The sequence below is a fragment of the Mixophyes fleayi genome, chromosome 4 (genome assembly GCF_038048845.1).
Source record: "Mixophyes fleayi isolate aMixFle1 chromosome 4, aMixFle1.hap1, whole genome shotgun sequence".
Classification (NCBI taxonomy): Eukaryota; Metazoa; Chordata; class Amphibia; order Anura; family Limnodynastidae; genus Mixophyes; species Mixophyes fleayi.
The window spans coordinates 235,744,241-235,888,419 of NC_134405.1; the positions used below are offsets into that span (position 1 = coordinate 235,744,241).

Genomic DNA, 144,179 nt, shown 5'->3' on the forward strand with positions numbered 1-144,179 from the left:
GGTTGGACCCGGACACTCCCTTGCGGTCGAATACTGTTTTCAAAGAGCTGCTGGGGCTGGAGGGTTCACTGCTGTGGAAAAGGGCCAGAGTTTGAATAATTGGTTTTATATATATATATATATATATATATATATATATATAATTAATTTTTATTTATAGGGCGCCACTAGGTGTCCGTAGCGCCATACAGGGACAAACAAGATTACAATACGAGGTGAGACAGCACAGTACAGTAAATAATAAGCACAGTAACTCAGTGAGCTCAAAGCACAGCTAGAGGGGCGGAGGAGGGGAGAGGGGAAGGTCCGCCAACAACGGAGTCCAAGAGGGAAGGCACGGATGACAGGGAGACCCCCAAGGGGAGAGGAGGGAGTGAGAGGGGATGGGGGGGGGGAAGAGGGTCCTCAAGAAGGAGGGCTAAGTAGCTGGAGAGCAGAGTTAACAGTGGTGAAGACAGGAGGAGAGAATACCCTGCTCAAAGGAGCGTACAATCTAAGGGGTGGGGTAGACAGACAGAGAGGCACAGGGGAGAGATGGAGGAACGGAGGATAAGGGAATGGGAAAGAGGGGAAGAGGCAGAAGAAAGGGTAGGAAATTAAATGGGAGACTGGAAGGCTTTAAGAAAAAGGTGGGTTTTTAAAGCCTGTTTGAAACTGGACAGATTAGGGGAAGTTCTGATGGAGGGAGCTTGTTCCAGTGGAGGGGGACAGCGCGGGCGAAGTCTTGGATACGCGCGTGGGAGGAGGTGATCAGGGGGGAAGAGAGGCGACGGTCATTGGCAGAACGGAGAGGGCGGGATGGAGCATGAATAGAGAGGAGGGTGGAGATGTAGGGTGCAGTGGAGTTGGCGACGGCCTTGTATGTAAGATGTCTTATGGAAGATGTCTCTGAGGAGCTTGAGCAGGATTCTGTAGGGGAAGGGGAGCCAGTGAAGGGATTGGTAGAGGGGGAGACAGAAGAGGAGCGGCGAGAAAGGAAGATGAGCCTAGCGGCTGCGTTAAGTACAGATCGAAGGGGAGTGAGATGAGAGTGGGGGAGGCCAGTAAGGAGGAGGTTGCAGTAGTCCAAGCGGGAGATGATCAGAGAGTAAATAAGACATTTGGTGGCATCTTGGGAGAGGAAGGGCCGGATGCGAGCGATGTTACGCAGCTGGAAGCGGCAGGATTTAGCAACAGAGAGAATGTGGGGGCCAAAGGAGAGAGAGGAGTCGAGGATGACACTGAGGCAGCGAAGTTGGGGGACAGGGGAGATAGAGGTGTTTTCGACAGTGATAGAGAGGTCAGAAGGGGGTGAGATGTGAGAGGGAGGAAAGACTATGAGTTCAGTTTTGGCGAGGTTAAGTTTGAGGAATCGAGAGGACATCCAGGAGCAGATGGCACTATATATGTATATATATATATATATGTATATATATATATATATATATATATATATATATATATATATATATATATATATATATATATATATATATATATATATTCGTGTCAATTACGAACATATGAACAATTGAGAGTTGCCGTCCCGTTACCCAACAACCAGTTCTTCCAATATTTGCAGCTGAAACATGCTCTGAATGCCCAGTTTCGTAGGGGTTTGCCTCAGATATTGGATTCTCCAGTTAAAAATGTACTACAATCTGTGGTGTCTAGTAAGACTATATCTGTGCTTTATGCCTTATTGTTGCCTCAGGTTTCTCCTGGTGGACTGGGTTCGCTCAGAACACAATGGGAGATTTAGGTGTTCTTACCGAGGAGTGGAGTATGGTGGGAGGTACTAGATATGCCACCTCTTGGCTAAGGTTCCAGCAGGTCCAATTTTACATACTACACAGAGTATATTTTACCCCGGCCAGGTTGCATAGAATGGGTCGAGTCGCCTCCTCGGAATGCCCCAAGTGCGAAGACCCAGAGGGCACTTTTTGGCACCTACTATGGTCATGTCCAGTCCTTTTTTGCGGAATATGGGACCGAATCTCCTCCACTCTACCTCTGCCCCTCCCCCTGCTCTGCTCCAAAATCTGTCCATTTGGCACAACCCTGGAAGAGAGTCTGGGTAGCCCACTCTTAAAATATATATTTACCCTGGCCTCCCTGGCTAAGGTTGTTGTTGCTAGGGGGTGGATGGCGGGTGAGCTTCTTCCTAGTTTGCCTCAGTGGATCAACTAAGTTGCTGAAGTCTGGAGACATGGGCGATTCATGAAGTAAAGTAGGATGGCCATACATAAATACCATAAGGTATGGCATCACTGGTATGAGTCAGGATTCGTTGCCCACCCTCATCAGGATGATATGGTGGGTTTGGGGACTTATCGGGTGGAAAGTTATCTCTCAGCCCTGCGCAGCTTCACTAGGTTTGATCTGGAGAATGATCTATCTTATCATATATGGTATGAGATGACTCGTTCGAGTAATGTTACCCAACCTGTGAATGTATCATTAAATAAAAGTGTTGTTGTGAGTCCTTAAATACAAGGAAATCATAAGTTGTCTCTGTATAATGTGCTTACTACATAGTTAGGGAAAGGGGTTGGGTAAATAGGATGTTTACTATGTTATGTGTATGTTGTAACCATAAATTTCAATAAAAGTACTTTTATTTTATTTTACAAAAAAAAGATCAATAGGTGTAAAAAAACATATTTTTACTTATACTAAGGGGGGTATTCAATTGTTAGCGAGTTCGCTAAATACTCGCGCTCAAAAAATATTACCGTTAATACGGTAATCTGCACGTAAATACCGTTAATACGGTAATTTACTCGCTGAAATCCAGCGAGTAATTATTAAATTAACAGTAATATTTTTTGAGCGGGAGTATTTTAGCGAACTCGCTAACAATTGAATACCCCCCTTAGTACAAGTAAAAATATGATTTTTTTTTTATTACCGTTAATACGGTAATCTGCGCTTAAATGCCGTAAATACGGAGCTGCGAGATGAAATCCAGCGAGTAATTACTGTATTAACGGTAATATTTTTCGAGCGCGAGTATTTTAGCGAACTCGCTAACAATTGAATACCCCCCTAATAGTCACGAAAACCAGGAGAGATAATATTTATTAAAATAACAATGTGTAAAATATGCCGTCAACAGGAGGCAGAGGAGAAAGCTCAAGAGCCGCCCAGGAAGCTGGAGGGCCTAGATGAGTCGGGGAGCCCAAGCCAGGCCCCTGCAGATGAATGTAGTATCTTGATTTAATAATAAAGTAGTATATTTTAGTGTGTTATTTTAATAGAAAAGTATAGACCACACAAACCATTCCATATTTGCCTTGGTAAATGCTGCTATTATGGGCCTAATAACGGTTTGCCCTGAAGTAAAAAAAAATAAAAAAAAAATCCACCACAATTCATATGCATGTATCTAAAAAATGCAGTCCTCTGGTTAATACTATGTTAAACAATAAGATGAATCTTTAGGATAATGTATAGTAATGTAACACTTCTCAACTCTGTAGAGAGAGTAAATGTGGTACAAAACTACATTGAGAGAACAAAGAAATGTTTATAACATTGTCATGAACATTGAGAACTTAGTTATTTATAAGGGATAAATCATAACTGCAGTGTAAATATGTTATATCAAATAAATCCATTGATAGGTTTAGCTACTAAAGTGTAAAATGTGAGGACAGAAAGTCTGATGTAAATGTATTGGATGGCTTTGCACATTCCAGTGTGAGAAGATAGGAGTGTCACCTATGGCAGCTTCAAAGGGCTCCTGCTGTGAGATATATCCTGACACAAATTAGTTTTTGGACTCCTGAATAGACTTTGTGGGGCCGGTCAAAGCTGGACATCCTTGCAGCCCAAGGCAGCATTTTGAATGCCTATACAGGTATATATATATGAGCTTCAAAGGAAAATGTCTTCATAGTTCATATTTTGGGAAATCCGGGTGGCACTCCATACTGAGAAGCAGATATCACACCAGAGTTGTGTATGTTTGTTTTATTTTTGAAAAGCAAATGTGAGATATATTTGATACTAAAGGATACCATAAAGGGGTAATTGTTAACAATAGTGCAGGTTGATGAGGTATTGTAGTGAAAAGGATAATATTTTTTGTCTGGAAATATCAGTGTTTTAGGACTAATAAGGCAATTAAGGAAATGCACATATAAGGGAAAAAAAGTGCTATTGCTCCAAACACAATACCAAATCCCCCCAAAAATTAATTATGCTTACATCCGGTTTACATCTCAAAAGTGATTTACTACTGTATTCACATCATAACGTATTCCTCAGGTATGTATGAATTTAAATATGGACGTACTTTAAACAGAAAGATTGCTACTGGGTGACTTACATTCCTAAAAGTTTGCATAACTGGAAGACCTTTTAAAGTCTTTTTCTGTCATTGCTTTTGCTGCACTGACATATTTGCTTACATAACCACAATGGGCTGATTCATCAAGGCATGTATAGACCGTTTTTGAGCGTATCGTACACAAAAACCACTGTGTGCATGACCAAAAATGGAACTTACGTCTGTGAACGCAGCCCTGTCTCCCGGCATCTTTGTATGCAAAGGACACATGTTACTGCCTACGAGTTTGAGGAGTAAATTTTGCCTTAGCTGCTGTACAGTGTGCCAAACTCAAGCACACACAGCCATGTCTGATTCAAGCCCTATGCTCCTCAAAGTTAAGTCTCTTTCAAGGAGCTTCTATGTAAGTAGAAATGCGTAGGCAGAAAGAATTTAAAGTGTGAAGGACTCAGGGATTTCTCCTCCCATAAGTTTTCAGTATTGGAAATATTGTCCACTTGACGCTGAACCAGCAGGACTCCCGGGATACCAACATAAAGTAAACTGTTCAATGCTCATTTGTCTTTCCATCTGGTAGGAGTACCCTTATACACCTTCATATGAGTATCAAGATAAAGAAGTCTCTGGAAGCCTTACTTTCTAGATCTTTCCGGTATGGATCTAATCTGAAGGGGGCACTTGTGTGAACACAATAAATTAATTTTATCTACATTCTGAGGTGATTTCTGAGAAGAGAGCTTCTTGAAGGACCACTATAAAGAAATATATTTGAATACTCCATTCAAGAATCTCTCTGGTAGGAGTATAATCACAAGGGATCATACACATGAAGAAACTGTTTCATCACATCTTATAATAAATTATCATAATGGTGGAAAAGTCAGAATTTATTAAACTCGCTTTAGGATGACATTTCATTTGATAATAATGTTTTAAAGTGGATTACACTATGTATGTTTTATGTTTGTATTTTTTATATGACAGAGATGAATAATATGGAGCTATGAAATCTAGCTCATCTATTTGAAATCTACGGGACCAATAGAAGTATTATCCTTTTTACATTCTTGTTCTTAATATATCTGGGTTACACAAGTGTGCTGTAGATCTATTACACATTTAAATCTGCCTATACACTAATAGAGGAATGTGCACTCTATAATTTTATATTTCTGGCTGCTTTTGGTTTGTGGAGTGCCGATAGTGTATACTGTTTCTGTTTTTGCAAATTTTGAAATTTTGCATAAATTTAAAGTTTTAAGTAAATGAACATAAACAGCAAAGACTTGAGCTTTGAATTTCGGAAAAAAAAAGTCTATTAAGAAATCCACACAAATCACACATAATTCAAACTCAACATAACATATTAATGCATTTTTTTCACATGGGGTTACATTGTTACACGTGATGTGGTAGAAGAAGCAATAATTATTGGGGGAGCAGAGAGTGACATTGTGACAGACAAAGTAGAGGCAGAAGTGGCTGAAGGGTGTGCATAGGTTGCTTGGGGGTGACTGGAGGGGGCTTGGAATAAAGAAGTGGCTGTGAGGTAGGTAGATGTGGTTTGCAAATAAGAGGCTGGTAGTGATAAATTATTTTGTTGCAAAAATGGGTTTGGACCAAAAGAATGCATTTGTGCTGGAGATGGTATTGGAGCAATATTGCAAAAGTGGGGATTATAACCATGCAAAAATGGTGCTTGATGATGTGGCAGAGGGTCTTGTGTGGGTAAGTTGGAATGATGGACAGGAGTGAGGTATCGTGCTAGTGGGTAAGGATCCACTACATTGACCTACGTTATGTCATCCCGAGCACAATATCTCGCTGGGGCGGAGAGCTGCCAGGTGGAAGCCTCTCCACCACCAGCTGGAACAATACCTCCATCTCCTGTGATGTAAAATTGGGCAGCCTTCGCTTTGACGCCGAAGCAATGGAGCCTGAAGCCTGACCTTAGTAACAGCACTTGAATGCCCTATAAAGTGTCTCATATAGGGTATGCTACTCAACAAAAGAATAGAATGGAGGCCAGACTGTAGACCAGGCCTGTCCAACCTGCGGACCTCCAGGTGTTGTGAAACTACAAGCCCCAGTATGCTTTGCTGGTAGACAACCAGTTGATAGCTGGAAGGGCATGCTGGGACTTGTAGTTTCACAACCCCTGGAGGGCCGCAGGTTGGTCAGGCCTGCTATAGACCAAGGTAAGTTTTAAAAAACCTTCAAAGATATAACAGTACTGTAGAAGCTCTGAACTCAGCTGAGCTGCTAAATAATTGTCTCTCCAGCTGTTAAGGGCATGCAGGTGTGTTGTCCTGCAATTGTTTGTGTATGATTGGCTGGGCATTGTCGCTCCCCTAATTGCCTGGATATGGTTGATGACTGAGAATAATTGACAGGTGAGTCAGACAGCTTGGATATGGTAATGAAAGGATTCGCGGGTGATGTGCCTACGTCCATACATGCACTGAGAACCAATCTGTGCGCAGCATGTTAAAAAGTTTTTCACTTACAAAAATGAGGGCTGCGACATTTGGCCGTGCTGATCTGCAGGTACTAACCGATGGAATGTACAATTTTCAGTGGTTAGTACCCCCCTCCCCCCCTTCACACACCAAATGCCCACATCCCAGACCCTCACACACTTGACTTTTGTAAAAGAAAAAAAAAAAAAAAAGGTGAGCCTTACCTCCTCCGACAGTCCAGACAGATGCAGTGAAGTTTGATGCAGAACGCTGTTCAGACTCCACTGCTGCCCAGGGACAAACAGGATTTCTAGAGGGGAGGTAGCCAGTAGTTAAAACATAATTTTGAATTCCATAAATACACATTTACACACCCACTGACCATGTTTGTTGGTCACCTACATGAGTCGTTTCATCTGTAATACATTGCAGGATTTAATTAAACCCGAAACCCTGGAAGATGATGCAAAATCAGCTCCTAGGAGCTCCACTACAAACAATCAATGGACCTACTTCTAGCAAGCAGGTAATAAAAATGTCTAGCGTACTCAATGTACGTGTGCCCGTGTAGTTTGATAGACTTTCACAGTCAAATGCAGTGGTACGCCAGCTTCTACATTTTACTACCAAATTCATCTAGAAACGTAGCTTGAGATTCATGGCTTGATGAATTTGGCCGTTCGCAAAGCCAAAATACGTGCGTATAATACTGAACTTGGGTTGCATGCTTTGATGAATCAGGCCCAATGTGTCTAAAATAGTATCTACTGCAGGCCAATTATTAACAAATATGTTTTTATTTTAAAGACAAAACTGTTGTAAATTAAATTAAACTCTACTTTTTAGTGGCATATTTGGCCCCATACATACAACATACCAGGGGCATTATTCTCCCATAAGATATAGGTCTACAGTCACAAGAAGAAAGACAATGATCAATAGGATAAAGCACTGCAGCGCTTAGAATGATAAATAATGATTCCCTCGTTGAAATCTAGGCCATCAGTTATTGTGGCCTGCTTTAGGATTGTCCCCTGCGCTATGAGCTTAGTCATCAGCTTGATGTATTGCTTGGGATTTGACTTGCTTGCAGCTAAAACTATAATGGAACAAATTCACATATTCCTCTTGAAGTACTTATTCCATTTTTCTTCATCTAATACCATTTACTGGTGTTTATTTACCAACTTTGTTGAGTAATGATAGATTAAGTTTTACATAATGGATTGTTGTACTAAACATAGTACTGAGTATGTATGTCATCACTAAAGCTTTCATAAATAGCAAGTGTGATATAACCCATTACAAAGCAGATACTAACTGTAAACAATAATACAAGTTACAATAATTAAATAAATGCACCGCTTTATTAAGTAAGAAAAGTACATTTATGGTGGGCTCCTCTTGATTGAAAAACAATCAGAAATGTTTTTGTGCACTTAAACCAAAATGTGAAAGAACTTGGCTCACATAATATATCCCTAGGAATCAGTCCTTTCCAAGCTGTCTGAAGCCATTTTCGTCAAATTCTTTTAGGATAGTTCAATTGTTATTATGTAATTAAAAATTAATAGAATTTGATAAACCTTTATGTTCTCAAATAACTGCATTTGGCAATGGTTGCCATTCATACTCACAATCGGTACAAGAGAAACATGTTTACATATTACAGTAATATACTGACATGTTTTAATCACCTTTTATGTGGCAAGCAAATCATACACACAGTCTTATCCAATTCCAGATTGACATCATTGGAGCATGTAGATACACAACCTTTGCCCCTCAAAGTCCCATCTATACTTTAGCTACACCTCTTCTATATAGAACATTCCATTGTCTTGCTATTTCTGCTGAGCGAAAAATATTTATATTCTAATATATTGTAATGTTTTAACTTAAATATATAACTTGAATATAAAAAAACATAATAAAAACATGCCTGCCAACAGGCTTCCAAGACTCACAGCAGTGCATGCAGGTGGAAGTAGAGGGAGGGCTTCAGCACAATTTATTCATGAAGACATCATGATCACCTAACCTGACATGGTCAATCAGAGTGGGGAGGGACACAAAAATGAACCACGAGATTATGTACACTTCTGCAGTAGTCATGTCACTCTATCTTTATTGCAGACTAAAAGAAAAAAGAAAATAACACACACAAGCTAGTTTTATTAGTTTTTATGTATACTATTCTATATGTACCCAAGCATTGTAACTACATATTTTGATAGGACATTTTACCAAGAATTTTGAGTTTTTGACCAGGAATTTAAACTTGAAATCCAGAAATTAAAAGTAGAAACACTAGTTACAAAGCGTGATGTACTCACTCTACCCTGCATCATCCACCTCCTCTAACAACATTCATTAGGTGAACCTCCACCACCCAGCTAACGTAGCATTTCCCCATTTCAGTAAAATCCATTATTTTCCTCAATCCATATTATATTATATTATTAACATAATCTTTTATTTATCAAGCTCTAAATGTGCCATGTACAGAGAGCATACAGTTAATCAGTACATAGGCATAACTGGGCAAAACAAACTCAGCAAAGCAGTATACTACCATATAGGCAGAATAATAACTAGCACTGAGGAGTTAGGCTGGGGATAGCCTCTCACTAAAACATGAGTCATCACATTTATTTATATAGCGCCAGCAAACTCCATAGCACTTTACAATTGGGAACAAACACAGTAATAAAACGCTACTGGGTAATCATCATCATCATCAGCTATTTATATAGTGCCACTAATTCCGCAGCGCTGTACAGAGAACTCATTCACATCAGTAATGCAGACAAACAGACAAAAGGGCCTGCTCAGAAAGCTTACAATCTATGGGACAATGGGTGAATGATACATGAGGTTAGGTGCTGCATATTGCATATTAGTCTAACCAGCTTGCAAAGGTAAAATGTGCTTAGTGTGCTATATGATCCAGTCACACAGCAATGTTGGTCAAAGGGTTGTTGTCTGGTGTTAAATGTGTAAAGGGTGGTAATAGGGTATTCTAGGTAGGTTAAAATGGTAGTTGATACATCTTTATAAGCTTTCCTGAAGAGGTAGGTTTTTAGAGAGCAATTGAAGGTTAGAAGAGTAGAGGAAAGTCTTATTGTGTGAGGGAGGGAATTCCACAAAGTGAGTGCAGCTCCCAAAAAGTCCTGTAACCCGGAATGGGAGCAGGTAATGAGTGCAGATGAGAGACACAGATCTTGTGCAGAACTGACATATCGAGTTGTGAGATATTTTGTGACAAGTGAGGAGATGTATGTTGGTGCAGTTTTGATGATGGTCTTGAATGTTAGTAGAAGTATTTTATATAGAAATAGCTACAGTACCCAGCCTTGCCCGTGTTAAATCTTCTTGTTATTAAATTATCAATGAGTTAGATGAAACAGTCAACCTTTAAAAAATAATTAGCAATTTAGTAGCTCTTCCAATACACCCATGAGGTGGCTGCCCAGTGTTGTTTTTATATTAAATGTCATTCAAATCCATCCAGTGGAAGGCCCAGAACAGGCTCCCCAGGTTAAATTTCTGCCCAGCGTACAACAGGAGGTCTAACTGGGGCCTCAACCCCTTAGTATCTCTTCTGGGATCCAGCGTTACCAGTCTATGAAGTTTTTGTCCATATCCATCCAGTGAAAGGCTCAGAACAGTCTCCCTGGGTTAAAGTTCTACCCAGTGTACATCAAAGAAAGGTCCAACCAGGACCCTAATCCCCCTAAAACCTGTCCAGGATCCAACTGGACCACCTTGTGTTAATTTTATCCTAATCAGTGCAGAGGTGTCCGAATCTATTACATGACACACAAGCAAAGAGACCAATGTATTTTATATATAAGATTAGCTAAAAAAAACAGACAACCAATGTATAGACAGACAGAGTGGATCAGTAGAGGAAGAACGATTTTCAAAGGAAAATCAATCTAGCTGATGTGTGCAATATCAATTGTAGAAATGAGAGTCTGATTTGGGGAAGAACAGTAAGGAGGTAATTGCGATAGTAAATGATTGCATGTATTATTGTTTTTTGCAGTGTCTTGTGTGAGATATCTGCATGTTCTGGAAATCTTTTTTTAGATACGCATAACATGATTTAGATGTAGAGTCAATGTGGGGAACAAAGGATAGTTCTGAGTTAAGGATAACACCTAAGCAGCAAACTTGTGGGGTGGGATTTACTGTCATGCTGTCTACAGAAATAGATATGTCAGGTAGGTAACTTCTGTTTATGGATGAGAATATTATTAACTCTAAATTTGAAAGATTGCGTTTATGTTGGCGACAGGACATTGAAGATGAAATGGTAGAAAGACTGTCCGTAATATGGGCTAACACAGATTGTGAGAGATCAGGAGAAGATAGATAAATTTGGGTACAATCCACATAGAAATGACATTAAAAGCCAAAGGAGCTTACTACTTATCCAAGAGAGGTATAGATAGAGAAGAAAAGAGGACCAAGGACTAAGCCTTGTGGTACTCCAACTGTTAAAGGAAGCTGGGTGGAGGTGTATCCAGAGAAAGAGCAATTAGATGGTTAGGATGAGAACCAGGATAGGACAGTGTCTTGAAGACTTAGGGATTGCAGCACTTGTATGAGAAGAAACTGGTCAACAGTATCAAATGCAGCAGAGAGATCCAGGAGAATTAGAAGTGAATAATGGCCTTTAGATTTAGCAGAGATCAAATTATTGACAATCTTAGTCAACACAGTCTCTGTGGGGTGTTGAGAGCAAACCAAAGTCTGACTGAAGAGAATCCAGTAGGTTGTGTGAGGTGAGTGTAGGCAATTCTCTTGAGAAGCTTGGAGGTGCTTTGGAGCTGACGTATGGGATGGTAACTTGAGCATTTAGGTCAGAATTTAATTTTTTCAGAATAGGAGTAATCACTCCATGCATGAATAATGATGGAAAGATACCAGTAGAGAGATAGAGATTACAGATTTAAGGGGTGGATTAAGCACAGGAAACGGGGTTTTACTAATTTATGAGGGTATAGGCTCAAGAGCACAAGTGGTAGAGTAGGATGATATGGGAACAAAATAAAGAGAGGGTGTTAGAGGGTACTGGGAAGAAATGTAGCTTGCTGTTCATCGAGGAAAAAAAGGCATTTGGAGTGGAGGACAGAAAAGGCAATAAATCTGCACAAGTTGAAAAGAAAGCTTAACATCAACATTAAACAGAGGAATTTTGTCCTCCGTCCTGACACCCTTAATCTCACAGGCCATTTGTGTCCTTTGCTAAACCTGGTGCAGGTTCTATTCTCATTTTACCCCCTCACATAAATCCTCAAGCTGGTTTGCCATCTATATCATAATAAGTACCAGATTTTGCAGCATAAATCCTGCACTGGTCACAATTTTTTTTTGGTCTTCTACCTATCTACAGCAATATAAATTATATTTAATAACCACTCTGTATCCCTGTTGCACAAGCTACCAGTGTAAATGAGAAAAGACAAACAGCTGTCACGGCACACACAAATTAAAAATTACAAACATGTTTATTAATTTTCAGTGTGTGATAGACAAGAAGAGTCACAGAAAATAAAATCACTTATCAAGGTACAAATGGAGATTTTCGTTCCTATGTCTACATTTTCATATAGTCATATTAAGGAGAAATTCAAGTCCCAAGCCATAGATTTCTAGAGGAGACTCATACAAATTGAATATGACCAAGTCTAAATGAGACGGCATATTCACAAATGGCAGCTAAAGATCATGGAGAACTTTTACAGAGTAAAGGTAGTTACATAGTTAAGAGAACGAAAGAGTTCAGATTCACCCTTGAATACTCAATAGCTAACCCCTTCAATGGTGATTATTATAATTAAAATAGTTGTAATTCTTATTGTTTTTTCCCAACTTGGCCTTTCCACACTCCATCCCCCATTGAGAACCCCTCTCCACAGCAATTCTCTCCAAAACATGCTACCCTCCTCCCCTGCAGTAGTTTACTGACTGTAGGATTCCTCTCAGGTTCTCTAATCTTCTCGTGTGGCTTCTCTCCACTGACAGCATTGCATTGTCGTTACGTCATATCTGCTATGCTTAAGGGAGTCAGGCGTAGTAACATACAGGAACCGGTGCTGCCAGGGCTGAAGTCTATGGCTCCTGTGGCACCCAATGTATACCTGGGAGCTGGAGGAAATAGTGGCTGTGCCCCCTTGGCTTTGAACCCTGGGCAGAGGCTCAGGTTGTACGCCCTCACTACAGACCTGGTTATAGCATGCAGAAATCATTTAACCCGCAGGGTTTTAACTTATGTAGCTATTTTAACTTATGTGGCTAGCTCAATACTAAAAAAAAATAGTATTTTCTATTCATCATAACATACAACAAACTCTTTCATATGATTACACATGAGGAAGGTCTAGGCCTCAGGCTACAGCCCCAAATGTCTTTATAATTTGTTACTGCATAGTTAAATTTTTGATATGAAAGCCTAAAAATAAACAAAATGTCTCCTGTAGTACTTGTGATATCAAGTAAACTGTGCTGACAGCTTGGTAACCACAGGACTTCACTGATACACAGCTGGCAATGTTCTTCCTCCATACTGTGTTCTGCATTGGGGGACCATTTAAGCACCTGTGATGTCTGATGAACTGAATATGTTAGGTACTGCTAACCAACAGTCTACAGATATAAACAAAACAAAATAAAACACACCAATTGCAGAACAATATTTTTAAAGTACCTATGGTCTAAAAAGTAAACTAAATTACTGTTTTATTTCAAAAATATTTGTAACTCCCTGTCACTGTGTGTATTGTGGGCTGCAAAGGGTACACAGTGCACCTCCTTCTCAAACCCTGGCTAGCTGATGGGCATGGGTGTAGATGATCAGGGGGTCCCTGCACATGCAGGTGTTTCTCTGTAGTTATTGGGACACAGGTAATGTCACTTTGTGATGCAGTGTAATAAAATTCGCAATCATTTGGGCACCAGACCATCTCTATGATAAACTGAACTCTTTATTTACACTCCTCTTCCTCCAGCACGATAATCATAATGGTTGCAGCAATAGAGAAAAATATATACAGCTCCTCACTCTCTCCAGCACAGTTCTTAATGTTATCCAGATGTTAAATAACATAATTTACATGTCTCTTGCAGTCCATACTCACTGCAGATCACCCTCCTCTGCAAGGGCACTCACATGGATGCTAATAGGCAGGCAGCTTCTCCTCCATGCAGCTCTGACACACTCTGTGTACCTCTCAACTGCAGCTTATCCCTCCTCTGCGGGGAGGATGTCTCCTGTGCTCTGACACGTCACTCTGTGTACTCTCAGCCTCAGGATCTGACACTACAGCTACCTTGCCTCTTGTAGCAGCCCTCACTCCAGGGCCTCTTCCATGCGAAGTGTCCCCCTCTCTCTTGGGTTATCTATAGTGGCATGGAGTTCTCCCCCTCATCCAGGGCACACATTCCTTGCCCTGGCTCAGTCACCACACTCAGACAGCCAGGCAATGCTGGTGGAGCCTGGGAGCTTCCACCCCAGGTCCCCAGCTACATCTCTCCTCTCCTCTGTCTCTTCCAGTTTCTGTCTCTCTCCCTCTCTATTCCTATCCCCCCTTCATCACAGCCCCTCCATCCTCTCACTCAGTCTCATAGGCTGGGCTGGGTTATCACCATGGTAACCAGTTTATGTAACTTTTTATAAACTTCTAGCTTACCCTCTAGGTGACCCCTCCTGTATTCACTGAAGTGCAGGGTTTTACTAGAACACCGCTAGGGGGGTGTTACATATTATTGTGTGTTTATTTTAATCTGTTACATATTATCTTGTACCAGTTTATTACATCCAAACGAAAATTAGAAATTCAGGCCTCAGTTGGCGTTAGCTACACACAAGCTCAGCTCTATGTCTTATCTTCCACATATTCTCACTAATATAAAGCATTGAATATTTATGGATACTGTTGAGAAATGACGCAGTAGTGCTTAAAATTGACATCACATCTAAAACAAGACTGCATTAGGATCTACTGAACTGCCATCTCTATTCATCAACTGGACCCACTGAGCGCAACAGTTGATGCTGTTGCCATCTCTGTTTGGCTGCTGGAGCCCAACTGTCAGCATCCTGGACCACATTTCAAAGCTGCAAATACTGCCTACTCTGTTAGCCCCAGTCACTGAGCAGTAAAGTAGCCTCCACCCCATCCATTGTACTATACAACTTGGATCAATTGTCCCTCTCCACTAACCTACCCTAGCTAGTCCTTATTCATCCACATCTCTCAGTTAACATCCTCATGCACCTACTCAGTGTACCTTGGCTTTCAATTACTCACTTTCACCATACTCCTCTCCAAAATCCTCTTCTCTCTCCAGCATCCTATTTCTCCCTACACAATTATTGTTTCCCCCTCACTACTTCCATCCTTATATGGCTGCACTCATGGACTGTTTAGTTTTCTGAACCCTCGCCACTCACCAGTCTACATAAGCAGAAACAAACGTCCCACCCACATATGATTCTCACATGTCCTCTTTCTCACCCTGCTCATTCCTGTGGCTGCTGGTGACATCTCAGCCAACACAGGGCCCATGCACGCCCCACTATCTGCTCATGTTCCTTCTTCCACTCCAAAACTTAATTATCCACATATTTCCACTACTTTCCCATCCCTTTTCCTGTGCACTTTGGAATGTAGATCTGTTTGCAATAAGTTTGCATCTATCCATGATGTTTTTATTTCAAAATCACTCAACCTTCTTGTCATTACAGAAACCTGGCTCACCTCCTCTGACGCTAACATCCCCTGCAGCTCTCTCCATCTGCTGACACTCCCTCAGCCATACTCCAAGACCCAGAAGTGGACAAAGTGGTGGAGGGCATTCTACTTTATTCAAATTGCAACTTCCAAGTCATACCCCCAGAACACTTCCTCTCTTTCTTTATGCTTTGAAGTCCACACTATCCATCTATCTGACCTCTCCACCTCCGTGTAGCTGTCATTTATCGCCTTCCAAGTTTAGTTTCCTAATTTCTTGACATCTTTTCTGCCTGGTTTACTTATTTCCTATCCTTTGTCCTGCCTACTCTCATACTAGGTGATTTCAACATTCCCATTGACAACCCCTATGTCTCTACTGCCATGAAACTTCTTTCATTACTTAGTCCTTTGGTCTCTCCAAATGGACGTCATCTCCCACCCACTCCAATTTCTCCCACTCTCTTCTCTTCTGCTTATGCGCCACATCTAGTTTCTTCAACTTGGCCTTCCCACTCTCCAAACACGACCTTCTTTCCTTTAGCTTCACTTTACCTCATGTCCCACAATCTGCACCCAAATCCATACGCATACAGTGATACTGAAATAATCTCAACCCAATCCACTTCTCAGTTTCACAAAAATAACAACTGCCTCCTATGACTACCCTGCCCTAAGCAGGCAGCCTTTTTTGACAACAAAACTTTAAACATTCTCTTAAACACTATGTCTTTATTAGAACTTATCCTGCTCCCACGTATAATACCCACACTAAAGCATTCTCACAAGTGTCCCAATCTACACTCTGAGCCTCACTTGTTCCTCTTATTTCAGATGTACTCTCTTCCAAGTAAGCACTCGTGAGCAGGATACTTCCTACCCTTTGTATTCATGTCTGCTTTTATTTTGACTACCTTATTGACCTATATTGACCTTGACAATGTTTGGAGCATAGTTACCATGCTTGTCAACCATCGGTAAACCTACTCATGTGACGGTCAGTAAAAAATAAGTAAAATTTTTCGCTGTGAGTAAGATAAAAAAAGAGATTGATAAAAAAAAACAGTAGTAAGTGTCATGTAGCATTCTCCTAATTTTGAATATGATTATGAGTCTATATTTTTAGTCCCTGGGCCCAATTTTTCCCCTAAATTTTACAACTTTCAGCATTTTTTTATATACATTTTTAGAGTTGGATAAATAAATTATCTGCAAAATGTTGTCTTGTAGATTTTTTTTTCTTTATAAAATGGTCAATAAAGACCTGTTGCTGGCCAATCTACTTGTTTCAAAATGTTGCATGTTCAAATTGTGTATTTACCCTAAAATAATCGGAGCAATTTGAAACTGATATTTCTCAGTCGTGCTGGTCGTTTTTGGGCCAAAACGATAGTGATATTTCACCCAATTTATCACCGACTGTATGGCCAGCATCAGAGCCGGATTAACCTAATGGTCTTTGTGGGCTATAGCCCAGGGGCCTCGAGCAGCTGGGGGGCCCTAACAAATATTTTTATGTAATACTGCCGACGATCAGGTCTGGGGCGGCCTCCCATTGATTCTAGGCAGGCGCAGCCCACAGCAAACCTGATGCTGTTGGCTTCCCTGCTGTCAGTGCGGCCGCGGTGCACATCGCGCTGCTACAGAGAAGGTCTTGTGGGACTATGACTCATAGTCACGTGAGATCTTCTCACTAAGCAGCGTGCTGCGCATAGCGGCCGCACGGGCAGCAGGACATGAAGAAAGAAGAGGAGCCTGCAGGCTGCAGCGACAGAAGAGGGCCAGGTAAGTGCTGTATATATATCGGGGTATGCCTATAAACTAAAATTCTTATTACTGATATAATTATAAGTGGTCATTATGGTTAAAAGTCAATGGTCAAAGCCAATGCAACATGATCGATTCTATAATTTCTAATTGCATGCATTTTTTCCTTTTACAATTTATCTAAACCTTATTATATTTATAATAATAAATAGCCGGGTGGATTTTTGCTGCATAATTGTGCAAAAGATCAAGCAACTAAAGTGTGTGGATATTTTCACATACAGTTCAGGCTCTTTGTTAAACTCTGTAACCACAATAAAACACTAGTAGCAGTATTGTGTCCAAATGTTCTAAAACCTTGGAACAGTTGGGCCTTGTTCACATCTCTGCTTTTTGGGTGTTTTTCACAAGTTAATAACGGCATGAAAAGCTCATAAAATAAATGGGTGAAATAGGAGTCCATGGTGCCGTTCTCACCATTATGTTTTTAAATTTGAACACCACATTCAAGTCCGGATGGAATCCTGGGAAGAATAACTGTGGCAATGTAATCGGCAATACGATAAGTGGTAAAACAACCTCAAGGCAACACTATGGTCTAGCAATGTTTATATCGTGCAGTACAATAATAGTAGGGTTAAGAGTGAAAGTAAGGCAGGGAAATAATAGAAAACAAATATATAATTACCAAGTAATAATGTCCAGGACAGTGAAATAATATTCGGAGTGGGAGGTTGTTCCCTGTTTGTTCAACTGTGTAGTTTAACTGTGCATTTCCTTATACTTTGTGCAATAAACCACTTAGTGTAGCAAACCCCGTCCACACCCCAATACGTCTCCCCTTAGAATGATTTGATGATAATCTGCTTGTAATTTGCAATTATTTGTACAATGTATCAAGTTTGCTTTTACTTGCTCCTATTGGAATAAATGATACTCTCAGAGGCTTTCTTGCATTGTTAGTTTGGAGGAGCTATATTAGTAACAAAACAGATCAAGTTATTCACTAAACGCTAAGAACACAATAAAGCACTGTTAACATCATTGAGCCCAACCGCTCGGACGGTTCGGGCTTGGTCACATCTTTGCTATTTTGGTACTTTTAATAAATGCATGAAAAATGAATAAAGAAATAGGTAAAAGAAGAGTCAATGATGTCTTTCCCACCAATGCATTTTAAAGTGTTAATGTTGCTTTAAAAATGCACAATGTAAAACGTAGGACACGGACAAAAACTGTTTATACATGCTTTCTGAAACAATAGGAAAATGCTTTAAAATTCATGGCTAAACGACATCTAAAAGGTGCAGGTTTTTATCCATTTCCCCAGTGTGTATGTGTGAACAAGCTCTTAAAGTGAATGAAAGTCATGGGTTAAGTGTGGAACGGTCTAATGACAGCACCAGCTACTCATGGCAAAAAGACCAAAAAAAAAAGTAGCCAGTTCAGAAAAGGGATGTATATGACGTTGCTACATTTAGATAATTTTTTGGTGCCACACATGTTTCACCAACAATGCAAGAATTGTATGAAATCTGTTTTCTTTATATGTGTAATTCAGGCGAAAACCAGTCTCTTGCCTAGATGATATAATAGCAAGGGTGAAATAGTTGAGGTCACAAGAAACAAGATATATTTTCTGAAAACAAAAATTAAAACTGCTGTATCTGTACCATTAAACTGAAAGCAGTGTTGTGGCTGGATCACTTATAAATAACTTATTTTTATAAATATATTTAAATTATTAGCGTAGTGTGCCAATTATATCATTGCAAATGTACAAATTTTTGATAATGTGTATTGGAAATGTACTGATTTCTGAGGTATTGATTTCTGAGACAGTATGTCATGTTTGGGTTTTGTTAACTTTTCTATAGGAAATCCCAAGCAAGCATATGTGTGGAGGGTATGTGTTTTGCAACTGTCTGGAGACTAGATATGCTCGGGCTTGGTTTTCCGAAAACCGAGCTCACCCGAACATTGGAGATCAGTACTTTCGCACACACTCGAAATTGAAAACGAGGCAAAAAGTCATTGTTGTGTCATTGGATCTCGCGAGTTTTGGATGCTATAAGTACCGCCCTCCAAGATGAGTCAGTGCCATTTCAGAGAGAGACACAGAAGGGGTAGCAGGGTTCTTGGCAGCCTACAGTGCAGTTGGGCAGCATCATTAAATAAAGAGAAAGATCTCATTACATGTGAGGATAAACTCAATGCTCTCCAACAGGATATCTCTTAAAGATTAAAGGCACAGAGTAATTCCCTTTATCCAGAAAATATTTAACAGATCTAAGACCATCATTGTGTGTTATGCAGGTATAGAGAGACTTGACGTCCGCGGTTACAAGAAAAAAAGGATCCTCCCATTCAATGTTCTTGAGTTTATTCAGGACATCTCTAGTGTCCTTAACATAAGATTTATTTTTTTTATTTATTTTGGACAACTAGTGGCTGGAGATGACAATCAATTAATTCTGGAGGTAAGTGTTTAGTACCTGCTATTATAGGATATCCAGGGCAGTGTTCCCTCTAAACTGAGCAATCTGGAAAGGAAAGAGTTAAAAGGTCACTCTAATGAGGGCTCCACCCAAAAGCTTTGCATTCACAATCTGCAGGATGTTTCCTAGTAAGATACAGGTTTAAACTGTATCATTTCCAGATTGCTCAGCTTAGAGGGAACACTGATCCAGGGCGGTTGCTAATGTCCTTGTGGACTTTCGGGAGAATATACATTACAGGTGTAGTCAGATACTGAAACATAATGAACTCCATTCCTTCCTTGGTTAAAGCTGCACCTTTAACATGTTTCTCTATCAAAGAAGAAGAAATTTAATTTTATTGGTAGGGTCTCGGATTATATGGATATATGTATTCCCATCCTCCAATTGCCTATTAATCTCTTTAATATAGAAGTCCCTATCCATGAGAAACCCCCCCCCCCCTTATCAGCTGGCTTAATTACCAGCATATGGTCCTCTTGTAAGGATTTTAGGGTCCTCCTTTTGTCCTTCTTAAGATTATATAGTCTGATATTCCTGTCTGATATTCCTGTATCAATGTATCAAAACTTTCAATAAAACATCCCCTATTATACCTCCAAATTTTCTTTTACAGACGTAAAGATATTAGAATTGTCTATTTTCTCCATTTTTTTTTTATCTTTATCATGTTTTTTCAGACAGAGCTTCCGTATAAATTTTTGTAGGTCAACAAAATTCTCAAATGGGTTGATTTTACTTATATTTTCACATATCCCTTGTTGGGCCTGTTGTCACATATCCCCTTCTGTCACATATCCCCTGTTGTATCATATCCTCTGTTGGGCCTGTTGTCACATATCCCCTTCTGTCACATATCCTCTGTTGGGCCTGTTGTCACATATTACAGAGAAAAAGGATGAAATCTGCACTTCCTGTAATAATATGGGTAGGCTGCCTATAGGATGTGTGGAAAGGAGGGGTGGGCTTCATCCCTCCATGTTAGAATATTACAATGAGTGAGAAGGACCTTCTGACTATCGGAGTTCCCCACCGTCAAGTGCGCATGCGCAAGGAAGGTGACACTTTTCAGAGTTACTCAGCCAGCGGGGTATGCGGGAACCCACTGAGGATCGGAAACCTGGAGAAGATTCCACAATATGGTAAGCGATCCATCTGGTCTCCGTCACTAGTCGGTGCTGTGTTCCGCATATCTTTTGCCTTGATATTTGATTGAAGACTCTCATTATTGGAGAATAGTCCCGCACTCATATGCAGAGAAACTATTAAATCAGAGCTCATTTACTAGACAACACCAGCCAAAGGCGGTATTGTTATTCATTTGGATTCAATCCTTCCTCACTGGCATTGATTGTTATCGCTTGTGGAATATAACTACACACTTTTTATATTGGACTTTATTAGCAATTAATATACTCTACTACGGACTTTACGAGAAGGTGTTTGCAATACATTCATATTTATCCACAGTCTGTCCTTCTAGGACTTGATACATGGATTTAACCTTGATCCAATGACTTGTATTGTTATCAGTGCACTGATTTTATATACCACATTTAAAATTATTTGGTGTCTGTATATTGATTGCCACTCTTGGCGCCTTTGGAATTTTTCATTGTACTGTTGTCACACATCCCCTGTTGGGCCTGTTGTCACATATCCCGTTAAAAATAAATTGTTCCTACCTGTTGTGTTGAATGCTGCTGACCTCTGTCTGGGACTAGGTGGAAGTTGGTACAGCACGAGTCACACATAGCCTCTGTAGACGCAACCCCCACCCCACTCAGCAACAGGCAACCTCGCAATTGCCTGCCTGTTGCTTTCCAATGACAGGACTGCCCCCTAGACACCAGGGAAGCCTTACCACCCTCCCCACGCTATGTGCCCTCACATAAAAAAATGTAAAAAAATTTTTTTTTACTCTCGGCTAGCCTGGGCCCCTAGTCCTGGGGCTGGGGCCCCATCAGGCCCATTGATTATCTGGCCCTGCCAGTGTGATAGGCTGGGGGGAACCTTCCACAGCAACCTTGATCTGATGGAAAGAGGTCAGGGGTACCATCATCATCATCACCATTTATTTATATAGTACCACTAATTCCGCAGCGCTGTACAGAGAACTCACTCACATCAGTCCCTGCCCCATTGGGGCTTACAGTCTAAATTCCCTAACATATGCACACACACACAGGCGGGCAGACACAGACAGACAAACAGACTAGGATCAATTTGTTAGCAGCCAATTAATCTACCAGTATGTTTTTGGAGTGTGGGAGGAAACCGGAGCACCCGGAGAAAACCCACGCTAACACGGGGAGAACATACAAACTCCTCACAGATAAGGCCATGGTCGGGAATTGAACTCATGACCCCAGTGCTGTAAGGCAGAAGTGCTAACCACTACGCCACTGTGCTGCCCTGCAAGGGGGTATTGCTAGCAGCAAGCATTACCCAGAAGGAAGCAGTCCTAGGTGCCTGTGAAGGAGCCTTGTGGTGGTAGCAGGCCAATTTGGGATAAAGAAAGGGACAGTGGCAAGGCAAGCCCAGCCTGGTCCCCAGCAACAATGGACAGGTGTTGCATAGGATGTCTATCCTGCCACAATTGGCGATATCCGATTTGTTGCTATTGGTTACAGGAGCTTTTTATGTGCACCATTTTTCATCACGAGGAATAGATTACAGGGAGGTATTGTGTCCAGGATGTGCTATTTTATGCCGAAACCACATCTGCTTGTCTCAGCTGGCACTCTTACACTCTGTGGTCTATTTATACTCTATGGGGAATACCCATGACAGCGTGCGAAATCCCCATAGAGTATAAATAGACATCGTGGCTGTATTCTACTCATTAGCGTCGGTTTGTTTGTACAGTGTACAAGTAGAAGTTGTATCGTTTGTAAATTGGGTTTATTTTTTTATTCAATCATGTTCCGGATTTGGATTTACAATTATGAGGGCCCTTGTGGCCTGAAGATAAGAAGACTGCAAGCAACTAGGGGGTAATAATGTCCAGAAGAACAGAAGATATTTTCAAGCATGGACGTTTGGATGTACAAATCTTTGGGATATTTTCAAGTATTACATATGGATTAAAAGTTGCTGACAAAAGATGAAATCATATTCTTGAGTATTTTGGGTTTTATTATTGTTATTAAATTTATGTGGTAAAAAAGAGGTTGTGTTATGTTTTTATTGTTTTTTAAAACAATTATTAAAATTGTGTGGTTTCAATGAGGGTGTGTTTTTTTTTTTTACTTTTTTTATGGAACTACAAGTCTCAGCCAGCCATGGGTGTCAGACCATGTTGGCACTTGTGGTTCTCCAAGTGCCAGCATGACTTGGCTGCTGGTGCTTGTAGTTATACAAACATCAGCATATCCAGACTGTTTATGGCACCCTGGCATGGCTTGGACTTGTAGTTTCACAAACAAAATGATGTCCGTTTGTTTTTTTTAACTTTATAATTGCCGATATTACCCTACACCCACCGCCCAGGTGTGTAGGAAGAGCCCTAGTGCTTTCAGCACTGGGTTGGTTATTCCTAGAGGGGGGGGCCGCACATTTTTTGCAGACCCCACTCCCTAGGGAATCCAGCCCAGTGCTGAACAGCCTGGGGTTGGTCTGTCATTATGGCAGGGGGACCTCTGCCATGTGTCCCCCTGCTATAGTGCCAACCACCCCGCCTGGTTTCCCTAGTGCTGGTTGCTTGAAAATCGGGGGGCAAAGGCAAGTTTTTTTCCAATGTTCACACAACCAGCAGTAGGCTGGTAGCGCTAGGATTAATAATGCTCGGACGGGGGCATCCCACGGTTTTTTTTTTTTTTTTACAACATTTATCTATTTTTTAACTTTTGACAGCCACAGGAACCTGCAGCTCTATAGACAGTGCAGTGTAACAGTTACGTGTTTACTAATCTTGCAGTTAGGATGCAGCGTGCATTTTTAACCTAAGCACGGGAGAGTTAGCTAAACACGGTCTTTGAAATCTCTGGCAAATTGCAAGAGATGACCAGCAATTTTGAAGATCACAGTAAAAATCGCAGCTTAATACATGTGGCGACTTGGCGACTAAAATCGAGGACTATCACCCGCGATTTGCCGCGATTTTAAATCAATGAAAAAATCGGAGCTTGATACATTTACCTCCAGATGTTTCTGTGGTGTAGTTAAGTTTATGTTATTCTAAAATATAGCACAGTTCCTCTCTGGATACAATTATAAACAGTGCCAAGTGCCTCTGCCAGGTGATACAAATACATGGCTTAAAAGCACAGATGGAAGCTTGAAAAGAAAAAACTATTTAGTAAAAGAAAGTACCTGACAGGGAAGTGAATGGTGATTGAGTCACTCACAGACTAATCGCTGCCTGCTCCCTTTTGTCTTTGTTGGGTGACCATGAGTGATGGTGAATATCTGCAGAAGAACATATTATAGAGGGTGGCATAGAGAGCTGCAGTATTGTCTCCCCCTGCCTTCCTATACTTCTTATCGCCTATTGCAGAAGGAAATGTACCTGGCAAAAAATGTAAAATATTCCAAGGTGGAAAACCCATTTTACCTTCACCCTGCTCATCTTCTGAAACACATCTTAGTTCCCTTCTTTGGCCGAAACCTATCCCCATGTCACTTACTATGTCACAGACATGTCCTGTATCCATTCACAATCAAAAATCATTTACTACCACAGATTGACCAGAAACACCTCCTAGTATCACTACATGACTCTTACCAAAACACTCATTAGGCTTTCTTGTCCCACAATCTGCCACTTACACCTTTTCATACTCAACTCATTCTTCTATCTAATCCTAAATCTTCGGATTACCAGTGTCTTTACATCCAGTTCTGAAAGGATTTTGGCTTTTTCTCTACAATCTCCTGCCTTCTTTAAACTTGTTATGGCACCTTTTTACAATATTTGTAAAGACTTAAATTTGCATTACCATCTACTATATACATTTTACTAACCTTCCTCTAATCGGAGCCTCTGGGGTTGCTTCATGCAGCTGTTTGTCCTGGGTCTCCCCCAGTACTTCTCCAAGCCCTGGCTGTAATTCTGGAGACCCAGTCACAAAACATAATCAAGAGATTGAGGCTTGTGATTGGTCCTCCTTCTCACTTAAAAAATGTATAACCATTTTATTGGACGTGATTTGCCAGCTCTCTATTACAAATTCGGAGAAGACCTGGGAAAAACAGCTTTATGGAGCAGCCTCAAGGGCTCTGGCTAAGGAATAAGAGCAAAAAGTAGGTTAGTGAATTTTTTTGAGTGGATAGTAGTTTTAAGTCTTCACAAATATTTAAAAAGGTACTGTATAAATAAGCATTATACAGGCAATTTGCTATTTTCATTACCACACTGTCAATCATTGTTATCTGAATATAATACAAATGTGGTTTGAGTTTTGGAATTTTTGGTCAGGTAGACAAAGCACTAGCAAAATGAAACACTAAGTTTTCTCTTGTGTATTTTTTTTTAAGGAAGTTTTGTTTTCTCTTTGAACATCCAACTAGTAGTCCAACCTTCAGTTATAAAATGCAGCCAGGTTGAGATCTAACAGCTTTGACTTAGCTGATGATGCCACTGACTTACATCATAAATTAGTTTTGTGATGTCACTCAGAGGGTATAAAAGTTATCACTGTGCACAGAAGAGTTCAGATATCAGCTGTATGTGAAGAAGTGTACACTGGATAAAGTCAATGACTACTTCTGTCACCATGTCTGCTGGGTCGAAATCACAATGTATAAGGTAAGGTTGTTTTATATCTAAGTTTACTACAACCAAGTAAATAACCTTTTACAAAATATTCAAAAATATTAAAATCAATAATTAACATCACAAATACATTTTAATTATATATGAAATCATACATTAATCTCATCCTCCTGAGAGAAAACTTGCCACAAATTAGAAATAATAAATTCCATTATATATTGTGAAATTTTTCACTGCTTTTTATGATGTGTTTTATTAAAACCTTTTTATACTTATTATCAAGGTGATGACTAATGATAGCCATAATGTGGATAGTTGGAAAGCTTTAGCTAGTTTTCCTAACAGGATTTTAAGTCAGGGGTGTAAGCTTGAGTTAGGTTAGATAAGGGATACAAGTAAAATTGTTAAGGTTAGTTTTTTTGCACACTTATTGTTTTTATTTGACCCAGAGTATCTTAGGCTCATATTGGTTAATCAACAATTAGTGAAACAAGAGGATGTCTTCCTAGCACACCTGGGGGCTGAGAAAGAAATTCCATTAGGGGCATCTTTATTACCAGGAAGCCTAATTGTGGGTTCAAGGCTGCCCTGGTCCCGGGCCTATGTCTTTATTTGGAATTAGGTAGACAAAAGTTTCTTGTGTTATCTGAGTCTTATCTCAGATATTAGAAGTGGTGCACACTAGCACAGACATTTTAAAAAGTGAGGATGTTGGTGTTTATTAGAGATGTTCACTGCCCCAGTGTTTTGGTTTGGGTTTGGGTTTTGGATCTGGATTAACTTCGTGTTTTGGCTTTGGATCCCGATTTTTTTTCTAAAATCCCTATTTTTTTTTGTGAGAAATCACATAATTTGGCTCTTTTTTTTATCCCTACATTATTATTAACCTCAATAACATTAATTTCCAATCATTTCCAGACAATTTTTGTCAATTGGCAAGAACACTTTTATCCCTCCTGTTTCTGTTTGAGCAATGGTACTGAGTAATGTCACTGGAGACTGGAAAGTGACAAGAACACTGCTACCCCTGTTTCTGTGTGAGCAATGGTACTGAGTAATGTCACTGGAGACTGGAAAGTGACAAGAACACTGCTACCCCTGTTTCTGTGTGAGCAATGGCACTGAGCAATGTCACTGGAGAATGGAGAGTGACAAGAACACTGCTACCCCTGTTTTTGTGTGAGTAATGACACTAAGCAATGTGACTGGAGAGTGACAAGAACACTGTTACCCGTTTCTGTGTGAGCAATGGCACTGAGCAATGTCACTGGAGACTGGAGAGGGACAAGAACAATGCTAGCCCTGTTTCTATGTGAGCAATGGCACTTGATCTCCTGGGGAGGGAGGTACTTATGGAATCCAAAACCCACGAGATCCGACAACGTTTTGCCTCGATTCAGATTCAAGGATGCGCAAAAGTAACGAGCTGGCTCGCGAGCCTACTCGGATCCCCTCGGGTGGGCTCGGTTTTCACAAAACCGAGTCTGAGCATCTCTAGTGTTAATATCATTGCCCTCCATTAATCTGAAAGCAATGTCTCTCCAAGATCTAGCATTTAACACACATGTCATTTGCTAAAGCTTTAAGCTTCCAATGACATTGCCAGCAAGAAGGTTGATGCTAATGCTACAAAATGTGTATTATATTTAGCAATGCAATCTTCTGAATAAGAAAATCCAAATGATTAGTAAGGCCCTGCCTTTCATTTCTGTTTTGCATTATATTTTTAGCACAAGGGCACTTAAGTTTACTATTTCTTTGAGAGAGATTTAGCGATTTCCTCCCTCTTTTGTGCAGTTAATCAGAAATAGCAATCAAGATGATCCTAGAGAGATGCTGCAGAGGGCGGGAGAGGTTGATAATCCAAGGGGCAATCTGTGCCTGTGCATTCCCATAGGTGGCTGGCATGGGTAGGATAAATACTGGACACTCGCCCATCAGCACCACTCTCGCTCTCTCATGTGGATTACAGGTCTTTTTTAATTTAACCCATTTTACTATCCAGTTATCCACTGATGAAATGTTTATAATAACACCACTGGTTTTATGGAAATCCTCATATGTTTATTGCTATTCTCTATTGAATTTTTGGGACTGCAGCTTGTGATACAGTTTATCATAAAAAATTGATATTTTGTGTTTTGGATTTAATGATAAAGTAACTGCATCCTGTCCAACATGACCTGTTTATATCTGACTTATGAATGGAAGTAAACTGAAGTGTAGCATGTTTAGATCACTCATTCATACGTTTCAAAACAGTTTACAGGAGCTGTGTGAGCTCAGACATAAATAGTTTTCAGGGCTGCATAATTGACAGTTCTATTTTTTGCTATTGAAGGACTGTATTACAGCACACTACATAAAATAACAGTTCCTATTGAAGGACTGTATTACAGCACACTACATAAAATAACAGTTCCTATTGAAGGACTGTATTACAGCACACTACATAAAATAACAGTTCCTATTGAAGGACTGTATTACAGCACACTACATAAAATAACAGTTCCTATTGAAGGACTGTATTACAGCACACTACATAAAATAACAGTTCCTATTGAAGGACTGTATTACAGCACACTACATAAAATAACAGTTCCTATTGAAGGACTGTATTACAGCACACTACATAAAATAACAGTTCCTATTGAAGGACTGTATTACAGCACACTACATAAAATAACAGTTCCTATTGAAGGACTGTATTACAGCACACTACATAAAATAACAGTTCCTATTGAAGGATTGTATTACAGCACACTACATAAAATAACAGTTCCTATTGAAGGACTGTATTACAGCACACTACATAAAATAACAGTTCAAATTTGTAGAAATTGTTGATTTGGAACATACACTTGTGCTGAAACAATAATTAATTGTGATCGAATGTCAGCTATGTATACAATATAAGGTCTTCAAAAAAACAAGCTATGCTGTGCCAGGTGGCAGGTTAACCAACAAGATATTAAATATTAATTAATAGCCAAAATCATCTTCAACAGTCATTGTTGGATATCGGCAGTATCTAATGGCGATGCTAATTTATAAAAATGTGTTTGCTCTCTGAGGGCCTAATTCATATTTGGACATAAGTCTATTTGCGTGCCGCATCTTGGGTGAAATAGCTCTGTGCATACACAAATATGGACCTTACGCCAATAAACACAATTGCATGCAATTCATAACTGAACACAAATGACACTCATGACTGTCTACGACTTCCGAGGCAAAACGAGGCTGGGAAGGGGTGGATGGACTAAGGCAATGTACAGTAAGGGAATGCCGAGGGCAGACCGACTCAGATACAGATGGTTCAAGTCCTGGGTTTCTCTTAAGTATGCTTATTTCAGTGGTATCATTTGCACCAGCTATTTAATGTAAATATATATTTTTAAACCAACCTTATTTTTTATTAATAGTTTTAGTGTTTAGAGATGTTCCTTTATTCCACATATGCTTGTGGATATACTGCACTCTGTTAGCATATAGCACATAATGTTTAGGTAAAGTGTACTTTACTTGCATCCTGATTCACATCAATATGTATCTTGAGATCCACTTGGATTTGGATACAGTCAGAACAACATTGATGTTTTATGCTCATTTTTAAGCTCCAACTTCTGTGCAAGTTGCGTCTGAATATGACTCAGGTCCTAAATGTTTACATGTTTATCCTATAACTCCAGCTAATAATTTAGTTAGTCTAGATGTGCCCATCGGCTGTAGTAAGAGTTTACAAGGCACTTCACTACTTCATATTTCAGTAGGATATGACCCAAGGCATGTTTGATTGTTAGAAATCAGAATGATATTTTAATTATCATAAGACACTTAGATTATTAAGGCGTCATTGGACAATACTAAATTACATTTATGCTGAACATGTTTTAGGTGGATACACAGGACATAAAAAGATTGGGGCTCATTCACATTCAAAAGCATGCTTTTAATACCATTATTTAATGCTGATGAAGACACACAAACGATTCATTATGGGAAGTGTCAAGTGACACAATACTTCTTTCCACTTGTGACTGCATTATCTTTTAGATGCTGTATGCTCGTTTTCATTGCAAGTGAACACAAGGGGGTCAATGGAGACCCACTTGTGTGTTTGTGTGGTGTGAATTAAAACCCCATGTTCCAATGGGAGCAGGGACTGAAATTTTGTACGGTTAAGGCAACTGGAAACACTACATGTCAGCTCCACTGATATGGGTAGGATGAAAAAGTGCTTTTACTGTAAAAAATAAAAGTGGTAACATGCTGTGTGACAGGATGTGCTTACTCTGTCACCCTGTCTTAGGGAGGTGTTTTTTATAGATTTGTCTTGGGGTTAACTTACTGTCAGAGTAATGTGTCATTACTGACCACTCCAACTGGTCATACTCGCCCATCAGACACTAACCGACTGTTGGCATCAACTGCGCACTGCTGTGATGCCACCAGTTAGTAGTCAGTGCCACCATTAGGCTCATCCACCAGCACCTGGAACTGCTTAATTATGGGTGGTGTGTAGCAGCTGCAACACTTCTTTGCTGTTGATTGTGACTGTTTCCTCTTGACTGCTTACTGTAAATCAGAATCGCAGGCAGGTAGCAGGCAGAGTGATGACTCAGGATGCTGTGTTCAATAGGTCAGCTGATGGATTGATTGCAGTGGTTTTTCTTATCTGTAGGTCTCTCCAGAATTTCAGCAGATATAGACTTCTTGCAGGATTAGTGCAGGAGCTTTAAGAATAGTAGTTTTTACTGCTCAATAGTAGTTCTTAAAAGAGCGGTCACATACCAATAAAAGACAGATACAGAAGGAATACCAACATGTGGTTTTTATATAGAGGCAAAAGTAATTTCCAACCCTAACCATAAATTGGAATATTTATTTGAAATGCTAGACCAATCCTAATCATTGATGTGACCAGGTTTGGGGTGGCCAGTCTGTGAAATGAGGTAGACTCCACTGAGCCAGCCTGTATGCTAGAATCGACTGAAGCTCTGGTGACAAAGAAAAAGGGTTTGTCTAAAATTGGAATTTCAATATAATTTACAGTGTAATGTGTGATTTCCAAATAACTGTGTGATTCATCATGGGGACAGTTTTCAATACTAGTTTTTCCTAGACAGGGAGAAGACTCCCCACTGTGCACTCATTGAAAAACAAAAATGTGGTGGTCTTAGCCCCTACCTGGGCTAAGACCATATACTCAATTATCATGTCACAGAAATACACAAACATGCTGTAGGTATCCTGTCTCAGAAATGTCAGTACCTTATCAGTGGATTACAAGGGAATACAGACCACATCCGACCAAGTTGTATTCTTGATTATAAGCACATTTCAAACCAACCATATGTGAAAGCATTAATCACTCATAGCTTGATTGATGCATGGAATCCAATTGCTCCACTATAATCTGTCTATTTTAGACTGAAGATGAGAGTCTTGATTGTGTAAGTATAGAATAAGCAGCATGTGCATTCTTATAAAGATGAACTTTTTTCACTTTTATGCAATGAAATTATTTAAATTTTAAAGCTATGCTTAAACCATACTAATGTGATGGCTAGAATCACTGGATATGGCATTCAATTCCAACTCCAAGTTTTTAATTCTATACCCACCCAGCAAAGGGGTAGGTAAGTAATTAGGTACTGGAACTTTTGGTTGGGGCCATTTGATTGTCCTTTACCCACCACCTGCTGAGAGGGGATTAGACCTGTCTCTCATTGCCTACAGATCAGGACTAGACATTCTGATGTATAGGGGGCGTGTCTATGCATGTCCAATAAACCAGTAACAAGAACTCAGGTGGCCAATACTTCAGAAGCTCTGACCTAGGATTTCTTCTTCTGGAGCATATCCTTACCAATCAAATGAAATTAATGTTTTCATAATTTTGGAATCTAACATTTATTTCAACTCAAAAGCAGTTTTGTGGAAGTTTTCTAGTCTTCTGGAATGAAAAGTGATTGATTATAGTTTGATGGCCATTATAGGTCAGACACAACAAGCTTGGGGTGCAGTAAACCAGCCCTAATCCTCTTTACCTAGTCCAAACTGATGTTGTTATCTAACAAGGATAAATCTGGAATAGGTACTTTAATTTTACTTTCACTTCAGTGACAGGTGGGGGTATTCACCACCTTTCCCTTGTGCAGCCAGAAACAGGAACGGCTAAGCCATGTCTTTGCCTTGGTACCGCTAAGGCTTGCAGGAGGACTTTATTTTTAAAATTCCCACACAGGTGACTTTCAGGACTTTGTCCTTTGGCCTAGTGACACTTTCAAGCCAAATTGGGCTCCTAGATGTCATAAGCCAGACAGTGAGGGTGGCAACCCTCTTGCTGTCAGAGCTGTCAGAGCTCCTGCATGGTGCTCTGGCTCATGGGACCCTCAGAAGCCAGCAGATACCATAGATTCTTCCTGGCACTATCAGAAGGAGCTCTGGCACTGCCGCTTTCTGATCCTCACCTTACTCAGAACCCGTACTCAAAGCTGCTGTGAGCCTTCCAGGACTCCCATCTGAGTTACTGTACTTGGAACCAGCGGGTGCAGTCAATTATTTCCATGTAGTAATTGGTTTTCATCCTAAAAAAAATATTTGTCATATATATATATTTCATAGGAGCACTCTGCCAGTAACTTAAGCTAAAATATCACTCTCAGGGAAGTAGTTTGCTCCCAAGAGAATCTTTTTTTTTGTGTTTCATTTTTTGGGAAAAACAATAATGAATAAGTGATGTTTGTTAGACTTTTTGTACTGAGATAAGGCCGCCTCTACTCCAGTCCAGGCATAATCCTCCAAGTAGAAACAAAGAGAACATAGTGTCTGGATGTTGGAGAAGTCCTCCTTCAGAAACTAAAAAACAGAGCAAGATTCTGGCAATCAGTGTTGGAAATGTGCCATTAATTTAGTGAGGGCGGTAGTGGGAGCAAATATTGAAAAATATTTTTTTTTTTTTAAATCTTTGGGAAAAAAATGCAAGTCCCCCAAAATTTGTGTGGCTTTCAGACCAGTAAATTGTGATAAGACACTTTCTCAGGGCCCATATGAAGTCCGGAAGTATATGAGATAAAGGGGTGTAAAGAGCCTGTTTTAGGGGCGCCCCTTGCTGTTTGGACACGCACCTATTTGCACCTATTGTATCAGCTGTGCTTCCTAAATGACCTCTAAAGTGTGCCTTGCTGGCCCACAACTTCACCAGGGGTGAGCCACAAACAAATAAAACTGCATTCAATTAAGGGGAAAATAAGAATTGGAAAAAGCATTTTGGAATATATATGTCTTAACAGAAATATCTGTACGCAAACTGTCCTGCATTATAGTGCAGTCTGAAACTTAAGGCTTCATAAATGGCTCATGCTAATTTATTTTGGATATATATATATATAAAAAAAACAGATGTACATATGAAACAATCCCTCCCCCCCATTAATGAATGAATAAATAAGGAAAATGAGAGGCAACTATATACAGAAATTCTCTCTTCTGTAAACTCTTTCTAGCATCAGTGATGGTTTATTTGTCCTAATCTATGCAATGGTAGTGGAGCATTATTTCAATTACTTACACTGTGATCATTCCACTTGGTCAGAGAACACACTGGTCAGCTGTCTACCTGTGTTACATCCAGGTTTATATGGAAATTTCTTCAGACTGTTTAAAAAGATACCATATGTACAAACATTTGACAGTGAGTTTGGCATTCTCTAGGCTCACTATTTTTGAATGATCTTTAATAAAAACAATGCTGAATATTCATTTTTAGCCAAGTAGAAAACATACCAGAAAATCGGTTTACTGCAAGTTTCTATCATGTTTTCCTTGCTTTCATTACAGTCATTGTTGATTAAGGACCTCATTTAGAGTCGGACACAAAGTCCGTGTAAGACGTGTAGGAGTGGGAGTGTGCCGCAGCTTGGTAGGGTATTACGAGTGGCAAGCAACCCCAGTTGCGTCCCACTCTTAATGCCCTATCGAGCTGCGAGCAGTTCCGGCAGCTAGTAACGATTGCGCCACCTAATTCCTGCCGCACAGCTTTAGCCCTGTTTTGACGTGTGTTGCGTCTGCGCCTCACTGCGACTAGGATGCATTTACATGGTCACGCCTTCACAAATCCGTGTTCCTCCCATTCTCTCGTAGTGAGTCGCAACCTGTCGCAAGTGTTAATTGCGTCCATGATGCAATTAACACTTGCACAGATGTGCAGAAAGCGGATTTGGTGCTTTCTGCACATGCGTGGTAGTGTTTTTTTGTTGGATGCGCCTAAAACAGACTTTGCATCCGACTCTAAATGAGGTCCTAAATGTTTTGGATTAGCCAATATGTAAAAACAACACAAGTGCCATGTAAAATGTTACTTGAAAACTTGACAGTTCTGTCTGCTCAGGTATAAAATGCAAGGTGTTTGAGATGTAACAGCTTTGGCGAAGATGGACATGTCACTGTCTAACATCATATATGTCTTTCATGATTTCACTCAGCTTGTACATAAAACAGGAGTACAAAGCACACAATAGTGTGTGTGCTGTAAATATATTGTATATATTCACTGGTGATTTGACATCACATTGTCTAATGTAAGCATATTTTATATCTAAAACATTACCTGAAATTTTACAAAATACATGAACATAATAAAATTAAAAACTTACATGCTAACAACTTTTGATTAAACATGAAAAGAAGTTTAACACCTTCACCCTAAAGGGAAAATTCCTAAAGGGGTAGTCTTAATAAGTTTCTGTAAATGTTGTGAAGTCTTCCATGCTTCTATTTTTTATGATGTGTTTGAATAAAATTCTATAACCAGGTAGAATTGAATAATTGTTTTTTTTATTATAATGCAATTTGCAACCAGGCCACTTTAAGGCATTGCCATAAAAGAAATAACAGGAATTTAAAAGCATGGGATATTACCTCAAAGCAAGGAATAACACATGTAAATACACTTACAGTATGGCAAGGTACAGAACTACCATGTCAGGATTCTGGGTTCGTGTTAAACACTTTATAACATACAGCATCAAATAGCGGGGTCTAGGCTAGAGATTGCTATGGAGAAAGAAATGGACAGCATATTAGAAGAATAATGCTACTTCGGTTTAATTACTCTTTTTATTTTATATTCCACCCCTTACAATGTATTACATATAGGTCTAGCTGGACTTTTTTTTTTAAAGCTATTATTGCTTTGCTTTGCTCACAGTTACCTTATCCTGCACTGTATTATGTGCAATGTATTTCATCTCATCTTCGTACTACTGTTTTATTATCATAGTAAGTTATCTTTCTGTTTCACAATTAGCTAGTCATTGTTTTTACCTATGTAGACGTTCCATTAGGGTGCTGAGGTGGCATGAAAATCAACCCTTCATGGACATCAATTCAGCATTCTGTTTTCCTATTTTTATTATCACTTTACTATTTTTCTATAGTCACTGAGAGAAGTTTTACGCTGAAACTAACAATACAATTTTTGTAAAAGTGCATCATGGTGCAATGTGAAATCAAATGCGACCACAATATATAGGGGAGCCCGGGGCAGCTGGCGTGTGTGCATGGGGGACCGTACTGTGCCTGTGTCAGGGATCTGCTCTCACGGAGACATGTGGATGTCAAGCTCCCAGCCAGCTGCCACCATTGGTGGGAGGAAGATGGTGAACTCCCCTTTATCTCTTGGGGTGGGCAGGAGAGCCACACTAGACTGAAGCAGCCTGATTTACACGATGTGCTGGAAGTGATCTGAAAGTACACGGCAGAAGCTCACTTTCTCACGACATGTTCTTGAGTCTGGCAATAGTTTCTCTCCCCCTTCGGCTCCATGTCATCCCTCTGCTGAGAGCAATGACCTGCTGAATTGTACATGCCGAGGACACACATCCAGACGCCATGGCAAAACTCAGGGTGGCTTATGAATACTCAGAAGCCGAAGACAAAAGCATCCGGCTGGGTTTATTCCTAATCATCTCTGGAGTGGTATCTCTGTTCATATTGGGCTTCTGCTGGCTGAATCCAGCGCTGCAGGATCTCCAGGGCAAGACAGCAAACTGCACGGTGCTGTCAGTGCAACAGATCGGGGAGACGTTTGAGTGTACTTTCACCTGCGGGAGTGACTGTAAGGGCACCTCCTTGTACCCATGTCTGCAGATCTACGTCAATAACTCCGAGTCCAACTCCAGGGCTTTATTACATGAGGACGAACAGCAGCTCATCAGCAACCCCAAGGTAAAGTTGTTTGGGGGTCTCACACCCTGTGGCAGTTGTTGGATTATTAACCATACTGATGTGCTCTTGTCTCTTGTGTAGCATGGGAAAGTTCTGGTTACTGGTATGCCTTTATCTGTCAAAACATGATATAGATATATATATATATATATATATATATATATATATATATATATATTATTCATCTATTCATCTTGTTCACTCGTCTTTGAGCTGTATTATGTTGGATGATGAAATGTGCTACAACCTTTTGCTATGTCATCTTTTGACTTTAGTTCTATGCCTGAAATAAAAGCTGGAACACATGCTCCCTATGATTGTTAAGCAGCTGATTATATTTGTAGATATTCACAACAAATGATGCTGTTTAACTGCTGTAGCACTTTATTGTGTTCTTTGAGAGTTATTCATCAACTTGCTATAGTGTATTTCATGTTCATGTACTTCAAAGATAGAGACATTTTATTTAGATTAAACCCCATTGCTGTAAACTAGTTTCTGTATAAATCGTATGATTGTATTTTTCAATAGTACTTCCTAGTTTACAGAAGTGTTAATGTAGCATTGCAGTGCTCTGAAAGGATTGGATAGCATTGCAATGCTGGTATGATACTCAACATGATGGGGTTAAGTAACATTTGAATAATGTATTTGTTTCTTCTTGTGTGTGCAGATTACATGTTGTTGTCTCATTGCACAGTGTCACTAAGAAGTTCTACAATACTACAATAATTATTTTAAATTGAACAAAAAACATATATATTAGGCTTCAAACTACATCTATGTGCCCATATATAATACTTTGCCTATATTTTATGCAGTAGAAGACTGCCTTTAGCTATGTGAAATAAATGCTCATTATTATAATGGGAAGATGGCCAGATCACTGTAAAAGGTTACTTACAGTTAATGTTAATCTGCAACGTACACGGGACACGTACAAAATAGGCTTGTTATAGCATACTCTGCCAATCAGCGCTGATGAACGAGTTAATACAATTGCAACCATTCTGTGATAAGCTCTGTTGCCTAGGGGATGAGTTTTGCTAGTATCCGAGGCTCTCTGAACAAGGAACTGTGAAATGTATTTAGAGATCACAGTAGAATAGTTCTTGTACTGCAGGAAAGATCCAATAATATCCAACGAGCAACTCATATACAGAATACTGAACTAGATATTCTTAGGCTCATTATTCACAGAACATCAAACTTTATTATTTCTGTCACCTGGGCTGTTCACAAAGTGCACACAGTTCTATGTATTATTTCTGGTTGAGATATTCAAGTTATTTGACTTTCTAGGTCAATATTTATCAAGTGTGTAAAATATTGTTGAGATGTTCTTGACATATTATTATACTTCAGGTACCATATGCAAATGTTTGTAAATATGGCAAAACGTTAACATTATGTTGTTGGACATTATTTACTGTACTATGACAAACAGCTTTTAAATCACACCTATTAAAAACATAATGTAACTAATCATGTATTTTATGGACGTACAGTAGAAGGCACTGTATTTCATAATTAAATTACTTTTTCTTATGTAGTTTCCAGGAGCATGTTTGGAATAAGATAGTCATGCACCAACAAGTTCTAATTAAAGCAAGAAACCTTATCACAAACACTTCCTTAGAATATCTAACAACACAAAGCAAAACTTAGTGAGACACAGTTTCATGCATTTTTTTAATTAAAGTATAGGGAATATAATCTAGAATCCGCATTGTGGACATGGAATAGATTTTGATACATTTCTGCATTTTTTAAAGAAAATTATAGATGCATTGCGTCAAAGAGAAATCATACCACTTATGAAACTCAACTCTGCATCATGTCATTGTCTTCTATAACTGCTGCTAACACAGTTCTAGAGCATAATGAAAGTGACGTCTTAAGATGATAGAAGCTATGAAAGATATTAATGATATCTGAAAATTCTTTAAGGTTGGTTTTGGGACTTCTTATAACAAACATTTGTCATCTTGAGAGTGCTCATCTTGAGAAGAATTGTGACTGTTTATGTAAACCACCAAGTTTGGCTTATTACTTGTGGGAATTAACTTTCCATAGCAGCCATTTTTGTAGTTGCTTTTACTATGTGGATATTCAAAGCATAACACAGTGAAAGGAGTGACTCCCACTTGCAAGACTCTTTCACACTGTTTGGGGCTCATTGGTGTAAGGTAGGGGAATTTCTGTAAGGTGGGGTATTCTGTTCAGTATGTGACGCGCTCTACACTTAGGGGTATATTTACTAAACTGAGGGTTTGAAAAACTGGAGATGTATATAGCAGCCAATCAGATTCTAGCTGTCATTTTGTAGAATGTACTAAATAAATGATAACTAGAATCTGATTGGCTACTATAGGCAACATCTCCACTTTTTCAAACCCGCAGTTTAGTAAATGTACCCCTTAGCCTCATTTAAATGATACTTGGTTGCCTTCTTGTACCTCCAGTGACATGTCTATGATTCTTCAACACAATATACGGCAAACAATACTTTTATTCCAGCCGAGGGCCTGGGGGGTTAATGTTGCTTTGCAGTAAATATGATATACCAGATAGTGTAATCCAACATATACAATGTTCCCTTGGGGTAGCTTAATAATAAATGCTATATTTTGTCAAGCTATTATATATGTTACCTAGCTATATTATGATAAATTAATTTTTAACTGTATAGTGTCTAACTTTTGTCCTAGACAGCACTATGAATAATCTGCACAGTCTTGTTCTGGCAATAATAAAGTTTAGTGATAACAATCTTCAGGAGACACCCCTTAGATAAATATTCTTACTCTATTAAAGAAGACAAGTGCATTGGTCTCCATTCATGGGAAAACTTCAGAGGGAGACTTCTATTTCTCATACAGCATTGTATAATGCAGAGAAAAAGAAGCATATAGTGCAATTACCTATAAACAAATAATTTTAATGCACAAGAATATCACAAAGAGTTTGTTAAAATAACAATAGTAAAAAACAGGTACAGTCTCTACAAAATCATTTTTAGGTCATCTGTATGCCTAGCAGAACTTGAAGGTCTTATTTGCATTAAGCGGTTTCTTTCATGCCATGAAAAAGACCTTGGGTTGAAACGCATCTAATAGACCTCTCCAGACCACTTAAGGACCTTTACCCTGCTGATCTTGCACTACAGCTGCTTCTTACGCCCTAAAGAAACCACTTAATGCAAATACACATAGTAAAGCGCCCAGTTAACTCAAATATAAAAAGTTATTTTCTAACAGTGGGGAACAGTGAAACCCCAAATATACATTACAGGCTGCCATACTGATTATAGAGCACTCTAAAGTGTTTTTTTTTCACACTATTTAATTGACAAAGTTTATGTTCACTTAAATTATAAAATGATCATTTAAATGTAAACTTGTTCTATGTTGGAAAATACAATAGTTCTCTAACCCCCCCCCCCCCCCCCGCAGTCCACATTTTGACATTTATGATCATCACAGTGATTTTTATAACCATCAGTTTGTAATAGATTTGGTCATTGAGGCACAAACCACCTTTGGTCTTGAAGGGCTCAATAAATGGCTAACTACCAGTATCATGTTTTAAATGACAATCAATAAAACAGTAGGGGGTAAATTTATCAAGCGGGTTTGAAAACATGGAGATATTGCCTATAGCAACCAATCAGATTCTAGCTATCATTTATTTAGTGTATTCTACAAAATTACAGCTGGAATCTGTTGGTTGCTATAGGCAACATCTCCACTTTTTCAAACCCGCAGCTTGATAAATTTACCCATAAATATATAACCCTGCTGATTGGTGCAATTACTCAGTCTGCACTCACACAAGCAGCAAAAAGTTGTCACGATCTCTGCAGCTCCTGAAGTGTAGCAGAGAGCCACCTGAGTCGCTGTTCTTGTAGCATACAGTCTGGCAGATCATCATATAATTCTTTAGCTCTCTAGTAGGAAGTAGTCCAGCATTATTGAAGAATAAGGCAGCACACAGCCAGGGACTTAGAAGTCTATGCAACACTTCTCTTCAAGTAGTTCAATGTACAGTCTCCTCTTTTTTGGCATCTGTCTCACAGTCTTCCAGTTTTTTTTTCCAGCTCATCAACCAAGTACTACATTCTGAGGATATGATTTCTGGGAACATTAAGTTTTTATGTACAGGACATTAATTTGCTACTGTGGGTGACTTTTTTCTCTTTTTGCAGATATCTTATCTACAGTTTATGAAGGATTTATGGATTTTTCTATTTAACATAAGAGTAATAATGTTTCAAACATTAGAAATACATTTTAATATATCTGTACGATTCAGGTGGCTCCTCCACATCAATGGAACTGTGATCTAGTAATATATAGTCAATCCTGGTTTTTAAATACAGGAAAGAGACAGAACTGAACTTGACCATGCAATGATGATGAGGTTCTTTAAGGCACTGTAACCATAATTGCCTACTTTCCCGGAATGTCCGGGAGACTCCCGAATTTCTGAGAGTCCTCCCGCACTCCCGGGAGAGCAGAGCAAAATCCTGTCCTGTAAAGCGAATGGAGGGGTGGGGCTTAGTGACGCGATTAATGCATCATTGTGGCCATGTCCCCATCTGGTATAGAGCAAAGTGTAACGACAGCGTTAGGGGCGGGGTTTAGTGACGCAAATCTCTGGTCCACGCCCCCCACACGCCCACCTGTCCCCGGACCTCCTGGGAATCACATTTAGAAAGTAGGCATGTATGACTGTAACACATTTTAAACAAACACTGGCATAAGTATATTGATCTATGGCAATAATATTTTTCTGTATATTTTATTCCAAAACTGCCTACTAGTGTACGAAAAATTGTAATGAGCTCCAATGCATCCTTATGTTCAGGCTCAGGTTTATTTCCTGTGTAAGCATGATCACTGAGAGATAATGTTTGTTGTGAGTCACAAGTTTATATTTTCCTGGTCTCAGACCTGCTGGTAGAAACACAACAGACTTAGGGCTAAGCTGCGGGTTTGAAAAAGTGGGGATGTTGCCTATGGCAACCAATCAGATTCTAGCTGTCATTTTGTAGAAGGTACTAAATAAATGAAAGCTAGAATCTGATTGGTTGCTATAGGCAACATCCCCACTTTTTCAAACCCGCAGCTTAGTAAATCTAGCCCTTATACTTTTGTGATCTATTTATTAATACTGTATGGTAACAATCAATATGTATTGCTGCAAATCAGAGCAATGCATAATGAAATATTGCTGCAATTTACTATGACGGGGCTGCTCTGGGGGCCCCGACATGGACCTTCCAGAGAGGCTTCAGTTGTATCTTATTGAAATAGTAGTAATGCCATCCTCTTCTTAAATAGACCTCTTAGATTCTGGAAAAGACTCAGTGATTATATAGGCAGCACAGCAGGAGTTCCTTCTGGACTAGTATCTAGACAAAAATGTTATAGAGAATTTTACAGACAACCTTTTATTGCAAAATATATAAAGTATATAGTTAAATACCCTGCTCTTGAAATAAAAGTAAAAATAGAGATATAAGTTGTTGACTGTAAACTAGTAAGAATTAAGTAACTCCATTTCTAAGTGGAGCTATATATTTCTTCCCACAAACTTTCACTTTTTAAAATAAATGAATACATCCCAACCAAAATGTTGCACAGCTTCTGGTATATTTATGTTTTTTTGAATATTTTGCTTGCTATTGAATGATGAGCGGATATTTCCTCTTTCTAGTCCATGGTCACGGGCAGGCTAGGCTGGAGGGCATCCACCCTCTGGGGCGCTCCCATAGTGGGCTATCTTGGGCTGGGTCACATGCATTCTTTTTCTTTTAAAATATTCCTAATAGGTTGCTGAGTCATTTCTTGACCTCCGGGCTAAAATTTGGCAGCCTTCCTCTGTCCATGTTAGTCTTTACTCAGCTGAAAAAGGGATAACCCATTAGTAGAGACAGAAAACATAGGTTGACAGCCTGAAAGTTATAATGTGACTCCTCCTTCATCAGCTTCCAGGGCCAAATGTCACACGGGGGTAGCTTCCTGAAGTACAGTCCCATAATCTCTGTAGTGGAAGTGGTGGATGGGTTTTGGTGGCAGTGGCAAACCAGACAGAGTTACCGCACCCTCAGGCAGCACAACCCAAAGTTGCTGACATCACTTCTGGGTCACTGGATTTTTGTATGGCAGCAATAGCATTTGAAGAGCAGTTTAGGTCTCTGATTTCTGGAAGTACAGCATTGCGTTATCATTGCGTTACACAGCCTGCATCATGAACCCACCCCAAAGAAGCCTAAATATGCCCGTTCTAGGTAAGTCCCTAGCTAGAGTGTTTTTTCTGGATGACTAAATATAGCAGAGTTAGGTACAAATTGTTACACATTCCCTATTTTCAGTACTTGTAGAGGTGAAGACCAGTAAATCACATAACTGTATATGTGGAGCCTGTGACAAGGTGCTGTATTGTGTGCTCGGCTAGCTTCTCTTATCAGATAGAACTACAAAACCATTAGAAGATGGGGAGCATTTAAGAGACCCTATGAGCAGAAAAAAAAAGAAATGAAGGCCAGTTAAGTTATCAAAATGGGACCACCAAGTACTGAAGCGCCTAGAAATAATCTGTCCACTGTTCGTCGGGAGCTCCATGAATTGGATTTCCATGGCCGAGCAGCCTCACACCAGCCTCAGATCACCATGTGTAAAGTCAAACGTCGATTTGAGTTTGTACAGCACACTGCCATAGGTTTCTGGAACAGGGGAAATGTGTTCTCTGGAGTGGTGAAGCACCATTCAGCATCTGGAAATCTGATGGATGAATTGATGGGTTGAAGGTGCTTCCTACCCAAATATGTACTGCCAAATGTAAAGTTTGGTGGAGGAGGGTGTTTTTTTTGTTTGGCCTGGCCCCCTTCGTTCTAGCGAAGGGAAATATGAATGCTACAGCATACAATGGCATTCTAGAAAATTGTATGATTACAGCTTTTCGGCAACAATTTGGGGAAAGCCCTTTCCTGTTTCAGTATGACAATGCCCCCGTGCACAAAGCGTGGTCCATCTAAAAAAAATAGTTTTCCGAGTTAAGTGTGGAAGAACTGGATGGCCTGCACAGAGCCTTGCCCTCAACCCCATCAAACTCCTTTGGGATGAATTGAAAACAAGCCAAGCTTTATCACCCCCCAATTTTAGTGCCTGGACTCACTAAAGCTCTTATGGTTGAATGCATGTGAAACCCCACAGCCATGTTCCAAAATCTAGTGGAAAGCCTTCCTAGAAGAGTGGAGGCTGTTATTGCCGCAAAGGGGGGATCAACTCTATATTGATGCAAATGGGTTTGGAATGAGATATGGAGTTACATTATATACCTTCCAGGGTGTCAAACATTTTTTCCTGTCTCTACTCAACAGACTAATGGATAACCCTTAGCACGGTGGCTTAGTAGTTAGTACTTCTGCTTCACAGCACTGGGGTCATGAGTTCGATTCCTGACCATGGCCTTATCTGTGTGGAGTTTCCGCTGGTTTCCTCCGGGTGCTCTGGCTTTCTCCCACACTCAAAAAAAAACATACTGGTAGGTTAATTGGCTGCTATTAAATTGCCCTTAGTGTCTCTTGGTCTGTGTGTGTATGTTAGGGGATTTAGATTGTAAGCTCCAATGGGGCAGGGACTGATGTGAATGAGTTTTCTGTACAGTGCTGCAGAATTTGTGGCGCTATATATATAAATACATAGATGATGATGATTAGCTATTTGACTGGATACACAATATTACATCAGGGAATGACATTTCACACTTGCGTGAAACATTAAGATATTTGACACAATGTATCTGTAGCATTATACAATCTGAGTCTGTGATACTTTTCGATAATATAACATTTATATTGATACATATTAATACACTCCCCAATTTTATTTCTGTCAGTATATTGCAGTGGAAGCACATTGCATATCATCTAGAAGTTCTAACCTAATTACCTCTCCGACTACCTGTTGACCTAGCTAATTAACTTGGGCTGCTAGCTAGCTATGTTATCAGTCACTCAGACATTGTTCTGGCAATATTCTTTATATTTCTAATACATACAATATTCCAAGTACTAGCAAGGACAAAATGTGCTTAATAACATGAAATAACAATACACATAATACATCGATGCTCTGATGTATATATACGAAGACTGGGCCAAGGATTAAAAAGTACATTAAACTATGAGAAATGGGTGAAGAATTAAAACTTCTCATCCCAGTGAGAACCTGTTTCATAACAGCAGCAAACAACATTCAAGTGAAAAACAAATAGACAATTGTTAGTAAAAATAATTGAAAATAATAATCTACAATACCCTGGTTGCATAAGGGTGCACACGCCTTCATAATGGGGCTGTAACTGTGTTCAGAGTTTACTAATCTCATTCAAAATCATGTCCAAAAGTAATTAGCATACACCTACCATCAATGAAAGTGATTTTGATTAATCCCAAATAAAGATCAGCTGTTCCTGTAGGATTACTTTCCGTTTTCATGGTTGAACCCTACTAGGATAGCTATGATCCCCAATGAAAAGTACCATTTTGGAGAGGGATATAAATGAATATCAAAGGAATTGCCATGGAACACTGTGAAGACGATGGAGCTGAAAGCCAAAATCTGTGGAACAATAGAAGAATTTAAATCCCATGGCCTGCTGGCTTGATTTCAGGCTTTATATCATAAACACCTGCAATTTTAATAAGGGTCTATAGACTTTTTATATCCACTGTATTTGTTGTGGAAGAGGGGACTGACAGACAAATGATCAGTAACCATTCTCCTCTGCATTTAATAATTCAGAGCATATTGTTTGCTATCCTAAATAGTTATTTGCATCAAGCTGCTGAAACATTTTTTGAAATGAACATAGTTCTTTAATATTTGGCATGATTAATTCACTTCAAGGCCGCTTTCACAAGAGAATTGAAAAAAATGCATTTTTAGCATACATCAAATTTAAGATGAAGTGAAAACCTAAAGAAATGTGTTTCTCTAAAATATAAATTAGCTGCATTGCAGAAACTACATTTTAAATATGCCTGCATTTATTAATTACAGTAAATGGATTTATTAACTCAGTACATGGTGCAAAGTAATGGCCTCCTACCAATGCAGGTCAATTACTTTAATCTGTAGGGTGCCTCACAGCAATGTACAAACACAACCCCCCCCCCCCTCCCCACAAGAGCAATGCTGCGGCTCTCCCTTCCGCCAGGGGCAGATTGGCCATAGACCTTACAGGGAAGTTTCCCAGTAGGCTGATGGCCTAACGAGGCCACCTGGAGGCCTCCTCAGATTTTCCTGGGGGGCGTGTTTGGATGCGACGGGGGGAGGCACGTACAGGAAAGCAATCTAAAATATTGGTGTTCAGTGGGCAGCAACAGGCAGCCAATTGCTAGGCTCCCACGGTGCTGTTCGGCAGACAGGAAGTCTGACTTCACTTCCTGTCTGCCTGATGTGAGAAGAGACGCTGCTCAGAGCAACTGATGGTAAGTGAGGGGGGCTTAGTATACTATACTATACTAAAGGGGACTACCTATACAATGCTATACTAAGGGGGTCTGCCTATACTACACTAAGGGGTGGCTGCCTATACTATACTATGGGGGGCTACCTATACTATTGGGGGCTACCTATACTATACTATACTATACTATACTATACTAAGAGGGGGCTGCCTGTAGTATACTATACATTTGCCCTGCATGGCTTTAGAGAAGACCCACTGTGTGTAAAGTCATCACATCTAGGTTTTCCTAAATGTTACTACAACCAAATTCCTGTAGTTCTAAATCCCGCCTACTTTTGTGTTGGCCCCACCTACAGTTATTTTGGTCCCGCCGACATGAGGCCACTTCAATAATTTTTTCCAGGGCCACTTTAAGTTCCCAATCCGCCCCTGCCTTCCGCCTTCCCCCTCCGCTTCTTACCTCACATTTTGTGTAAGCGGCGAGTTGAGGAGGGGATGTCACTGGATATCACATACTATGTCTCTTCTCTGAGTTATTGATAGGCTGTGAAAATGTGCAGCACAGTAATGATGTCATCAAAGGGCTCTGCTCACAGCCACATCTGTGATGTTGAGCAACAGTATGGTTTTTAATACCCAGTAACATCCTATCCTCTTCTTTCCGCTCCTATATGAGGTAAGATTCAGCGTAAGTGGGGGAATAGATTCAAAGGGGCGAGGGAGGGAGGAGAATGAATGTTTGTAACCTGCCTAAATGTAATGTTAGTAAATGACACAGGGAGGGATGGGTGGAGAGGAAGGGATCAGAATGAAGTTTACATTTTATCAGTATGCAAAATAATTTCGGAGACCTATCTGACATAACTGGGAGACAACCCAAAAGCCACTATTTCATACCCTGCAGTATTATGTATACTAATATTCGTAATTTAAAATAAAAATCGTCTTTTATATTTTATCAAGGCAACCTACTCACTTAGGGCCTGGTTCAGAGTGAGATATATGCCTCTTTTGCGCACGCTCATGCTCAGAAAGTGAACGTACGCAACTGCGACTATTCAGACCTGCAACTTTTTGCCACTTACGGCTCATTATGCCTGAAGAGTCGTGAGAGGTAAGGGAAGGGGTTTGTAACATAGGCATTGTAAGGACATGCTTGAGCAACTACGTACGAATTCACACTGGGACATAGCTCACCGCTTGTAAATAGAGGTTTGCAAATGATTTGTAGACTTTATCGAGACTTTATTGAGTAGTAACTTGGCCAGAGTTTAGGATTTGCTGAGTGGATTGTAGCAAACATAGTTTTTTTTGTTTGCCTGTAGGGAAGTTGTTCCTCCTGCATTAGCTAGATTATGTAAGTTCAAATGATGTTTCGTAGCAATTGCGTTCATAATATAAAATAAAAGGTTTTTGTACACGTTAGCCAACTAGGTGTAAGTGTCTGAGGATTGTGTCTGTTGTCAAGTGGATGCATCTGCTACTTATTCAGACCTGAATCCATCTTCAACTGAAAATCGCAGGTTACACTTATGCTTGTGTTCCACTCTGCATCAGGCCCTTTAGTTGTCATTTTTATACTGTATGGGCCTGATTCATTAAGGAAAGTAAAACAGTAGTTAAATACTGGCTGTTTTTTCATGCAGCACACAAAATACATGATAGCTGTATTGTTACACTGAAATTTAAAGTTGATCTAGGAATTTGTCACGAACACGCTCCCAGCTGCCGTGACTTTGAGGTGTTTGCTGTATGAGGTCACACACGATTTCAGCCCGCAGTCTCTCTCACCTATCACACAGGTTCTAGACCTACGGAATCGCCCCCAACACAGCGCTCTCACCCCCCCCAGACACTTCAAGGTTCAGCCACCACCTATTGGGTACGGGCAATAGGACCCCAATATACTTGTCCCACACTGGCACACAGGCTTCTAGTTATCCACAGACTAACAAGACCCACACAAGCACACACACAGGGTTAACTCTTCACACCTCCAGACTGTTACAGAAATGTAAATACAAGCACACACAGCTTGTTAATCAAATGTATCAACAAATCACACGCAGGGTAACCTGGACAAGCAATCTCTTCTAAACAGGCTAATGAATTCTTTAGAGTATCAAGGACGCAACTTATTAAATTTTAGATTTAATATACAAAAAGTACAGGGCATACAGATAACACAAATAATGAATAACAATTAATAAATTTGACATAACAAGCAAAAACAGTTTAAAATAAATAGGATTACATTCAGATTTGCACTTGCATGAATTGCATTCTGGCCAAGGGGATTTGGCTAAGAAGATGGACAGCTTATCAATGTAACTTGATTTCCCCAGATGATAGCTTTTCCCCTCAGAACACAGATTTTTAAGCAAACTCAAATGGGACGGCATTCACAGGGGCAGTGTGTATGCTAATGTGGGGGCGGAAATGTCCCCTGGGTGTTACCTCAGGTTTGGTCAAACTATTCCTAAGTTTTGACCGGTTGGTAATTCTTCACAGATATATCTCAGAGAAATAACACCCCCCTCAATAAACCGGTCATAATCTCCCGCACGTTTAAATACCAAATATGATGAGATTACAACAATATCCAATCTCATCCTGGAATACATGTGACTATGGTTGTTCCCGGTGTAGTTGGTATCTGTTTTAAGACCCTTGTGTGGTTTCTGCCCCTCAGTACGGATTGGCATCCAGATTTTCCCAAAATATGAACTATGACAACATTTTCCTTTGAAGGTCATATTTCTATATACCTGCATAGAGAACATGCAGATTTTTATACCAGAGTCTCCAAGATTTGCACCTAGGTGTCTGGCTCTCCAATTTACACCCAAGAGTTAGCTTGTGTTTACACTACCTATTGAAAGGAAGTCAATTAGCTAGGGAAATACAGGATCAAATACAATGGATGTCTGTGGTCTGCATATCTTAAGCTGGTCTCTGCACAAAGGGTTTACCTAATTCAATTACCTCCTCCTGGGCTCATTTGATCACACATTTATCTGAGTTTACGAATCAGGTTAATTTAGGTATTCATGCAAAGATTTATTTGGGTCCTGACATTCAATATTCTATTTCAGCATATCAGAGTTATGCTCTCATCCTGACAGATGTGGTCAGCGGAACGCGGTCAGCGAGTTTAGCAAGGCGAGGGGCGCTCCCCACCGGCTGCTGTTCCCGCTTATCTGCCGGCATATACAAAAAAAAAATTAGCAAAAAATTCCGGCAGCGCCCTGCGCCCTCCTCCCCCTCCTCTCTACTTCCTTCTCACTGACAGTGTCGGGCATGACGTCATCAAATCCGGACACTGTCAGTGAGGAGCGGCGCAGAGAGGAGCTGCACACCGAGCCAGCGAGAAGAAGTCAGAAGAAGAGAAGAGATGGAAAGAAGGTCATAGCAAGGTAAGTAAATAACGGAGTGGGACAGTAATGTGGAAAAAGGAGGGGGACAGTAATTTGGAAAAAGGAGAGGACAGTAATGTTCAAGAAGGAGGGGGACAGTAATGTGGAAAAAAGAGGGGGCAGTAATGTTCAAGAAGGAGGGAGACAGTAATGTGGATAAAGGAGGGGGACAGTAATGTTCAAGAAGGAGGGAGACAGTAATGTAGATAAAGGAGGGGGACAGTTATGTGGAAAAAGGAGGGAGGCAGTAATGTGAAAAAGAAGGGGGTCTGTAATGTTCATAAAGAGCCCTTGACAGCGAGGATACGTCTTTCCCCTGATATTGGAGGCATCACAGTTGGGTCTAACAAGGATAAACTCAGTTTATATGCAGATAATATCTTGCTTACACTGATCTCACCTTACACCTCTATCCTAATCTTATTCGAAGTCCTCGCTTCCTACGGCTCTCTCTTGGGGTATAAAGTTAACTTTTCCAAGACTGAGGCCCTTGCACTTCATCTTCCACCTCCTACTCTGGATCTCCTTAAGAGTAGTTTAAATTTGTCTTGGCAACGCTCCAAATTAAAATACTTGGGAGTCTATATTACTTACAACTATGAAGCTTTGTACTCAACCAACTTTCCACATGTTATTAACACAGTTAAGCTGGATCTGCTAAATTGGCAAAGATTGTTTCCCTTAAAATTAACATATTACCCCATTTACTTTACCTATTTCAAACACTTACGGTGAAGGTACCTAAATCTACCCTGCTACAGCTGCACCGCTGGTTCTCTCAATTTGTCTGGCGTCACAAACCACGTACCGGCACTTCTTTAATGGAGGGGAGGGGTTTCTGGAGACCCAGAAACCACCCCTGCGTGCGCCACTGACCAAGGAGCTTACATAGTGCTCTCCAGACAATTTCAGAATGACAACCATTCGAGAATTGCTCGTACCTTTTTTGGATCCATTTGTAAGCCGGTGCCTGAGACTAGGTAGCCGAGAAATGACATCCGAGGTTGTTCAAAGACAACATTTTCGAGCTTGCAAATGAGTTGGTTTTTGTGTAGCCTAGAGAGAACCTCCGTCACGTGAATGCGGTTAGTGTGAATATCCTGAGAAAAGATTAAAATATCGCCCAGGTAAACTACAACACACACATAGAGGAGGTATACTGAATACTTAATTGACAAAGTTATGAAACACTGCAGGAGCATTGCAAAAACCGAACCTGCATTACAAACTATTCATAGTGACCATCTCGGGTGTTAATCCATGCCAATCCATGCCTATCCATGCCAAAATCGCAGCCTTTATTGCTGATACCTGCTCACGCCAGTTTTGCTACCCAGACTTCTGATGACCAGGCAAGTCTCCTGGCGGTTCTTTCAAAGTCTATGCATCCACATCATCCGAAGAGGACATTTTCTGCAACGCAGACACGTCATGAATCTGCCTCACTTAAGTCAGCTCTTCACTTGTGAGCTTAGTATTTCCTACCTGGGCCTCAGCGACTCCCAGCATTTGAACCTGCTGCTCCTGCTACGTAGTGGCCACATTCACCAAAGCCCTCAAAAGATCCTCTATAACAGTGTTTTGGCATTTTGCAAAGCATAAATTAACAGCTTTACTTGTGATAAAGGTTTGTGTCACCTGCAAATTACACTTGTAACCATGAAATAATTGTTTACATTTGCTTTTTGATTAAGGTTTGCATCCACTATACATTTTTCATATTTGCAGCAAATATATTGTAGTAACCAGAATTTGCACCACTCACCAACCTTGGGTTTGTTAGCTGGGTGGACAGTAGGATCTGTCTGTCCTTTGAAAATCCCTCAAAGACACCACTTATGACGGCAAACAAATGATGCTCACACAGATTTACTGAACCACTTTGCGGCACTTTATTCAGGGATGTCAGGATGGTACAGTCAGCAAAAGGCGTAGTTCCAGCAATCAAACAAACAAAAGGGTTTACATTTCCCCGTGACCCTATTTCTGATAAAACACTCAGTCACCTTACTAGTCACCGGCCAACGAGTTCAGCGTCAGTCACTGCGCTTACAACACAAAATCCACTAGTTATGCTTCCTCCCCAGCACTAACTACCTACTAAACCATAAATGAATCACACCCATGTGCTCCACCTGTGAACCGGTGTTCTACGTGCAGAGAAGTGTGAAGGATTAACCCTGTGTGCAGCATGAGCCTGCAGACTCCCAGAAAGACTATCAGACTCTTTTTAACCATGCGTGGCAAACTACCTTTATTTCCACAACATATATAGTATTGTGTGAAATTTAACAGCTCCAGTGTTTGAAATAACTATTTGGGATCCTGAAACCACAGCCGAATTATAGTATGTAATCCTATTTCACAATAACTTCCTATTTTGTTAAAATAGTTTCACATGAACCAAAAGACAATATTTTTCAGGAACTGTTATATGGCACAAAGTTTGAATCTAGGAAATAATGATCTGCATAATTTCTGACAGTAGGTTATTGAACTATTTTGTAATCAATATCTTAATATTATTGGTTTGAAGAAGGTAACTAAAACGTTAGCAAGTGCTATCTACATTCCTAGTTTATGGCATTGCCAATCGATATGCAGTACTGACTCTACACTTTAGCAACCACAGGGCCATACAAATAAGAATCGCTTTCAAAGAAGTTAAAAGAACAAAATTGATTCTGTGAAAAAGCCAAATAATGAAAATAAATAAATAATCAGGACTCAATAAAACTTGTACTGTGTTTTTTAATTACAAGTAGCTGACTCAACTACTGTTGGAGGCTTAGATGCAGTTTATTAAAAACTTGACAATCAATATAGGATTGTGCAGAGTAAGTTGCTCAGATAATGAACATTTAAAATGCACTCCTATATATATAAGAAATGACTGAACAGCACATGATAAGTGTGATGAAAGGGATTTATTTCACCTTATCCAGCCTGCACCTAGTTTCTCACAAAATATGAACTGAAGAACTAGTACTTTTAGCGCCATTTTGGATGCTTCATATTATGCAAAAAACTTTCAAGGGGTTAAATTTAATTTGTTACCATGATGAAGTACTATTGTTCTGTAAGGCATGCCAGCAGACATCCAGGTACTTACCCAGTAAATGGTAGAAGCAATTGCAAGTAATAAAGAGAGACACCCCAGGCAGTCCCTTGGTGACTTGTGCTCAATCCTGGTGACTTGTGCTCAATATCTTGGAGCTTCAAGATATCTGGTACCCACCCAACATTGTGGAAATGTATGTCCCTTTAAAATAAGCAACTGGATTGATCTCAGTTGTTCTATTCTGGAGAATGGTGGAGGAATTTCGGGTTCTACCAGCTCTGTTGTAAGGATTGTGAAGAATACTTTTTTTTATGCAAGTCATGCATAACTCTCTGGTGCTATGAGTCTTTATCCATTTGGAGATGAAAGATAATAGAGGGGTAGATATGTGGTTCTACTCTAAGCCAAGACCTAGAAAGCTATGCATGAGAGATATGGGTACCATTGTGAATTGTTTAGATCAAAGACTTAGGGGTAAATGTATCATAGTGCGGGTCTTACAAGTTGCCGGAAATCGGCGAGATGACAGCTTAAATTAAAAGCGGCGCTGCCTTGTAAAGGGAAGTTTCCCTTTACAAGGCAGCACCGCTTTAAAGGGAAGCTGTCATCTCGCCGATTTCTGGCGACTTGTACAACCCGCACTATGATACATATACCCCTAAGTCTTAGATAGCAATAATAGAACTGCCTACTTGTGAAAGAGAAATTCAGTGAGGCGTTAAGTAGTGCTATGACAGACAACATGGCCTTTGATAAATATGCCCTACTTTTGCTTCAGAATTTGACAAAAATGTGGTCAAAGTATATGAAGAATGCAGCAATCAGTTTATCTATCATGTAAATATTCTGGACCTGTTTCATTAAGGAAAGTAAGGCAACAAAATGAGTAAGTTTTCTCCTGGACAAACCATGTTACAGTGCAAGGGGTGCAGATTAGTTAATTATGTTGCACATTAGTTAAATACTGTATGATTTTTCATGCAGCACGCAAATACTTGATAACTTTATTTGTACACTGAAATTTAAAGTTGATCTAGAACATGTTCTTCCCCAACTATAAATATGCCATCACATTTTAAATTTGTCTCCCCCTCCAATGCAACATAGTTTTGCCAAGTTTCAAAGTCACTCATTTTTTTTGCTTTACTTTCCTTAATGAATCAGGCCGTCTGAGTGTATATCTATGCAGCCCCACAAGCTTATTAAACAACTGATAAACACAAAGCAGGCAATTGCTCTTCACACATGAAAATCTGATTTTAATTAAATGTCCGTGGGTGATAATAGAGTGAATATAATCAGATGTAGGTTTCTAAATCCATCAATAAAATAATCATGAATGTTGAAAATGTTTCATATGAAGTAATTCTATTGCAGTTCTTTGAAGTTTGTATTCTAATCATGTGACTAAAGTAGAGATGTTATAAATGTTATAACATGTGAAGAAATCATTCATTGTTAACACGATCATTCAAAAAATGTGCAATGTGTATGTAATGTGCGTATCTATTAGAGATGAGCGCACTCGGATTTCTGAAATCCGAGCCCACCCGAACGTTGCCGATCCGAGTCGGATCCAAGACAGATCCGGGTATTGGCGCCAAATTCAAATCTGAAACCGAGGCTCTGACTCATAATCCCGTTGTCGGATCTTGCGATACTCGGATACTATAAATTCCCCGCTAGTCGCCACCATCTTCACTCGGGCATTGATCAGGGTAGAGGGAGGGTGTGTTAGGTGGTCCTCTGTCCTGCTATATCTCGTGCTGTTCAGTTCTGTGCTGTGCTGTGCTGTGTCCTTCTGAGTTCAGTGGTGCTGCTGGGTCCTGTGCTGTGTCCTGTTCAGTCCAGTGGTGCTGTGTCCTGTGCTCTGTGCTTCAAAGGGTATAGTTATTTCCCCAATATTCCCAAGTGTTTAAAAAAATAAAAAAAAGTTATTTTAAAAAATACAAAAAACTAATTTATTTTTTTTTAATAACAACAAAATTTGCACAACCAATCCTGCAGTATAAGCCCATTGGTACTGCAATATTACAAAGTTCACACATTCTGCAGTATCAGTCCAGTGGTGCTGTGTCCTGTGCTCTGTCCTGCTGAGTTCAGTAGTGCTGCTGGGTCCTGTGCTGTGTCCTGTTCAGTCTAGTGGTGCTGTGTGCTGTGCTCTGTGCTTCTAAGGGCATAGTTATTTCCCCATTATTACCAAGTTTTAAAAAAAAAAAAAAAAAGTTATAAAAAAATAAAAAATAAAAAATAAAATAAATAAATAATTATAACCAAATTTGAAAAACCAATCCAGCAGTATAAGCCCATTGGTACTGCAATATTACCAAGTTCACACATTCTGCAGTATCTTGTGCTACATATAATGGAGACCAAAAATTTGGAGGATAAAGTAGGGAAAGATCAAGACCCACTTCCTCCTAATGCTGAAGCTGCTGCCACTAGTCATGACATAGACGATGAAATGCCATCAATGTCGTCTTCCAAGCCCGATGCCCAATCTCGTAGTACAGGACATGTAAAATCCAAAAAGCCCAAGTTAAGAAAAAGTAGCAAAAAGAGAAACTTAAAATCATCTGCGGAGAAACATAAAGTTGCCAATATGCCATTTACGACACGGAGTGGCAAGGAACGGCTTAGGCCCTGGCCCGTGTTCATGACTAGTGGTTCAGCTTCACCCACGGATCTTAGCCCTCCTCCTCCTCCCCCCCCCTACAAAAAATTGAAGAGAGTTATGCTGTCAGCAACAAAACAGCAAACAACTCTGCCTTCTAAAGAGAAATGATCACAAATCCCCAAGGCGAGTCCAAGGGTGTTGGTGGTTGTCAAGCCTGACCTTCCCATCACTGTACGGCAAGAGGTAGCTCGGGAGGAGCCTATTGATGATGTAGCTGGCGCTGTGGAGGAACTTGATGATGAGGATGGTGATGTGGTTATTGTAAATGAGGCACCAGGGGGGAAACAGCTGATGTCCATGGGATGAAAAAGCCCATCGTCATGCCTGGTCAGAAGACCAAAAAATGCACCTCTTCGGTCTGGAGTTATTTTTATCCAAATCCGGACAACCAATGTATGGCCATATGTAGCTTATGTAAAGCTCAAATAAGCAGGGGTAAGGATCTTGCCCACCTAGGAACATCCTCCCTTATACATCACCTGAATAACCTTCATAGTTCAGTGCTTAGTTCAGGAACTGGGGCTAGGACCCTCATCGGTACAGGGACACCTAAATCCCATGGTCCAGTTGGATACACACCAGCAACACCCTCCTCGTCAACTTCCTCCACGATCTCCATCAGATTCAGTCCTGCAGCCCAAGTCAGCAGCCAGACTGAGTCCTCCTCAATACGGGATTCATCCGAGGAATCCTGCAGCGGTACGCCTACTACTGCCACTGCTGCTGTTGCTGCTGTTAGTCGGTCATCTTCCCAGAGGGGAAGTCGTAAGACCGCTAAGTCTTTCACAAAACAATTGACCGTCCAACAGTCGTTTGCCATGACCACAAAATACGAGAGTAGTCACCCTATTGCAAAGCGTATAACTGCGGCTGTAACTGCAATGTTGGTGTTAGACGTGCGCCCGGTGTCCGCCATCAGTGGAGTGGGATTTAGAGGGTTGATGGAGGTATTGTGTCCCCAGTACCAAATCCCGTCGAGATTCCACTTCACTAGGCAGGCGATACCAAAAATGTACAGAGAAGTACGATCAAGTGTCCTCAGTGCTCTAAAAAATGCGGTTGTACCCACTGTCCACTTAACCACAGACATGTGGACAAGTGGTTCTGGGCAAACGAAGGACTATATGACTGTGACAGCCCACTGGGTAGATGCATCCCCTTCCGCAGCAACAGCAACAGCTGCATCAGTAGCAGCATCTACAAAATGGCTGCTCGTGCAAAGGCAGGCAACATTGTGTATTACAGGCTTTAATAAGAGGCACAACGCTGACAACATATTAGAGAAACTGAGGGAAATTATCTCCCAGTGGCTTACCCCACTTAGACTCTCATGGGGATTTGTGGTGTCAGACAATGCCAGTAACATTGTGCGGGCATTAAATATGGGCAATTTCCAGCACGTCCCATGTTTTGCCCACACAATTAATTTGGTGGTGCAGCATTACCTCAAGAGTGACAGGGGTGTGCAGGAGATGCTTGCGGTGGCGCGCAAAATTGCTGGACACTTTCGGCATTCAGCCAGTGCCTACCACAGACTAGAGGCACATCAAAAAACCATGAACCTGCCCTGCCATCACCTCAAACAAGAGGTTGTGACGCGCTGGAACTCCACCCTCTATATGCTGCAGAGGATGGAGGAGCAGCAAAAGGCCATTCAGGCCTACACAGCCACCTACGACATAGGCAAAGGAGTGGGGATGCGCCTGAGTCAAGCGCAGTGGAGACTGATTTCCGTGTTGTGCAAGGTTCTGCAGCCATTTGAACTTGCCACACGAGAAGTCAGTTCCGACACTGCCAGCTTGAGTCAGGTGATTCCCCTGATCAGGCTGTTGCAGAAGCAGCTGGAGAAAGTGAGGGAGGAGCTGGTAAGCCATTGCGATTACACCAAGCATGTAGCTCTTGTGGATGTAGCCCTTCGTATGCTTTGCCAGGATCCGAGGGTGGTCACTCTTTTATAGTCAGAGGAATACATTCTGGACACTGTGTTCGATCCTCGGTTTAAAGCGTATGTTGTGTCTCTGTTTCTGGGGACACAAGTCTACAGCGGTGCAAAGACCTGCTGGTCAGGAGATTGTCCTCTGAAGAGGACCGTGACATGCTAACAGCTCCACCCTCATTTTCTTCCACATCTATGGCTGCGAGGAAAAAGCTCAGTTTTCCTAAAAGAGCCGCTGGCGGGGATGCTGATAACATCTGGTTCGGACTGAAGGACCTGCCAACCATTGCAGACATGTCTTCTCTCGCTGCATTGGATGCTGTCACAATTGAAAAAATGGTGGAGGATTACTTTGCTGACACCATCCAAGTAGACATTTCAGACAGTTCATATTGTTATTGGCAGGAAAAAAAGGCAGTTTGGAAGCCCCTGTACAAACTGCCTCTATTTTACCTGAGTTGTCCCCCCTCCAGTGTGTACTCGGAAAGAGTTTTTAGTGCAGCGGGGAACCTGGTCAGTGAGCGGCGAAGGAGGTTGCTTCCTCAGAACGTTGAAAAAATGATGTTTATAAAAATGAATAATCAATTCCTCAATGAAGTACAGCACTGCCCTCCAGATAGTACAGAGGGACCTGTGGTTGTGGAGTCCAGCGGGGACGAATTGATAATGTGTGATGAGGAGGAAGTACACACTGTAGGGGGAGAGGAATCAGAGGTTGAGGATGAGGACGACATCTTGCCTCAGTAGAGCCTGTTTAGTCTGTACAGGGAGAGATGAATAGCTTTTTTGGTGTGGGGGCCCAAACGAACCAATCATTTCAGCCAAAGTTGTTTGGTAGGCCCTGTCGCTGAAATGATTGGTTTGTTAAAGTGTGCATGTCCTATTTCAACAACATAAGGGTGGGTGGGAGGGCCCAACGACAATTCCATCTTGGACCTTTTTTTTTGCATTATATGACCATTCAACAGTCGTTTGCCATGTTCAAAAAGTAAAACCAAATTTTAACAAATTCAAGTAATTAAACCAAAAATAAAATGCCCTGTCATAATTTAAAACAAGAGGTATTGACGTGCTCTGGAACTACTGTATTGTTGTTTATATTTTATAAACACTACACTTGAAAGCTTGAGTCTTTCAATGAAAAAGTAACTCTCCATTGCACGAATATTTGCAACAGGGACAATTTTAAGGTTAAGAAAGTCAACTAATAACACTTCGACGCTGTCTGTCTTTATAAACACTACACTTGGAAGTTGGAGGAGGTATTGTGGCCCCGGCACCAAATTTACTACCGGGGCCACTCCACTGTGCAGTCCATATTTAGGTGTATCAGATATTAAACAACGGTGACAGTTGATGCCCAATTTTTTAATTATATTGTTGGAGCTGTAAAAAATTGTGTTCCGGGCACACCACACTACGCAGTCCATACCCTTTTTTGGTGGAATTCTGACCCGTGGAGGGTTTTTTAATTATATTGTGGCCTCGGTACCAAATTGTGTACCGGGGCCACCACACTACGCAGTCAAGAAAGATAGATGCGTATCATAGATAAAGTACATTCAGTGTTGTGGGGCAAATCAAAAAATATTCAAAATGCACTGTCATTATCAAAAACAAGAGGTTTTGACACGCTGAAACTCCAACATGTATATGATGGAGAGGATGGAGGAGCAGCTGTATGTGCAGTGTAATGCAGACCTGTTGAAGGTTTTCTATATATTATATTGTGGTGGCCAGTGGCCAGTCCTCTACGCAGTCCAGATACTATTTTTGGGTGTAATTCAGACCTGTTGAAGGTTTTCTCTATATTTTTTATTGTGGTGGCCAGTGCCCACTACTCTACGCAGTCCAGATACTATTTTTGGGTGTAATTCAAACCTGTTGAAGGTTTTCTCTATATATTTTATTGTGGTGCCCAGTGCCCACTACTCTACGCAGTCCAGATACTATTTTTGGGTGTAATGCAGACCTGTTGAAGGTTTTCTCTATATTTTTTATTGTGGTGGCCAGTGCCCACTACTCTACGCAGTCCAGATACTCTTTTTGGGTGTAATTCAGACCTGTTAAAGGTTTTCTCTATATTTTTTATTGTGGTGGCCAGTGCCCACTATTCTACGCAGTCCAGATACTATTTTTGGGTGTAATTCAGACCTGTTGAAGGTTTTCTATATATTATATTGTGGTGCCCAGTGCCCACTACTCTACGCAGTCCAGATACTCTTTTTGGGTGTAATTCAGACCTGTTGAAGGTTTTCTCTATATTTTTTATTGTGGTGCCCAGTGCCCACTACTCTACGCAGTCCAGATACTATTTTTGGGTGTAATTCAGACCTGTTGAAGGTTTTCTATATATTATATTGTGGTGGCCAGTGGCCAGTCCTCTACGCAGTCCAGATACTATTTTTGGGTGTAATTCAGACCTGTTGAAGGTTTTCTCTATATTTTTTATTTTGGTGGCCAGTGCCCACTACTCTACGCGGTCCAGATACTATTTTTGGGTGTAATGCAGACCTGTTGAAGGTTTTCTATATATTATATTGTGGTGGCCAGTGGCCAGTCCTCTACGCAGTCCAGATACTATTTTTGGGTGCAATGCAGACCTGTTGAAGGTTTTCCATATATTATATTGTGGTGGCCAGTGCCCACTACTCTGCGCAGTCCAGATACTATTTTTGGGTGTAATGCAGACCTGTTGAAGGTTTTCTCTATATATTTTATTGTGGTGCCCAGTGCCCACTACTCTATGCAGTCCAGATACTATTTTTGGGTGTAATGCAGACATGTTGAAGGTTTTCTCTATATTTTTTATTGTGGTGGCCAGTGCCCACTACTCTACGCAGTCCAGATACTCTTTTTGGGTGTAATTCAGACCTGTTGAAGGTTTTCTCTATATTTTTTATTGTGGTGGCCAGTGCCCACTATTCTACGCAGTCCAGATACTATTTTTGGGTGTAATTCAGACCTGTTGAAGGTTTTCTCTATATATTTTATTGTGGTGCCCAGTGCCCACTACTCTGTGTTGTCCAGATACTATTTTTGGGTGTAATGCAGACCTGTTGAAGGTTTTCTATATATTATATTGTGGTGGCCAGTGGCCAGTCCTCTACGCAGTCCAGATACTATTTTTGGGTGTAATTCAGACCTGTTGAAGGTTTTCTATATATTTTTTATTGTGGTGGCCAGTGCCCACTACTCTACGCGGTCCAGATACTATTTTTGGGTGTAATGCAGACCTGTTGAAGGTTTTCTATATATTATATTGTGGTGGCCAGTGGCCAGTCCTCTACGCAGTCCAGATACTATTTTTGGGTGTAATTCAGACCTGTTGAAGGTTTTCTATATATTTTATTGTGGTGCCCACTACTCTACGCAGTCCAGAAACTATTTTTGGGTGTAATTCAGACCAGTTGATGGGTTTTTAATTATATTGTGGGGAACACTCCTCTACGCAGTCCAGAAAGATACCTCGTTGCAACGTTTTGTACTAAAAAAAAAAAAATATTGTGAGGTGTTAGGTGTTCAGAATAGCCTTTAAATTAGTGGAAATGATTGTTATTGAATGTTATTGAGGTTAATAATAGCGTAGGAGTGAAAATAAGCCCAAAAACTTGATTTTTACACTTTTTAGTTTTTTTTCAAAAAAAATCCGAATCCAAAACCTTAAATCCGAACCAAAACCTTTCGGCAGGTGTTTTGCGAAACAAATCCGAACCCAAAACATCGCGAAAATCCGGATCCAAAACACAAAACCCATATTTGCCGATTCTTCCGCAATATCTAGGAAACCCCCAAAATTCTGGGTAGGGGTCCTGGGTGAACAGGCCATTCTTCTACATCCTACCCACTTCCTAGTAAAATGGGCAGGATGGGAGGTCAAAATGGTTCTCCTGGAGTGGAGGTAAATAAAAGTTGGTAAGTATGATCTTACTGTTAGGAACCCCTCCAGCCGGCACAACACAACCCGGAATCTACTCTGCCAGTCAGGTGTTCACTGGTGCCCCTGATGGTGGGGACAGACTGGGCTGCAGACTGACAGAGGGTCGTGAATTGTGTACCGGCTGGGGAGAACCCAAGCAAGCGGAGTGGAATCCAAGCAGAGGTCAGGGGCCGGCAGCAGACAACAGTACCAGTATACAAGCGGTCAAAAGGGTCACGAGCAGACAGGGAGGTCGGTATTCAAGCCAGAGGTCAGGGTCACGAGATTCACAAGCAAAGTCCAAATCCAAGCCAAGGGTCATACACGGGTAAACAACAGCAGGTCCAATAGACAGGAACAGGGCAGACAGCAGGTACAGCAGACTGGATACAGAGACTATAACCGGCAATGAGGCAGCAGACCTCATTGCCTTAAATACAAATACAGACCAATCAGGAGTAGGATACACTGCTGCAGACTAATTGCTCATACAAAGCAGGGCCAATCAGGGCTTGTCCCTGAAATACACAGATGCAGGCTAATGCCTGTAAATTAGACCTCAAATTAATCAGCCCACAGGCTGCCTGTCATGCGCATGCGCCCGCCTACCGCCGGGACGCAGCGCTATAGTAGAGGCGTCCGGCCGTTGCCATGGTGACGGCCGGGCAGGAATAGGAAATGACGTCCCGGTCGTCAAGGTGACGGCCGGGACGCCAGGGGGAGCCCGAAGCGAGCCTCGGCGGCTGTGAGTACCGCCGCGGCTCGTGACAGTACCCCCCCTTGAGGAGGGGTTAAGGAACCCCGACAGCCATGTTTTTTTGGAAATTTCCTGAAGAACTCCTTCAGCTGTTTAGGAGCATGGAGTTGTCTCCGTGGAATCCAAGACCGTTCTTCTAACCTACGATTCCTCCACTGCACTAGGAAGTGCACCTGACCTTGCACTTTTTTGGAATCCAACATCTTTTGAACAACGTATCTTGGTGATCTGTTTGAATTTCTCTCAGGCAAATTTGAAGACTGGATTTGACTAGGATATAATACCGGCTTCAATAGAGAACAGTGAAATGTGTTGGGAATTCTCAATGAGCCCGGAATTCCTAACCTAAATGCGACAGGATTCACCTGCTTGATGATAAGGAACGGACCGATGAACTTAGGGCCCAACTTTTTGCAAGGCTGTCTGAGCTTAATGTTTTTTGTAGACAGCCACACTCTCTGGCCCGACTTGAAGGAGCAGATGGTACGGTGACGATCCGATTTTTTTTTTGCGACAAATGAAGCTTGTTTCAGAGATGCCTGTACTTTCCTCCAGATAACTCTGAGATCCCTTGCAGTGGAACGGATCTCCTGGACACCAACTGGGTTGAGCGAATACAAGGAGTAAGATCTGGGGTGAAAACCATAATTGCAGAAAAACTGAGAAGTTTTAGTAGATGAATGACAGGAATTATTACAGGAAAATTCCGCCCAGGGTAACAAGGAAGACCAATTATCATGGAACTCCGATGTGTAGCATCCTAAAAACTTCTCTAAGGACTGGTTAACCCTTTCGGTTTGCCCATTTGACTGAGGGTGGTATGAGGATGATAAACTAACCTTGATTCCGAGAAGGGTACAGAAAGATCTCCAGAATTGCGCTATGAACTGAGAACCCCGATCGGAAACGATGTCAGTAGGGAGTCCATGGAGCCAGAAAATATGTTGAATAAATAAGACGGCCAAATCCCGAGCAGTAGGCAGTCTGGTTAAGGGAACGAAATGTGACATCTTGCTGAACCGGATTACCACGACCCAAATGGTATTGTGTCCTGCAGAAGGTGGTAGATCCACTATAAAGTCCATGGACAAGTGGGTCCATGGTTTTGCAGGTGGTGCCAAAGGAACTAACTGGCCTACTGGGCGGATCCTAGGAACTTTGTTTCTGGCACAAACCTCACATGAGAGGACATGACTCTTGACGTCAGCAGATATGGATGGCCACCAGACTGTACAGGAAAGGATTTCTAATGTCTTTTAAATTCCAGGGTATCCCGCAACCCTACTGTTATGCGCCTCTGCAATAACCGCCTTCCTTAGATGGACTGGAACAAAGAGACGTCGCTCCGGAGTAGTATCAGGGGCTAATTTCTGGAATCTCTGAAGTGTGATACTCAGATCTTGGGTTAACCCGGCATGGATTACAGAAGGAGGAATAATCGGCTCTGGGATCATGACTGGAATGAGGTGTGCCGAGAAACTTCTGGACAGGGCATCTGCCCAGACATTTTTGGAACCTGGTCGGTAGGTGATTAGGAAATTAAACCGGGTAAAGAATAGCGTCCACCGGGCCTGTCTGGGATTCAAACGTTTGGCTGACTGTATATATTGTAAGTTCTTGTGGTCAGTAATGACAGAGATCTGATGTGAAGCACCCTCCAACCAATGCTGCCACTCCTCGAAGGCCCATTTGATTGCCAAAAGTTCTCTATTACCGACATCATAGTTGGCTTCCACTGAAGAGAACTGACGGGAGAAATAAGCACATGGGTGCAGACAATTAGTATGAGGATCCTTCTGCGATAGGATGGCATCGGCACCGATATCCGAGGCGTCGACCTCAAGAACAAATGTCCTAGCTGGATCCGGATGTCTAAGGACCTGAGCAGAGACAAAGGCCTTTTTCAGACTTTCGAATGAGGCTACTGCTTGGGACCGCCAATTAGTTGAATCCATTCCTTTACGGGTCAGAGCGACAATGGGAGCCACAATGTCAGCAAAGTTGTGAATGAATCTCCTATAATAATTGGAAAAGCCCAGGAACCTCTGCACCGCCTTAAGATTGTTGGGTTGCACCCAATCCAAAATAGCCTGGACCTTAGCTGGATCCATGGAGAATCCCTCAGAAGAGATTACGTAGTCTAAAAAGGATACCCTCTGCACCTCGAACTCACACTTTTCCAACTTAGCATAAAGGTGGTTCTCTCGCAATTTTTGTAGAACTTGTTTGACGTGAGTCTGATGGGCGACCAAAGATCTGGAATAGATGAGGATATCATCTAAATAGACGACCACGAAACAACCAAGGAATTCCCGAAGAACTTCATTGATCAAGTCCTGGAACACTGCAGGTGCATTGCTAAGGCCAAACGGCATGACCAGATACACGTAGTGGCCAGAGTGCGTATTGAATGCCGTCTTCCACTCATCTCCTTCCTTGATACGGATGAGATTATACGCTCCACAAAGGTCGATTTTTGTGAAGACAGTAGCCCCTCTCAATTGATCAAATAATACGGAAATGAGCGGGAGAGGATAGGTGTTCTTAATTGTGATAAGATTCAATCCCCGGTAATCTATACAGGGTCTTAGCCCTTCATCCTTTTTGGATACAAAGAAGCATCCTGCTCCTACGGGAGATTTAGATGGCCTGATAAAGCCTTTCTCCAAATTTTCATTGATGTATTCCTGCATGGATTTGGTCTTGGGAAGAGAGAGGGAATACAGACGTCCCTTAGGTAACTTGGAACCAGGAATAAGCTCGATGGCACAGTCAAAGTCACGGTGCGGTGGTAAGGTATCAGCAGCCTTCTTGTAGAACACATCCCAGAATTCATGATATTGTGAGGGAAGCTGCTCCGGAATAGACTGAATCATACGCAGAGCAGTGACAAGCAAGACTGTGTGCAATAAGAACTCCACTGAACAATCTCTCCTTTCATCCAGTCCATGACAGGGCTATGATGGGAGATCCATGGGTGGCCCAGGATCAAGGGAACCGACGAACAATCGATCAGGAAGAAGGTGATTGATTCAGAATGGAGAGCTCCGATCTTCAACTGTAGTGGCGGGTTCTCCCAGGAAATCTTGCCACCAGGCAACGGACTTCCATCTAAGCCACAGACAGTAATAGCAGATTTGAGTTTTACCATCGGAATTCCGGCAGAGCGGGCAAACCCGATATAAAGGAAGTTGCCTGCAGCTCCGCTATCAATGAAGGCCGACAGGTCCACAGATTGAGCACTGAAGGTGAGCTGTGCAGGGATTAATTAGGCATTTTTCGGGGAGATAATTTGCAGACCTAGGTGAACTTTCCCCTCATTCCCTAGGCATGGTCTTTTCCCGACTTATTTGGGCAGGAAACAGAGAAGTGGCCTTTTGTGCCACAGTAGAGACATAGACCTTGCGATCATCTCCTGTCTCTTTCCTCAGAAGAGAGACGATATGCTCCTAATTGCAGAGGCTCCTCATCAACCGTGGAAACAGGAATCAGAACAGATGGAGGAGAAGATGCCTCTTTTTCAGTTTTTCGCTCTTTAATTCTCCTGTCAATTTTAATGGAGAGGTGCATCAGATCCTCCAGTGAGGTAGGAGACGGATATTGCACCAAAGAGTCTTTGATTTGTTCTGACAGGCCTAAACGAAACTGACTGCGTAAGGCAGGGTCATTTCATCCACTATCAGGTGACCAGCTACGAAATTCCACGCAGTATTCCTCTGCCGACCGCCGGCCTTGTTTCAAGGCCCGTAGATGAGCTTCAGTGGAGGCCATTCGATCCGGGTCGTCATACAGTAGACCCAACGCCTCGAAGAAAGCATCTACTGACTGCATGGCAGGACTGGTCTGCGACAAGCAGAGGGAAATGATAATCCCGACTCTTTGTTGCTCTGAACCGGAGGAGCGGGGTCTCAACTGGAAATAAAGCTTGCAGCTCTCCCTGAAATTCCGGAACAGGGATCTATTTCCGGTGAATCGATCCGGCAAATTCATCTTAGTTTACGAAACTCGGAGTGGGTTTTGAAGATTTCGCTTCTTCTTGAGTGGACAAATGCTCAGACAATCCCTGGATCATTTGGTACAGGGATTCCACATGACCCGCTAGGGCTTGCGCCGGAGACGGTGAAGTTCCACTTCCTTCCATCTTAAATTCATCTCCAGAACGTCTGTTTTTAGGCCGGTTATAATGTTAGGAACCCCTCCAGCCGGCACAACACAACCCGGAATCTACTCTGCCAGTCAGGTGTTCACTGGAGCCCCTGATGGTGGGGACAGACTGGGCTGCAGACTGACAGAGGGTCGTGAAGTGTGTACCGGCTGGGGAGAACCCAAGCAAGCGGAGTGGAATCCAAGCAGAGGTCAGGGGCCGGCAGCAGACAACAGTACCAGTATACAAGCTGAGGTCAAAAGGGTCACGAGCAGACAGGGAGGTCGGTATTCAAGCCAGAGGTCAGGGTCACGAGATTCACAAGCAAAGTCCAAATCCAAGCCAAGGGTCATACACGGGTAAACAACAGCAGGTCCAATAGACAGGAACAGGGCAGACAGCAGGTACAGCAGACTGGATACAGAGACTATAACCGGCAATGAGGCAGCAGTCCTCATTGCCTTAAATACAAATACAGACCAATCAGGAGTAGGATACACTGCAGCAGACTAATTGCTCATACAGAGCAGGGCCAATCAGGGCTTGTCCCTGAAATACACAGATGCAGGCTAATGCCTGTAAATCAGACCTCAGATTAATCAGCCCACAGGCTGCCTGTCATGCGCATGCGCCCGCCTACCGCCGGGACGCAGCGCTATAGTAGAGGCGTCCGGCCGTTGCCATGGTGACGGCCGGGACGTTGCCATGGTGACGGCCAGGCAGGAATAGGAAATGACGTTCCGGTCGTCAAGGTGACGGCCGGGACGCCATGATGAGCCAGAAGTGAGCCGCGGCGGCTGTGAGTACCGCTGCGGCTCGTGACACTTACCTCAATCAGTGTTTCTCATCCTGTTAGCACTGCTAATCCCACAGGGCACAGGTCCAGCGTGCTCTGATTGGCCTCCTGTTCAGTCCCACACCTCTCCAGCCTCCTTCTAGCTATAGTGAGCTGTTGTACCATGCCTTGCACCTCATTGCACTATAAGGCTATTCATAGCTATATTGCTCCAAAGTCTATATTGTGTTATCCTATCAAACTATGTACTCTTTTGTTGTATGCCTTCTGTACAATGCTTTGACCATTTGTGATGTCTTATAAATAAAGCATAATAATAGATCCTCTAGATAAATGTGAGAAATAGCTAAACAAATTTTGTGATTTACTTCTGAAAGTACACTGTTTCTAATACAAAAAGTGGAAGCTGCTCAAATCAATTTATAGGCCATAACAGGTGCTTGAAAGGGTGGGGTTATCCTGCAAGGAAACTACACACAACATTTTTTCCCCCAGCACACTGGAATAGCCAGCAACAGATCTGCCATTTCTACTGTAGATAAAAATGCAAAAGTCTTTGTTGCACACATTTGCAAATGTATGTTTAAGCCATCCGCCACGCCAAGGCGCTTTTGCTAATAGGATGGTCCTACTCTAAACAATGAGAGTCCCATATATTTGGGCCATACATATGTGTTTTTAAATTGAGAGCCAACTTACCAAAGAGGTACCCCAGAAGCCTCCAAACAGCAATTCAGTGCCAGTACCCCCTCTCAGCTACTGACACCAACATGCCTCTCAGACAAATACAAAAAGTGGAAGCTGCTCAAATGTTTCTGTAATAATAATCATGGTTAAAATTATTAGACAGGTATTCTTTATTCTCTACTTTTGTCTAGTTTAATATAATCCAAATAAAATAAACTATAGAAATCTTCTTTTAGCCAACACATAGGAAAGATGTTAAAAGTAGTCTGTCACTATAGTATAAAGTTTAATAATAATAATAATAATAATAATAATAATAATAATAGTAAGCATTTAGAACAAATGTATTATGTTTACATGTTACCATTGCAAATAAAACATCATTAGTGGAGATTAACCTGCCCCCTGCAAAACAGTTATACTTTTTTTCAGTACGGTCTGACCCCCTTTACAACAAGGTCTGCTCATCTTGTACATATGATATATTACATTTCATTGCTGTTTAACTCAGATTATAGGTTAATGACAAAGTTGCCATTATAATGCACACAATAGAACCTTGGTGATACAAAGCACTGTCTTCAGAAACAAAAATATCCCACAAGGATTCTATGTATAGGGCAACAGGAAGCACTCAAATTACTGATAGAAATACCCCACAACGAATATAGGTATAGGGCAACACGAAGCAATCAAATTACTGAAAGAGTGAATAACAAATTATCAATACCATGATAACATCTGGCAGAAACTTGGGTGGAAACATGTTCACATTGTCCTGTGATATAAATGGGCTTCCATAAAACCCATAAGTGGAGTCAAAGAACGGCAAGAAAACCCCCCATATTCACCTTTATGCTAATTAATATAAACAGAACTTGGTAAGAGTCTCCCTTGATTTATACATAAAGGACATCTGCTAAATTGTTTTTGATATCTTCTATTTATTTAATCTCTTGTGGCTTCCAGGCCTAAGAAAATAATTCCAATATAAACAACAAAAGATATAAACCCAGCGCTGGTCAGGATAATTATATTATACCATATATAATATATGTAGCAGGATATAATACATAAATGACCATATTGTATATACATCTGCAGCCAGCCACTAGTGACGAGTACTGATCTCGTCACAAACTAGTAGAAACAAAGAGAAAATACATGTAGTGGCAGCGCTGATGTATAAAATATCACAAATTTATTAAAACATATATATAATAAATATTATGATACACATAAAATTGTATATAGTATATCCGTGTGATCGAGCTGGATATTATAACACCTCAATGCCTAACAAAGGACCTCTGATGAAACCGCCCAGTCTGTAGGCGGAAAAACACGTCAGGTGTGACGTGGACGAGCTTGGACACACCCATTGTTTTGGACTTCCGTGTATACACGTGTTTTTTCAGTCCTAGCCTCCATGGAACAATAGAGCTATTACATCTCAATGAGACATTCAATCTCTTTACAGTGACACAGGAGAATTCTATACAACTGAGTGCTACTTGAGTTCCTGCAAGGTACCTTACCAGTATATTGTGGATGTACGAGACTTTCAGCTGCACTATATGTGCCAGGAGCATGTGAGCTTCATTGGTCGTATATTCGTTATCCACAGCCTTTAACCCTTTTTACCTATAGGAGGAACTGCTCTCCAAGCAATATTGTTTTACCACACTTTCTTCCCGTCAGGGAAGAAAGCTTCTGTGTCTATATATGTTTATATATACCTACAGAGCTCTGTTAGGCATTGAGGCATCCAGCTCGATCACACGGATATACTATATACAATTTTATGTGTATCATAATATTTTTTATATATATTGTGGCAAGAGCCCGCTACTGCAGAAGCACACGAGAAAAACTTCTTCCTTTTTATGGTGCTTTATTGTCAGGATGGTAAATGTTTTGACACCGTATACTTGCACAGCAATCATGGAGACCCTAAACACTAGCTATACATAGTCCAGCTCTCTCTCAGGACCAGCCAGCTCACCCAGCATTGGTCTCCGTGCACAAATGATATAAACAAGCTTTTATACCTGATACTCCTCTCCCAGCCTTAGCTTGATGGACAGGTGACACACCCACCTTCTCTTTAAAAGGAAACGCCCATCACTGGCTCTGTAATTCAAACAGACACACCCTGTCTGTTTGCTGAGAGGAAGGATTTCAAGTCATGTAAGTTAAACCAAATTTAAACTATTGCTTTTCATACATAGGTCTTTACATTCAATCTAGGTGCATTACTGCACAAATGTTTTACTCTACTTCCCTGCTTTCTCTGCATATTGCCAGCTAAATGCCTCCTTTTGTTACAATATGTTTTAATAAATTTGTGATATTTTATATATCAGCGCTGCCACTACATGTATTTTCTCTTTGTTTCTAAGAAAATAATTACCCTCAAACACTTTACAAACAGAAGAAGTATGCGTTCGACCCATACAGTGGAATCTATATTCATGTCTGACCACTATAGGTTCCACTGAATGGATCCAATAAACTATACATTCCGAAGTTGTGGTTCTTGAATGAATAAGCAGAATCATCACCATGCTCAATGGCTGGCTTTATTAATTCTGCAAATCAAATTGTGAAGCCTCTCTGGTCCTTTTTCATACATAAGCTTCTCAAAGACAAATATTTTATTATAAAGATTCCGTAGCACCGTATAAGGTATGAAAATCACAAATAGAAGAAGTAATACACATAAGTAGCACAGATGAGTGTGAGTAATGCTAATACATGACAGGACGTACAAGGGAGTCAGACAGTAGACAGACATGGGACAATAGGTAGAGAGGACCCTGTACATTAGAGCTTACAAACTAGAGGGAGGGGAGGTGAGAAACAGTAGGACCAACTGGGAGAAAATGGAGATGACAGGCGAAGGAAGAGGAGGTGATGGATAAGATGGTCAGGATGTGGTAGGATAGGCAAGCTTATATATAGCTTTTATTTTATACAAAACTATTCATTTGCCAAGGCCTTGATGCAAACTTAACAATCAGCATACAGTTATATAACTCAAACATATTATGTAAAAATCAATACATAATATCCCTTTTGTCATATTCAGGGATATAAAATATGTTAAGGTTCTCAAATTCTATTCTCTGAAATCTACATTGTATTCATATGCAAATGCATAACACATTAAAAAGCATTTTACCAACTCTAAAAGAAATCAGGGAAGTGCGATTGTCAAACTTGATTGTACATAGCAATTTAATGGGTTATTGAATTATAAAGCATCTGAAAAGATTAATGAAAAATAATTAATCATAATATATAAGTTATGATCAAGTAAATATGATAATAACATATAAAGTGCAGAATTATACAATGCTTTCCTAAGTATGGATCCAAAAGGCTTCCTTATCAAGAATATTAATTATCTGCACTTACATGGTTTGCCAACATTTTCAGTTATCTGTAAATGTAATTGTGAGATGGAATGAATTAAACTGATGACATTATATATAATAATGGGTTTTATATATAATAATGTTTTGAGATACAATCCTGCTATTTCACAAATATGTAGTAAATCACATCTGAAAAGTAAAGTGTTAAAAGTGAATATAATAACAATACTGCCTTGTGCTGCTTTGACAATGGCTGTTTTCGCAGGAGAAAGGCTCTGTTGCCACTTCAGACAATTTGCAAAGGGTTAACCCCAAATCACAGATTTCTCTGGCGTTAACCCATTTATCGCTGTCCTCAAAGAGTTCAGATGGGGACATCAATTTTCTTTTTATTAAAAATAAATATAGTTGTTTCTTTTTCCCCAGGAAACTTTAGACACTTTTGGGTGGGGGATCTGGACCTGGAATTTCAAATCCGGGCTTCCGGTTCCAGTGCGTCTGTGTAAGCTGTCTCATTCACAACAGACTGGCTTGGTGAGCAGCAAGACTTCTTCTACCGCTGCTGGCTAATGTCGCCAAAGACCTGTGCTGTTAAACTGCGTGACAGAAATGTTCTATTGCTGTGATAAGCAGCAATAGAAAACCTTCATAATGGAGGGGTCTTGTCCCGTGCTTTATTGAATTCTTTTACTGTATGAGTCGCCACCTCAACTGCTGAGAGACTATTCCATACATCTATCACCCTTTCTGTAAGAATCTTATGATACCTTGAGGCTTCAGCCTTCCAATTTGAAATGTTGTCCCTATGTGCTAGAAATCCCCTTATTTGTTAAAAATGCCGAACTGAAGTCTATTAATAGATTAATTAATTTAGATATTTATATGTTTCTATTATTTTCTATTTTAATGTATTATTTACACTGTCTATGCAAAACAAACAAACAAACAAACATGGTGTATTTACTGTATTGGGGGAAAAAAACTAATAATTTGTTCCCAAAATTCATTCCAACAGTGTTCGTATATTCCTCCCTGTGAAAGAGAGAACCAGAAGAATTCTGAGAATGTTCTGCGTTGGGAAAAATATTGGAATATGGAAATCGGATTCCAGCCATTTATCTGCTATTTTAACCAGCATAGAAGGTATTGTATGATTTAATTTTTTGAACATTTGTGAATATTTTACTGAACACGTACACAGCCTCTACTATGGTTGTTAAGCAACTCCCTCCAGCATTCTCTACCAGTAATAATTACTTGACTGGGTGGTTGCCGAAGGTGCCAAGGGTTATGGGGCACCTAAAACACTGAATAAATGAAATAATGTCACTCTCTGTGATTTTATTTTCCTTGCAGAGCCCTCACATTGCATGCAGGCTATTAACAAGGAGGAGAAGCAGCCAACATCTTAACTGTGAAGCTGTTGAATGCTGCCCCCTCATGTCAATCATTTACACTAAGGTGCACTAAGTAAAAATCACCTGCTTTATACATTTTTATATATATATATATATATATATATATATAGATATATATATATATATAGATATATATATATATATGAAAACAGGGATACTCTGCACTCTCCAAACACATAATTAATGCTATACCAAGTACTGTTCTATATTAAAAACAGGGAATGTTAGTTCAATGTATGTTAAGCTGACCAACTGACGCCAAAGTCTTCCCATTCTGGCCAGTCCTAACATGATCAAATGCTATGCTATGCTATTTTATCTGGGCTTAAGGCTTACCTGCACACAGCTTTTAAAGGTAAGGCTTTCCCAAGCACTTGCAGCCATGGGACACCTGGAGCTCACCTGACTCAAGTTGGAATTAATAAATGTAAAGAATGTAGAAAATGGGGTGCAAGAGTTATGGGACTTACATATAAGCAAAAACAGACATATACACACACACCGATCAGCCACAACATCTTGTTACAACGGCACCTGTCCAGGGGCAGAATATATTAGACAACAATTGGACAGTCACCTTGATGTGTTGGAAACAGGGAAAATGGGCATGCATAAGGATCTAAGCGACTTAGAGACAAAGGCCAAATTGTAATGACTAGATGACTGGGTCAGAGCATCTCCAAAATGGCAGGTCTTGCGGGGTGTTCCCAGCATTCAGTGGTTAGTACCTACCAAAAGTGGTCAAGGAAGGAAGGACAACCAGTGAACCTGCAACAGGATCATGGACTCCCAAAGCTCATTGATGTGTGTGGGGAGCGAAGGCTAGCCCGTCTGGTCCAATCCCACTGAAGAGCTACTGTAGTGCAAATTACTGATAAAGTTAATGCTGGCTATGATAGAAAGGTGTCAGAACAAACAGTGCATCGCAGCTTGCTGCGTATGGGGTTGTGTAGCCACAGAACGATCAGAGTGTCCATGTTGACCACTGTCCACCGCCAAAAGAACCTACAATGGGCACTTGAGTACCAGAACTGGACCATGGAGCAAAGGAAGAAGGTAGCCTCCTCTGATGAATCACATTTTCTTTTGCATCATGTGGATAGTCAGGTGCATGTGTGTTGTTTACCTGGGAAAGAGATGGCACCAGGCTGCACTATGGGAGGAAGGCAAGCCGGCAGAGGCAGGGTGCTGCTCTGGGCAATGTTCTGCTGGGAAACCTTGGGTCCTGGCATTCATGTGGATGTTACTTTGACACGTACCACCTACCTAAACATTGTTGCAGACCAAGCACACTCATGGCAATAGTATTCCCTGATAGTAGGGGCCTCTTTCAGCAGGTTAATGTGCCCTAACACACTGCAAAATTGTTCAGGAATGGTTTGAGGAAGATGACAAACAGTTCAAGGTGTTGACTTGGCCTCAAAACTTCCCAGGTCTCAATCCAATTGAGCATCTGTGGGATGTGCTGGAAAAACATGGAGGCCCCACCTTGCAATTTACAGGATTTAAAGGATCTGCAGCTAAATTTATATATATATATAATATATATATATATATATATATATATATATATATATATATATGTTAACCCGTGCATGATACTCATGCATTCTAGTCAAATCAAGCTACTTAAGGTGTTAAAAAGGTTCTTGTCATCTTCATCGCCATACACACACACGCCGCTAGGCTTTTATATATTAGATAATGCTAAGAATTTAGTAGGTCAGTGTAGTATATAACTCCTCCCAGCAGGTGGCGCTGCAGCTTGAGCACTCTGTCACCCGGTAGTTTTTTTCCACACACACACTAACACAGCATGTGTGTTCATGAGGTAAAATTACCTCACGAAAATGAGTTTGAGCCCTCAACTCGTAAATTTAGCCTTTACAACCCCTCCCACGGGGGGAAGGGGGGATGATGGAAGTTAACTGACTTCACTATTATAATTTTTTTGTCAAATAGTGTCAGTATACCAAATTTCAGGTCAATTGGATGAGCCCTTTCTGAAAAAATAGTTTTTTCCACAAACACACACACACACACATACACACACACACACACACACACACACACACACACACACACTAACACACGCCGCTAGGCTTTTATATAGTAGATTAGATAATGCTAAGAATTTAGTAGGTCAGTGTAGTATATAACTCCGCCCAAGCAGGTGGCGCTGCAGCTTGAGCACTCTGTCACCCGGTAGTTTTTTCCACACACACACACACACACACACTAACACACGCCGCTAGGCTTTTATATATTAGATAGATATATATATATATATATATATACATATATATATATATATATATATATATATATATATATATATATATATATAAAACCTTTCATTTCTCATTTTCTTTTTTTGTCATTTTCAGATATATATAATATATACAAAAAAATGTAATGGTTTGTAGTTTGTAAGGATTAAAAGAACTGTTTACTTATTATTATTATTATTTATTCCCTCTAACAGAACATATCTGTTCCTCCAAATCATTACAAAAGATGTCTTGCATGAGATATATTGTTTACAAGGACAATTCTGGGATTTGGAATAGGTCCAAAAACTTATACCCATGCGTGATTCAACTGGTCCACACAGCTAGTCTGCCAAGGTAAAAACAAATTCTAGTAAAATCTGTCTCACCAAGGATGACAGTATAAAACACATTAAAATCTAAAGCAGTGCAAAAACAATGGTAATTGTTATCGGTATAAATACTACATTTTGAAAGTTATTACTGAAGTAAAAAATATGTAGTTTTTAGTTCTAAAGCCTAGTTTCACAAGGAAGCACTTGAATTTGTGGGGACAGATCTTTGGGGGTGAAAATTTGGCATAATCTGATAGAAGGAACAAAATGGATCGCGGATGTTTCTTGCTGAATGTGGGCTAGAGGGAGAAATTATACATCCACATGCAAAGACGAAAATTTGTTTTGTGGGATTAGATTACTTAATGAGATTCAGGGGAATGAAAAGGTGCGTGGAGGGGAAAGCGTTTTCTGTTTAGTAGGGGGTTGCAAAGCATTTTTCTCACAGCAAAAGCACTTGCATCTTGTTGGTACTCAGGAGGTGCCGATAGTCATGGGTCATCTTATATTTTCACTGGGACGCCTTTTGCACATTACTATTGCACATTATATAGGAAAGTATTTTACGGAAATTTTGTCCAATACATTGCACAGGCTGCTCTGAAACAAACATCGGGGTATATTTATCATCGGTAGAAAATTCATATGGCCGTTTTTTCAGCTGCTCATGGCATTAGTTGACTTACAATGGGATCCAACGGAAGACTGTCTGGTTTTACTGAATTCATACTTGCCAGCTCTCCTGGTATGTCCGGGAGACTCCCAATTACTGGGTAGGTCTCTCAGACTCCCGGGAGAGCAGGCCATTCTCCTGCCTCCTTCCGTCCTCTCACTTCACATCCTCTCCTGGAGGGAATGTCACGAGCTGTGGCGGTGCCAAGTCGTCATGTCTCACTCCTGCTCCCTGGCTGTGTCCCGGTCGTCTTCATGATGACCAGGAGATCAGTTCCAGCTCTCGTCCTGGCCGTCACCATGGCGACGGCCGGTATGCTCTTCACTTCACCTCCGTGACTCAGTCAGCTGGGCAGCCGGGTGCGTGCGCAACTTCATTTAATCATACTCCTGCTGAGATTGGCCCTTCCATGTATTTAAGGCAGGGAGGGCTTGGCCTCCCTGCCGGGTTATAGCGTTCACTGCCTATGTGTTGCTGACCTGCTTGTCTCCTGACATTCCTGATTGATTTTCTGTTTTGACCTTGCCTGAATTTTTGGACCTTATCTGTTTGCCTGTTGCTCTTACCTTTTGCCTGGGTATTGGATATCGCTTCTCTGCCTGTGACCTTTGCTTGACTTTGGACCTGTTTTATTGCTGCCAGCCCTGACTTCCGGCTTGTACCCTGAACCTTCACCTGGCTACGAACCCGCTACCTAGGCCTGGCCTTGGCCTCTGCCTCCAGTCTTCCAGTTACCCTATCCAGCGCTGTGGTTATCCTGATAATCCTCTACTACCATAGAGATAAGTGCTGGGGATATTCAAGTACTGGCGAACGTAGAAAGTTCTGTGGGAAAGGCGGCTGCTATAGGTGAAGACCTCTTCTACTTCTGTTCTAAAGGCTTATCAATAGCTGCGATCATAACATTTTAATGTGAGGGTTGAGAGTGGGATTAATCCTACTCCAGCACAGGTGTTGGTTGGTCAAATCCAGACTCTGTCCCAGATGGAAGTCTCCAGAACCTCACAGGCCACTGGGGCACTTTGAGCCCAAGCTAAATCTGCTGTATCGTTTTTCTCGGGATAGAGCCTTGTTCCGCAATTTCAAAGAGATTTGCAAGTTATATTTTTGCCTGCAGCCACGCTCTTCCGGCTCTGAGCAACAGAGAGTAGGAAAAGTTATTTCACTCTTTCAAGGAGACCCTCAAACCAGGGCCTTTAACTTCCCTTCTGATAGCCCCACCTCACAGTCAGTGAATGCGTTTTTTAATGCATTAGGTCTTTTGTATAATGACCCGGACTGTGTGGCTTCTGCTGAGTCCCACCTGAGATCCTTGAAGCTGAGTTTCGGCAGTGGTCCACTGACAACGAAGTGGAATGACACAGTCAGTTCCGCATAGGCTTGTCCGGTCAAATTAAGGACTCTCTGGTTCAATATCCTTCACCCACTTCCCTGGAAGGACTTATGCAACTGGCTATCAAAATTGATCAACGTATCAAGGATAGAAGAGTTGAGAAAGAAGCTCCTTCATATGATACACCTCTTTTCTCTCCTACAATGGAACCTACGGAGCCTATGCAGTTTGGGGCTTATCGTCTCTCTGTGGAGGAGAGAGAACAAGGAGACGTACATTGGGCCTTTGTTTATATTGTGGCAACAAAGGCCACCTTCTCCGCTCCTGTCATAACATGCCAGGAAAAGGACAGACCTAGAGGACGTGGAAGAGGTTCATTTAGGTCTGCAGATTATATCTTCCACAAATGCTCTTTTGGTTCCAGCTTCAATTTCCTTGGGTGCACACCCTATCTCCATCTCTGCCTTCTTGGACAGTGCTGCAGCTGGGAACTTTTTGGACATTGAATTTGCCAGCTCCATGGGAATTACTCCTATGGAGGTTGATCCAGTCATTATTGTATGCAGGCTTGATGGTGGTCCATTATCTGATGGCAAGATTTGCTCTCAAATGCCTCCTTTGCAACTCACTGTAGGGGCCCTGCATTCTGATTATTGTCTTTCAACCTAATCAAGTGTCCTTCTGTTCCTTTAATCTAGGGGCACCCCTGGCAACAACTTCATAATCCAGTCATCAATTGGAGCAAAGAAGAGATGGTTCAGTGGGCTTCTACTTGTTCATCATCCTGTTTGTCTCTGCCCTTTCTGCTGATCCAACCCCTGCCGAACCAGTTACCTCTGCCATATCATGACTTCTGGGATGTTTTTTCCAAAAGAGCTGCTGATACGTTGCCTCCTCATTGCAACTACGATTGTGGCATAGATTTAGTCTCTGGCTGCAAACTACGCAAGGGAAATCTGTATTCGCTCTCTATAACTGAAACCAAGGTCATGGAAGATTATGTAAAGGAGAACCTTCAGTAGGGTTTTATCAGACCTTCTAAGTCCCCTTTAGGAGCTGAATTCTTCTTTGTCTTCAAGAAAGACAGAACACTTCGGCCTTGCAAAGACTTTCGCGGCCTGAATAAAATCACCATAAAGAACACCTATCCGCTTCCGCTCACATCTGTTCTCTTGGATCAGTTCTGGGTGCCAATGTATTTTCTAAAATTGATCTACGCGGGACATGTAACCATGTACGCATTCAAATAGGTGACGAATGGAAGACTGCATTTGACACTCACTCAGGCCATTATGAATATTTAGTAATGTCATTTGGTCTATGTAATGCTCCCATGGTTTTCCAAGACCTTGTCAATGATGTCCTCCATGAATTTCTGGGTCATTTTGTTGTAGTATACCTGGATGATATCCTAATCTATTCCCAGTCCCTCAAGCAGCATCGTCTCCATGTCAAGCAAGTTCTCTTAAAACTCATTGAACACCAACGTTTTGTTAAAATGGAAAAATGCGTCTTTGAAGTCCAAAAGGTGTAGTTTCTCGGATATGTGATTTCCTCCTCTGGGTTCTCCATGGATCCTAGTAAGGTTCAGGCAATATTGGATTGGGTGCAGCCAAACAATCTTAAGGCCGTGCAACGATTTCTGTGCTTTGCAAATTATTACAAAAACAAAAGTGGAAGCTGCTCAAATCAATTTATAGGCCATAACAGGTGCTTGAAAGGGTGGGGTTATCCTGCAAGGAACATACACACAACATTTTTTCCCCCAGCACACTGCTATAGCCAGCAACAGATCTGCCATTTCTACTGTAGATAAAAATGCAAAAGTCTTTGTTGCACACACTTGCAAATGTATGTTTAAGCCATCCGCCACGCCAGGGCGCTTTTGCTAATAGGATGGTCCTACTCTAAACAATGAGAGTCCTATATATTTGGGCCATACATATGTGTTTTTAAATTGAGAGCCAACTTACCAAAGAGGTACCCCAGAAGCCTCCAAACAGCAATTCAGTGCCAGTACCCCCTCTCAGCTACTGACACCAACATGCCTCTCAGACAAATACAAAAGTGGAAGCTGCTCAAATCAATTTATAGGCCATAACAGGTGCTTGAAAGGGTGGGGTTATCCTGCATGTTATGCAAATTATTATCAGAGATTTATTCATAACTTCTCAGATTTGGTAGCCCCAATAACTGCCTTAACTTGCAAGGGAGCTGATACCATTAATTGGACTTCAGATGCAATTAGCCCCTTCGAGGCTCTGAAAGCTGCATTCATTTCTGCTTCTATCCTGAGACACCCTAATCCGGATCTACCTTTTGTAGTGGAGGTAGATGCCTCCAATGTAGGTGCGGGAGCCATATTGTCTCAGAAAAACCATTGTGACCATAAACTGCATCCATGTGCCTAATTCTCTGCTGCTGAGGCTAAATATGACGTGGACAACCATGAACTCTTAGCCATGGGCATTTGAAGAATGGCGACATTGGCTAGAAGGGGTAGTGCACACTGTTTCTGTCATTACAGATCACAAGAATTTGTTGTTCATTGAGTCTGCTAGACGTCTGAATTCCAGACAGGCTCGTTGGGCTTTGTTTTATACTTGCTTGAGGTTTATAATTTCCTATAGACCAGGTTCTAAAAACGTGAAGGCCGATGTGCTTTCCCGGAGTTTCGTCTCCTGTCATTCCCCATCAGCGGAATCTCTTTCCATCATTCCTCCTACTTCAATTCATGCCGGATTAACCCAAAACCTTGGGGAAAATCTTCAACATTTTCAAAAAGTGGCACCTCTGGAGACCCCTAAAGACTGATTGTTTGTGCCAGTCCATCTCAGAAAAGTGATATTGTCTGAAGCCCTTGAAATTAAAACTGCTGGACATCCAGGAATTACCAAAACTACTGAAATTCTTTCTCGTACTGTCTGGTGGCCTTCCTTGTCCTCCAATGTCAAAGATCTTGTTCTCTCCAGTGAAGGTTGTGCCACAAATAAATCCGTCAGAAGTTTTTCTCCGGATCAACTTATGCCTCTGCCTAGTCCAACTAAACCTTGGTCACATCTCTTGTCTTTGTTTTAGACTTACCTTGGTCATCTGTAAACACCACCATCTGGGTGGTGGTGGATAGGTTCAGCAAAATGGCACATTTTGTTCCCTTGGCCAAACTGCGCATCACTCAAGCCTTGTTTTTTATTTGTCCGGCATATCTTTCGCCTCCATGGCCTGCCTGAAGACATTGTTTCTGACCGTGGCTCACAATTTGTCGCCCAGTTTTGAAGATCTTTCTGTACATTCCTTGGCATCAACATCCGATTATTATCTGCATACCATCCACAGTCTAATGGGCAGATAGAGTCGTTGGAACAATTCCTTCAGTTATATATCTCCAAGTTTCATGAAATTTGTGCTTCCTTGCTCCCTTGGGCCAAATTTGCTTGTAATAATTCTTGCCATTCCTTCACCCGCATGTCTCCATTCTTTTGTAATTATGGCTTCCATCCAAGGGCTAACTCTCTATCCTCCATTTCTCCTTCTGACCTTTCTGTTATATCACCTACAGCCTCCCGCCTAAGAACAATCTAGAAAAAGGTCCACTCCACTTTGCTCCAAGCCTCTTTTCGATCAAACTTTTTTGAGGATCGCCATCGCAGGAACTGTTCTTTCAAAGTAAGAGACAAAGTAGGCACACTGTTAAACTTCTCAAAGAATTCCCTGGAAAACCTGTATGTTGGGGTTCCTTGACCCCTTCTCAAGGGGGGATACTGTCATGAGTCGAGCTGACGCAATTCCCTCCTGCTCCCTGGCTGCATTCCAGCCATCGTCAAGACAACTGGGACGTCACCAGGGCAACGACCGGGGCGCTCTTTGCCAGCTGGGCAGCCGGACGCGTGTGCCACTTCATTTAATTAATCATATTCCTGCTGGGGCTAATTTCTCCAGCTGAGCTTCCCTCTCTGTGATTGGCCCTTCCATGTATTTAAGACAGGGAGGGCTTAGCCTCCCTGCCGGTGATAGCGTTCACTGCCTGCGTGTTGCTGACCTGCTTGTCTCCTGACATTCCTGATTGGTTTTCTGCTGTGACCTTGCCTGAACTTTTGGAACTTGTCTGTTTTGCCTGTTTGCCTTCTCTGCTTGTGACCTTGACCTTCGCTTGACTTTGGACCTGTTTGATTGCTGCCAGCCCTGATCTCCGGCCTGTATCCTGACCCTTCTTCTGGTTATGGACCCGCTACCCAGACCTGGCCTTGGCCTCTGCCTCCAGTCTTAAAGTTACACTATCTAGTGCTGCGGTTATCCTGATACTCCTCTACTACCATAGAGATAAGTACTGGGGGCATCCGAGTACTGGCGAATGTATAAAGTTCTATATGAAAAGACCTCTTCTATTTCAGTTCTATAGGTTTATCAATAGTTGCGATCCTAACAGGGAAGAGTGAAGAGTTGGTAAGTATGACTGAATCCCTCAATGGTCAAAGTGATATGCGCATGTGCTGATGTTAGCTGCCCATAGTACTTCCTCTATTTGCTGCTGGTATATAAGAAACAATATTTGTGGAGTAGGTGATCTTCGGCGGGGCTCTAAGAGTAGTTCCAGCAGGTGAAATAGTGGCTTGCAGCGATACATATTGATGGTTGTCGTCACCCAATAATAAATAGACCCCTTGTTCTGTTAACCTCATCTCAAGATGGTGATAACAGAAGAGAATCATAAAAAAATAAGAAGAAAATACTTTATTCTGTATGTTTATAGAGTTTTTTTTCAAACTTGCATATTCCAAGTGGAACTGAAACATTGGGCTTTCAGTTTCACTGCACATGGGCAATCCGGCTAGACAGCTCACGCATTTCAGCAGAGATTGACCTAGCAAAGTGGCTGTTATTGGTAATTAGTTGTCATCACCTCCATCAGTTTGTTTGAATAGCAAAATATTTGATTTTAAACTTTCTTACTATGATTGTCTTAATAGAGATCAGGTTGCTGTAAATGTAGCATGAAGTTGTTTTTATTTTTTTTAAGTCCAGAGCGGAGAATATGTCCCACATAAGCTATATTAAAGAATTTGCAGGCACTGTGACTTAGGTACTCTTTCTGAGTTTAGTTTAATAAAGGACAATGAACACACTGCATTGACTTCATTCCGATGCAGTCTCCAGTGATTGATTATTGTGAACAAAGCTGCAGCAACCAAAAAACTTGTCTAGCTGTCTGTGCTGCAGAGCTGTAAATTACAGTGCTGATAGTTTCTCTAAAGCACCGAATGTGATGTTGAAAGACATATCCAGCTTCCTCTGTTCCTGCAACATCTGATAAATATGGCAGTAATTATTTATTATATGGCAAAAATCCCTATATCCAGCAAATACAGGTGTTTTCTTTGGAGATAGTCTTGTCCTATACATCAAGGGTTCCCTGTTTTTGAAAAGATTTGCTGGGTGTTTCAGACAAGAGCTTCCCCATGCAAAGTATGTAAAGTTTAACCAGGATTGCGCATACTTGACGACTTTTGCACCATGTGACAGGTGTATTTGGGGGCATGGTGGCAGCATTGCATCACCATGACTTGCCTCCTGCTCGTAAATTGCCAAATTAACGGAATTTCCTAGCAGGGGCGGGACTTAACAGCACAAATTCACATCATTAAGCCATGCTCTCACAACCCTGTGATAGGATGCCTACTCTTCCTGGAGTCTGGGAGGTCTCTCTGAAATTTGTGATCCTCCCGGAAATTCTGGTAGGGTAGGCAAGTATGGGATTGCGGCAGAGCCAGTGGCAGACCTATTATTGGTGCGGCAGGTGTGGTGCATTGGGGCCCATGAAGAATGGGGCCTGCTCCGCGGCAGATGCAGAGGGTCAGAACTAGCGAGCTGTGGACATGGGTACCTTCCTCTCTGCTTCCCTGCACCGGGCCCACACAGCTCGCTAGTTCCGCTTCTGGGCAGTACAAATACTGCTGCAATCCTTCTTCTCAGGATGGAATAAAAGAAGAAAATCAATAAAAAAATGCTTTATTCTGAGAATAAAGCATTTTTTCAATGACTAGTATTTTTTAAAATTAAATTAATTGTTTTTTTTATTTCTTTTTGTGAATCCGAAACCCAACACTGGGCTTTCCATTCCATTGTGCATGCGTGTTCTGGCTAGTGTGGTCACACATGCGCATATCTCTTGAGAATGCCCTGCTGATGTTAACTCTTAATGATCCGGATTAGTATAGCCGAGGCAGCTGAGTATCGCTTATCTGTCTCAGCGGTATGTTATTGATACATTTTGGTGATAGGGGAAAATGAGCTCTATTGCCAGGTTTTAATAAATAGAACCTAATTTGTTTTTCTGTTTCAGGACTAGACCTCTGTCTCTACACCTGTCTTGGTACTACAACTCGCAGCTTAATCTGCCAAATGCTAGCAAACCTTATCATCATGGCTTACATATTTCTACTGTAACCAGAATAAGACTGGGATAAGCAGGACACACCAATACATAATGATAGAAGGACCTGCCGTACAGCTGAGAATAATGTATTTTATACAGCACACACACATACAGTAATAGATAATTATATTCCACAACATAGACATGTTTACACAATGATCTTGTAAATTAAAAGGAAAAATGTAGAATAGATAATAGCACACTATTTATTCCTCATTTGTCTTTGCAGTTCTTTGGTATAGGGGATTGATGGAATCTTCCTCATCATTATCATTTATAGCGTCCCTGATTCCGCAGAGCTGTACAGAGGATATTTTTTTCACTGAAACAGTCCCTGCCCCATTGGAGCTTTTAGTCTACATTCCCTAACACACACACTAGTGTCAATTTGATAGCAGCCACTACTAGAATCTTTTTGGAGTGTGGGAGGAAACCCATGCAGATGGAGGAAACCCACCCAAAACAGGGAGAACATACAAACTCCACACAGATAAAGCCTTGGTCAGAAAACTCGTGACCTCAGTGCTGTGAGGCAGAGGTGCTAACCACTAAGGCACCATGCTGCCTAATCTTATAAGTATTTAGGTAGCAACTACTGAACCACTTTTTGAGAGAAATTATTAATCTAATAAAAATTATCTGTAGCCCCAAACTCTAACCCGCTTGTGTCTCGACTGTAACCTCATCGTTAATACACTATAAGCTATCAGAAGCAGGACCCTCTCCATCCTTATTTCACATCTGCTTGCTTGTTGCTGCCCTTCATCACACTTGTTTTTTTGTATGCTGTTCTCTCATTGTTTTTTTTGTATGCTGTTCACTGTCCACCACTGTGCATCACTGCGGGGCATTACAGATTAACGATAATAATAATAATGATAATATTAGACATAAGTAGACGCCCTCCTCCATGTAGCATTTTTACTGGTCATCGAAATCCTAATGCTGCAGCCAAATGGAGGAAGTGCTACAGCACTTTCACAAGTGAGGAATCCAGCGAAGCTGGCGAGGCTTCAGCTGGATCCCATTGTAAACAACTATTAACACCATCCCGATATGGTGTTAGGTTAATAAATTTACTAGTGCTGCTGTTCCTGTAGAGGTCTATGGGGACAGTGGTAAGATCTGGTAATGAGGTTAAGGCCATGTTAACCGATTGTTAAATAGCAAAATTGGATGAAAGACTCTTTTGCTGATGTTTAGGCCGGCATTCTGGCTCTTCACTGCTTATTAAATAGACCCCTGTGTTGGTAAATTAGCATTTCCGAGAATTTCTGTGCATGCTCTTCTTTCTATCTTGTTTCTCAGGTCAGACTATAAGTCCCTGAAGTTTTGAAATTTCATGAGCTTTTATATGGAAAAAATGAAAATGAACAGATTTGTTATTGCCTTCAAAGTCTTCTTTGTTGTTAAATGCAACAGACATGACCTTTTCAGCTTCCAACTTTCTTCATCTCATAGAGAATAAGAAATAGAGAGATGCGATTTGTGAATTAATTGCCATAGGAACAGACATTGGTGAAAAATGAAGGGGATTCTTCACTGTTTCTGTGTACTCCCATACTGATTATCCAGCATGTAATTCATACCTCTCAACTGTCCCAATTTGAGGTGATTGTGTCACTGTCCCGCAGATCAGAACTTTTGTCCCATTTCCAGGACAGTTGGGCGATGATGGGTGCCGCTTCAATTCCATACGAAACAGGGTCAGGTCCACACAGCATTGGAGGTGCTGGGGGCATCCCACCACTTCCAAAGCACTGGGCACACCCCCGGGGGGTCATGAGTGCTCACAATCGTGTAATGAACATGTCCCCTTATAGAACCTCCTTGTTGTCCATGCGCCACCATGCAGTGCACATAATGTAATCTGGGACAACCAAAAGGTGGGAGGTATGTATAATGCTGTCACAAAACTTGTACTAATATATGTCTAGGGTGGAATCCTCTAGGATTGAGAAGTATCTATTATATGGACCATTGACTCTATATGTTATTCTATTGTGTCCGATATCATCACTCATAGTTAAATGCACTGATTTTACTACACAGCTGTTTTTTATTTATTTTTCATATACTTTTTATTCTCTTAATTATATGTATACATTGTGTTTTAATAAATTGTGTTTTCTATATGTGATTTTGTGGATCCATCAATTAGAAGCAGGTGATCCGGTTCTCAGCGCTGCTTTTTTTGGTCTTGGTTCTATGCAGGTTCTCTGCAGCTGCAGGAATTTGAATCACCTGCCTTCTCATATTTTTTTGGGATACATAGCAATCAGCGTTATCATTTTTTTCCCTTTTTCCTTTGCAAGGATCTTCAATGAACCTGGTAGAGTTTTTAAAAGTGGGCCACTTTTGGTAAGCAGAACTGGCTTTGCGGTTCACCAGGGCTCGCAGTCTGTTGGTCAGTACTCTATTCAGTTTAGAACCTTCGCTTCTGAACTACGTTGGAATGATGAAGCTTTGATTGTAACATTCTGTCAGGATTAAAGATGAACTGATCTCCCGGAAACCTCCCTCTTCTCTAGATTAACTTATCTCCTTATGCAACAAGGTAGATCTCCGCTTTAAAAAATGGACGTTAGAGAAGACACAGCCAACTCCAACTTCTGCCTTGCTCCCAACTTCCTGACTCCCATCTCCTCGCAAGAGTAACCGATGCAGGTATGCCGTTCCCATCTCTCCAGTGAGGAGAAAAAGAGAAGATTCAAGAACTAGCTCTATCTGTTCTGCGGTGACCCTGGTCATATTCTGAGTACTTGTTCTAAAAAAACCGGAAACAACAGTGCCTAACAAATTTGGGAGAGGTCTCGTTAGGCTCCTTTTCTTCCTCTCCGGCTTCTCCATGTAATTATATCTTTGCCTTCTCAGTTCTCCTCATTCATGGTCTTAAGGCAGTCACACTGTCCGCATTTGTAGACTCGGGTGTAGCAGGTAACTTTATATCTGCTTCCATGGCTGCCCGTCTGTCTCTTCTCACTATACCCCTGAAACACCCTCTCCACCTTACCACCATTGAGGGAACTAGAATTTCTGGTGGTGTCATTTGTGTTCGACTGTTCCCATAACCATGCAAATTGGATCCCTTCATAAGGAGGACATTTCTTTTCTTGTCATTTCCAGGGCCATCAATCTGTTGGTATTAGGGCTTCCGTGGCTTTGCCTGCATTCCTCTTTATTAGATTGGCTTGATTCTCAGATAATCTCCTAGGGTATCTATTGCCACTCTCACTGTATACAAAGAGTGGTCCCTCCTCTCCATCTATCTAAGTCCAGCCTTGCTCCAGAAATATCTCTACCTTCCCGGTATCTGGCCCACTCCGCAGTATTCTGCGAGCAATCGGCTAAAGCACTGCCTCCACATCAAGTTTGGGTTTGTGGAATTGAACTCCTACCTGGTAAATCTCCTCAGGGTCATGTGTACCTGCTTTCCATCCCGGAAATCAATGCCATGACAGCATACATTCAAGCAAATCTGGAACGTAGATTCATCTGGAGGTCTTTATCACCGGCTGGTGCTGGCTTTTTCTTTGTGAAGAAGGATGGCGGCCTGGGTCTGTGCATCGGCTGTCGGGGCTTGAACGCTATCATGGTGAAGAATTGATATCCAATACCCTTAATCACTGAACTTTTCGATCATATCAAGGGCTCCACCATCTTTTACAAATTGGACGTTCAGTGTGCATACAATCTCATCCAAATAAAGGAGGGGGAGGAAAACAGCCTTTAACACCAGAAATGGCCATTTTGAGTATTTAGTCATGCCGTTCTGCCTTTGTAACACTCCCGCAGTGTTCCAGAGTTTAATTAACAAAAATTTTCGGGACCTTCTTTATCAATATGTTGTGGTGTACCTAGATGATTTTCTTATCTTTTCACGGGATCTCCAGTCTCATTGGAGGCATATGTAGAGGTCCTTACTCGACTCAGATTCAACCACTTGTTCTGAAAATTTGAAAAGTGACTTTTTGAACAGTCCCAATTGCCCTTCTTGGGTTACATTATCACTGGTACCGGACTCGGTTGTACCAAACTCAAATCTATTTATGACTGGCCTCAGCCTTCAGTTCTTAAGGCTACCCAGTGATTTTTAGGCTTTTCAAACTATTATCGCCAATTTATCTATCATCTATTCTAATCTGGTCGCACCTATCACCTTGCTAACCTGAAGAACTTCGAATGCCAACGAATGGCCAAAGAAGGCCATGCAAACCGTTAATTCCCTCAAGGAGGCATTTTCTTCTACTCCTTCTACTCTACCGCAACCCAATTGTCAGCATCCCTTCCTTCTTGAATTGGATGCCTCTTCTTAGGGAACTTTTTCTCTCATAAATTTCTGCCTGCAAAAAAGAATTATGGCATAGGAGATAAAGAGCTTTTAGCAATCAAATTGGCTCTTTCCTAGTGGATACATTTTTTTGAAGGGTCATTGTTTCCGGTATCTATTTAAACTGATCACAAGAATCTCTTGTATTAACAATCTGCGCAGTGTTTGAATACCCACCAGGCAAGATGGTCCCTGTTTTTCTACCGCTTGAACTTCATTCTCACCTATCGCCCAGGTTCAAAAAACAAGAAAGCAGATGCTCTCTCCCGCTCCTTCGACCCGTCTGACACAGAACTCCCTGAATCGAATAACTTTATTTTGTACCCTAAAAGTGTGGTGGTCTTAACTCCCGGAAGTTCGACCTCCTCCCCCCGGATAAGATCTTCATTGCTCCCAAATTACATTCTAAAATATTATGTTGAGCCCATTCTTCTTGGTTTTCTGGGCATGCTGGCATCGGGAAAATCTGGGAGATACCCTATGGGAGTTACTGGTGGCCATCTCTCCACCTCGATGTAAAGCAATGTATTGCTGCATGTCCCACTTGTGCTCAACACAAGGTGCCTTGACGCCATTTTGAACCCCTGATTCCTTCGCCAGTCCTTGGACTTCATTACGGATCTACCACCTTTCAAGTCCTGTTCTGTCATCTGGGTCATTGTAGGGTCATCGCTTCTCCAGAGCCGCCCATTTTGTACCCCTCGGCCTTCCCTCGACCTCCACCCTAGCTGATTTCTTCATTAGGAAGATCTTCTGTTTACATGGATGTCCTCAGGAAATTGTATCCGACCGGGGCACTCAGTTCATATCAAAATTTTGGAGGTCCTTTTGTGATTTTATTGGCATGAAACTCAACTTCTCTTCGGCCTACTACCATCAGTGTAATGACTGTCATTCAGAACAACTGAGTGGAATTACTCCCTTGGGTGGAGTTTGACCACAACAAGCACTTCTATTAGGCCATCTCCAATTCTTTCTTTGTACCCTATGGCTACCGTCCCAAATTACCTACTCTACCCCAGAGTTCATCTTTTGATGTACCAGTGGTGAACTCTCTTTTTCAAAATTTTTCAACCATCTGGGCTTAAGTTAAGGAGAGTTTAAACAAATCTTCCACACATTACAAGAGGTCCATTAACAGGAGAAGATGTGCTGTTCCCAATTGGAGACCTGGAGACAAAGTCTGGTTGTCCACCTGCAACCTTTGGATATAGGTACTTAGCATGAAGCTAGCCCGTTGGTTTATTGGACCGACCTTTTAAGATTTTACAAATCATCAACCCTGTGGCTTTTAGGTTGCAGCTGTTTCCCTCTTAAAAAGTTCCCAACGTATTTCATGCTTCCCTCCTGAAACCTATTGTTTCAATCGGTTCTCCCCTTCTAATAATCCTCCACCTCCTATTTTGGTCCAAAATCATCAAGAGTACGAGGTCAAACAAATTTTGGATTCTCGCATATCCAGAGGCACTTTGCAGCTTTTGATCGATTGGAACGGCTATGGCCCAGAGGAATGCTCTTGGATTAAAGCCACTGATGTACACTCTCCTCGGCTATTTAAGACTTTCCACAAAAAGTTTCCTGATAAGCCTTTTAGGAGGAGGGCGTAATCTCATAAAACTTACCTGCTCCACACTGCTGTGCTGCTGATTCCCTCTGCCTCTGTGTAAAAGTCAGCACTTCCTGATTTGGGTGGTCACATGATTGTGGCTGGGTGGTGGCATACTCAAAACTGCAGAGTATATAAAGCTCACTCTCACACTCTAGCAGTGTCAAACAAATAGGTTTTCATACCAGTCTGACTCCCTGTTATGCTGCAGATTCTGAGCTTTCCTGTGCTTTTCCATTGTATTACTTCTCTGCCTATTAAATCCTTGTGTAACAGTATTTGCTTGTTTTTCACCACTCTCTCTGGGATCTTGATTTTGTACAGCACTACTGCCTGTGTACCAGTTCCTGGTTTGTTATTGGACTTCCCTTCAGCATACGTATTTTGTGCCTCACAACCGTCAGTGTACCAGTCCTCGGCTTGCTTACCTGCTTCTGGATTACCCATCCTCCATCGATTTGCAGGTTCCTGGGTTCTAAGCCCATCCCACCTCGCAGCAGTTCTTGGTGAAGCCCGGGGAATTTGTTAGACTCTGTGCCTCTGCTTGGCCAGCACTAATTCAGGCTAACACGTGTATCCATCACCTCAGGACCCTCTTCCTGATAACATCATTATAAATTCTCATTAGCATCTTCCAAACATGATGTTTGCAAACAAAACATAAGCATGAAAAATCTATTTTATTATTTTAATCTGTTCTGTACAGTGACTGAACGTGTTTTTTCATATGTGCACAAGGGCAATAGTACAAATAAGTTTTGGTGACAAGCCTCCCCCCTCGTAAGGAATATAGAACTTGCATCTGACCAACAAGGAGGGGGTAAATGTATCAAAGTGCGAGTTTGCAACTCCAGCGATTTTCTCGGGAGAGTTGAAACTCGCCGATGTATGAAGCTGAGTTTTCATACAAAATCGCCAGAGTTCTGCTTCTGTCAAAATCGCTACTTGCAAAATCGCCAGAGATCAAACTCACCACTGTTTGCCACTGCAGCTATACAAGTCTCCAATGTATGAAGCTGCGAGTTAGCAAACTCAGGAGAGTTTGCTTCTAAACACGCCAGATACAACACGCTGCTTGATAGCAGCGTGTTGTATCAACACATCACTGTTACACTGCCCTGGCAGTGTTAAAAAGTTAAAGAATAGATAAAAGTTTTTTTTAAAAAAAAGCGTGAGGTCCCCCCACTATTAATGCTCAACCCTAGTGCTGCCTGACTAGTGCTGGTCCCGTGAAAATCGGGGAAAAATTTTGCGTGAGGTTTCCCCGATTTTCACTTTACCAGCACTAGGCAAACCAGCCAGGGTTGGCGGCACTATAGCAGGGGGACGCGCGGCAGGGGTCTCCCTGCCATAATGACTAACCAACCCTAGACTGTTAAGCCCTGGGCTGGATTCCCTAGGGAGTGGGGTCCGCCGAAGAAAATGAGCGCCCCCCCCTCTAGAAAGAACCAGCCCAGTGCTGATAGCATTAGGGCTCTTCCTTCTACCCCTGGGCTGTGGGTAGTAGGGTAATACGGCGAGAAAGTATAAAAAAATAAACACACCAATTTTTTTTGTGGAACTACAAGTTCCAGCCAGCCAGGTTGCCCAAAAAAATGTGGCCATGCTGTTGCTTGTATAACTACAAGCACCAGCATACCCACGGCAGCCAGGGCATGTTGGCACTTGGAGATCCACAAGTGCCATCATGCCCTGACATCCCTGGCTTGCTGGGACCTGTAGTTCCACAAAGAAAAATGTTAAAAAAACAACAACACCCTCCTAAAAACCACATCTATTTATTAAAAATAAAAACCCCACAATAAATACACTAACCACCCTCATTTTAACCACATCTATTTAATAAAAATAAAAAAAAAACAAATACTCACCAAAGATGTCTTCTTTCTTCTTCCAAAGGTCCAGGCTTGCCCCAGTCCCTTAATATTTATACCTCCAATAGTACATGCTTGCCCCAGTCCCAGCAAATTTGTACTTCCAAACGGGATGGCTTGTAGAATATATTCTTGGCTTCGGCCAGAAGGGCCCCATATTTGTAACATCCCGACTCTATGTTCTTGATTGTAGTAAAATAAAAAAAATCTTGAGGCGCCGAAAACACCTCCTAGGTAGGAGGTCCTAACCGCAATGAACTTACGTTCATTACGTAAGCTATAACTACAGTATAATGTGATTTTCCCACGCTAGTGGGGGAATCACCTAATACTGTACCTAGAGCTTACGCAAGTAACGTAGCTCATTGCGCATGCGCTATGCTACTTGCGTAAGCTGTATTTACTGTATTACAGCTTACGCAAGTAGCGTTGCGCATGCGCAATGAGCTACGTTACTTGCGTAAGCGTGGGAAAATCACATTATACTGTAGTTTTAACTTACGCAATGAACGTAAGGGCATTGCGATTCGGACCTCCTACTAGGTAGGAGGTGTTTGCGGTGGGGAAGGAGTTTTTTCTTCAAGCAAGTACACAGAGTCGGAATCTTACAAATATGGGCCCCTTCTGGGCGAAGTGTTCCTGCTTTTCTTCAATCGTTTTTGGAAGTACAAAATGGCTGGGACTGGGGCAAGCCGGCAAGATTGGAGGTATAAATATTAAGGGACTGGGGTAAGCCTTGAAGTTTGGATGAAGAAAGAAAACATCATTGGTGAGTATTTGTTTTTTGTTTTTTTTTATTAAATAGATGTGGTTAAAAAGAGGGTGGTTAGTGTATTTATTGTGGGGTTTTTATTTTTAATAAATGTTTGTGGTTTTTATAAGGGAGTTGTTGTTTTGTAAACTTTTTTTTTTGTGGAACTACAGGTCCCAGCAAGCCAGGGATGTCAGGGCATGTTGGCACTTGTGGTTCTCCAAGTGCCAACATGCCCTGGCTGCCGTGGGTATGCTGGTGCTTGTAGTTATACAAGCAACAGCATGGCCACAGTTTTTAGGGCAACCTGGCTGGCTGGGACTTGTAGTTCCACAAAAAAAATTGGTGTCAGTTTGTTTTTTTAACACTTTCTCGCCGTATTACCCTACTACCCACAGCCCAGGGGTAGTAGGAAGAGCCCTAGTGCTATCAGCACTGGGCTGGTTCTTTCTAGGGGGGGGGCCCGCTCGTTTTTTTCGGCGGACCCCACTCCCTAGGGAATCCAGCCCAGGGCTGAACCGTCTAGGGTTGGTTAGTCATTATGGCAGGGGGACCCCTGCCGCGCGTCCCCCTGCTATAGTGCAGCCAACCCTGGCTGGTTTGCCTAGTGCTGGTAAAGTGAAAATCGGGGGAACCCCACGCAAAATTTTTCCCCGATTTTCACGGGACCAGCACTAGTCAGGCAGCACTAGGGTTAAGCGTAAATGGCGGGGGGACCCCACGCTTTTTTTTTTTTTTTTTTAATTTTATCTATTCTTTAACTTTTAACCAGGGCCAGTGTAACAGTGATGTGTTGACAACTCACTGTTACAACACAGGCGAGTTTGCCAAACACAGGAGAGTTTGCTAAGCTTGTGAGTGTTTACATCGCTCAAAATCGCCAGAGATGACCAGCGATTTTGAACATGAGTCTCAAAATCGCAGCTTGATACATTTCCATTTTTTTTTTTAAAACTCGCGGGTAAACACCCGCAATTTGCCGCGATTTAAACACGCTGGCAAACTCGCACTTTGATACATTTACCCCCAGATTGCAAAATGCAAAAAATATAAATATGGCTAACAATAAAGAGATCTGATGGTTAAACAGTAATAACTTTTTAAAGGGAAGTAATTACAAACAAGAGCAAACGTAGTACTGGTTAGAGGCCGGTACCCATCCTTTACACTCACATCAGTTATTGTCAAAAGCTTGGTTGTTGTAATTTACTTGTAGTTCAGATGCTGGACCATACAACTCTCAGCATGGACACATTGGCATTTAGACGTGTTTACGATCTCATACTATGTATATGTACTTCTTTACTGTTAGCAAATCCAAATTGAATGGAAGTAAATATAGTGGTTATTAATCCCTATAAGAAAGACATAATTAGTTTACAGTAGCATTTTTTCAAATGGATGAAAAATAGTACACATAGTACTGATGTCCTTCATTAAATAGATGAGGGCATGTAGTTTGCCAACAGTTAAGGACATAGTTGCCAACATTGGCAGGTTAAGTTCCGGGAGGTCCACGGGTTAGGTGGGTGTGTGGGGGCGGGGCTCGAAGAATTGTGCCGTTAGCCCCACCCCCGAAGTTGTCACAACCTTTTCGTCCAATAAAACAAGGGGGCGGGGCCACAATGACGCGGCCGTGACGCTGTTAAGCCCGCCTCCTCCATTCACTTACCACCGCTGCCCGGGAATCGGGAGAATTGCCCTCTCTCCCGGGAGCCCGGGTGGCTGACCCAGATTTCGGGAGTCTCTCGGATATTCCGGGAGAGTTGGTAAGTATGGTTAAGGATGTGCAAAGCAAAATCCAGTTTTCTCCTGCCTTGGAGTCTTCTGGCAACTTCATTTGTACCACCTGGTTTTGGTTTTCTGTCAATGAATATGGATTCTATTGCTAGCAAAGGAGCATTATTTGTTTGCTCTGGCTGGTAGGTGATTTGGGCATTCAATATGCATACATATCAATTCACAGTTATGCATATGCCTGAATGGCTTAAACTGAAACACCATTTGTAGATGCACACATGGCATTAACATAAATCCAGGTATACATTTTAAAACAGATGGTGCACTAAATCCATTTAAACAAATACTAGTGTGTATTGATGATCTATTTATTTTAGGTATTTATAATTCTTATTTTTATTTAATCTGTGTTTACTTTCCTTTTAATGCAGTGCACAGCAACAGAGCTAGGCACGTGTCTAAACACTGATGCAGCACTTACCCTTGTGTCTCAAACTCCCATTGTCCCATAGATTGTAAGCTTGCGAGCAGGGCCCTCTTACCTCTCTGTCTGTCTGTATTTCCCAGTATTGTTTTATTACTGTTTGTTCCCAATTGTAAAGTGCTACGGAATTTGCTGGCGCTATATAATTAAATGTTGTTGATGATGATAGTGCCTACAAGCTCTTTGGATACCTAAGCCAGCAAGACATTCAGCCACATGTGGAAAAAACACATCAGGATAAAGGTTGTTTGTATTTTAGTATGTGCTTCTGAATATTTAAACATATTTATGAGAACTGATATACATGAAATATATATATATATATATGCCCCCCGCCATAAATAACATTCCAGTGATGTTAAGAATGTGCATAGTATGAAAACTCATATATTTGTCAATATGCTCTTTCATAATGTACTAAGTAATATAATGCCATGGGCACTATTGGCGAAAAATACTGAGCATCTTATTAGTGTGTTACTTTTATCATTGGTTACAATTTTTAATCTAAGTGGGTTAATCTATCAAAATGCATTGAACTTGACATGGTTTTACATGTCCATTACTTTAAATATGCACAGTAAAATTTACTGTTTGGCACACAGAACAACTTGGAGGCTTCAGTGTTGTTACTCCTCTTTCATTTGCCAGTGCAGAATTACAGCCTTTTATTGATTTTTTCTTCCTGCTCTGTGACATTTCTAAGTATTGATTGTGGGAAACAAGTGTCCTTCTTACGCAAGATTGAAAAACAAATGAAACAGTCTAATTCTCTTATTTTCATTTATTAAAAAAATTCTTTAAATAAACAGGGTTTATTTTCTCTATTTAAAAAAATATTGTAAATAAAACATATGTCCAGAGTCATTCTTCTTATTGATTGCTGACATAAACTGAAATGCTAATCATAGACAGAGATGTGAGAAATGTTTGAAAAATGTGTTTCTTTGAATTCCGGTGTCTAAAATATTTTTATAAAGCAAGAAATACAATAAAACAAACTTCAGAAATATCAAACTGAAAAAAACTAATATTGTAAAAAAAACTTTTCCATACCCTCCAAACATCTTTGTAAAAAAATATTGTATTTCAAACAGTAAGATTTCTAAAGCAATTGGCCCAATATCAGAATTAATTTCAGCAAATCAAACTGTGGGGGTATTTGCTCATTTTTGCTATTTGATTACATTGCATACAGAAAATTTGACCATCACATTTATTATTAACACTGTCAAGACACTATTTTCTACAGTGTATATGCCACCTCATTATGCATGAAAAGGATAAAACGACACATTTATTGCAAAAACTGTTAAGACATATCTCTATGCTATACTTGGGCATAAATATTAGAGATGAGCTGGCTCGGATTATCGCAATCCAAGCCCACCCGAACAGTGCGGATCCGACGGCGATCCGAGCACTGTTCGGGTATTTCCGGCGGGGAGAATCAGTGAAAGCGAGGCTGAGACTCCAAATCCCGCCGTTGGATTCTCGCGAGACTTGGATTGTATAAATTCCCTGCTTGCCGCCGCCATCTTCAGTCGGGCTCAGATCAGGGAAGAGGGAGGTTGGATTTTTTAGTGGTGCTGTCTGTGTCCTGTCACTCTGTCCTGCTGAATCCAGTGGTTACTTTGTCCTGTGCTCTGTCCTGCTGAGTCCAGTGGTGCTTTGTCCTGTGCTCTGTCCTGCTGAGTCCAGTGGTGCTTTGTCCAGTGCTCTGTCCTGCTGAGTCCAGTGGTGCTGTGTCCTGTGCTCTGTTCTGCTAAATCCATTGTTATTTTAAAATTATTTAAAAATTACAAAAATAATTTTAAAAAAATATAAAAAAAATTATAAAAAAAAGTATAAAAAAATTTCTACTGCAAAATATAAATACGTTCACTGTTCCTGCAGTCCAGAAATATTAGTACTGCAATATTTAGCAACGCTCACTGTCCCTGCAGTCCAGAAATATTAGTACTGCAATATATAAATACGTTCACTGTTCCTGCAGTCCAGAAATATTAGTACTGCAATTTTAAACTACGTTCACTGTTCCTGCAGTCCAGAAATATTAGTACTGCAATATATAAATACGTTCACTGTTCCTGCAGTCCAGAAATTTTAGTACTGCAATATATAAATACGTTCACTGTTCCTGCAGTCCAGAAATATTAGTACTGCAATATATAAATATGTTCACTGTTCCTGCAGTCCAGAAATATTAGTACTGCAATATTAAACTACGTTCACTGTTCCTGCAGTCCAGAAATATTAGTACTGCAATATATAAATACGTTCACTGTTCCTGCAGTCCAGAAATATTAGTACTGCAATATATAAATACGTTCACTGTTCCTGCAGTCCAGAAATATTATTACTGCAATATATAAATACGTTTACTGTTCCTGAAGTCCAGAAATATTAGTACTGCAATATATAAATACGTTTACTGTTCCTGCAGTCCAGAAATATTCGTACTGCAATATTTAACTACGTTCATTGTTCCTGCAGTCCACAAATAATAGTACTGCAATATATAAATACGTTAACTGTTCCTGCAGTCCAGAAATTTTAGTACTGCAATATATAAATACGTTCACTGTTCCTGCAGTCCAGAAATATTAGTACTGCAATATATAAATATGTTCACTGTTCCTGCAGTCCAGAAATATTAGTACTGCAATATTAAACTACGTTCACTGTTCCTGCAGTCCAGAAATATTAGTACTGCAATATTAAACTACGTTCACTGTTCCTGCAGTCCAGAAATATTAGTACTGCAATATATAAATACGTTCACTGTTCCTGCAGTCCAGAAATATTAGTACCAGAGATTAAACTACGTTCACTGTTCCTGCAGTCCAGAAATATTAGTACCAGAGATTAAACTATAATGGAGTACCAAAATTTGGAGGATAAAGTAGGGAAAGATCAAGAACCACTTCCTCCTAATGCTGAAGCTGCTGCCACTAGTCATGACATAGACGATGAAATGCCATCAACGTCGTCTGCCAAGGCCAATGCCCAATCTCCTAGTAGAGGGCATGTAAAATCCAAAAAGCCAAAGTTGACTAAAATTAGCAAAAAAAGAAAATTAAAATCATCTGAGGAGAAACGTAAACTTGCCAATATGCTATTTACGACATGGAGTGGCAAGGAACGGCTTAGGCCCTAGCCTGTGTTCATGACTAGTGGTTCAGCTTCACCCAAGGATCTAAGCCCTCCTCCTCCCCCCCTCTAAAAAATTTAAGAGAGTTAAGCTGTCATCAACAACACAGCAAACAACTCTGCCTTCTAAAGAGATGGCATCACAAATCCCCAAGGCGAGTTCAAGGGTGTTGGTGGTTGCGAAGCCTGACCTTCCCATCACTGTACGGGAAGAGGTGGCTCCTTCCACCATTTGCAGCACGCCCTCTGCATATGCTGGAAGGATCACCCACAGTCCAGTTACAGATTTGGCTAATGAAGGTTTGAATGATGTACACCGGGAGGAGGATATTGATGTAGCTGACACTGAGGAGGAACTTGACGAGGAGGATGCTGATGTGGTTATCTTAAATGAGGCACCAGGGGGGGAAACAGTTGTTGTCCATTAGATGAAAAAGCCCATCGTCATGCCTGGGCAGAAGACCAAAAAATCCACCTCTTCGGTCTGGAGTTATTTCTATCCCAATCCGGACAACAAATGTATGGCAATATGTACCTTATGTAAAGCTCAAATAAGCAGTTGTAAGGATCTTGGCCACCTAGGGACATCCTCCCTTATACGTCACCTGAAGAACCTTCATAATTCAGTGTTTAGTTCAGGACTTGTGGGTAGGACCGTCAGCAGTCCAGGTACACCTAAATCCCTTGGTCCTGTTGTATCCACACCAGCAACACCCTCCTCGTCAATTTCCTCCACGATCTCGATCAGAGATAGTCCTGCAGGCCATGTCACCGGCATGACTGAGTCCTCTTCAAACCGGGATTCTTCCGGAGGATCCTGTAGCGGTACGCCTACTACTGCCGCTGCTGCTGGTAATCGGTCATCTTCCCAGAGGGGAAGTCGTAAGAACGCTACGTCTTTCACTAAACAGTTGACCGTACAACAGTTGTTTGCCATGAGCACGAAGTACGACAGTAGTCATCCTATGGCAAAGCGGATAACTGCGGCCGTAACAGTTATGTTGGTGTTAGACGTGCATCCGGTGTCCGCCATCAGTGGAGTGGGGTTTAGACGGTTGATGGAGGTATTGTGTCCCCGGTACCAAATCCCGTCGAGATTCCACTTCACTAGGCAGGCGATACCTGGGATGTACAGAGAAGTACGAAAAAGTGTCCTCAGTGCTCTGAAAAATGCGGTTGTACCCACTATCCACTTAACCACGGACATGTGGACAAGTGGTTCAGGGCAAACGAAGGATTATATGACTGTGACAGCCCACTGGGTAGATGCATCGCCTTCCGCAGCAACAGCAGCAGCTGCATCAGTAGCAGCATCTCCACAACGGCTGCTCGTTCCAAGGCAGGCAACGTTGTGTATCACCGGTTTTAATAAGAGGCACAATGCTGACAACCTCTTAGAGAAACTGAGGGTAATAATCTCGCAGTGGCTTACCCCACTTAGACTCTCCTGGGGATTTGTGGTGTCAGACAACGCCAGTAACATTGTGCGGGCATTACATGTGGGCAATAACCAGCACGTCCCATGTTTTGCCCACACAATAAATTTGGTGGTGTAGCATTACCTGAAGAGTGACAGGGGTGTGCAGGATATGCTTGCGGTGGCCCGCAAAATTGCTGGACACTTTCGGCATTCTGCCAGTGCCTACCGCAGACTCGAGCAACATCAAAAAAGGCTGAACCTGCCCTGCCATCACCTCAAACGAGGTTGTGATGCGCTGGAACTCCACCCTCTATATGCTGCAGAGGATGGAGGAGCAGCAAAAGGCCATTCAAGCCTACACAGCCACCTACGACATAGGCAAAGGAGTGGGGATGCGCCTGAGTTAAGCGCAGTGGAGACTGATTTCCGTGTTGTGCAAGGTTCTCCAGCCGTTTGAACTTGCCACACGAGAAGTCAGTTCCGACACTGCCAGCCTGAGTCAGATGATTCCCCTGATCAGGCTGTTACAGAAGCAGCTGGAGAAAGTGAGGGAGGAGCTGTTAAAGCATTGCGATTCCACAAAGCATGTAGCTCTTGTGGATGAAGCCCTTCGTACGCTTTGCCAGGATCCGAGGCTGGTCACTCTTTTAAAGTCAGAGGAATACATTCTGGTCACCATGCTCGATCCTCGGTTTAAAGCGTATGTGGTGTCTCTGTTTCCGGCGGACTCAAGTCTACAGCGGTGCAAAGACCTGCTGGTCAGGAGATTGTCCTCTGAAGAGGACCGTGACATGCCAACAGCTCCTACTTCATTTTCTTCCACACCTGTGGTTGCGAGGAAACAGCTGAGATTTCATAAACGACCCGCTGGCGGGGATGCTGAGAACATCTGGTCGGGACTGAAGGACCTGCCAACCATTGCAGACATGTCTACTGTTACTGCATTGGATGCTGTCACCATTGAAAAAATGGTGGAGGATTACTTTGCTGACACCATCCAAGTAGACATGTCAGACAGACCTTATTCTTACTGGCAGGAAAAAAAGGCAGTTTGGAAGCCTCTGTACAAACTGGCTCTATTTTACCTGAGTTGTCCCTCCTCCAGTGTGTACTCCAAAAGAGTTTTTAGTGCAGCGGGAAACCTGGTCAGTGAGCGGCGAAGGAGGTTGCTTCCGCAAAACGTTGAGAAGATGATGTTCATAAAAATGAATTATCAATTCTTCAATCAAGACCAGCACTGGCCTCCAGAGACTACAGAGGGACCTGTGATTGTGGAGTCCAGCGGGGACGAATTGATAATGTGTGAGGATGAGGAAGTACACACTGAAGGGGGCGAGGAATCAGAGGATGAGGATGAGGACGACATCTTGCCTCAGTAGAGCCAGTTTAGTTTGTAAAGGGAGAGATGACTAGCTTTTTTTGTGTGGGGCCCCAAACAAACCAATCATTTCAGCCACAGTAGTTTGGTAGGCCCTGTCGCCGAAATGATTGGTTTGTTAAAGTGTGCATATCCTATTTCAACAACATAAGGGTGGGTGGGAGGGCCCAATGACAACTCCATCCTGTACCTCTTTTTTTTCTTTGCCAGCTCGTTTTGTGGAGGTCCAAACAAACCAATCATTTCAGCCACAGTTTTGTAGGCCCTGTCGCTGAAATAATTGGTTTGTTAAAGTGCGAATGTCCTATTTCAACAACATCAGGGTGGGTGGGAGGGCCCAAGGACAATTCCATCTTGCACCTCTAGCAAACTCTTGCAAACTGCAATCCTGTCTGCCACTGCAATGCCACTCCTAGATGGGCCACGTGTTTGTGCCGCCCACTTGTGTCGCTTAGCTTAGACATCCAGCTACCTCGGTGCAACCTTTTGGACTAAAAACAATATTGTGAGGTGTGAGGTGTTCAGAATAGACTGGAAATTAGTGGAAATTAATGTTATTGAGGTTAATAATAGTGTAGGAGTAGAAAAAAATAAAAAAAAAAATGGATTTTTGCACTTTTTATGCTTTTTTAAAAAAAAATCAGAACCCAAAACCCAAAATCAGAACCAAAGCCTTTAGTGGGGTTTTTTGGCAAAACCAATCAGAACCTAAAAACCTCAAGCTAATCAGAACCCAAAACCCAAAACACGAAAAGTGGCCGGTGCACACCCCTAATAAATATACACTTGACAAAGAGATACTGCTGGGTTTTGAGTTGAATATACACTATATGGACAAAAGTATTTGGCCACACCTGTTAATTATTGAATTGAGGTGTTTCAATCAGACCAGACCCTTTGAAACAATCATTTGCGAGGGGAAGCAAATATGACAGCAGTCACCCAGTCGCCAAGCGAATCACAGACGCCATGGCTGCAATGTTAGTGTTAGATCTGCGTCCGATCTCCACGCAGCTGGTTTTTCACAGTTAATTGAGGTTTTGTGTCCGCGTTACAGAATTACATCGCGACTCCATTTCTCCCGTAAAGCAATTCCACAACTATACAAAAAAGTGTGTAAAAATTTAGAGATTGCACTGAAAAATGCCATTCTGCCCATTGTGCACTTAACCACAGATATGTGGAAAAGTGGAAGTGGCCAAACCAAAGACTATATGACTGTGACAGCCCACTGGGTTGGTCATTCACCTTCACCAGCAGGAACAGCAGCAGCATGTACACCACTACGTAACATTTGTCACAGGCAGGCATCTCTTTGTATCACCGGCTTCACTAACAGGCATACAGCTGACAATTTGTTACGCAAACTAAGAGATGTGATTGAAACATGGCTTATACCACTTGGACTCTCCCCAGGGTATGTCATTTCTCATAACGCCAGCAATATAGTGCGAGCATTACAGCTGGGTGATTTCCAACACATTCCCTGTTTTGCTCACACCATCAACTTGGTGGTGCAGAGCTTCCTACGAAATAACCGTGAGGTGCAGGAGATGCTTTCGGTGGCTCGTAAAATTTCAGGCCATTTCAGGCATTCAGCCACAGCATGTAGGAGATTACAGCAGCTCCAAGAGCAGTTTAACTTGCCCTGCCACCAACTTAAGCAGAAGGTGGTAACTAGGTGGAATTCCACCCTGTACATGCTTCAGAGGATGGAGGAACAGCTCAAAGCCATCCAAGCACATTGCACAAGCCATGACATTGGGAAAGGAGGGGGGATGTATTTCACTCTTGTACAGTGGGGAATCCTTTCAGTGCTGTGCAAGGTGCTGAAACCATTTGAAGTTGTGACGTGTGAGGTGAGTGCAGACTCTGCTAGTTTAAGCCAAGTCATTACTTTAATTAGATTATTGGAAAAGCAGCTTGAGAAAATGAAGGAGGAGCTGAAATCAAGCAATTCAGCAAAGTATGTTGGCCTTGACGATCAAGTACTTCATTCGCTTCACAATGATCCTCGAGTTATTAAGATCTTGAACTTGGATCAGTACATTTTGGCCACTGTGCTTGATCCAAGGTTTAAGACCTACATTGAGTCTTAACTTGTAAATGAGCAAGATGTGAACTTTTGCAAGGAGCTATTGCTCAGTAAGTTGGCCGCTGAACTGGGCCTCGGCTTGACAACGTGTCCTCCTTCACTTTCTCAAGCTGCTGCTGCTCGTAAAAAATTAAATTTCCCAAAAAGAAGCAGGGAAGACGCAGGGGGCAGACCAGAACAATTTAACATCTGGGCAGGTTTGAAGGATTTTTCAAAAAAATGTGTCACTTTGCCCATAACTCCATCCAATACAAGTATAAACATGCAAAGGATGGTGGAGGATTACTTTCAAGAGGTAGTTGATATGGAAATGTCAGACAGTCCCTTTCCTTACTGGGAAGAAAAGCAGGCCATTTGGAAACCTATGTACAAACTTTACTTAAGCTGCCCACCCTCCAGTGTGTACTCTGAACGAGTGTTCAGCACAGCAGGGAACTTCACCATCCAAGACATCCAAGCACTGACTGTTCTCTAATGGCGGTGTCAAGCGGCGATGAATTGATAGTCTGTGATGATGACATACACACTGATGAGGTAGAGGATGAAGCTGAAGATGATGACGATAACATATTTTTAAAACTTTCTATGTAAGTGTAGGGTGCAATCTACCCCCAAAGAAGAAAGGGACTTGTGGCATTTCCATATCACGTACCGTCTTGAAATGCTGCTGTTTGGGCAATTTATCCTTAAGGGTAGGGTGTCATAGACAGAGTGACCCCAAACTGGCTTTGTCCATTTCTCTTAATATTGTACAGTCTAAAACGGCTGAAATTTTTGGTTTTTTAAACAAGTGGAGGGGGGCCTATAGAGACAGAAAACAAACTGGCTTTGTCCATTTCTCTTAATATTGTACAGTCTAAAACGGCTGAAATTTTTGGTTTTTTAAACAAGTGGAGGGGGGCCTATAGAGACAGAAAGCAAACTGCCTTTTTCCATTTCTTTACATATTGAACTATAAGTTTAGGGTGTAATATACATCCAAAGATGATGGCTGCATTGCCAATATGCATAGATGAAGAGGAAGACAATCTGTTTTGTGTGTAGAATAAATGAAGGCCTACCTACCAGGAATTAAACTGTTTTTTGGATGATTTATTACCTCTACAATTAGATTACTTATCTATGAAACAGTTGGAGCACTAAATTTGGTTATTTTAGGCCCAAAAACATTGAATTTACAACAAAATAGCAAAACAAAACCAAAACCAAAACCAAAACACGACGGCAATCCAGATCCAAAACCGAATCCAAAACTAAAACACGGGGGTCAGTGACCATCTCTACTTAAAACGTAGTACTGTGAAAGGATGACACCTTTGCAATAAGATGGTTAGTGAAATTTCATCCCTGCTGCATATTCCATGGTCAACTGTAAGTGATATTAGTAGAAAGTGGAAGCGTTTAGGAACAACAGCATCTCAGTCACGAAGTGAAGACCCCATAAAATGACAGAGTGAGGTCAATAAGGCGCACAGTGTGTAAAAGTCACCAACGCTCTGCTGATTCCATAGCTCAAGGGTTCTAAACGTCCACTAGTATTAATGTAAGCACAAAAACTATGCGGTGGGAGCTTAATGGAATGGGTTTCCATGGCTTAGCAGCTGCATGCAAGCCTCATATCACCAAGACCAATGCCAAGCGTCGGATGGAGTGGTGTTAAGCACACCGACACTGGACTGTGGAGCAGTGGAAACGTGTTCTGTGGAGTGACGAATCATGTTTCTCTGTTTGATAATCAGATGGGTGAGTCTGAGTTTGGCGAATGCCGGGAGAATGTTACCTGCCTGACTGCACTTTGCCAACTGTGAAGTTTGGTGGAGGACGGATAATGGTATGGGGCTGTTATTCAGGGTTTGGGCTAGGTCCTTTATCTCCAGTGAAGGCCAATCTTAATTATTCAGCATACCAAATCATTCTGGACAATGCTATGTTTTCAACTTTGTGGCAACAGTTTGGGAAAGGCCCCTTTCTATTCCAACATGACCCAGTGCAAAAAGCAAGAACTACAAAGACATGGTTTGATGAGTTCGGTGTGGAAGAATTTGACTGGCCTGCACAGAGCCCTGACCGCTACCCCATCCATCACCTTTGGGATGAACTGGAATGGAGATTGTGAACCAGGCCTTCTCGTCCAACATCAGTGTCTGACTTCATAAATGCTCTACAGAATGAATGGGCACAAATTCCCACAGAAACACTCCAACATCTTGTGGAAAGTCTTCCAAGAAGAGTGGAAGCTGTTATCACTGCAAAAGGGGGACTAACTCCATATTAAAGTACAAGTATATGAACAAAATGTCATTACATCCCTGTTGGTGTAATGGGCAAACGTATGAATACTTTTATCATATAGTGTATCTTTTGCAAACAAAGTTTTACATGTATGTTTGTGATACAAAATGAGTCAAACTTTAAATCAGGCCCTATGTCTCTATATTTCTTTTATAGGTTTCATACAGTTTTTGGTACCTTATGTTTATGTTGCTCTTGTTTCAATACATTGAACTGTGATAATTTTTTTGCTTGTATTGATAATATTCATTAATAATGGACTGATTTTATGATGAACAATGATGAGTTGAAACTATCTTGTATATGTAATGGGTCCTCAAAGTTAACTCAACTATACCTCTCCTCTCCTGATCTCTCTCCCTCCCTCCTCTCTAGGGTGTCCGCCTGCCTCTCTGCCATCTCCTCCTGGATGTCCTCTTGATTCCTTAAACTTAACCTCGCCAAAACTGAACTCATAGTCTTTCCTCCGTCTCACACCCCGCCCCCTTCTGATCTCTCTATCACTGTCGACAACACCTCTATCTCCCCTGTCCCCCAACTTCGCTGCCTTGGTGTCACCCTCGACTCCTCTCTCTCCTTTGGCCCCCACATTCTCTCTGTTGCTAAATCCTGCCGCTTCCAGCTGCGTAACATCGCTCGCATCCGGCCCTTTCTCTCCCAAGATGCCACCAAATGTCTTATTCACTCTCTGATCATCTCCCGCTTGGACTACTGTAACCTCCTCCTCACTGGCCTCCCCCAATCTCATCTTGCTCCCCTTCGATCTGTTCTTAACGCAGCCGCTAGGCTCATCTTCCTTTCTCGCCGCTCCTCGTCGGTCTCCCCCCTCTACCAATCCCTTCACTGGCTCCCCTTCCCCTTCAGAATCCTCTTCAAGCTCCTCACTCTTACATACAAGGCCCTCGCCAACTCCACTGCACCCTACATCTCCTCCCTCCTCTCTATTCATGCTTCTTCCCGCCCTCTCCGATCTGCCAATGACCGTCGCCTCTCTTCTCCCCTGATCACCTCCTCCCATGCGCGTATCCAAGACTTCGCCCGCGCTGCCCCCCTCGACTGGAACAAGCTCCCTCCCTCCATCAGAACTTCCTCTAATCTGTCCAGTTTCAAGCGGGCTTTAAAAACCCACCTTTTTCGTAAAGCCTTCCAGTCTCCCACCTAATTACGTTCCTTTTCTTCTGCCTCTTCCCCTTCATTCCCCTTCCCCTATCCTCCATTCCTCCCTCTCTCCCCCGTGTCTTTCTGTCTGTCTACCTTACCCCTTAGATTGTACGCTCCTTTGAGCAGGGTCACCCCTCCTCCTGTCTCACCACTGTTAACTCTGCTCTCCAGCAACCTGGTCGTCCTCCTCGAGGACCCTCTTACCCCTGTCCCCTCCCTCCTCTCCCCCCCCGGGGGTCTCCCTATTATCCGTGCCCTCCCTCTTGTGCTCCGTCGTACGAAGACCTTCCCCTCTCCCCTCCCCCGCCCTTGCTATGCTTTGAGCTCACTGAGTTACTGTGCTTATTGTTTACTGTACTGTGCTGTCTCTCCTTGTATTGTAATTTCGTTTGTCCCTGTACGGCGCTACGGACACCTAGTGGCGCCTTGTAAATAAAAATTAATAATAAAAATTAATAATAATAAAATAATAATAATGTCACTATTTAGTCAAATGTATATGTACATATGGGCAGTACTTTGTTGCATGATAATGTGTATATGCATGTATACATATCATGTGATTAGGTGTAGGTGACATGACTAACAGCACATGGCGCTAGTGCTGGTGCCCTCACAAACTAAAAAATGGTTTGGCCCTTCTGTCACATTATGTAAGACAAATACAGTGGGCTTCCTATTGGTCTGCACAGTCACACCTCCATAGGTTTTGTGTGCAGCATAAAGCTGTGGCAGGGGGCCCCCACAAGCTACTTGTTCTGGAGTTGGTCCCTGAAATACAGTACAAATTGAAGTTAAAGCAGTAATCCCATGAAAAAAGTAAGTGTTTTTATAAACATAAATGACTTGTGGAAAGCTATAGGAAGAAGCTTAATAACTACCATTTTAATTGGTTTATTTCTTTAGTCTTCTATCAATGATTTATAATTCTGCAAACTTTGCTCAGTGACTACCATGGCAAGTACAATTATATGGGACATGAGTAGTGAGCAGAGATGCTTTGGAACACCCCTCTGAGCTCAGTCTACACTGTAAAATCCTCCCTATCTTTCTCCTGCCTCAGCTATCACGCTACATACTGAGAGGCTGTGTAGCCATACATGTGTATCCTCCAGAGAGATTTTGAGGTTGAAAAATGTCTATGGGCTAGATTTTGTAAGCTGCGGGTGTGAAAAAGTGGGGATGTTGCCTATAGCAACCAATCAGATTCTAGCTTTCATTTATTTAGTACCTTCTACAAAATGACAGCTAGAATCTGATTGGTTGCTATAGGCAACATCCCCACTTTTTCAAACCCGCAGCTTAGTAAATCTAGCCCTAAGTGGCATTGCTGCTTTAACTCTTTAATTACTTGGAATGATTGCAAATAAGAATTTTAGTAGTGTGAGCAACTGTCACTTTCACATACTGTTATAGTTACATATATTAATAATTAGGTGTCTGTCGCTCTGTAATGACCTTCTTGTATGCACAGCTACATTACCACGCATCAATAAATTATGAAGATAAATAATATATCTGTCATTAGCTGGGCACATATAACAGACATACACTCTGAAACATAAACACATATACACTCTCAAATCATTATTGTGCCATTTGCATTTATTAGTCATAAACAAAAATTGCATAGCACATATTCTAAATCTTAGATTCCTATATTGGCCATGTGTAACTGATTATTATTTTTATGTTCTTTTTGTTCTGTTTTTTTTTTGTTTCTTCTCTCTGTAAATCACATGTGTTTCATTATACTTCACCTCCTAGGATGTCAGAAAATGATCTGTTGCTACAGTTACACAATTCCACTTCTGTGGACAATTTAATATCATCCATATCTAATTAGTAAAAAGAGAAAACAACATAGACAAAAACAGCTTCCTACATCTGCTGTCTGTCAGGAAAAAACTTTACAGTAGCAATTTGTATACAGAAAATAATTTTTTATTATATTTATATTTCTTTATATTTTAGCTCCTATAAGTCATGACTCCGAGAGGGAACTTTAAAAATAATAAATAAAAGAAAACCTTTGAACCAGGCATGATAATTCTATTTGACACCAAAGAAAATCGCCTGAATGCTGAGGATTTCAGAGGATTTGTGAACATTCTCATGACTTCCCTCACTACACAGTTCCCTGTCTTATCCTATTCTGATGTATGCTCAATACAGCTAATCAGCTCAATTTTATGGCCTTGGGTTTTATTTCTTCTCATTGATATCCTGATTTTTAACACTTTTTTTTCGAGCTTGTGATTCAGTATTATCACTGAAGAAGAGTAGAGCTCACAGGAGCTTTCGTTAAAGATCATTTCAGCTTTCAGAACCATTTAACAGGTTGGTTGTATGAACTTCATATCACATAGAGGTGCTTTTCATACCACAATCTTTCTGAAACCATTTGCAACTATGTTCTGTTATGGAGCACTGCTTCTTCTGCTTTCCCAGTCTGTGCCCTCCAAATTGTCTCCATTCACCTGCACACATCATTATGCCCCATGTTTTTTTGGGGATAGGAGGTGTGGCAGGCTTTGGTCTTTATTTGTCCATATTCACCAGTTACCAGATTCACATGTCATGGTCATGTAGTCTTTTGTCTGACCAGTACCGCTTGTCCACATATTCATAGTTAAATGGATAGTCGGTACAATGGCATTTTTTAGGCACTGAATGACTGTTTGCTTAACCTTCTGGTACAGCTGAAGAATTGCTGTTTGGGAGAAATGGAAACGAGATGGATTTTCGTAACATGGACACATGACATCAACTAATCTGCTAAAACTTGATGCATTGATAGCGGAAATTGAATACACATCCAATGCTAACATAGCTGTCATGGCCTTAGTGATCCACATGCTGGTTGTCATACTTGGTTCCTCCTGGAAACGCTTGCTTCACAGACAATTGTTGTTTAAAACTATGCTTATTCTTATTGCTCCCCTTCTGTATAGAAATATCACCTCCAGCAGCAGTAGTTGTAGCGTGCAAGGATGCCTCTTGGGAATTATGGATTGCATTAGGGGAGTCAGTTTGCATTTGAAAATTGGATGCTGGACTAGATACTTATAATGAGGATTTTGATGATGAAGGTCTTGATGGTGAAGATTACATGAGGTATCTATCCATTCTGCTTCTAGCTGATGCTGGGCTGCTTGTTACTATACACAATTTTCCACCTTTTGATAAACTACTTGAATGAACTTGCTGAAAATTACATAACAAGGAGGAGGTGCCTAGATTATCATGTTATGGAAAATGAAAACTTATAGAAAAATGAAGTCTTTTCAATACATGATGATTTATTATGCACGTACAGTACCATTAGAATCAAAATGAGCAATGGCAAATTATTAATTCATTTCACATCTCTTTTAAAGATTAAATACATAAGCAAATGCATCATTACAGACTCTAAACCAATAACACTACCCCATTATTAGGCCATTCACAGGTCTACTCAACCTTCCCTACCTCTACTTATTGTGGTGTCAAAAAGGCTACTGATGCCTTGACAAATGTTGACTGGGTTGAGATAAAAATACTTCAACACATGAGGAGCTTTTTTTTTTGGTTTTATTCCCTGGCATGACAATGCGCTTATCATGGGCATTAGGTGGGACACAATCATCATCCCTCTCCTCATTATCTTGTTTAAGTACAGCACCTCCATCATTTTCAGATCCAGAATTATCATTAGCAAGTACCAAAGTAGCATCCTAAATTTCTATGTCTAAATCATCATAATTACTACTCATCCTCACATCTCCAAATGGTTGAGACATTTTAGAAGGAGGCTGCTCTATAGTTACAGTGGCAGAATTTGAACCATCAGGCTTACATATAGGACTCATAGTCACCTTTAGACCCTCCTCAGGATTCTGTGAGCGTCACCCAATTTGTTCTTCAGCCTCAGTAATCTTGTCATGCCCTGATGTGGCTGTTTTAGAGGTGATAGACCTACACTTTGGGTGAGAAGGTAGTGCATGGACAGCTACAGAAGATGCATGAATGTGTTGGGCACTCTCTTATGCAATGGACATTCTAGTACGTGTAACAGTAGTAGCAGGACCACTACTACTAAAAAGTGGTCATGATCTGAGCCTTTTGTTGCCACTGCGGGTGGTGTATGGAGTGTTAGCCTTTTCTATTTTTTTGGAATAATCACCACCTTAATCTGAAAATTTTCTCTTAATTCGTACATCAAGAGCTGATATTTTAATTGAGATTGCCAAACAGTGTTCTAATTTTGAGCATGCTTTCTTACACTTTCTTCCTACTTGGAAAAAGTACTACTACTGCCAGTATAAGTACTGGGATGCTCTTGATCTGTAGACTGATCCGTTATTGACAAGAGGAGTAAAGCTACTTGAAGTTGAAACTACTTGTAGCTGTCACCACACACCACACCAGATGAATTCTACAGACACTGCTCCACAATATCATTCAATTATACAATTGTTTTTTAAAAATAATATTCTTTTTTTTTTGTCCACACCTAATTAGTTTACTAATATACTTTTATTACCAGTAGCCACTGATTGTCTACTCTTCAATTTCTCACCACCAATTTATCTGCACACATTTCCAGCAGACTGATCTGTAAATAAACTGTTAAGATTTGTGCATTAAATGCACAGCTATTTCAATATACATTGCCTCTTTCACCCTTCCCAACCCACTACAACCCACTCGATGGGCATGAAATTGCAGCAAACGTCCTACTCACATGCTATCACTTCCAATATGGCAACTCAGGACAAGGGGGAGAGTTTTATATAGAAGATTTTGATCTTTGAGAGATCTGATATTTTACCAAAAATGAAATTGTGCCTCATTTTCAGATCTGAATTTGTCAGTCACGACTTGGTATGATTTGGTACCCCAAAATTCAGATCTGTCGGATTTCTCAGAACCCGAACGGCTCATCTCTAATTACTAATTCAAACAGTGTAGTAAAATTGAAACACAGGATGGTCAAATGCTACATTATTTGTATTCATATCATACATATAATATACACATAAGTAATGGTTTCTGCCACGGCTTAATCAATAAACTACATTTTACTGTTTGAATGGAAGACATCTACATCACCACCTGTTGGTCAATTATACTTCTTTGCTAACATCTATAGCATATAGTGGTGCTGGGGTGAACTCTTTAACATTTACTGAATTTCTGCATAAGTGTGACCTTAAAAGTGTTCAAAAAGTAGAGAAATCAAAACAATGCACAAAGGGTATATACTTTCTAATTCATATATTAATCAAAATATTCTAACATTATTCAACTTTGTTGGAAACAGTATGTGAACCTATGCTTAGGTAACTTGGATGACAGCTTGGTGTCAATCAAATGAATTCAATCTGTGCGATGAGAGCTATCTTCTGGTTCGCTGTCCGTCTATAAAGTAGACAGGCTTTAACTCATTTCGCAATGGGAGCTCCTAGGAAGCAGTCTGGTTAGTTTCTATGTTTTTTTCCCCCTATAAGAAGGGGGACACAATTATGTTAAAATTTATAGGGGCACATTTATATGTAAAATTATAATAAAGCAACACGATTATGTAAATTATAATAGAAGGTTGTTCTTTTTTCACTTAATAAATATACAAAGTGTTATTGCACTGGTGGGCGTTCTACTATAACTAAATCTCACGTAAAAAAAAAATGAAATTAAATAAATTGTGATATTTCAAAAATTTTAAATATGGATGTTCCTTAAAAATAGTCAGTTTATCCAAAGTGAAGATACCCACATGTCTTCAGCAAAGATATGTTGTATCATCTGGGTATGGATTCCACAGACATATGCACATTGATAAATATGTTTTTTAGATGCAAAAAAACAGGACAGCGATTCTGAAAGTGCCACCTTGGAAAATGGCACTTTACATGTGTTTTCGAACAGTTTGGACTTGTAATATAGGCTCATTATTTGAGGTTGAGATACAAACTTGGATTGTTCTGTCTCTTATTTCATCCCAATAGTCCTCCGGAGGAGGAAGACCAATATCTTTTTCAAAATCATGTTTGTGCTTGCTTTGGAAATCTGTAGTGATATGAAGTAGCATGCTATATAGTAGAGAGATGATACCTCTACGTAGGGAGAGTTAAGGCACAATGTTTCAAACAGGGTGGGGGCTCAAAAAATCTTGAAAGAAGGGAGTGTAAGGGTAAAGTATCTGATCTGTCAGTATTCAAACAACCTTATAGTATTTCTGTTTGGTTGACTGATGAAGACTGGGAGCCTTAATCTTGTAATATTTGACACGGTAACTATATGGCACAGTAACTATATGGATTTAATATAGCAGGTGGTGCTATAATAAATCTGTTAAATGATTGTAATTTCTGTATCTTAAGAATCATGTGATTAGATGCAAAGACGTTGTGAGGAGAGTGATGCTCAACAATAGGAAACACAAAAAAAAATTATTATTTATTTTGTCATTTTAATATATTGACCATCAAAATCAATGTGTCCATGGACGGTATTATTGTCGAATGAACACCACAAAATTAAAAGAGCTGAATAAAAGAGAGATTGTGTACCAAAAAGGCATATGTAAGACATTTAATATTGTCACAAGATTGAGTAACATGTTCATGTACTATGTCTTTGAATTGTCGTTGGTAATGAAACATATTTATCTGGAATACTGTACTGCTTGTGTATACTCTTATATGAGCCCTTTGAGATTTCAAAATCTTGCCTTAATCCATGCTCAGCATATGTGGATTAGGATTTATTACATCAAAGGGTTTTAATTTACATTCTTCTGTTCTTTTGTCACTCTCTGCAAAAAAAATGATCTATATAAGCACAATTATTGCTGCTAGACAAGATAGCTGGATGTATTTATGGTATTCTATGACAATTATACGATATACATTGCTTTATAGAGGCATTTTATAACACATGCAATGAATTAAATAATTTAATACTTTTAATTATAAAGCCATTATACAGTAAAAAAAGGTAAGCAACAAACATTTTCTTCTCTATTTAGTATAAGTAATTGTATTATTTTCTATTTGTTAAAGTGTGATTTACTTAGAGAGTAGATAATTTTTCATTATTCCAGATGTGTAGTAAATATTCTGGACAGCCATCATCAGAATTATAAGTTTGTTTTAGTTTTTTTTTTTTTTAAAAAACGTCTTGTTTTTTTTTTATTTATTTTTTAGTTCAACAGTTTTGACTTTTCATTTGTTTGGTATTCTTATTTCAAATAGTTCATGAATAAGTATGCTGTTTCCTTAGATATGAGTAGTTATTTCCTTGCCCAAGTGAGAAGGAGATCAATGGAATTCATTTTATCTCTTTCAACTTTACAAAAAAATGTATCTCCCTCTTTTTCCCTTGTTAATTTTAGCATAGTTTGGAAGATATGCTGCTTGTAGCATTTGAAACAGAAGGGTCTGAAGTGACATTGTACACAGCCACTTTGTATCTTTTGGTTGCTATTTAGAGTTATATATACTGCCCCTAAAACATACTTGCCTATTTTAAAAATCTCCCCGCTGGGATCTTCCGGAGGTCAAGTGAAAAGTGCAGAGGGGTGTAATGCCGAAAATTGTGTCATTTTGGCCCCCATGCCGCACTGCAAATTGTGTAATTATAGCACTTTCTAGTGAAGTGTGTGGGATCTATGAGAACTACCTGATCTCCCTGTTGTCCTGGTGAACTACAGGAAATTCTAGGAGAGTAGGTAAGTGTGCCTTAAAATCTTGTTTGTACTTGTCTCCTTCCACTTGTGGCTATAGCAAGGATTGTTTCATGCTTTAAAGAAAATCTCCACCAAAGCTTACATTTTTGTTTTGGTTGGAAGTCACTAATTGAAATAAATAAAAATGTATAGATGGTATTACCTGTTATGTGACCATCTTGGTATAGAAAGCTGCAAGGCACTAATGCTGTTGTGCCCTCTCTGCTTAAGACGGAACATGGAGGTATGTCATACTTACCAACTTTTAAAAGTTGGCTTCCGGGAGCCTGCTGGGGGAGGTGGGCGTGATATGTGTGGGGGGGCTCCAAAATGTGTGCCAAACGCCGCGATTCCCGGTGAATTGCTGCGTTTTGGACCTAATTCTGCCCACTTCACTTGGAAGTGGGCAGATGCGGGAGATTGCTACACTTTCTCAGGAGTCCGTGAGACTCTCGCGAAATGCGGGAGTCTCCCGGATATTTAGGGAGAGTTGACAAGTATGAGGTATGTTATGAACAACCTTTACTCATAAACTACTATCCATGCAAATAGGAAATTCGTGGGGGAGGGAATTGAGTAGTGTACAACACTACTCAATATTTGAAAAGGTCTGGCATTTAAATAAAGAACATAGTGACCTTCATCCAAAAAATTTTATGTTTTTATTTGTTTTCTCCTTTAAACTCTGACACAAGACACGAGACAAGAGTAAGTGTCCCTTTATCCCCACTGGTAAATACATCCAATGTAACAGTTTTTAAACGTAAAAACTAGTGTGGATATTTGTTTTTTCCATCTCTAGTTGTAATGTTGACTTCCAACCCCCTCATTTTGTGGCCCATGATCCTAATAGGCCTCTTGAGTATAATATTTGGTAGCTAAGACAGTGATTGCAAAACAGTGTCTACAGGCCCCTCGCTGTGCTACGGCTATAAATACAAAGTACATTTTGTTATTCACATTATTTCCATAGTAACTGATAAGTCCTTTATGGATTGAAATAGTGGAAAAAATCAATTTACAGAAATATGGTTAATGGATTTTTCTTGACTAGAAAGCACAAAGTAATTATGCAATGCTATTTAATTATGTTAGTTGACATCAGATAAACACAACTGTTTATATATATGGTTAGTGGCATATTTTTTTACTTTTCTCACACAACTATATTCTGTTGCTACGTATCATTTTTATATTTTAAATCTGTTGAAGTATTATCTTTGTAAACATAACAATGTCGAATTATAATAAAGCAATTATATTTTTTTGGTCAAATAACTACAGTATCATCATCATCATCACCATTTATTTATATAGCACCACTGATTCCGCAGCGCTGTACAGAGAACTCATTCACATCAGTCCCTGCCCCATTGGAGCTTACAGTCTAAATTCCCTAACACACACAGACAGACAGACAGAGAAAGACTACGGTTAATTTTGATAGCAGCCAATTAACCTGCTAGTATGTTTTTGGACTGTGGGAGGAAACCAGAGCACCCGGAGGAAACCCATGCAAACACAGGGAGAATATACAAACTCCACACAGATAAGGCCATGGTCGGGAATTGAACTCATGACCCCAGCACTGTGAGGCAGAAGTGCTAACCACTTAGCCACTGTGCTGCAGTATATTTTTCTTTGTAGGTTTCATAGGTTGCTATAATTTTTTATAGTGATTTTAAGTTCTGTACTGTACCATCACCAACCTGCACCTTTGACACAAGGCATGATGGATCCATGGATTCATGTTGTCTATGCCAATTTATGACCCTACCATCTGCATGTCACAGCAGAAAATGAGATTCATCAGACTGGGTTACATTTTCCGGTGTTCAACTGTCTAGTTTTGGTGTGTCTGTTTCCTGTTCTTAGCTGACAGGAGTGGAACCTGGTGTGATCTTCTGCTGTTGTACCATATCCAAATTACGTTTTCGACGTGCTTTGTGTTCAGAGATGCTCTTCTACATATCACTTAGTTATTTGTTACTGTCAGCTTGAACCAGGCTAGCCAATCTCCTCTGAATTGATTTTAGCCCACAGAACTACTGCTCAATGGATGTTTTTTTATTTTGCGCACAATTGTCTGTAATCTCTAAAGACTGTTGTGTGTGAAAATGCCAGGAGTTTCTGAAACACTCAACCACCCTGCCAGGCACCAACACTCATTCCATGGCCGAAGTCACTAAGATCACATTTGTTCCCCATTCATAGAAACATAGAATTTCATGGCAGATAAGAACCACTTGGACCATCTAGTCTTCTCAATTTTTAACCTATGGTAACCTCAAATCCTATTTGATCCTTTAATTTTTGTAAGGATATCCTTATGTCTATCATAAGCATGTTTAAATTGCTCTCCTGTATTAGCCTCTCCCACCTCTGATGGGAGGATATTCCATTCATCCACAACCCTTTCTGTGAAGTAGTTTTTTCTCAAATTTCCTCTTAACCTACTTCCCTCCAGTTTTAGTGCATGTCCATGTGTTCTAGTACTTCTCTTCCTTTGAAGAATGTTTCCCTCCTCTACCTTGAAACCCTTGACATATTTAAAGGTTTCTACCCTGCCCCCCCCCCATTCCCTTTTCTGCTCCAAACTTTACATATTAAGATTGTTTAGTCTTACTGGTTAAGTTTTGTACTGTAGGCCAACTACCATTTTGACCTTCTTTGTACATTCTGTAATGTATTTATATCCTTCTGGAGGAAGTTCTGGTGTATGGTCTGAAGGTTTGTGACCCTCATAGACAGTTCTTAGCGATGTAACTGGTGAGTAAACATAGAGAAAATGATCAAGCTGGGTCAGAACCAGTACGGACAGAACAAGCACTGAAAGAGAATCCAAAGGAGTGTCAGGAATAACCGAGGTTGTCAAATTTGTTTGCTATAGCTTGTAACGCTTGTATAACATGATTGTTGATATGTTATTACAGAGAGGTATCTTTTTAGTTGCTTAAATGCATTGTTTAACTTATTTCTGAGATCAAGGGTAATATGTGCCACTTTTGAAGGTTAGTGGACCACCCATGTGGCCCCTGAAAGTGTATCTGGTTGCCTATCACTGCTCTAGGGAATACTCCCATATTAATTTTGCAGAATTTATGGTGCAGGACATACCCACACCAGTTTACAAAACCGCCCAAGAGACCATTGAGAATCAGATGTCATATGTACCTATTCATGGAGAAACATGGAAGCAGGGCCGTAACTAGGGCTGTGCGACAGGGGCAACCGCCCAGGGCGCAACGCTGAAGGGGGGCGCAATTTAGGAATAGTTTAGGTTCATTTGGTTAAAGTTGAGGGCTAGGGGGGCGGCATTTGTCTTTCTTGCCCCAGACGCTAGAAGTTATGGCTCGGCCTGGAAGCTTCATTTCAGAAAATCATCTGTGGGGAGGGCTATATAGAAAATTGTATTGCATCTGTATCTTTGCACTTTTATGTGTTTACAAGAAATCGTCATTACAGTGTTTCTTTATGCTTAATAGAAATCATTTATTTTGTATCACTAAATTGTTTTCTAATCTCCTGTGCCCTTATTGTTCTATTTCAGGCCAGAGGATGTGCTGCTGAAACGAACCCACGATGAAAATGTTCTTTTGCATTGTTTCTTGTGGCCACTAGTCACCTTCATGGTGGGTGTACTAATCGTGCTTCTCACCATTTGTGCAAGAAGTCTGGCTGTTAAGGCAGAAGCTATACAGAAAAGAAAATGTTCGTAGAATAATAATAAAATAAACTACATATGGAAGCTTCGATTCAAACCAAAACCCAAAATACCTATAGTCCCATTGTTGCCTCTTCATCACTATTTCTCTGAACTTGATATTGGAGGAAGAAAGCCGAGCACAGAATATTTTCTCAGACTTCGACCAGACTGCTGCTTCCTGTTGGAAGAATGCCCAGAAAGGCTCAAGACTGAGGCAGATATATAAGGAGTAGTGTAATGACTCATGTTTAGCCAAGTGTAAAGTGAAACAGTCCAAAAAGTTTCATTTCACCTTTGCGATAAAATATTTTTTATTTGGTATGGAAAATATCAAAGTATTTCAGTTTATTTTGTATCATGTACTTCTAAAATATTAAAGTGAGCTTTTTTATGTCCTAGATTTTTATAGGCTTGATTATTTTCACTTTGCGTTTCATTGGCTTTACAAGTCTACTAAGAAACGTATGTCTCTTAAAATCTTTCCTGTGCTCTCTGGTATCATTAATCAAACACTCCTGTCACTGTCATAATTAAAAAAAATAATCTTGTGGTTATTCAGTTATATCTTAATTAATTTAGTGTAGTTTATTTTTTTTATTTTTTTTAAAAATGGCATACTTTCTTTTTACTCTTATTTAAAGCACAGCTAATTTTATGATAGTTTCTTCTGATGTGATAAATTTAGTCAAGTCATAGTCAATATTATTATTACAAAGATGTATATGAACGTCTGCTCGATGAAGGATGAAGGAGTGTCCTGGGAGGGAGAGTCTAATTAGATGAATGGAAACCTTTGTCAACTTTTACAGAACAACATGACGCAAATGATGGTAAGCCTCTGCTAGTCCTTTCGTGAGTAAAACCAAGTGTCTTTTAAGAGCTGCTGCCACATAATCTAATAACATTTTCTACAATAGGTGATAAATATGATATTACTTACAGAAAAAGACTATACAAATACGGATCCACTGGAAACAGATGGCTGTAACTGTCTGTGTTCCTGTATATGCATACATGATCTATGCTCTGGAATGAGTATTCTATTCAGTTTAACTTATTTCTTTTTAGTAATTGAATTTATTCTTGGACTTCCATTAAGGCTTTAGCTTTACCTACATGTGTAGCATAAATATATGATCACGATTGCATAGTAATTTGATGGCAAGACTTTGGAATTAATTTATGCAATACAACATATTGTACTTCAGTGAATCTAGTCTGCAATATATGCTATTTGTTATATTCTTACTCATATTGTATATTTTTATATGACAAAACTCAGATATTTATTTTAATTACTTTTAAAAGGAGCTTTTTTCCCTATGTGTAATTAGGGTTTACTATTTTTCTATAGCTGATGTTGTTTACATTGCTATGATATATAAGAAGATTGTCTCAAGTCATGGAATTGCTATGGAAATATTGGTGCAATAACTTTTAAACAATGCCTCCCTCTGACATCTCCTGTTTAGTTTAGAAGGGGAAAATATGTGAACTGTTTTCAAAATAAGTTATCATTAATACAATGGTCCTTAAATTGTTTTTCAAAAATCAATGTATTATGTATTGCATATTTTTTATTTACATATCATATAAGAATCAACTGATATGGATTTGTGATGTGTACTTCAATTTTTAGTGAAAGCAAAGACTTTTTCTAAAAAAGAAGAAGCACAAAACAGTTCTATTGGTTATGCATCGGACATGACAATTAAGGGTCGGATTCATGTTTGGACAGACGTCGACTTGCGTAGCGTATCTTGCGTGAAATACTTTTGAACGTGCTTATAAACGGACCTTATTCCAATGAACGTAATTGCATGCAATTCATGTCCGAATGCAAATAACACTTACGACTGCCTACGACTTGAGAGGCAGAACATGGGAGAGAAGGAGCTGGCTGATGTAGGCCATGTGCAGTAAGGGCGTACCAACGCAGATGCGGCAGAAACAAATATAACCCATATTATATGTGTAATCTAGCAGAGTGTGTCTATCACTTACCTTATTTGGGGCTTCTTCAGCTTCAGTGGGGCTGGATCCATTATGTATGGCTGGTCTCTCCGAAGATGGAGAAGTCACAGAAAAGCTTAATGCTAGATAAAATCTGCCAGAAAATATATTAACATTTTTTGTATATGGAAGATAGGGGTTGCAAAGTAGATCCTTTGGGTCAATTTTGCACATTTAACACCTAAAAAAACTCCATGAAGTAGACTCCGCCATTAACAGGTATTTTTTCCTAGGAAAACCATAGCTCCAGTTAGAAGAACCTGCAAGTATACAATGTATTTGACCAGCCTCAGGTCAGTAGATAATGACAAAACCAAATAGGCCTTAGCCAAGGGCAATGGAATAGCAGGTCAGCACACTGTCGAACAGGGCTGCCATTAGAAACTGTGGGGCCCAGTACTAATCAATCTTGCACCCCTTCCTTCTTCATCGTACATGCCCCTCTCCCTCATCACAATAAATTCCCCCCTCCATTATCACAGTAAATAGCCCCCTACCTTATCACAATACATGCTACTCTCTCCCGCCTCATCACAATAAATATTCTGCTCACCCCCCTGATCAAAGTAAATGCTCACTTATCTTCTCATCACAGTAAATGCTCTGCTCACCCTCATCACAATAAACACTCTGCTTCCCCCCTGCTCTATCACATGCTCCGCTCTCCTAATCCCCTATCAGAATAAACACTCAAATGCCCCTCCCCAATCAAAATAAATGCTCTGCTCCCCCTTCCCCTCTCACAATAAATGCTCCGATCCTCTGCTATCAGAATAAATACTCCACTCCCAGCCCTCCAAATCATAATATATGCCCAATTCACTTACCTCTTGTTCACACGATGTGGCGGCTCCCAGTCACAGATAGGGAGCGTGGCGTGCAATGATAACATCACCGCACAGCGTGCTCCCAGTCTATCAGTGACCTGGAGCCTCAGCATTGCGAAGGGAGACAGGCGGTCAGATTAAGGGGCCTGGAGAGACCAGGGGGCTCGGACAGATGGAGGGGTCTGTCTGTGCACCCTTATCTGTCAGGTTATGGCAGATGAAGTTGGGGGAAGTAGGGGATTGTGCCATTCACATGCATGCTAAGAATAGAAGAGGGTGTGTTCCAAAGCCTCCTGTTCACTACATCATATGCCATGTGACTGTGGGTACCATGGTAATCACATGACACTTAACAATCATTCACACAAGGTTGAAGAAAAACAAAGTGGCATAATAAACAACTCCTTTCGACTTCTTGATACACCAGGAACTACAAGCCTTTTGTAGGACCTTCAACATACAGGCCACATAATTAGGTATGTGAAATACGTGCATGAAATCCCTTTCTTGGGTATAGGTAATATTCCCTGTACTGAAAAAGAACCACAGATAGGAGAAACGATTCTCTGTTTATGAGCAGGGTATGATGAATTTGGGCTGGCACAGAACAAACTGCCTAGCGGGCAAATCTTTAGCTGCGAGTAATACCCTTGCCAGGGCTGAAATTGATATGTGTCTCATTCTTCCAGCTGCAGCAAGTTTGAACATAAACTATGGCCCTTGATTGATTGTCAACAAGCTGACAGGACAGCTACTCTGGCTTGATCTAATATCTGTATATGTTCCTTTACCTGCTGTATAAATGTAGCTATATTATACTGTATCTGTTAAAGTATCATTCCAGAAATTATTAAAGTTTCAGCGCCAATCCACACCTTTGACGCACACATCGAGTAGTCTATCTCTTCTCGCTTCATTACATCTGTTAGTGTGGACGGGCGATGAGTAAATTACTTTTGCTGTTTGTACTTGCAGAAGTGCCCCACTTTCTCATTAATGCGACTGCTAACCTTTTACTGCAATTTAACTAAGTGGAAAAGCAAAATTCTCAAATCTGATAATATTTTAATCTCTACATGTTCACTTTAACTAATATTTGTTTTTTTGGGTATTTTTTCAGAAACGCTTTGGGTCTGGCTACTGAGAGACTTGATTTTGATTGGGACTTGTAAAACAGAATTGATCTTTAATTAAATGTTATATTAAGTTTTAAAGTTTGCGAGAAGTAATAACCATCCAAGATTTTCTGTGTTTGTCATCTAGCAACATTGGTTCAAGGGTCAATAGAAAAGATAATATTGCTTTTGCACATTATTCTAACATCTACTTTACATTTAGAAACTAGTTACTAAGCAACCATGCAAAACATTCTATAGAGCTTTGTTGTCTCTACAGATCCAGAGGAAATTGTCACCTTTGGTCTCCATTGTCTTGATGGAATGAAAATGATATTTCAGCTTCATGGTCACTACCATATTAGTGTGCCATGCAAGACTGGCTTTGGGCTATAACATTGTGAATCCTCTTCTTAATCACAACAAATTCATTTTGTTTTTACAGAAATGTTAATATGAATATAGCATGAGTTTTTACTAAAACCCGATTACGTAAATCCTTTCTAGGCTTTCAGCTGAATCTCCAGCCAAGTGAATTAGGTTAACTTGTTCACTGCCAGATGGCCTAGCAGCACACAAGAAATCAGGCCTGTTGAACATCAAATGGATTAAGCGGGTACTGTAAAGTTTATTATACATAGGTATATGTGAAAAGAACTGTATGTGTCCTCGTGTAAGATAGAAGCATCTACACAAACAGCACACTTTATATACTAATATTAAAAAGACAGTAAGCTAGGGACTTATGCAGTGTAAGCTTGTTTGAAGTGGAACTATATAGGTCCATAAAAAATACATACATACTGCAGAGGTAGAGGAAAAACTGATCTCTCTCTCTTTCCCTCTTTCATCCATTCATTCATTAAGTGGTGTAAACCATGCCGTTTACATAAATGAATAAATGAATGAATGAATTCAATCCAGGTTACCTCAGTCAAAAAGTGGGAGACAAATATTGCAGCAGACATTCTGAGATGCAATTGTTTAGACTGCTGTTGAGAAGTAACACTCGGGTGTGTACAAAGCCATGGTTTTTTGCTTTCTGATACAAAACACGCTCACATCGCATTGAAAATGCACCAAGGAATGGGTTTTACAGCAGCATTTAGCACAGTCAAATTAGTCCAGACAAGCGATTAGCTTGAAATCCATTGTATTTTTAACACATGTTTAATGCTTTTGGATGCTGCAGGAAAAGTAGTAATTTACACGAATCTAGATGAAGCAAAAGATGAACAGAAAGTCTTCGGTTTACAGTATTTTCCAGACTATCAACATCGTAGTGCACTTAATATGCTTTTGAGTAGGTCCATTAAGTGATTTAAAATAGCACCCATATGTAAGAGCCTGAAAAGAGAACATCAACTCTAAATACATGTCTTACATATTAATTAAAGAAATTAAATCACTCGGATTTCTCACCCATCGGTATCTGGAAAAAAAAAACAACAGTTAGATCTAAACAGGGAGTTGCTCATTTAATCATAAGATTGAGAAAACATGTCTTTATTGCATGTGGCTCTTTTGCAAGGGTTGGCTGGGCTGTGGGGCAAGGGCATCTGTTCCTCATGCCAGTCCCATAGGGGGTTACCTTGGGCTGGGTCACTGGGCCAACTGCATTTTTTCCTTTAAAATGTTCCTAACTCGCTGCTGACTCGAATCTTGCCCCATGGATAAAATTTGTCAGCCCTCTCCGGTACTTTTGTATGGTTAAAATGCACATAAAAATTATCTTTTTTGCTGAACGGGAAGTGAAAGATGCAAAATGCACCCCTTTAGAATCATAGGAAAACTCTAGTTCTAAATTCAAGTGTTTTTGCGATGTGGAAATGGCTGCACCTTCTTCTGCAAGTCAAAAACACCCCTTGATATGGAACACAATACCCTTTTATTCAATTTGAATAAACTTGCCCTGCAAAATTAATTCTCAAAATTGCATTTTGACTTAGAACTAGGCAGAAGGCTACACCTACTCTGTACTTACTGTCTGTTGTAAAGAACACTCTAGTACTGCTGATTTCTTCCAATTTACTGGTACATTCTTCTGCTGTTTAGCAAGCACTGCCATCTTCCTGCGCAAACTACTGCAGGTTGGTGAAAATATAGGCACCAGTGCAAATCACACCTCAACAGTTTTGCCTTTTGTAATTTAGGCTCAGTGTATACATTCGCATTTACACATTGTACACGCACACTGAACACATTGACTGAATGGCCGCTATGGAGCACAGAGATGAAGGGTGCCAGACAATGGCAGGCCCGCACTGAGGCCAGCACTCTGCTCTTCTGCATCTTTTTAAATTTGTTTTTCTCAGAAGAGCAGTGCTGGGGCCTCCACAGGGGTGGGTAAGATCACTGTCAACACATTTTTAAAAAAAATATTTAATATTTGCTTTTGAATTCTTGTTCACAGCATAACATTTATAAATATCAAGTTTTGCAGTGCCACTGCGCAGCATGCCTTCATAATTGTTATACTAAAGATGACCCTACTGTAAATATCCATATCATTTTTTCCTGTGCCTCTGACTCTTACACAAAGGGCTGAAGGCTGAAGAATGTGTGTTTCATGTTTAAAGTCCTGTGCATGTACGTTATAATGTGATGTCACCATTTATTTACTGGCAATAAATAAAATACATATTCATCACATCTAATTACATCATAGTGGTTTAGTTTTAATCTTTATATATTCACACCAGACAGCAAATGGTTATTTTTTTTCTAGTTGGAAAGAATATTTACTTTATAACTTCCTGTTTCTATGCCTGTGTTTTCACATTTAGGGTCTTCTGTTGGTCCCGTTTATTTTCCCTTTAAGTCTGTAGGAGTAGCTTATGAACAGAAAGAATATTGATAGTTAGCTTGCCTTGCTTGATGTCACTGAGCCTGGTTTTGATAATTTGTAATTCCTTAATCATACTCCTACAATCTGTACATTTGCCCACATACTTATGTCCACTGATTGAGTCTTGGTGTATGCAATGTAAGCCTGCACATATTAGCAAATATAAAAAGGTCAACACTGTCTGCTTGAAATCGTGGATCGTCCCATTACCTTTTATGACTTTTACTAATGTACTGTGTATATAACAAATCACTAGGGTACATCAAAGTTTTCTATGTGAAATTATTGTTTAGATTATAATATCAAGTACATTGCTGTATGAGTTCCTTATACTAGACAGGTTATTCTTGTGTGTCTAGGCTAAGTAAATAGAACTCCATTGAATGTAGTTGATAATGCCACCTTCAACTTAGTGTTGACGACAAGTGAGGCTTCATGGGACGAGCGCACTTAAAGGGCGACAGGGTTTGTAATAAGCTGAACACGTACCTGAAGGGGATAACATAGGGTGGGGCCCGACCAATGGGAGATCCAGTGGGAGGGACCTTGATTGATATAGAAAGCTGCACTTCCTGTTCTGCCTCATTCCACAGCAAGAGATCCAGTGGGAGACCTTGCAGCACATAAGCGGATAAGTACCATTATTTTTCTGTGAAAGTTGCTTGTTTCATTCCTGCTCATTTCTCTGTGTTTCTATATCCCTGTATTTCCTTGTGCCTATCGTTTTTCATTTTTCCCCTTTGTCTAATTTTTCCTTTTTACCTTTTTTTTTTCCCCTTCTTTCAATTTTTCTCCTCCCTTGTTCCCCTCTTCCTCTGTTTGCGCCAGCGTTTTCCCTGGTCCTTTAGCATGCCCCGTCCCAAGCGTGTCACCTCTCGCCCGGCGTGCCTCAGGTCCCCCTCCCCCGCCAGGTCCGCCCGCCATCTTGCCTCACAGTCCGGTCCCTTCTCCGGGGCTAACCCGCGGCGACCCCCTGGTGGTCACCCGACCTCCAGTCTTCCCCTCCCTGTCCGGTCCTCGGGGGACATGTATGTAGCTGTCTGCGGCGGGCAGCGGGGTCGGCGGGGGCTCCACGTCCATCGGCCGGGCCGCGCATGCGCAGAACAAGGGCGCCGTCGCGCCCGGCCATTATAGCTACCTCTAGCGTCAGCGGGGAAGGGGGAGTCAGCGGGGCCTCAGTTGAGACTGTGAGTCTCAGTCAGTTGCAGGGGAATATTTACTCTCAACAGGCAGGCAGCGCTGGGGGGAGTGGGGGAGGAATGGCCACCAGCCCACCAGGGAATGTTCAGAGGGGCTTGCATTTCACACAGTGCCCCATTACCCCCCCCATCCCATCTCACGGGAGGGTTACGAGTAGATACAATCCACCAGCCCTGCATCAGCTGCATTTCTCACCAAGCCCCTTTCTGGCCCACAGTAGTAGAGGCTCTGCATGGGGGACGCAGCACAGCTCAGATTCCCGGGTAGCGAGAGGCAGGTTTGGTCAGCCCACGGCACAGTGGGATTCTTCACCTCGGGCCATGCGGGAACGGGGTCACCCAGGGGCGGAATACCATGACAGCGGTGTCGCCAGCAATTTTAGGTCAAGGGGGGAGGCGTCGACTCTGCCCCCTCTATACCATCGCAGCCTATCACCTCCGGCAGGGGGGTCATTTCGGGCGCGACGGGATTATCCTCCAGTTAGTACAGCGAGGGGGGTGGATTTTGGGGGGCCGGGCTTCAATTTGGACAGTATAGTTTTTGATTATCACCATGTTAGCGTGGATCTATTGCCCCTACGGTCACTGCCACCTCGCGACACGGTTCCCTCAAGTGGTTACGGGGGTAGCTCATTCCGGCCGCGGTATGAGAGTCCTGCTCAGCCAAGGCGGGAGGGGGATAGAGGGTATTACAGTCCAGCTCAGTATTCTGTGCCAGATCAGGAGCACAGCGGCAGCGGCCTTGGCGCAGTGCGGCGGCGACTGGATTACGTGCCCAGGTCACGACTTACTGTTCTTATTTCTGTTCCAGAGTCTGCGGTTGCGCATCAAGAGTCGAGGGCCGACAGTGGAGGACATGCTGGGTCTGAGCCACGAGATCGGATGCCGTCACGGGGCGCATCACGGGACCAGGTCGTGGCAGCGAAAGAGGGAGAGGCGGCTGCTGGTGCCGGGAATCCTGCTTCCGGGGGTGAGTCCAGTTCGGCTTTTACACACAAAGCACAGCTGTTGGGGTCACCAGTCCTCTCAACTAGCAGCGGGTTTTCTGATTCCAATGATAGACCTAGGAAACTCATCAGATTGTTGGAAACGCAGTTATTAGGCAAACACAGTAGGCAGGCACCTCAGACAGGAGACGCAGAACAGCCATTAGTCCGCAGTGAGCTAGGGCAGGTTGAAACGTTAGAAATAACGCATGGGATCAGGCCTAGTGTGCGGGATAGAATAAAACGGGGGAAGTACGTGGACATGTATGCATTGACGGGCGAAGATAAGAAGGCATTGGCGGCTGCGGGCAATAAGTCAGGCATGGGGGAGGAGAAGTACCGATCCTTTCCTCGATGGGTGATTGCTTTCAGCATTTTCACGTCAATATACCTCGAAACTAGGCCCACTGAACAGGCAGAAGTGTGGCGATACATGCACCTGATTAGCGGGATGTACGTTAAGGATGGCCCGGTGATCTGGAGGGCATACAGCGAGCTTTTCAGAAAGCGGATGAGTGGGCGCGAAAAATTGCCATTCGGGTTGAAGGATATAGACACCTGGCTGGAACTGATGAGGCCGAGCAACCAGGCGGCTAAGGGCAACCTAGGCAGGAGGTTTCAAGGGTCGGGGAGGGCAGGTGCTACGATTTCAACGCAGGGTCTTGTCAGCGAGGGTCATCCTGTAGGTCTAGGCACAACTGCACGTCATGCGGCGGACAGCACCCAGCCGCCGACTGTGCAAAGGCCAGAGGAAGTGGGGGAAGGGGAAGAGGCGCTAATCCAACTATGCCGAGTCAAGGGTCCATCGCCAATTAATTTGGCAGAGCTGGACAAATGGCTCGCTTGGTTTGATGATAGAGACACCGCGGCCCTCCTCTACGACGGCTTTCACCTCGGCTTTAAACTCCCAGTTCAGGGCAGCATTTCCACGGCAGCGCCGGTTAATTTGAAATCAGTACTTGCTCTACCAGAGGTGTTAGATGAAAAAATAGGGAAGGAGGTTGGTTTGGGCCGCATGATTGGCCCGTTCCGACTTCCTCCCATTCCCAACCTGATTTTGTCCCCGGTAGGGGTAGTCCCCAAGAAGGCAGTGGGGAAATACAGACTGATACAACATCTGTCGTACCCTGCGGGCCAATCCCTGAATTACGCGATAGACGCCACCCTAAGTTCGGTTAGTTACCAGTCTTTCGAGTCTGCGCTGGCACTAGTGCAAGAATGTGGTAGGGGTTCCCTGTTAGGAAAGATTGATATTGAGTCAGCTTTTAGGTTGTTGCCCCTCCACCCGGAGTCGTTTCAATACATGGGTTTTCGGCATCGAGGTGGATACTATATCGATCGCTGTCTTCCCATTGGTTGTTCGATATCCTGCGCTTTCTTTGAGAAGTTTAGCGGTTTCTTGCATTGGTGTATCCAGGCGGGAACGGGGTGCTGGTGGATTGCGCACTATCTTGACGACTTCTTGGTTATCGGGCCTCCTGATTCCACGGGTTGTCAGGATACTTTGTTTTCCACCGAGGCCTCGTTTAGGGTACTAGGCGTGCCTATTGCGGCGGACAAAACAGAGGGCCCAACCACGTGTCTCTCATTCCTGGGAATTGAGATAGACACAGCAGCAGGGATCTGTAGGCTCCCAGTGGATAAAGTGTCAAAGATGTACGAGGCCATTGCGGAGGTGTTGAGTTCCAGCTCCAGTCCACTGAGACAGGTTCAGTCCTTGCTAGGAAGGTTCAATTTCGCTTGCCGTGTGATTCCCATGGGGAGAGTTTTCTGTAGAAAGTTACAGAAAGCTACCGCGGGTAGGAGTAGACCACATGCAACTGTTCGACTATCCAAGGGGATTAGGGAGGACTTGCAAATCTGGATGATCTTCCTCAGGGAGTTCAACGGCATTTGAATTTGGCCGTCCCCACCCGTAACAAACTTGAAGATCAACCTTTTTACGGATGCTTCCGGAGCATGCGGCTTCGGGGCTTACCTGGATGGGCATTGGTGCGTGGAAATATGGCACGAGGAGTGGCATAGGGTAGGGATCACAAAGAACTTGTTGGTTCTGGAGCTATTCCCGATTGTGGTAGCAATTGAACTGTGGGCGCCCGCGTTGCGGGGTAAGCACATAGTCTTTTGGTGCGACAATTTGGGGGTGGGTCCAGACGATCAACAAACAGAGTGCCTTGACTCATCATGCAATATCTCTGCTGCGTCATCTAGTTTTGCGCTGCCTACAGAATGACATTTCGTTTTGGGCTCAGCACGTTCCAGGGGTGGAAAATAGCTTGACCGATGCGTTATCTCGCTTCCAATGGAACTGGTTTCGCAGTTTGGCTCCTCAGGCAGACGGTGTTGGTATTCCGTGTCCCTCTTGTGTTTGGCAGATCATCAAGCCGGCATAAGAGGGCTCGTGGAACAGGCGGTAGCTCCCTCCACCCTGAGAGCAAACCAGTCGGCATGGAGATGGTGGTCTATTTTCAGCAGGCAGGAGGATCAATCGGAGGCAGGTCAGCCTGACGCTATGTTAGCCTTTATGTGGGAGAGATACTCCAATGGGGAATCTAGAGCCTCTATGGCATCTACCCTGGCGGGGATATCATTCATGGCCAGGCTGCAAGGTTACCCGGATGTCACCAAGGGGTTTATTATCAGCAAGGCCCTAAAGGGGTGGGCTAGGGCCCGACCTTCGCATGTAGATGCGCGTTTACCAATCACCACCAATATTTTGGACGAATTGATAGGGAATCTGGGTCTAGTCACAGTAGATGAATACGAGAGGCTCTTATTTAGCACAGCGTTCTCTATTTTTCTGAGCTTTTCGGGTTTCTGAACTGGTAGCTAGGTCCAGGAGGCATCAAGAGTGGTTTGAAGGCAGGGCATGTCAGTCTTTGCGATGGGGGGGTTGCCTGTAAAATAATTAGATCTAAGACTGATCAGAGTGGCAGGGGATCATGGGTGCAATTAACTAAGCAGCCAAATGGTAATATCTGCCTGGTTAAATTAGTGTCACAGCTTATGAGTAGGAGACCTCAGGCCTGCTGGTCTTTATGTCACCGTAACGGTATGCCACTGACGAAATATCAATTTTCGGCCATTTTGAAACGGACCCTGCAGTCCCTAAATCTTGACAGCACAATGTGCTGGATCATCTACTGAGACCATAAAAGCCATAGGCCGTTGGAAATCCACGGCTTATAAATCTTATGTCAGGATTGACAGTGTTGATGTTTGCTTTTGTTACGCTAATCATAATGTTGCCTTCACGGTTTTTCTTTTTCTTATTTTCATGCTTTTCTGGTTCTCCAACCCACCCCCCCCCACACACTTCCCTTCCCCACCCCATCTTCTCCCTCCATTTGGTGGGCTACCCTGGGCTTTTCTGCTCGTCGCTTTGAAGCGGGGGCGTGAAGGGATTTCCACCTGGGTTTCCCTGGGCGTAAGTCCTGATTAGTGGTGTGCTGCCGGGGTTTTTCCGGGTGTTGTTTACCTTCGCCTGGGTGGCCTGCTCCCCACATGTGTCTCTCTTCCCTGATCCCTCCCTATGGACCGGTTATTTCCAACATCTATCCTTATCGTGCTTTTATGCTAAGCCTGGCCTGTCTTCCAAATTAAGGTGGTATGGTTTAACACTGGTTTTTTGCTTCCAGGTGATGGTGTCCCAACTAAGATGGTGTGGATCATTGGGCATTCCTTTGTGTTCTGGGCCGCTGGCCACCCCAGGTCTACTGTTATCCCAAATCCTGGGGGCACCGTAATAAGATGGTTGGGCAGAAGAGGCTTAGGCTGGCCCGATCTTATTCCTTGGTTGGTGAGGCTCATTAAACAGCAAGGTCCACCAAATGTCCTGAAAGTGCATGCGGGAGGCAATGATCTGGGGAAAGGAAAGTCACTAGACCTCATTATTGAGATTCGGGAGGACCTGAGGCGAATCCACGAGGCGTGGCCAGATATCCTCATTGGTTGGTCGGCATTAATCCCCCGGCTAGCATGGAGAACAACTATCCCCTTAAAAAAGATGACGGTTATGGTCAGGAAGCTAAATAGCGCCATTCGGAAAGTAGTGCGGTTCTTGGGGGGTATTGTTATCGATCACCCAGGCTTAGGAGTAGACTCACCTAATCTTTTTAGACGGGACAGCATGCACCTAACGGCAGAAGGTATGGGGTTCTTTATAGATAGGATATGCGGGGGAGTTTCGGCGTGTCTGGTTTAGTTGGTGGCGGGCTGCAGCGTCTGTGGGGCGCAGCGGGGTAGGAAGGCACTGCGTTCAGCGGCTGATTTGTGGGCGCACAGGTAGTTGGTCGTAGGTCACTGTCCCCTAGGAGGCACCAGTAACTCCCTTTTTGGTCCTTCGGTGAGGAGGGTCCCTGTCCGGCTCGGTGAGGGAGGGCAGTGTGAGTTTTAAAGGGGCAGTCACTCTGACGCCAACTAAGCGCAAGTTGTGATGGGATTTGTTCCCCATGGTTGTGGATGTAGGGCAGTTTGCACCAGTCCACTTGTGATATGGTGTTACCAGCTTAAGAGCTGTTTCGGAGTGCCCTTTCTCCGCCACCATTGGTTTAGTTAAAGTTAAAGAAATCACTAAATAAAAGTTCTGGCATTTTTTAATAACTTATCCAAGTCTCCGTGTGTTTATTTGCATGCAAATGTTTAGAATTTTAAGGTTGATATGAGGTTTATGGGAACATACACAGTGAGCCCTTTAAAGGATTTTGCCCTCTGCAAAGCTCATCAACAGCAGTCATACTGTGAAATGCACTCAAGTGTAATTACTCTGTCCCTTATAGCTCATTGGAATGTACAGTAAGTTTGAAACAATCATGGGTTAAATTGCATAAATGCACCAAACTGTTCATCGTAATGAAAATCTCATGCGCCTCTGCAAAAGCTGCTATCTTGCCTCGCCAAATCATGTGTGGTAACGCTAAGTAAGGTGCAGTGGTGCAAATGTAGGTGCATGTTGCCACAAAAGAGAAATAAACAGTTTTTGCACTGTCAGCCAAGTGTAAATGATCACTTGTTTATGTATTTGAGGCAAGATGGCCACATCTAAAATGAAGGCATATCTTACATTTTGATAACCACTATATAATGTTGCCTTTTGTTGAAAAACAAAATGTTTTTTAGAAAAATAGATAGATTTAATTTTTGGGGATTAATCCAATATTATGGAAGTTATATACACTATTAAAGTAATTTTATCGTTATCCAATAAGCATTGTCTAAACGATTTCTTGTGTTTCCAAAGCATAAACAATTTATTTAGCAGAAGTAAAAGTTTTAGCAGTTCAATACATAATTATAATACAGTACAGCCGATACCAAATACATTGAATGAATGAACCAGACAACTGCTGATGAACAGGGGATTAAAATGATACTAAACATGACATAGTTCCTGCAACCTGAACCTTAAATATCACTAAAGTGTACATATAAGCTTATAATATATATAACTATAAACCAAATATCATCTGCTCATAAACGCCTGCAGAATGAAACCATTATAAATATGAAATCTATAAATAAATGAATGTGGGAGTGCGAGTCTATCTGTGTGTATTTTATCGTGCGATCGCGCCGTGCCACGTGTTACGTGGCGTACTGATTGCAATCGCATGGCAAAACAATATTAACCAATATACTTTCTATCATCCAATTATACGACTTCGACAACACCTTTTGCATTAAGCACTGGTCATTGCTTTTAAAAATTGTGATAGGCAAGTTTGAAAGGGTGAAACTGTCTGGGCTGGAGAGAGTGGGATGTGGTTTGTTGTCTCCAAGTCATGTGACATATTTTCCATCTCACACCCAATTTAATGCTGCCTTCTAATCCACAGAAACCATCACGGATTTAATTTGCTCCTCATGGTGAAAACAAATATCCTCTCTTAATGTGCGGGGCATATAGAATGCTGTATTTGACTACAATCAAGCACAAGGAGGAATCAGTTATGTATAATTGACTCAGAGTAGACCTTAAAATGCATGGGTGAAATTAAAAATTAATCAATATCTTTAATGTACAGATTATTTCTCTTTAGCATGTGCTCTATTTCTTTAGAATTTTTTTTACAGTACCCTGCTAGTTAACATTAAAGAGTTTCAGAGTAAATCTTCTCATAACATATTTACAGTTTTATTCTCAGGCAGGAAAACCCCCCTCGGGAACCAACCACTTTACTGACAAGATCCTTTACAGATCCGTTTTGCCCTCTCTTCTACAGTGTACACCCTGCACCCCTTTCTCCATGTGTGGACAGCATGTCATAGGGCAGTCACACGTGTGCAGGAAATCTACAGAGCTGGATTCTAGAAGGTAAGTATGGGGGAGGGAGCTCTTACTGTAATAGGGGGTGGAAGCTGGGTATTGGTGACAGTGGGTGATAATCAGATAGTGGGTGGGAATAATTAAATTATTGGTGGGTCACAATTTAATTTAATTAAGGAGTCGAAGTAATGAGTATTTAAGTAGTTGTGATGCCATTATTTAATGCTAGGGTGGTTTGGGAATTAATAATTTAATGTAGGCTGAGTTTAGGGAGAAGGAGGGCTAATTTTTAATTGTAAGTACCAAATATTTAATGTTGGGCAATTTTGGGGGGTAATAGGTTTCATTATTAAATGTGAATACTAATTATTTAATATTGGGGCTGTTTGGGGGAATTTAGTGTATTTATTAAATATGAGTACCATTCTATTAATGTCTTGGAGCACTATTTATTAATTAAGAATATAAAATATTTAATATTGGACAAATTTAGAGGAGATAGGTCAAATCTATTATTTTTTAATGCTATTAGTTTAATGTTGGGGCTAGTTGGAGGGAAATAGGTCTCTTTATAAAAAGTGAATGCTATTACATAATTTATGTACTTATCCCTTTTATGCAAACAGGACCCCAACATTCCAGGATCCAGACAAGTAGCTGAGCTTATGAGACCAGCAGCCGCAGGTAGTGAAAACTGCAACAACAGGTGGGAGAGAGCAGCACCGTCTGCCCATTTGTCCTGATTTTGGAAAGGCAGTCCTGATTTTGAATGACTGTCCTGTCCCGACTGCAAGGATAGTTGGGATGTATGTCCCACTGCTCACTGTACTTTTCGTTAAGGGCAAACTGCATGTACTACAGTTAGATACAAGCAGCTCAGCCTTAATAAGCAGTATAATGTTAAGCGGGACATCTATCCCAACTATCCTTGCTGTCAGAACAAAGTCCTGTCTGAGCAAGACAGTCACATTAAATTGGGACTACCCGACCAGAATCAGGACAGTTGGCTATTATTGCCTGTGTATTTCAAGGGGATGGGAAGACTTAGAGAGCAGCCTAACACTGTGTCATATGATTGCCACACTACTTCCATACACTGGTGTCGTGGCATGGAACCCCCATCTAGAAATCCTGCTTTTGTCCCTGATTCTGTTTCTTCTTATCAGATATACTGAAATACAGAATGTGTGCCTGTGTATGGATAAACCTAGAGACTGGAAATATGGATTTTTATGAATTCACAGATTATGTTTTAAACTAATTGCACCGTGTCTATTAGAATGTGAAAAATTAGTGGACATTTGACCTGTGCACTCACTCAGCCCACTTTCCTATCAACAAAATAGTCATCTTTACCATAAATGACAAGTATCAAATTACAGGCTCGATGTTATGTAACACTGTAAATCAATAATAGTGAAAATCATGATCACCTTTCCCATCCACTGCAATCATTTCTGAATTGTAGCTCTGTCAGGTATTTTCTTATAAAACACATTGGGCTGGCCAATCTTTTATCTTATTCTTCCAAGATTTTTTTACCCTTTTCGTTTGAATGCCCAATATCATATTTGGAAAGTCATTAGTAATGAGAACACAAAGTCGTCATAGGCAGCTTCAAAAGACCTAGGAAATTATAGTATAGATTCTAACGATTGGAAATAAATAAATACAATATACTTTGTTTTAAAGAGTATTAATTACGGAGTGCATGGGGTATTATTCTTAAAGCAATAATGCTAAAACTACATAAAACTGTGAAGATAGATATTTCACAGGAACACTTGTTTCAATCTTAACCTTTCATAAAAACATGTTTAAGGGGAGGAAATACAGACAGGATATCTGATAGCTATAGCTTTTTATCCCTCATAAAGTAAACATGTCTAGTGCAGTAAAGGACACTGAGGGGTCTATTTACTAAGCTGTGATGAGCGAACAATCTGGGGAAAACAGTTGTTTTCTCCAGAGAATGGGGATCACAGCTCTCCTTTTATTTATCACTGGGTTAAGGTAGGAGAATTCTCCTGCCTTCCCCTGTTTACTGCTGGTCACTGCAGACCCCATAGATTTCTATGGGGACTGCGATGTGACCCAATTTAACAAGTATTGCAAAGCTTTGTTTTTATGCATTTGCCTTCAAAACCTAATGCCATTGTTAGTATAGCCCTCTGGCTATATCCATGGATAGCAGATCAGCAATCTAAGAACCTCTTAACGACACTCTTCTTTGAAGGGGGTTTTCTGTTTGGTAAAACAATTGGACATGATAATTCAAAAAGTTACAGACAGTAAGTTATATCAGTTACCTATGCCTAGTAGAAAATAATTTTATGCTTCTTCTTCAACACAACAGTTCAAGGAAGCTAGAACTTATCACCCTGTCAAACGAAGTACCAGACAATTTGAGATCAATACATCCAATTGTTCCTATTGAGGGAAGGAAGTCAACCAAAAAATCCACAATGACTATGGACTAACTATTTACTACACATAACCGATAGGTTCAGAAGATGGTAAGCAATGGGTACAAAATAAAATTTCCGAGTGCCCAAGAAAACTAGTTTTATAAAATCACAATCTCCAGTGCAAATGCAAACATTATGCAGCACTCTACAAACATTTTTGGAGAAACAGATAATTTGTCTAGTACCATTCAATAAAAAATAACAAGGTTTTTCTCCAAACTTTTTCTGGTAGATAAACAGTCAGGGAAGCTTTCAAAGTATCTTAGATCTGAAAATATTCAATCAGTTTGTAAAAACAATATATTTCCACTTGGAGCCTGTAAGCTCTATTCTCAGAGTAGTATACAAAGGAGATATGCTGACATCAATAGATTTACAGGATGCCTACCTTCACATTTCAATTGCATCTCAAAATCATTGTTTCCTCAGATTCTTCAGCCTGGGGCACCATTTCCTGTTTGCATCTACCATATGGCCTCTCAGCATCACTTAGAACATTTAAAGGTGGTCGCTCTCCAGGAAACAGGGAATTGCAATTTTGCCATATCTGGATTGTATTCTGGTAATAGGAAAATCTGAACACCAAAACACTCATGGTAATTTAGTTTTTACATGAATAAACCAAAAGATACAACAACTAGTTTACCTAATCCAACCTTAGCATAAGCTTCAGTGAGGGAATATCTCAGGATCTTAGGAATCTTCTCCTCAAACTAATGTAGCCTCTCATGGGCTGCACATGTGGAATCTACAACTAGCAGAGCAGTACTCAAACAATGGGATCACAATATGGAAGTCCTGGATCAGCCTCTAAGACTTATATAGAGCATCAAAAAGTCTCTGGATAGGTGCAAGATGCAACATTAAAGAAAGGGTACTTTCCCACTCAGAACCAGAATGGACTGTGGTATTGACAGATTCAAACTCCAAAAAGTGGATAGCTGATGTGAACACAAAAGTAATACAACTTATATGGCATCAAAAGGAAAGGAAAAGAGACTACATACAAACATCGAGGAAGCGAGAGCAATGTGAAATGAAATAAAACAATTTATGCCTCAATTGCAAAACAAACATCTAAGGTTCTTTATAGACGATCGGGCGGTTCTAGCCTTTATAAACAGGCAAGGAGGAACCAAGAGCAAACATATGATGGTAGCCATATTAACAATCATATAATGGGAACAAAACAATTTAAAGTCCCTCTCAGTACTTGATATAGCGGGAAAGGACAACAGAGTGTCTGATCTCAGTTGGTATTAGATCCATCTAAGCAGCATAATATTTCAACAAATAATAGAGAAGTTTGGGATCCCACAGACAGATTTGATGGTGACAAATCAAAATGCCAAAGTAAAAATATTCTACTTTTGTTACAAGGATTCTAAAGCAGAGATAAAATATGCCCTAACAAAGCTTTTGGAATTTAAATTAGAGTATGTGTTATCTCCGGTTATGCTAATTGCACATACACTGAATAAAATAAAGAGGAAAGCAGTGGAAGTAACAGAAATTCTTCCATTTAGGCTCGCAGTCCATCGCTTACATTAGTATGGGAGATGGACTTAGAACAACAATGGCCAGACCTTCTACATCAGGAGCCAAATTTTTTACCCAAATCTGGTGAATCTCTCTTTGATAGTGTGGAGAGGAGATTAAATGGTTACTGTTGAAGAGTAAATATATCTCTGACAAGGTGATTTAAATACTGCTACAAGCAAGAAATAAAAATATTGTATTGCAAACTATTGAGTTTAGAAAACATTGATAGATTGGTCCAGGTCCAAGTCAATCAATGTACTGGATGCTAGCATACCTCAGATAATGGATTTTATTCAAGAACGTTTTCAGAAAGGCCTTGCCTTAGTACAGTGAAGGTACAGATATTGGCCCTGAGGTCATTTCTGGATACAATATTAATAAAACACAGCTTAATTAAGAAGTTCTTAAGCAGCAAAATAAAATCACCCTTGCTTAAAATCTTTTGTGGCACCTAGGGATTACAATCTTGTTTTAGAGGCTCAAACATTTGAACCCTTTGAACCCCCTAGAAAAAGTATCACTAAAATGACACAGGCTCAAAGTAATATTTTTAATAGCTATCACATCTAGCTGAAGAGTGGGATAACTTTATGGTGCAAAGAACCATTTCTGAATTTACACTCAGAGCGGTGCTGCAAACAAAACTGCATTCTTACCTAATTACTTTCCAAGTTTCATGATAACCAGAGCAAGCTAATGAGAACTTATGAGAAGGACAATAATGACATACATTAGATCTGGTCAGATCAATATCTGACTATCTCTTCATTCGTATATGCTGTCATGGAGTCTAAAAAGGACATAAGCAAATTATGTTTACCCGATAATCTAATTTCCTTGATAAACTTCATGGCAGCCCCAATATCTCCCTACCAGGATTATATGGATATATTTTTCAGAGACAGCTTGGGAAGTCACTCTAAGACAAAGGAAGAAAAGAAGGCGTCCCACTATGTACCTTCAAGTGTGTCATCTTTTTCCCTTTGTCTACTCAAGTGCCTAAGGATTAACACATTCATGTGGGCTTCCACGGAGTTCCTCAAGAAAATGAAGTGGTCAAATAATCGTAATTTGTTTATGTTAGGAGCGTTATGGAAGGACTGCTGTGAGTTCCAAATGGCATCATGTAATTTATTCAACTATTTAATACATGAGGCAGTTGGGACAGAGGTATGATTAAAGAAAAGCAGAACTTCCCCTTTAAGATTACCATTTTGAAATGGAGCATGTACTTCAGTGGTTTCATCAATTGCAGCTTACACCCCTGGGTGCAGGTAACAGTTTTTGCCTATGTGAGTTTTTATATCAGCATAGACCAACAGATATATGATCATGAATTTTTGAGGTATCTGGGCATTTCACTGCTCAAACAAAGGGAATGTAAAAAACAATTGCATTACTAGTTGTGGCGAGAAAATTAGAGAGAGGGAAAATGAAACCTTATGCCCATAAATTTTGGGCAGGTTTAGAGGATGAAAACAAGATCAGGTTGATTAAAATTATTAGTCGTTGCTTTGGCCTAATTTACTGCACAAAATGTGTTAATTGTACAATACAGCTTTTGTTCAATTTTCTGAACAAATTATGAATGTTTATGAAAAATATAATGCTGCATAGGTGTGAAAATGAGCATTAGTTAAACATTACCATATTCCAGTTATTAAATCTTTATTTAAACAGGTTTTTGGGAATTCACATCAAGCAAAAGAAGAAGTTTTTCTACATCTCATCAGTACAATATCAAGTCAATATTAAGTCAGGGACAGAGCCATAGCACAATATGGTCATGGGTCAAATACCATGGGAGAGAGAAATAGAATCTCACCTTGTAGAAGAAGAAATCTTGTTGTTGCCTAGATTAGGTTCTCAAAAGACATGTAAATTATGATGGTAACATGTTACAATGTACCTTCTACTGACTGTCTACTGAATTTCAACCAAAAAACATTATTTTTTGTAAAAGAAATTGAGTATGTTGTAAAAAAAATGTGCAAGCTGCTCCATTTCTATAAAATGAGTTATCCTTTTCATACAGTCTTTCATAGTGGGTGGTCTAGATGACTTCTAAAAGGTGGGTATAATTGTTTTTGCTTGTCACTCACCGGACCGTGAGTGCCTCTGCGCTGGTGCGTGGTTCTCTAGCCTTCCTGCCGGCGTCTGTCCTGAGCCGCGGCCGTCCGCCATCTTGATGGACTGCGCATGCGCAGCACCCAAGAACTCTTATGACCTTTGCTTTTAATCTAATTGGAGGATCAGGCACCTCTCCCTATTTAAGGCACCTGTGCTCATTACCTCGTTGTCTGATCTTGAGTCTCATTCCCTGTGAGTCTCTGAAGGTGTTTCCTGTGTCCTGCTCGTGTCTTCAGCTTCCTGCTGATTACCTGCTCTACTCATCGGTGGTTCCCATACCCGCTACTGACTCCTGTGTCCTGCTCGTGTCTTCAGCTTCCTGCTGATTACCTGCTCTACTCATCGGTGGTTCCCATACCCGCTACTGACTCCTGTGTCCTGCTCGTGTCTTCAGCTTCCTGCTGATTATCTGCTCTACTCATCGGTGGTTCCCATACCCGCTACTGACTCCTGTGTCCTGCTCGTGTCTTCAGCTTCCTGCTGATTACCTGCTCTACTCATCGGTGGATCTCATACCCGCTACTGACTTCTGTATCCTGCTCGTGTCTTCAGCTTCCTGCTGATTATCTGCTCTACTCATCGGTGGTTCCCATACCCGCTACTGACTCCTGTGTCCTGCTCGTGTCTTCAGCTTCCTGCTGATTACCTGCTCTACTCATCGGTGGATCTCATACCCGCTACTGACTTCTGTATCCTGCTCGTGTCTTCAGCTGTCTGCTGGATTACCTGCTCCGCTCATCAGAGGTTCTCATACCCGCTACTGACTCTTGTATCCTGCTCGTGTCCTCAGCTGTCTGTTGGATTACCTGCTCTGCTCACCTGCGGTTCCCATACCCGCTTCAGCCGTTCAGTGCTCCTGCTGTGCCTGCATATCCTCGTGGACAAGCTTCTCTACTCATCAGCGGTATGCTTACTTGCTATTGACTTTCAACTGTTACCTTGCATATCCGCTTAGGACAAGCTTCCCTACTCAGCAGCGGTATCCATACCCGCTATAGACTATTAGCTATAACGCTGCATATCTGTTTGGAGCAAGTTCCTCTGTGCTCTCATTGCATTCATACAATTATTGACTTTATTCATTCCTCCACTTATCCTCACCTGGACAAGTCCTCACCTCCTCGCAGTGGTACAACTTGCTGTCCGCAGACCACTGATGCCTCCTCTACCTACCTGCACCTGGACAAGTCTTCTCATCACAGCAGTGGTACAACTTGCTGAACGCAGACCACTGACTTCCCGCTACCCTACCTTCACCTGGACAAGTCTTCTCATCACAGCAGTGGTACAACTTGCTGAATGCAGACCACTGACTTCCCGCTACCTACCTGCACCTGGACAAGTCTTCCCTTCACAGCAGTGGTACAACTTGTTGAACGCAGACCACTGACTCTCCCATTACCTTCCTTCACCTGCTCACGTCCACTCGGCTCTCCGTGGTTTAAACCTGCTTTCCACTATAGCTGCAAGTCGCTGACTCATCTACCAGTATAGCTGCAAGTCGCTGACTCATCTACCAGTATAGCTGCAAGTCACTGACTACCATCAATTCCATTGGCATCCTCTCTCCATCTGCTGTTATATACGTTCCACTATTCACCCTGCTGCCAGAGGACCGCTGTGCAAACTCTGCCCCTCTGGTAAGCATAGTCACCTGGTGAATCCTGGGCACAACTCCTAGTGCCCGTGACATTGCTTCATTAAGTAACTGCATTAACAGGCTTTTTTTCTACTCACCTATCAGAATGGATTCAAGTAGAGCAGTGAAAAAGCAGACTCTGGTGGTGTTATAGCTCCCAACACTTACTGTAAAATTCTATGGACCCATAACCATTAAGGATGAATAAGCCATCATTTTACAAATATACATTAGCATTCCCTTCCAATAAGGATCAGATGCTCCCAGAAAAACTTGAGAAGTTCTACTGTTCTATATCAAATGATCAATGACTTAAAGTTAGATTCTTTAGTATATGTACAAAACTAATGTGGAGAGCTTACCTGCGGGTCGAGGATCCGGCGGCTTTCTCCAATCCCGTGGCGCTGCTCCGTGCTCCCTGTTTGGCCAGGGTGGTGAGCCAATCAGGGCTCACCTCCCGGCCGTTTGAACGCTTGGTGCCGTGATGTCAGCGCGCCACCATTTGCAGTTCGTGGGTGGAGAGAAACAGAAGAGGACATCTGACAAGAGGCGGAGCAAAAAAGAGAAGAAGAAGAAGAAGAAGTCGGACAGAAAAAGACGACGCGGACAAGAGCAGAAGACAGAAGTCGGCGCGGAACAGGAACCAGAGGCAGAGAGCCCTTGTCAGGGCTAGGAACTACTCTGCTTCCTGAAGACAGGCGGGATCAAGATGAGAAGACGGCGGTAGAGCGTCGAGGCAGCGGCAGATGGGGAAATTCCTGGAGAAGATCCCTAAAGACTTGGGAGACAGGTAGGGCCCTTCTGGGCACCATCTCTCCCAGGCCCCTGCCCGCACTCTTTGACCACAAATAGGGCACAAGGCCCTGTTGCAATCCGGGCATTATGCCTGTGACCAGATAGGGGGCTCAAGGCCCGGCTCAGTTAGGAGGTTTTTGGCATTTGCCCATAAGTAGTTGTTAGAAGGGCACAAGACCCTATAGTTGTTAGCAAGGGCACATGGCCTTATAGTTGTTAGCAAGGACACCAGGCCCTGTAGTTGTTAGAAGGGCACAAGTCTCTGTAGCTGATAGCTAGGGCATCAGTCCATTTTTGCTTATAGTGTGGGCACCAGGCCCTTGAGTTACAGAGATGGGCACAAGGCTCTTAACTAGGGAGTTGAGGGGGGGCTTACGCCTTGGTTGGTTAGGAGGGCATTAGGTCTAGTTGGTTAGTAGGGTAGTAGGCACTTATAGTTGATAGCAGGTAATAGGTCTTGGTTTAGAAGGGCGCTAGGTCCTTGGTAATGTAGGGGACACTTGATCCCTTGTTAGATAAACGTTTAAGGTACTGAGAGTGACATATAAGGTTCCTCTCATTTGGCTGAAAGGGCACCTAAAGTCTTGAACTCCAAGGCAATACGGGCTTAACAGCCGGGGCTCAGGCCGGAGGCGGAGGTCTGCGGTGCAGCTGAGTTCCAGCGTACACGGGTGGCCTAGAGCAGATAAGTAGGAGCAGTATCGGTCTGTTCCCAGGCAAGTAGCTGGTGACCATTGGTAAGGTGGTCACTGGCAAATAACATAGCAAACTGTTTATTATTTGTATGCACCTGTCTCCTTTAGTGTATTTTCCTGTAGGGTCCAGGAGTCAGACCTTCACTGAAGACGGTGCCAAACGGAGAGCAGCTGAGGCGAATCCGAAGTGGATGGTAGGCGGTTATCGGGTAGAAGGTTAGACGTTTGTGTGCGTCTGTCCAATTCCCTGCAGGTCTTACACTAAAAGAAGTACCTTTGTCCACTGTTTGCTAGAGTAAGTTCTGCTCCCTACTTGCATGTAAGAGTCGGGCCTCTTTTCCTGCATCCATCTTCTTGTATGCTTTTAATTGTCTATGAATTTCCACTATGCCATCAAAGATGAATTGTAGGGGTTCATTAAGAAGTGGACTCTCTAAGCAATGCTTAGAGAAAGCTTCCAGTCTTAGAGAGAAAGCTGCAAGTATAACAGATGGAGCTGTCAGCCTTATAGAGAAAGCTGCCAGTCTTGCTGAAAGAGCTGTCAATCTGACAGCCAGGCATGGCAGGTTACAAGAGAAGGTTGCCAGAATCACAGAGGAAAATGCCATTCCCAGAGGGCAGTCTATAATTGCCAGAGAGTAAGCTGTCAACAGCGGAGTCCATGTCCAGTCCACTGGTCCAAAGGAATTCCAAGTCAAGTCCTTAGGTCCATAGTAATCAGTACAGTGATTTGCAGATTATCCTGATTTTTTCCAATTGTTCCAGGTGCCTACTGTTGCTACTACTTCTACTTTACAGCCTATTGAGAAGAGCCACTGGTAAGAGCCATTGATTTGTATTTAAAGAACCCCCCCCAGGTTTCCAGAACTGCTCAGTGTCCACTGCAAGTGTGAGTAACCCACTGCATTCTGCAAAGCACCATATGGAGTGCTAATCATCATTACTGCAGCCTGCCTGAATTAGACGTATGGGCTTGAACTTTCTAAAACTGCCAGGACTACACTTGCCCTTATCTTTTGCACACACGTGTGCTTATTTTTGTCATAGCGGGATACTACGCACATCATTGTCTTATTCCCATTAACAATTATTATATTTGCCGGGAATATTACACACATCATTGTTTTCTTCTTATTGGACTATTAGGCTGTTGGGGCTGTAATCCCCACCATCATCATCTTTGAGAGAGAGAAAGATACATATTCTTCATTGTTCTTATTATAAAGGGAGTCACTGTAAGTCTTTATCATTGGCTTCAAATTATAGTTGTTTTGACTCTCAAATCTATATGTTGCTACATCATGGTTTTTTTTTATCTCAGTGACTGGGGTTATACTTAGAGTTTATTTCTTCAGGTGCAAGTGTTGTACATTTAATTAAGGTCTCCTTAAGCAAGAGTGATTGTGCAAAGAGTGAGACATTCAACATGGTACTGCTACCAGCCTTACTGTGAAGTGTTCCAATTAGTCATTGCTAATTATATGCTATTATCCTTATACTTCCATAATAACCAATGCTACTGCTGACTCTTCTACCTAATGTTATTATCAAATGTCATTATTGAATATCATTACTGAATGCTATAAAAACGTTTGCACTGAAATTATACCGTTGTCTTACTATGTTATTTACATTTCATAGTCAGTGTTATCTCAGCCAGTTTATCTTTGTCAAGGACATAGCCCTTTTCCCTTACTTCTTATTTACTAATTTATTGGAATTTCAGTTACCCGCCCTGTTAATAAACATGCCAAGTGGCTTTCATTTTCCTTTTTTTACCTAGTGTGTGTTTACAAGTCGTCAGACATTTAAAGTGAGTCAGGCTGGTTTTTCCCACGTCAACCCCTTGAATACCTTGCCAAGATCTGAAACCCCGAAAAGAGAACATGACTATGAGCATATTTTCTTTAAATGTTTTTGGTTGATTTTTTTTTAAAGATCATTTGGTTGCCATCAGCAGTTATTGTTACAGTATATGTGATTTCAATATTGCTTGGTAAATGGCAGAGTATTTGTTTATTTAGTGGACTCAAGGTGCCATTTTACTTGTTGTTACTAGTTGTCCAGCTGTCACAGGAAGCCATGTACATGGATGATCCGCCTGCCTGACACACTTCAAGGTGCATGTCTCCGCTCTGCTCTCAGGAAACATCTCTGTAACCTAGTAACCTAGAAGTGCATGTAGGTGTGCAGGGAGGCAGAACATTTTGAGGAGGCACGATGAGCATAAATGCATGCGTCACATCAAAGTCTGACCTCCGTTCACTTTAGTAACACTACTTTGAATAAAATAAACTATTCCATTTGCCACCTAACATTCAACTTGTTTTGGTTTATATTATTATTATTTATTATAATTAGGACGTCTATCAGAAACACCTATACCAGATGTGTGTGTGTGTGTGTGTTTATGTGTCACCTTTTGCGTCCCGTGAATTGGGATGTCCCACCACAATCAGGACAGTTGGGAGGTACGATCATGTCTGTATATCTGTATTTAAACACAGACCCTGCTCGCATGTCATAGGACTGATGTTGAAAATGTTCAACAGTAGAAAGTGCAAGCAAAACATACATAAATATGATGATCATTTTATGTAGCAACTTCTTTGTATTATAGTATCTATTGTTAGCAGTACAGTTCAATTGTGGTGGCAAATGATGAAGTGATAAATAGATTAACATAAACAACATCGTGCTGGCTGCCAGAGATGACCCTTTACTGAAAGCAATTTCCTAAGTGGCGTGTCAGACAAGCATTGAATAACCCAGGAGAAAATAACCATTGTAAACAAATAGCTGCTTTCAGAGACCGCTCTCTCCTCAGATCATTCTGTGTCCTCACATATGTCAACTGACCCTAGAGCAAACGTTATGTGATCACAGCGTCATATTTCTTGAAGCCAATATTAGGCAGTTGCTGCATCATAACTGCCTGTATCCTAGCAACTACAAGAAAAAAAGAGACATATTTGGCATGCTTACACCAGCACTTAACAAAATTGCAGGAAACAATGGAACATTGTAAAGAACATTGTTTGTTAATTTAGTTACATGAATAGGTACCCAATTGTAGCAACAGTGTATTTTGAAAATAGATTAGCTCAACAAGAGAAGAAAAACCCACAGGGTTTTCCATCCTTACGTAAGCAGTAAATGTAAGGGTGGATGCATAATAGGTCCTTTATGCAGAATAATAGAACAGAGGCTCTGGGCAATATGCTAAACAAATACTTGCACCTGTTATATAAGGCAAGTTGGATGAGCAGGATATAGGATCACATTTGTCTATGTGTCTGTCTTCTCTGCACTTCCCATTATTAGTACACCTCTATCAGAATATAACTATAGACAGATTTATATAGTGCACAGGTCATACTTAGCATATGCATAAACAACCCAATTAACTATATTTAATTATTTCCGGAGAATGGCTATCACAGGTCTTCTCTTAATTTACAAAGGGGTTAACTCTGGACATATTTGAGACTTCTCCTGCATTAACCTACTTTTTGTTGGCTACTGTAGTCCCTATATAACTCTAT

General features: G+C 41.3%; 1 protein-coding gene across 1 annotated transcript; it reads left to right on the top strand.

The window, feature by feature from the left end:
- The first annotated feature begins 35,082 nt into the window (after positions 1–35,082).
- On the top strand, positions 35,083–116,510 carry KCNMB4 (potassium calcium-activated channel subfamily M regulatory beta subunit 4). The gene is made up of 3 exons (XM_075205342.1): positions 35,083–35,690; positions 70,962–71,089; positions 115,957–116,510. The coding sequence occupies exons 1-3, from the start codon at positions 35,355–35,357 to the stop codon at positions 116,123–116,125; spliced, it is 633 nt and encodes a 210-aa protein (XP_075061443.1). The 5' UTR covers positions 35,083–35,354; the 3' UTR covers positions 116,126–116,510.
- Positions 116,511–144,179: the final 27,669 nt, after the last annotated feature.

Coding starts and splice junctions, on each gene's coding strand:
- KCNMB4 (XM_075205342.1), top strand. CDS start 35,355: ATGGCAAAACTCAGGGTGGCTTATGAATACTCAGAAGCCGAAGACAAA. Junction 35,691..70,961: donor AGCTCATCAGCAACCCCAAG/GTAAAGTTGTTT, acceptor TCATTCCAACAG/TGTTCGTATATTCCTCCCTG. Junction 71,090..115,956: donor TATTTTAACCAGCATAGAAG/GTATTGTATGAT, acceptor GTTCTATTTCAG/GCCAGAGGATGTGCTGCTGA.